Raw genomic sequence first — 143,495 nt, forward strand, 5'->3', positions numbered from 1 at the left:
TGAAAAACGGCGTAAACCCTCCGCCACCCTCCTCCAATCCCCCAAAAACAACAACAAAACAAACAAACAAGATTGAGAATGCTATTACTTATGTCCAAGAATAGAACAGACTTTGAAACTCGCCTTTATCAAAACTGAGAATGCCAATACTGGCAGCGTTTAGATTCTGTTGAAGTAGTGGAGCCGTAATGACAATACTGGCAGTTTTTAGATTCTGTTAAAGTAGTGGAGCCGTTATGCCAATACTGGCTGTCTTATGCTAATAGTGGCTGTCTTTAGATTCTGTAGAAGTAGTGTAGCCGTAATGCCAATACTGGCTGTCTTTAGATTCTGCTGAAGTAGTGGAGCCGTAATGCCAATACTAGCTGTCTTTAGATTCTGTTGAAGTAGTGGAGCCGTAATGCCAATACTGGCTGTCTTTAGATTCTGTTGAAGTAGTGGAGCCGTAATGCCAATACTAGCTGTCTTTAGATTCTGTTGAAGTAGTGGAGCCGTAATGCCAATACTAGCTGTCTTTAGATTCTGTTGAAGTAGTGGAGCCGTAATGCCAATACTAGCTGTCTTTAGACCCGTAATGCCAATACTTGCTGTCTTTAGATTCTGTTGAAGTAGTGGAGCCGTAATGCCAATACTAGCTGTCTTTAGATTCTGTTGAAGTAGTGGAGCCGTAATGCCAATACTTGCTGTCTTTAGATTCTGTTGAAGTAGTGGAGCCGTAATGCCAATACTAGCTGTCTTTAGATTCTGTTGAAGTAGTGAAGCCGTAATGCCAATACTGGCTGTTTTTAGATTCTGTTAAAGTAGTAGAGCCGTAATGCCAATACTAGCTGTCTTTAGATTCTGTTGAAGTAGTGAAGCCGTAATGCCAATACTGGCTGTCTTTAGATTCTGTTGAAGTAGTGAGCCGTAATGCCAATACTGGCTGTCTTTAGATTCTGTTGAAGTAGTGGAGCCGTAATGCCAATACTAGCTGTCTTTAGATTCTGTTGAAGTAGTGGAGCCGTAATGCCAATACTAGCTGTCTTTAGATTCTGTTGAAGTAGTGAAGCCGTAATGCCAATACTGGCTGTTTTTAGATTCTGTTGAAGTAGTGGAGCCGTAATGCCAATACTAGCTGTCTTTAGATTCTGTTGAAGTAGTGGAGCCGTAATGCCAATACTGGCTGTTTTTAGATTCTGTTGAAGTAGTGGAGCCGTAATGCCAATACTAGCTGTCTTTAGATTCTGTTGAAGTAGTGAAGCCGTAATGCCAATACTGGCTGTTTTTAGATTCTGTTAAAGTAGTAGAGCCGTAATGCCAATACTGGCAGTTTTTAGATTCTGTTGAAGTTGTGGAGCCGTAATGACAGTCGGCGAATTCCGTATTCTCCGTACGCTATTTCGGCATTTTCCGATTTTACTGAAAGTCATGCGCGCGTTGAGCTACATTTGTAAAAAGAAAAACGTCCGAAGAATGCCGATCAGCCTAATCACACGGAAATTGCCGAGTGTCATAACGACTCTATTACCTTAAAGACACATGTGAAAGTTTGTACTGGCCTGATATCTTGTCATATAATAGTGTAAACAGTATGTATAAGGATATATGTCATTTAATGTGTTATATCCGTATATTTGTTTGTCTTGTTTTGTCTGATATTATAATTATTTTGTACTATTATTACTTTAGTGTTACTTTGTTGTTGTTACTTTATTGTTACTCTGTGCCTATGTTAGTAATCAATGATAAAAGGACAATGAAATGCTAAATAAACCATGGAGTGTTGTTGCAGTCTATTTTGTTGCCATTGTTGTTTTCTCAAATAGTTAGTGTGAAGTGACGTAGTGCGTTACGTCATGTCATATACAAGTGTGAACAGTATGGATTAGTATATAAGTCTTTTAATGTGTTTTATCAGTATATCCATTTGTCTTGTTTGGTGTAGTGTATGTTTGTACTCATGTTTAGTTAACATATACTGTATAGTAGTTTTCGACTGGTAATCGTTGTTATATAAGGTAGTTTTGAATGTGCATATATACATAAAAAGGTCTTATATAAATGGTGTTACTGTTAGTGTATAAAATTATAGTTTATGACATAATTTTGATTTTATGCGGATGTATAGTTGTCAAAAATACAATATTACCATATTCAACTTTTCTGTAAAGATTTTGCAAAGCAAAGTAATATTTTTAGGCTTTTCTTCTACTTTTGTTGTATTTTTTATGTTTTTATGACGTCAGGTTTTCAGCGCCGGTGAAAACACTGGAACTCCTGTCCGGTATGGAAGAAAATATTGTTGTTTATATTTCAAATACTGTCTCTATTTCTATAAGTATGATGTTAGTAAAAAAGCTGTCAATGCATTGTTAGTTTTGATCGTGCTATTCAACGAATTGCATGCTTTTTTAATGCAAAGCGGCCAAGTATCTAATTAAAAGAGTGAAATTGGTTGACTTTTTGTCTGAAACAGTTTATCAATTTATTTGTAAATCAAACGCTTTAAGAATGATTTCTGTTTTTTTTATAATAAAAAAATAATCAAAATTATTTTCGTGGCGCCACCTCGATTGACAGTATTCGTCTCGTGTCCCCATCAACTAATCTGATATTAGTATGTTGTACTATTATTACTTCAGTGTTACTTTGTTGTTGTTACTTTATTGTTACTGTGTGCCTATGTTTGTAATCAATGATAAGAAAGGACAATAAAATGCTAAATATTGTGTCCATGGAATGTTGTTGCAGTCTATTTTGTTGCATTTGTTGTTTTTCAAATAGTTAGTGTGAAGTGACGTTATGCGTTACGTCAGAGTATACATAAAAGCTCTACCGTATTATAAAATGACACGAATGTTTATAAAGTAAACTGTTTTAAACCAAATACTTCATTCTGAAGAAAGCTGACGATAAAAAATGAAAAAGCATGTATTAGTACTAACATACATATACATACAAATAAGAGCTCTCTCTCTGTTACGGGGCTTTCTCTCGCTCTGTCCCTCTGGTCAGATCGCTCTGCGTTCGTACTAGCAGAGGATGAATTGCCGCCCTGAGCGGCTGCCTTTGCATATAAAGTACCTTTGAACGTGTTTGTCATATAAAAGGTCTGGTATACTATATATACAAACCTTAATCTAACAACAGACAATCATATACCAGCTAAAAAAAAACAATAGAATATATTTTAACAGGTAGGCAAATAGTTCAAGGTTTTATTTTTTCCGAAGATTGCCGAATTGCCTAACGAGAATATACGTAATCTCACGGAAATTACCGAGTGTCACGACGGCTCTACTGCCTTTAAGATCCATATAAATCTTTGTTTTCAACGTAATGAGAGATTATATATTATTTCATATATATACTAGAAAAAAATAGTAAAATGTATCAAGTAAGGATAAATTAATTTTTCATAGAGAATATTTTATCAATATTTTCTTTTGTTATTTGTTACAATTGTTTGTCAGTACTGAAACTGAAACTGATTAATTTAATTAAACGACTATTCCTATTCGATGACATATTCAATGGCATTGTACATTTAATTTAGCAAACCTTTGTCAGGATTCGAGTTACATGACTACACCTTTAGTATCTTGAACAATGAAATGGATCCAATCGCTAAGGTCTTAGAGTAGCTGACAATTGATGTAGAATGTCTTTTGTTATAACGTATAGCTGGTGAGACCATATATCTCATATATAATTTTTTCTCTGGCTACCTTACCTAAATAATTCGTGTTCCAATGATTCGTAAATGGTTTCAATTATGAGCTAGAAAATTTCAGGGATCAGGCAAAATCACACAATGTCTTCAACTAATGATTATCAATTCAAACTCCTATAGGCTGGAGATACTAAACTTGACTGGTCCTTTGTTGAAGTTTCCGTCAAAAATGTCTTTGAATCAACAACATACGATTCCTATCGCATATATTTTCAGCCTATTTCCTCCTAATTGAAGCTGCAACTCAATATGTTTGCCCTGACTCCTAAATGCTCAGCGTCTATATGCTATCATATATAGCCATCAACTATCATAAAGGTATAACTCCGATGTCTTGCCTGTACTTCGCCTATATAACGCTGAACCTCGTCTATATATAAGCTGGAACTCTCCTAATGTCTCAGTAGATTACCGAACAATGTGTCTCTGCCTCAGCTTTTCGATGCTCAGCCTATATTTGCTATCCTCTATAGCATTCAACTACCGTTAAGGTAAAACTCCTATGCGCTGGCCTTAGCTCAAAACCTAGTTCTGCAACTCTTCTTTAGTCATCTTCTTTCAAATGATTTATTCTTCTTGACAGCGTAGTTGCAATAACTTTCTCATCATGGTACTGGGGTTAAATTATTAGTTGAATCCTCGATGTGTTTACATCACTCGCTGGATACAGAATGAATTCTCTGTCATCCATCTACCTATTTACTCCTTAGCAGAAGTGAGCTTTGATTGGTGCTATTTATAGAACTTGTTTCTGATTGGTCCAAATTAGTACATAGTATTTTACAACGGGTATTTGCTTTAACAAAGATTTGGTTCCCTTTAACTATGTAAATAACTGCAGTTTATAACAAAACCGTGTTTTAACACTATTTACTCCGGCTGTTATACGTCCTACGAAATAATAAAATAATTGCACTCGGGCTTCACCGTCGTAAAATTATTACGCCCGACCTATAAACTTATTTCTTAAATAAAAGCGTTGTACATATCATTACTTTTTCCCGTACTTCCTATCATTTTATCAGTCCGAGAAAACTGTACTTCCTATCATTTTCTTTTATCGCCTTTTTACTTGCTCTTTCTTTACAATGAGAAAATACTATTCTAGTAGATAAATTAGCTGATTATCGAGACAAAGACTGAAAATAAAATTTCCCTTAACTCCTCTCCACCCTTTGGAAAAATATTTTGGTCATTTGTTCGCGTATCATTAACAAACGAAGGCGTTGATAATATACATATGTACATGCATGAAAAGAGCAAGTCGGACTGCCTTTGGTGGAACATTTACATCTGATACAAAGGGAAGACAAAATCGATGTACCTTACGAACAAATCCTCCGAAACGGTTCGAATCGAGGAAATCGACGCCATGTTTTCCCGTACTTTTGATAACACGAATAGCTTCGCCACAGAGATTTTCGTCGTTGCGAAAAAAGAAGAAGATAAAGTAGCAAACATAGTTACTTCTTGTCTTACTTCTGAACGATTAAAATATATTTTATGCAAGAAGCCAATTTATTGATGGACAAGAATAAAAAGGCATTGCTGAAGTCGCTAATGAAACACTATACTTGTTTACTAATTTTGTAAGCGGCGACATTCAAGATATAAAAGGAAAGTATTTTAACTTTGTAATATACCAGTGGTAAAAGTACCCATAATACTGGATAATAACAAAATCACAGACATCGGAAGTCACCCACATTCAAAATACACACACGCAAATAATAATGATAAATTTAACAAGTATAACACATTTTGCTTAACGAATATTCCTTTGAATACAATAAATTTGAGTGACTTTTGATACGTAATATAGACGGTAAAATGAAAGAAACGAATCAAAATAACGTTGTTGTGAACGAACTAATCTTGAGTAGCATGAAGTTATCGTTTAGATAGTAAATGTATCAAGTTCTATAAGAAGAACTTAATAGCTGGACAATATCAGAAGCTAAAGGATGTGAAAGTGGGTAAAAAAAAGTTATTTGTAATCCGCGCACCAAAACTCGAGAAAAGCGTTGGATTACTTAAAAAAATTAAATTATTATAATGTACACTTAAATGCTTGTATTAACAGACATAGATTAAAGAAAACTGAACAACAAATTTGCATGAGGACATTACAATGACAGTATCACTTGGTGATAAGACACAAATAAATTACTGTATTAATATAGTGGAGAAAACTGAAATGCACAAATTGATAAACATGAAAACGAATGTTAAATTGACAATCGTTTTCAATGTTATTTATATGGAATTGAATGACACGGCATTTCTGTCCAGCAGGTCTAAACATCCAAGTGAAAACAGAAAATAACCTGACCAGAAGGACTGATCATCCAACAAGCTTTCCTATTGTGGTATGGACCAGGATACTAAGTAAAAAAAGATAACAAGTCTTATTCAAATTAGGTTTGCTTAAAGCGACTAACCCATACATTGTGATTTGTGATTTTTAAAATAATTTATCACCGAAAGGCAAAATGCCGCCACTGTTTTATATATTTATATGAAACATAATGGTTGACCAGTTTATAGTTTCCAGAATTACGGAAACATTCGAGTTGTTGCAGTTTTTCTCATGAACTTTTATAAACCGTTGCAACGCTTTATTTTTATAAACATTGATAATTATAGAACGAGACGCGACAGTATTTTTAGACGATATCATCACGTAGGCAGCAAACCAAACTGCGCATGCAGTTTGAGGGGTTCAATTTATAGACTCGTCTACCGATTAGGGAAATCAGCATGATTTACTTCGCCTTATTTAGGTAAGAACCACTATCGTACTGAATAGCATTGCCTAAACAACGGACCGTTCCATTATTAAAAGTACAAAAACATCGCTGACCTCAAAACCGGTATAGGTAGCGCACAGTATTCTGGCGTTTAGAATTGAAAACAAAGCATTCTAGAATAAAAACTGATGTTCTTGTCACTTTTCGGGGGCGTTTTAACAGGAGAGAAAAACGTGTTAACAGAGAGATTCTCGCGCTCACGTGCTGTTTAAACACTTTTATACACGCGCGTTCCGTGGCAAAGCGTAAACGCATTACGGTCCCACAACGGATAATTCAAAAGGAAATGACGTCAACGTGAAAAAAAAACGCTGACATTCCCGCGCGTTTCATGAAAATTTAATGACGTTGAGGGATAATTTATTCGTTTATCAGTTTTTTACGCGCTTTATGCTAGAATAGCGTTAGCGCATGTTCATTTTGTATTAAAACATCTTCAGAACCCCTCGGGAAACGTAGGAACCCTCGCCCTATCGGGCTCGAGCACCAACCAATCCCTCAGGATTCTGCAGATGTTATAACACGAAAAAACATGCGTTATCCCTACATTCTAACATGACTCGATTTGATTTCCAGTTAAACAAAGAAGGAAATCAAGCTCTGTATATTCTGCGATAAACAACGGTTGATGCGCGGACCGGTAAGAGAGCATTATGACGTCAATTATGACGTCAAATTTTCGCATGACGTCCGAAACATTACTCCTCGGGTAAATGAAGTCCAGCATAATATCTATTATAATATGTCAATGAGCATGTCAGAATGAAAACAATCAAGCCCTTTTTGTGATTTATCGTCTAATTTACCACGGTTCGTCGTTTAGATGCTTCAGTATTTAACCACTCGGGCTAACGCCCTCGTGGTTCAATTCCTACGCATCTGAACTCCGAACCATGATAAATTAGACGATAAACCACTCGAAGGCCTTGATTATTTGTTAATTCTAACATGACTCGGTTTGATTTCCAGTTAAACAAAGAAGGAAATCAAGCTCTGTATATTCTGCGATAAACAACGGTTGACGCGCGGACCGGTAAGAGAGCATTATGACGTCAATTATGACGTCAAATTGCCGCATGACGTCCGATACATTACTCCTCGGTAAATGAAATCCAGCATAATATTTATTAAAATAGAAGATACATGTCAATGAGCATGTCAGAATGAAAACAATCAAGGCCTTCTTGTGATTTATCGTCTAATTTACCACGGTTCATCGTTCAGATGCTTCAGTATTTAACCACTCGGGCTAACGCCCTCGTGGTTCAATTCCTACGCATCTGAACTCTGAACCGTCGTAAATCAGACGATAAACCACTCGAAGGCCTTGATTATTTGTTAAATAACATAAAATTAAGTCAATGCACTAAGTTTACGATTTAGTGAAGTGATTCTTCGTTGGCTGAGCGGTTACGGTATTCGTATTATACCTTTTCGTCGGGAATTCAGTCCCCACAAATGTACACAAAAGTATGTAATGCAAACTGAAAAAAAAATGATTCAAATCATTTAAACATAATTACGTGTCGAATGTGAAATATATAATTTTAGTGAACATATTAGAACGAGATTTACTAACTCGTTTTGTCTTCATTTTTTTGTTTTTCTCCGGTTTCTAATTTATTTTGTTTCATATTTTCGTATAAAATTGGTAGTATCTTTAAATCAATCGATCCTGAAATTATGGCCGAGCAATGCTTTTGTTAAAGTGAAGTGTAAGATTGTTATAAAACTAACCCGTACAGCTTTAAAAATATCACAAGAAAGCTTAAAAATCAAAGGCCTGAAGGGCCTGAGAGTCGGCTAATGATTGATGTACTGGTAGTATAGTCTACCAGTTTCAGTTTGGTTTTAGTATTTTTCCCCAACTGAACAGAGATTTTGTTACAATAGATGAAATGGGCATTCAATCGATGCCTAGTAAAACTTTGATTGACATTGTACAAGTATTTAAACCCAATATATTTCTCTAAAATTGAAGAGTGGTTCGCAAAAATAAAAATGTTGAAAGTACAAACTACAATTTCACAGGTGACACTAAGATACTGCCCATGACTATAAATATTTTTCCAGTAAACATTTGCCTCCGGCATTACCAAAACAGGCAATTATCGGCTGGTATATATTCGCACATGATAAAATTTGAATATGAAAATTTATATATTGAAATTTTATAGCGCGGATTGCCACATACAATTTGTAACGGATGGACGAAAGAACTGTTCAGATATTTTACAGATAAGGGGCCTGGCAATAACCGTGTCACACGCTAGGTATTGTTCAATCATATTATAAGGGATGTGAATTTAAAGTATACTTACTTTTGCGTTTAAAGATATGTAAATGTTGCTGAGTGTCAATATATAGTGTCATGAATGTTTACACTGACAGGAAAATTGCGCATTCGAAACTAAGAGAAGTTACTCGGACTAGCTACCAATTTCGGAAAAGATAACCAATATTAATAAATGCAGTTCTTTTTTAGTTAAAACCATCATTTATTCTATTTCAGACCTGTTAACCCCTTCAAAACCATTTCAATTATCCGTTTTGATTCATGTAGACAGACAGGCCCATACTGGGCTGAAAAAAATGTTTGAGCCATTTTTACGTGGTCGGTAGCAGGGTGGGTTTGGGGAGGGGTGTTCCTTCCCGCTTTGAACTGCAGTCAGATTTTGAAATGGGCATTTGTGGCAGGTGGTAAAAGGGCAAATGTATCAAACTGTAATGTGGCAATATGGGGGGGGGGGGGGGAGGATACCCCCTCCTGCAATTAGGGTTTGGGGTATCACCACAAGGACATTTTGAAAATGTAGACCCTTGATACAGCCTTTGGTGCGATTTCTAACTGAAAATTTTATGTTTCAATTTCTAAATATTACCTCTAGATTCCTTTTAGTATTACAATATTCAAAGTATGAATGACTGTCACTTCATATTTTTACTTTCAGGTCATGCCTCAGCACTAGAATATAAGTCTGATATTGATTCTATGTATGTATTATAAAAATAAATTCTAGAATCATTTCTGTTACAATAATATCTATCATGTCTGTTACTTTAATGTTTAAATTTCATAACACAGCTCGATATTTACCCAAAATATTATATCCGGATATGATTACACTTTCTTTTATACCGCCAAAATCTCCAGTTTCAACAATATTTTTTACAAATTGTGATGATATGAAGACAGTTTAGCAGCAACTGGCAGTATCTGACATTGAAGTTTACGGTGAAATTATTTAAATCATTTCATAAAAAAATTGTTTCGTTTCGTCAAAGCACTCTCACATAGACGATCTACTTTTGATTTCAAAAACTACAAGAAAATACAATTTAATGTTTCGCCGATTTGTTTATTTCTCGAAAAATAAGAATTAAAATCATTTTTAATATCTGTAGTAACTAAACAAACCAGTAAGAGCTTCTTCTTCCGATAATTTATCCGTTTACTGACTGCAAAATTCATGTGTGTGTGTAGAAACCCACGAAAAGTTTATAGAAATCATACGATGCGTGTATACGTTCAATGTGGGAGAATTAAGGCTGATCGGGATCGGCTATGTTACCTAACGCATCCAGACGATTCAGATTTTGTTTTTAAGAAAGCATTGTGTGCATTTCTGTAATTTTATATACGTTTTTATACGCTTAGAAATTATTAGACATGCGTATTTGCATTATTTCTATACGTAATTTACGCTAATACGCATCTTATCTGGAGCCCTGTGGATCTATTTTTTGTCTTTCGCTGGATGTTACGCAAGCTTTGTAAGCCTGCGCAATTCATAAAATGCACATTTATGCTTAATGAGTTACATTCGAGTATTGCACAATTACAAGTCATAAATATGACAGATTACATCGTATATTGGTCATAGCAAAGGGAATTCACACAACTTAACTTCATTCATGCAGTGAACTGTTTGAAGTTTGAGAAATCTAATGGAACTACATCCCTTCACTGTGTTATTTGGTCCATTTAGACTTAGAGAATCGCTGGATAGCAAGGACTCGTCAAAACGATTTCATCGTTTAGCCGACTCAAAAACAGTTGATCATTTTAAAGGTGATCATGATCATAAAGGTGATTTGATCATTTAAACATAATTACGTGTCGAATGTGACATATATAATTTTAGTGAACATGTTAGAACAAGATTTACTAACTGGTTTAGTCTTCATTGAAGAAAAAGAAATTAAATACAGTTTTAAAGACAAACTTTAACGGGTCTGGGAATCGAACTCACGACGAAAAAGTATAATACGAGTACCGTAACCGCTCTATTGACTGCATCGTAAACGTACTAAGTGTACTGACTTCATTTAATGTTATTGTTTTGTTTGTTTATATTTCAAAACGTCATAATACTGTGCGATACCTATACGTGTGCGCTCTAATGATAGTAATGCTTGGTGTTATTTTCTCTCACTGTCACGTGATGTTTGCAAGGTGTTCGCTGACGGGAATTCCGTTTCTTTTATAAACCGGGAAACCCCCATCGGAAATTGTAGACGAATGTTTTTTTTTCTTCAATTTATTAGGAAAACAACGATTTTCAAAAGAATTTGATGAAAAATACATTGTTAGAACATTAAATATGCTGCATATAGGTGAATATAGCAAAAGTTTTATTGTAGGGATAACGCATGTCTTTTCGTGTTATAACATCTGCAGAATCCCGAGGGATTGGTTGGTACCCGAGCCCGGTAGGGCGAAGGTACCAACGATTCCCGAAGGATTCTGAAGATTTTATAACACGAAAAGAACATGCGCTAACGCTATTCTAGCATAAATCGCGTAAAAAACCAAGTAAATCAATGCATTGTCCTTCAACGTCATTAAATTCCATGAAATGCGCAGTAATGTCTACGTTGTTTTTTTTTTTCACGTTGACGTCATTTCCTTTTGAATTATCCGTTTCGGGGCCGTAATACGTTTACGCTTTGCCATGGAACGGGCATATATAAAAAGACGTTATAACAGCACGTGAGCACGTTTTCCCTCCTGTTAAAACACCTCCGAAAAGTGACAATAACAGCAGTTTTATGCTAGAATATTTTTTAAAATCTGACACCACGATGTTGGGTTAGTCGCTTTAACAAACTAGAGTGGATAAATTTCGAGAAATTGACTATGATAATGGTATCACTTAAATTAGAAATTTGACAATTTTTGGTTGAATTTTTTTGTTTATGTCCACTATTCTTTGCAAGTATAAGACCTTTAGCTTTGCAACTTCATACATTTGTTTACAGTAGGTAAGAAAGCCAGTTACCATAACACTTGTCTTGCATGCTGCCTGATGTCAGGCTTTTATCTGACGATCATTCACCGTAAATTTAGATAATTGGATTAAATGAATACTTTCGCAGCCGTTCCCGAATTATGATTTATAAATAAATGTCGCTTTGTTTCCACATTCATGACATTGAATGGATGCGATACAAAAAACATTTCAAACGCCGACATCTTTCGGTCAATTAAAGTATGAAATTTTGGGTATAATATTATTCAAATCACAAAGTTAAATTTGGACATTCTAATGTGATTATGTCGCAGTTAGCATCAGAAAAACTCGCGTGTTGAATCTAAACTGAAAGTAGCTCTGGAAATGCTTACACGCCGGTTTAAATAAGCAATTGGTATGATATAAAGATGTATAAAATTATACATTTGTTTATTTGTAGCTGATTGGTATGACGTTTTAGAAGTATGTTGCAAACATGCAGACGTAGCCTAGTTGATTTCATTGATGAATATGATAATGAGTGGTTTTTTTTTTTTTATTTCACTTGAATAAATTAGACTTTGTTTTGAAATGTTATTCCTTCATCTTTTTACATGAATGGAATTTTATACGGTAACAGTTGTTAATTAGTTGTTTCTTGGGAGCAATAAACAAGATAAACTGAAATTAAAAAGTGAAAATAAAAGTAGGCCTGTTATGACATTTAGATTTACAGCAGTCTGAAAAAAATCTCTGTAAAGAAGTTTAAAATGAGTATCCACCCAAGGTCTCTTCCTCTCAATATCTTTAAATTAAACAACTTTTCTGAGACCAGTCTGAAAGGTGCAGCTACTGATTCATCACTTTGTAATCTGGCTTTAATATAACATCTATGCATCACATCGAAGACCATACTCTGAAGTAGGCGCTCTATGTTAAGGTTTGATTATGCGTCAGGAAATCTGGATTTAATTTGAGGTTTTTTTTTTGTTTACAACACACAAAAACGATTCAAGGGATAACAATGCTATCTGATTTAGATATCAAAACGTTCGTTAGTAATCAAAAACTTAAAATTACAGTAAAAAGGATCATCAGATGTTGGAATATTTGAATCTCGCTAAAAGAAGCCGTTCCGGACGAAACCTAGAAATTGGTATCAGCCCTGACTGTCTGAATAGCTACCTCAGCAGGTTTTATTTAACGGTTAAGAAACGAAATGGAGAAGATTATGAATGGCAGTGAACGGGCGGTCAGCATCCAAAACATGTCTGCTCTATAATTCAGTTTTCGTCGGCTCTTCACCAAACTTGCTGACAATGTTTGTGGGCATTACATCTCGGCCAGTTTCGATAACCAGTCAAATTGTACCAGGCATTCTTCGATTATAGTCCTTGAATTACTCGAAAAAAAAACGGGGAATTTAGCCTTGTCCGCTCTTTTAAGTCGAACAGTTTTCATCCGATCTTCATCAAACTTGCTGACAATGTTTGTGGGCATAATATCTCAGCCAAGTATTTTTACCACCCAAATCGCCAAATGGCTGTTGTAGGGGGGCTGCACCATATACTTTTTTTTAATGATGATACGCAGAAAAAACAACATTCAATGAATTACATATATTACGTATGAAGTGAAATAAATATAGAATAAAAAGGTTATTTAAGGTCTAGCATTGTTCTGTATAATATATATTTGCACTCATACCAAGCTGGGAAAAACTAGAAAAGGCAGGAATACAATATTCAGTGAAACATTTTTAATTTAAACTATTATTATAGTAAGACGAAATAGATATAGAATAAAAAGGTTATTCAACACTGTACTGTACAATACGAGATATATTTGGACTGGTAAGTCTTTACCTGTGTCTACGTCACGCTGCGTGTATTTAGAATATATTCGTACTACTGCAGACGAAAAAAGATCTACATGAGCGCATGTACGACAATGCAAGTAACACAGTTTTAGGACAAATTTTGTGACTGTCTCTTATCTGTAAGACAGTTTATAAATGAATGTCATTAAATTTCATTATTTTTTACTTTATTGTCAAACTATGGGCCTTTCAAAATTAGAGGAGATATAATATAATTTGTCGGAATGTTTTGGTTACGAGAAATCTTTTGCATTTATTGTTTGAAAATGTGAAAAATATATGCCGTCGTAGATTTTCTTTCTTATTCATGAGGATGCTGGTGCGTAGGTTTCAGAACGAGGCATAGCTTGTGTTTTGTAAACAAAGGAAAAAGATTAATTTTGTGTAACTTTCATAAAGGATGCGACAATTTTCAGTCCTTCGACGGCATGCAATGCACCGCAATAGCAGTTTATTGGCCTTTTTTTCAATCCAATCTTCAAAATATTAGCCGACAGTTTTCCGGCGATTTTACTTGTTGTATATAAATTTGTGATGTTTATTCCAACGATATTAGGGCTTTTATTTTTTTCTTATTATTGTTGTAAATGTTTGCAATGTCGTGTGTATCAATTATGTATAATCACGAACTTAAGAGGAAATTCAAGAAATTCTTGCAAAGTTGTAAAGGACTCTGTTGACTAAATTCTTCTTAAAATAGGTTAAAAATTGATCACAAGACATACGAGAACCCGTTTAATTACGTATTTGTATCTGGGGTTGGGGTAGAGTAATATAATTCAGCGTAATAATTTCGCCCACGGTAACCGAGTTTTAAAGGCTATTTTGATCTAAAAGTAGAGTTTATCTTAAAATGAAGATTTACAGAAACAAATACTCATTGCAATTAAATAAAGTTTTCATCATCACATTACTTTTTAGTCAAATTATATTGTTTGGGTTTTATATTAGACAAGATTAAAGCATATTTTTTATTCAAAACTCAACGTCATATTTGTCGCTCTGACGTAACTTTAACGTAAATATCGGGTCTAAGGTTAAGTGATCACCACAAATTATATACCATTTTAAATGCAGATATTTGTTGACTGAACAGAACGATTTACGAAAACAGTCCGATCGACGAGAAATCACGGTTCATCAAAAATGGACGTCTAAGGTTTGCGGAGAAAAAAGTTACAGAAATATCAAAAATGTAAAATACGCATTATATGAGGAATATGCTGGATTTTAAATTAAACAAAATGTCGAAACGGAAACCAGTAACTTCTGAATTTATAGTGAAACATTTTTATAGTTATAAACTTTACGTCACATTTGATATGATGACTGTATATACTGTTAACTTTCGTTTGCTGTCACCATATACTTATAAATGCTGTATTTTGCCACATGGGTCTATGACCTTCTGGTTTGTATGAAATAAAATCTTGAAATCTTGAAAATCTTGAATTTAGACGCATTCCTCCTTACTTATAGCAAATTGTGTCCACTTGACGCATTTAAAGATACCAAACGCTTCGGATTTTTTTTTTTTTTTTGCACCAGTGGCACGTTATATAACATATTGAAATGTACTAAGATTTCACTTTTTAATACGTTTTCATCATTGTTAATATATAAACGTCTTGCCGTGGAACAAAATGTTTGTTTTTGTTTTATATAAAGTTCTTTAAGAACCAGTAAAACACTAAATGGTGCAGCTGATAAGCTAAACACAATGGCCAAATCATGATGTCTCAAACGTATCTGCAGACGTCGAATTATGGTACAAAATTTACGCATGGGGGTGGGGGAAATAAAATCACATGTACCGAAAAAACTAAGTCGGTGACCCCCAAGTTTTATATGTCATTTGGATTCGGTATACATTTTAAACACCGTTAATTGAAAAAAAATCAAAAATTTAATTCAGGGATTTTGTTATATGCTGCTTTGAAGCCGAAAAATGCTACGAAACTGTACGTCAATTTTTAGTCAAAAACGGCGATTTTCTTTCCATTTTTCAAATATTTGTCGGTGTAAAACAATGATTTTTACATCAGCATAAAGAAAATGCTAATTCCCGTCGAATAATGTATAGTTTAAGAAAATTTGTTTGCTGGTGTCGTCACAGTACCCGTAACAGTGTTGACAAGGATATGCGGCGACGTCATTTTACGCATGGGGGTGGGGGAAATAAAATCACATGTACCAAAAAAACTAAGTCGGTGACCCCCCAGTTTTATATGGCTGTTGGATTCGGTATACATTTTAAACACCGTTTATTGAAAAAAAAAAATTAATTCAGGGATTTTGTAATATGCTGATTTAAAGCCGAAAAATGCTGCGAAACTGAACGTCAATTTTTAGTCAAAAACGGCGATTTTCTTTCCATTTTTCAAATATTTGTCGGTGTAAAACAATGATTTTTACATCACCATAAAGGAAAAACCAATTTCCGTCGAATAATGTATAATTTAAGAAAATTTGTTGGCTGGTGGCGTTGCAGTACCCGTAACAGTTGCCAAGGATACGCGACAACGTCAGTTTCAGAAACGGACTTTGGTGGTCAACTTTGACGTCTCGTGTACAAAAACTGGTCGGCTCTATTGGTATAAAATAAACTGCATCTTGTTTGAAATATGGTCAATTTTACACATGCAAAATTTCAAGACGCTACTCGAAAGTTCTCAAAGTGTCGCGTTCTACCAAAGTGGGCATACAAATACAGTATTATTATGTACAACGGGACGGAAAAAAGTATGAACAACGCCATGAAGTATTCGTAATTCAGGAACACAGGTGGTATATTCTATCGGGTATCCACTATTCCTGTCACTGGAAAATATGCATTTTTGAAACAATAATGTTAACTGTTAATCGGCTGAGTATTGTGAACATGTATATGTCACCCCCTACGTCCATTGCACTATTTTATTTTTTTCGCCAAATTATGACCCGTGTTTTTTCAGATGACTGTGACAACTGCTATACGAAAGCAAACATTACTCCTGAGGCTGCCAGATATATCCACCATGCACTTGCTCCTCCACTACCGGAACTGAAAATATCAATTATTTTAATTTACGGATCTAAAGAAGAACCAATGAGGCTCTTTAAAACCTATAAAGAAATATTTGTCGTTAAGTTAATGTCATATCAGTTATTTCGAAGTATGCTTTCGAAGCAAAGTTTAAAGCTCAATGTTTAAAAGATGATAAATCCATATATATATTTAAAGGTATACTATACTTAAAGGGCTTGGTTCACTTATAGGTTAAAATGGCACACCATCAAATGTTGTTGAAATATTATTATAATGAATGATCAACAACTCAGAATGCAAAATCTCATATTTTAATTCATTTGAAATTGTGCTGTTGCCATGGCAACCGATTGATTTTCACATTCCATAGCTAAAATAACAGGTATATTTAAACAATGAATTCTTAAACAAAAACTTCTAAGTAGCAATAGTGAGTCCTTAGAATATAACATAGCATCACTTTATTAAAACAAATAAATGCCAGCTACACAGTTTATTTTCTTACATACACACCTAAGTCTTAAGGTTTCGATGGAGGCCTTGGGAAACAAAAATCAAACAACACCAAATCATAGAAAGAAAGAGTTGTTTGACATGAAAATTGAACAGCATGTAAAACATATATATTACTTTACGAAACAAGTGTCAGTATACTGATATAAACATTGAATTCCGGAAAAGGGCTGCCTAAAGGGGCTCCACTTCCGGACAGTTAAACGCCTTTAAAAACTCACCATTTTCAAAGAACAGTTACACATGTTCGTTTTGATGCATTTGCAATAGCGTGCGAGTGATGAAATTTCGCATAACAAGGTGGAACACAGTTTTCAGCAATTGTTTATCATTATTTCTTTACATATGGCATTTATTTTCAAAGGGAGACAACTGTTCCCGATTATTTTATGTACAAATGGCATTCATTTTCAAAGGGAAACAACTTTTTCCGATTATTTTAAGTAATATTTGAGAAAAAGTTGTCTCCCTTTGAAAATGAATGCCATTTGTAAAGAAAAAAGATAAACAATTGCTGAAAACTATGTTCCACATTGTTACGTGAAATTTCACCACTCGCACGCTATTGCAAATGCATCAAAACAAACATGTGTAACAGTTCTTTGAAAATGGTGAGTTTTTAAAGGCGTTTAACTGTCCGGAAGTGGAGCCCCTTTAGGCAGCCCTTTTCCGGAATTCAATGTTTATATCAGTATACTGACACTTGTTTCGTAAAGTAATATACATGTTTTACATGCTGTTCAATTTTCATGTCAAATAACTCTTTCTTTCTATGATTTGGTGTTGTTTGATTTTTGTTTCTCAAGGCCTCCATCGAAACCTTAATACTGTATGTTGTGTAAGTATGCAATATTCAAATTGTAATTCAATGTTTATCGGTGGAGATATTATTTTTCATTTAGATAAAATTATGCACATTATACATGTATATATAAACTGGAAACTAGTGACTTTGCAAACTGAAGTGTATGAACACACTGTAAAATTAAATATTTCAACATCAAATTCTGTGTGCTTAATAAATATTTCTTTATTTATTGGGAATTCTTACCTTATTACATTGTACAACACTTTTCTTATTTTGTCCACTATAATTGTCCATATGTAATGAAACATTCTTTTCTCCATAGCCATGATGCTTGAAGTGATGGTAGACCATAGATACCACACTGTTTGCTCCTCTTCCAACAGCAGTACTGTACTTTTCATACAAAAACAAGAACAGTTTATAAGAAATGTATTAAATTCTCATCAAAAATGGAGTGAATCAACACTGACCAAACAGTTCATCCTTTCTTATAGATATTGCTTAACATTAACTTGTATTTATCAAAATTTAATTGAATTCCAGTTCACAGTGCTTATGATATAGCATCTTTATTATAAAGCAATACAGTATTTTCAACCCAATTTCAGGGATTTACAGAAAGTTCAGTGAAAAAAACCCATAGAAATTAGTAATATCAAGTCTTAACAAAACATAACTTCCTTTAGATAAGTTTACTTGATAAAATTTCTGCAAAGGCGTCACTATAATTCCAATGTAAAATGTGCACTGCAGGCCTGAAGCTTTTTTTCATAGAGTCATGATTTGTTTGAAGACTATGGAATTTAATTTAGTGATATATGGAATTTCATAGTTAAATTGATATTGAAAAAGTGCATTTGAGGATACTGACACTGATATGAATGTAAACACTAACTTCAAAATCTTATACCTGCATGAGGATTCACAGAAATACAAGGGCCCTACTTGCTGAGCATAGTATGGGGTCAATACTTGTTGAGAACTCAAAACTGCAGTGAGCTTTTATATTTCTTACTGCTGGAGGTTATCCTGAAAAATATAAAAAAAGAATTTCTCATTTATTTAGTAGCCTACCAGCATGCTGTCTACCAGTAATGGCAGTAGTGTGAATGAAAAAAGTAGTTTTTATTGTAATTTGCATGTAGATTTTTTTAAGAAATTTTCAGGAGGTCTATTTTAGTTGCTATAATTACAACAAAAAGTACGTGACAATTTAAAACACCACTTTTCCTGTGTTATTGTACTATAATTTTCAATTTTCATAGATTCCACTGTGCATAATGACTATGTAATTATTAAATTGTTCACATCTGTGACAGTTTAAACAATGTACAATATCTTGTAATATTGAGCTATTCCAGAAAATATCCACCCCCTCACTGTGGAAGCAGTTTTTTTGGTACAACCTGAGAGGAGAGGAGGGGAGGGGGTATTTGGAGGGATCCTATTGGGAGGAAGGGGAGGAGGGTATTTGAGGTAACCGGAGTGTGGAAGGGGGAGGGGGGTATTTTCTGAAATAACCAGAGAGGAGGGGAGGGGAGGAGGGGGGGGGGGGTATTGGGAGGAAGGGGAGGGTTTTTTCTCAGGTAACCGGGGGGTGGAAGTGGGAGAGGGGGGTAAAATGTCTCCAGGAGGGGGGGGGGGTAATTTTCTCCGAAAAACTGCTTCTACAGTGGAGGGGTGGATATTTTCTGGAATAGCCCATTCCTGTTCATCAGTTCATTTTCCTCTTTACAAATTCTAGATAGAAAGTTTCATACAGAATGTAGGCCTACTTAACTTAGTAGACGCCCGACTGTCTTGGCTACACTTATATTCTGCCATCATGAAAACTTACAAAAACACAGGAAAGATATTAAAAGTATTTGACAGCAGACAGTCGAATCGAAATGTCAACACTGCTATTTTTTGCTGCAAAGTTGTATCTTCGATAAGTCAACAAACGAAGCGGTCTGTCCATTTTGTTTTGCCTCTATTGTAACTGTGGGAAACTTACCAGGTGGAATCAGTCTGTACTTTATGCTGTTTGGGACAATAGCCAAATAATATTGACTAGCAACACCAGCAACGTCTTTTCGTGCTGCCCGCGCCAAGGGAAATCACTCTTGCTGTGTTCCGGGTTCAGGCTATCGCCCCGTAGGCCGTACCAGACCGTACGCGAGCACAACACTCCTCCCCGTCCTATTGAAAGGAGGTAGTCCCTACACCATGGAAGGAGACCATGGTGTCTTAGACCATGGAGGTATACCATGGTCCCTTAGACCATGGAAGTAGACCATGGACTCTTGCTCATAAATATGAGATGTTCCTGGGTTTAACCAGTACTAGTATTGTGCCACTTTAGCCACAATATCACCGCTACCGGCGACCATGGATCTCCGCATCCATAGTGCACCGGGATCAGCCCCTATGGCTTAAACAGACTCAGTTCTTCTATAGATAGTCAATGCTATCATAAGAACTGTTCCTACTCCAAGAATGGTCAGCAGCCGAACACTTACCATAAAACAACCTTTAGTCAAACAGGCGGCTGACTCTTACCTCACACAGTTGCCTCTACCTGAGCTTTGCCTAACAGAGGGGGGTGGGGGGGGGGGCTAGGTAACCTTACTGCTAGTCCAAGCAGAGCTCAAGTCTCCTCTGTGACAGGGCCTTGCGGTGCCTGCCCTATCCTAGTAAAACTGTGTGAGACCACACTTTCCTCGTCTGGGGTCTCTTGGACGAGGCTTCATCGGACTAATCTGTTTCAGAGTCCGATGTCTCAAAGAGGGAAGGCTAAGGCTGGACGGAGTTCAATAGCTTCCTCCTTCAGACTTTTCAGCATACCAAGATGTATGCCATCTTGACCTTAGTCACACTAACATAAAACACAATCTAACAGAAGAAATTGTTCCTTGTTTCACCGATTTGACTCAGCCGCTTGACTGGCACGAAACAGATCGGACCATGCCTGATCTGTCCTACCTCGTTACCAATCCAAAACAAACAGCAATCTCTAATCCTGTTTCAACACTTTACTCAGCTCCACTGAGAACCACCAACTATACAGTCCAGTTTTATCCTTCAGAGCTCCTAGATCCGGTACCGAGATGGAATTCTGAAGGCTAGACCCCAGACCCTTTGTAGAGTCAGAGGTACCTGTCGCATCCTTAAGCACGGCAAGTCTTTAGTTTGTCCTTTCCGGAGGAAAGGACCTTAGACTGTGAACTTGGTCGTCCTACAGTAGGCACTGAACCTGACTGTCCAGACGTGACTGTATTACCGAGGCTCTAAACAGCCTAGGTCTCAACCTTCCTTGTGGTCCATGTTCATGCTTACAACAGCATCCTTAAACATATCTACCACAAAGGAGCTTACTAACTCCCTCGGAGTAGTCTAAATCTATACCAGCACCAAAAAATTACTTCATCTGGTAGGCTACTTTTCCCAGAAGGGTCATCCCGCATCTGACACTACTATTGCAAGGACTGGCTTGCCACTCTTACCCTCGGTGTCATCTGTGGTTCCATCCTGATACCCGTAGACAGTCGTACCCATGCCAATGTTGGTCTCAGGTTCCCCGGATGCTCTGTGATGTAAACTCCAGGTAACCCCTTTACCAACGGCACTGCGTCGTCTACATCAAGAAACCCGTAGACAGTCGTACCCATGCCCTTGTTGGTCCTAGGTCCCTAAAACGCTCTATGATGGAAGCTTCGGTGTCCCCTATGACCAACGGCACTGCGTCGTCTACAAGGTTAAAGGACCCCAACTTTCGTTGTCTTCTTAACAGTAATTACACCTGCCACAAGGTAACTGCTCCAGTCGTGTCCCAGCATGATATTCATTGGAATGCTTCCAACCGGCATTCAAGACATTGCCTTAGCTTTATCATGCTCACGACCTACCCCGTGCTGCAGCACAATATTCAACCGAGACAGCTCCTCCGGCCACCGTCTCACCAGTTAACCTTGAGGCTCTTGGAACCCCACGAATCACCTTAAACTTGAGTGGTCATTCCGTACAATAAAGTCTACCAAATAAGAACATAACTACCATAATTACCATATGCAATGACCTTCTCCTTGCCGCCATGGACCTATGGTACCCATGCACTTATCTATTTATTCAATGCATTGGTGTAAAGCATACACTCGTCCATCCCCTTCAGCAAGGCTAACCCAGGCGGTTGCATCAGAGCCCCTTATCAAAACTTCAAAAGCTATGACCCACTCTCCCCGCCACACAAACCGAAGTTTGCCTGTCAAAGCATAAAACAGATTTTGCTTTTATAAAGCCTCTATGGTAGTTCACCAGATTCACCTCTACTGGATCTGACTGTCATGACTTCTTGAAATTTAAGCTCTAATTGCTTAAGTGCCTCCACGACAGTCCTATTATCTGGTGCCCCTTGTGTGCTACCAGCCATTTCTCGCACTGCAAAAATACGTTCCTCCTCTTTGCACCATTCCTCCTCTTCGAACGGCTTTGGTTGGTGCTTTGACATACCAAATATAGCCATGTGTGCCTGTTGGTATTTACGGACTACCTGCTTGGCCTGTTGGATACTCGTAGGATCAAGCATAAACACATGATTGCCTGCATCCTTATCTAACAGGCCCTGACAGAAACGACTTATGACTTGATTAGTCACAAATGAATCTGGCAGGCCTCTGAACGCTCTTGCTGCAAGTGTCAAAAGCCGGTCTGCAAAATCATCTAACGACTCGCCCTCTTCCTGGCAAGCCTGTTGAAATTGCAATTGAGCCGCAGCTGGCAACTCGTGCTCACCAAACCGCGTCTCAAGCTTACTATGTAAACCCTGGTAAGAGTTCACCTCACCACTATCATGTATCAGTACATAATAGTCCATAGCTTTGCCAGTAAGACACCAGCACAAGCCCTCAAATTTCTCAGCATCTGACCATCCGCATGCATCAGCATATCTGGTAAACTTTAAATCAAAAGCTTCCCAGCTGTCCTTACCGTCAAATGCTTTTGCAAAGAACTTAATTTCTTTACCAGCTGACTATAGTTGGCTCCCACTCCCCCATCTGATGATGGTCTACTTGCATTGGCATTACCATCATCACCAAAAGGAGTGCTACCTTCACCAAGGTTGAAATTCAGTTTCGTTTCTGGTAACGATACCTTATTCCTGCCCAATGCTGGTGTCCCAAGGAATTCAGCTGGAGTTTTCAACAATGGCCTGTGCATACCAGAAGATACAGCATGCATTCTGGGTCTAGGAGTGATCAAGTCCCCAGGCCTAGCTAGAGTATTTCCGGTCTTAACATGTGACCAAGCACAGGGCTCTTTTCTAGCCTCAGGCTCCTTATCACTGTCCTGAAGTGGCCATAGTTTATTCTGGGTAAAATCAATTCGACCCAGCTCAGACTCTGTAAATTTCTTACGACACAACACGGACAAGACTTCCGGGGTTATGTTCCCCGTCGCCTCACGCACCGACAAAATTGCACTGGCAATTTTTGTATTAATTCCAGGTATCATTCTCAATTGCTCAAGGGTAGCAAAATTAATTGAAACCACTTGTGCACTAATACCAGATGTAACTGACTTACCTTCTGGACTCTTTTGTTGTGACATCTTTGATAAAAATAAAAATAACAACAAAATCAGAAATAAATTTAATTATTTCAATTCCAGATTGACCCAAAAATTTCTTTTAAGGATCCTTAAACTTCAACCTTGGTATACTACAATGCCAACTATAGGGATTTCCGATGGTATAAGTCCCAACAAACTGTCTGGAAATGTCGAATAATTTTTCAATTATTCAACCTATTACACTTAAATAAGTGTTGTCGACCTAGAACGTAATCGACTAAATTCAATTACGCCTCACCCGGTCCCTTTTCCAACACAAGTCACAGCCGTTTTTAGACTGGCAAGTTGGCCAAGCCTAAAAATAGAAGTTCGGGTAGCGATTTATTGTTCGGCGAAATATGGGCTCTAAATGAACTGCTGCCACCAATATTGTAACTGTGGGAAACTTACCAGGTGGAATCAGTCTGTACTTTATGCTGTTTGGGACAATAGCCAAATAATATTGACTAGCAACACCAGCAACGTCTTTTCGTGCTGCCCGCGCCAAGGGAAATCACTCTTGCTGTGTTCCGGGTTCAGGCTATCGCCCCGTAGGCCGTACCAGACCGTACGCGAGCACTACACCTCCAATTACGAATAATTTATAATGAGAATTAACACTTACCATAACAATTATTAAATCCGCCATGCACTTTAAATATCCGCGTATATTCAGAGCAATAACTGCATGTATTCTCTGACCCAGTTTCAGACATGTATCCACCGATAATGGCGTGTTGATTTCAAAGGGAAACAATTCGCTAATTCACTCATTACGTTTGTGATATTTCACTAAATTTTCTAACGTTTAAATTTAAAAATCTTCATCCGATATTATTGATTTTAACACTAGCTCTAATGGCTGTTGCTTGAAAAACAAATTAATGAAAACAAATATCTAATTAAGTGACGTCAGCTTCAACGTCATTTTACCGAAATCGAGGCTTGTGTAATTTCGGATAAAAATGTGTCTCTGAGACGGACGTTTTTTTCGTTTTTGAATATGGCGGCATTGCTCACCAACGATGATTTTTGCACTTTTTGTTGGTTTTTCATGTACGAAGTAGTGGTTAAAATATTAAGACTGGTAAAGGATGCCGCCAAGGCGAAAATCATAAATAAAGTCTCAAATTTCATGGAAAATTCACATTTTTTTGGAAAGTGGGGCATGTTTGGAGTAATATATAAACACAACAACACATTATTTTTCAAAGTGTATTACTTATATATGAAGCATTGTGTTTACTTGTTACGAACAGCATATGTATCAATGTAGAATAAGTAATGTATAGTATGGCTAAATTCGGTGCCATTTACGTACATTAGTGAACCAAGCTAATAATATATATGATGAGGATTTTCTACATTTGAACCTAATATCTAAAGATGAAATACTTTAATGAAATTACTTTTATCTAGGTCATATTTACATTTCATATTTATCATCACCACAGTTGTTGTGTATGTAAATGATGTATCATTTATCCAGAGTGAAATGTAATTTCATATTGAAAAATGCACCTCGTTAAATCAAATGGAACGCAGCGGTTTGTAGTAAATTGAATAATGTATGATGCAACAAGTAAAACACATACCCATTAGATTCACCTCCTCCCCCACCACATGTGTGTCTGTAGGATCCTCGACTACGCCCGCGTCCACCACGCCCACCGCCGCGACATTCTACTTCACAACGTAAAAAAGAAAGAAATCTTTAAAATTTATATATTGGTCGCCATAAATGCACAAGTTAATTTAAAAGCTTAATAGTTTAGTTATGAATTTAGAGTATTTATGGGCCAGTTATTAAGGTTGTTGGCTTCAGATTGCTGGTCCCTCACCACTGTGGGGTTCGAACTTTCATGTCACGAAGCAACAGTGCAGACTTGCGGAAAGTGGGAACATTACAAGTTAGCAAGGTAACCATGATAGTCTCTCTCTCATGGTCGGACAAACTCTTTAATAAATAAAATGAAATGGTAAATAAACTAAATATTAATCACAGTGGCTACCATTACCAAAGTCCTGTAAATCAGAACAGGTACAAAGAGAAAAACAACAACAAATACATGCAATGTATATTTTGTTACGAAAATATATTTCTATCTTCTAGCCTGCCCTGCAGATACAACAACAGTAGCAAGGAGTGATAACTGACGTTAATAAATCACCTATTATGTTAGTCTTCTTTATTTTTCTTAAACGTCATTAATATTTTTCATGCCTTATTATTGTTGTGTTTTTTCAGGGGAGATGAGTTCATTTATTATTTGAAAAAAACATATTTTTTGCCGCTAAAACCGATTATATTTCAAAATGAGTACAAATGGCAAAATCAAAATATTTAACACAAAGGTTGTTTTTTTTTATTTATTAATTAAACTCGGCGTAGTGTTTAAATTTTACGTACCTTGAAGTAATAGAGCGAATATTGTAATAAAAACTAACAAGTTCATTAAGCCAAATCGTAATCCCATTTCTACCAACCAATTTTAAGTTGTTTACTATGTTTCACTTTTTGATAAATGTTTATCCTGCGTTTCATTTTTATATGAATTTTTACTATTTAGAAATACCATTTACATATTAGTAAATGCTCTGATAACTGCGGGAGTGACGTACGTTTGAAATAGTGCCGTTTACATACATCCTTGACCCGGACGATGTGTATACGTATACAAATATATAAACAGATGATATATGGTCTAATTTCTCCTTTAGTATATGTTTTATCAACTTAACGTAGTGAATTATATAAATACCGATGTGACACCTCTGGAATGACTTGGAAAGATGATAATGAGGCAATAAATCACATTTGCTCACAATTTACAATAATATTTGTATAAAATTGAAACATATTTTTAGGAGGCGCATTATACCTGACTAATACTTGAAATGAGTGATCAATAAAAAAAGGTGTTTTTTTCTCAATCATAAGCGATATACTTTTTAAATATTACGTGCGTACGCGTATGTAGTATAAATAAACAATTTTTCACAAACTTGTAGTAAATTATTTGTAAATGTAAAACTGCGTGATCGACATTAATTGTAGAGTGACATTCAATGTTCAAAAGTGTCCAGGTCATAGAGCCATATTAATTAAGGAAGATTCAGGTCTCTTGCAGATTTGCAACCCACCCGTAGAAGTGTACAGTTCGCAGGATCGTAGAGCAAAACTCAGAAAACGTCAAATCAATTGAATACATTCAATACGTTCAGATTGTAGATTCCAATGAAGACTAAGTTTTGTAATCGTAGATCAGTTTTCCAGAGTGTCCAGGTTGTTCGAAACTTTAACTGTCAGTTAAACTAACTGTAGGTCATATTTTAATTCAAAATACTTTTGAAACTCGATATCCCGCCCTCGTTTGTCTCAGATTTCCTGTCCAAAAATACGTACATAAAATGAGCCGTGCAATGAGAAAACCAACATAGTGCATTTGCGCCCAGCATGGATCCAGACCAGACTGCGCGGATGTCAGGATCCATGCTGTTCGCTAACTGTCTCTCTAATTGCAATAGGCTTCGAAAGTAAACAGCATGGATTCTAACTAGACTGCGCGGATGCGCAGGCTGGTCTGGATCCATGCTGGTCGCAAATGTACTATGTTGGTTTTCTCATGGCACTGCCCTAATATCATTTAAAGTTAAATTTCGGTTACCTTGGAATAAAACGATCGATCCTTTGGAGTTCGAAATATCTAGATTCAACTGTGTTAGTATTTTTTTTAGCTATAAATACTTTATAGTGTTTAAAATCCTTAACTCATACATTTGTTTTACTAAGGCTTCTAAAATATCGAAATTAAATTCTGCATAAGGATATTTATCTGCCAAATGTTTTATAGCAGAGAATGCTCTAGATAGCTTTTATGATCTGCTTTTATGCTAAACAATATTTTCTAAAAAAAGAAATTTAGAAAAAAGCCTGCTACGGATTATTTTATCATAACATTTGATAGTTGGTAAATAGATCTACATTGACAGAACCGTACTCTCATGTAAACTCAATTATATATCGTTTGTCAATTCGCGTAAAATATAAACATGTATCTTAATAAATCGATTTTACATGTGCATGTTAAACGGTGTATTGTCTATTTTTGTCCTTCACTGTATTTTTTGTATTGAATTTTAAGAATTGCTAAATAAACAAAGTACTTTTTGTTTGATAGGACACCTTTCATGTTAAAGCGATATGGTACCTTGAAAAGGAAGTAAATATGGAATGAGACACGGTTTAAAGACAATAATCATGGCATCGGGTGGACAGTCGCTTGAGCTTGGATCTGACGCGGTCTTCCAATTCTGCTGCAGCCGATGTGTTAAAGAAGGAAGGAATTCAGAAGCAGTCAAGTTTTGCGAGGATTGTTTTGATTACATTTGTCAGGCATGTCTAAACATGCATAAAAGTTGGGTCGCAATGAGGAGTCATAAGTTGTTAACAATGGACGTGATTCGTGAAAAAAGTGACATACCACCGACATTTGTAAGGAAATTCTGTAACGTTCACAGTGATTCGTTAGTAGAAATGTTTTGCACTGAACATGACGCTGTCCTGTGTGGGGAATGCTGTGAAACTTCAGACCATAGGTAACCTTCATTTAGTTGTATGGTAGCTGATTTTTGTGATTTTTGTGACCACCATCCCAACTAAGTTTGAGGGTCCTAGTCATAAGTATTGCAGAGTTATAAGCTTTTTAGTACTAAAGGTTACAGTTACTTTGACCTTTGTCTTCAAGGTCATCTACTCTTCAGGCCCAACCTCCCTATTAGTTGGAGAGTCATAGGCCCAAGCATTGACGAGTTATAAGGGCTTTTTGCTCTATGTAAAACAAGTGACCCCCGGGCAGGGCTTCTTTTCACCCAAAGGGCATAATTTGAACAATCTCGTTAGACAACTACTAGGCAATGCTACAAACCAAATTCCAAAGGCCTCGGCCTTGCGGTTTAGTAAAGAAGATTTTTCAAGTTTGTTTCCTATATAAGTCTATGTAAAACTTGTGACCCCCGGGCGGAGCCACTTTTCACCCCAGAAGCATAAATTGAACAATCTTGGTAGAGGACATCTAGGCAATGCTACAAACCAAATATCAAAGGCCTATGCCTTGTGGTTTCAGACAAAAGATTTTTAATGTTTTCAGTTAAAAATCTATTTTTAGCTCCTGTGACCTAGTTGTGCAATGGACAGGCACTTAAAGTTAAAATTTCTCACTCAAAACGGATACTTTACCACTGAGTTATTTAGGCGGTTATCTAGATATCCGGTTACAAGAACCCTTGCCACTACCTTATGCGCTTTATTTTTTCTGTTTAACATCCTAATGTAGTGATTTGATGTGCTAACAGTCTACTTCCCCGCATACAACAAAGTTAGTGGTCATATATCAAGTTATTTATGGCTGTAATTTAGTAGTATCTGTCCTAAATCTCGTAAGTGTGACATTCGGGCATCCGAAGTGTGGATTTGTTGCGCACAGTGAGAGGGTCGCAATGGGGTTTGTGTTCACATATTGACCATGCATTCGAAGGTAACGACGTATGTTAACCTTTGTGACAAATAAGATGTTTGGCATGTTTCAACAACGCAACTTTTCCATCATCGGGTTTAGTAATATGTATGTATTCTGCAGAACACGTTCAGCCAGAGAGTCGCCTCAATTAGGAAAAAAATATTTTTAACGTCAGAGGTTATTTCTAAGGTCACGGAGATTGATTGGCCAGTTTGTAATGACAACAGTTTTCACGATCAGTTGCTCAATCAAGTGTGACTTACCAATTCTAAGTGTTCCTTCTCTGGAGATACCCTCATCGATGTGGGTTCGAACCTCACTCGGGGCGTTGAATTCTCTATGTGAGGAAGCCATTCAGCTGGCTTACGGAAGGTCGGTGGTTCTACCCAGGTGTCCGCTCGTGATGAAATAATGCACGGAGGGGCATCTGGGATCTTCCTCCACTATTAAAGCTGGAAAGTCGCCATATGACATAATTGTGCCGGTGCGACGTTAATCCAACGAAATAAAATAAATTCTTTTGAGATAACTCAGTATAGCCTCCTTACACTTACCCTTGAGCAAGATTATATGCCGAGTTACCGCTAAACAGTTAAACGAGAACCAGATATTTCCATCCGCACATTCATCTAGTGATAGATTCATTTTCTTGCATGCCGTATTCTTCAGTTATTACAAGAAATAAATTAAAACGAATGTTTTTCTTTCAGACCCTATTTTATTATAGTAGCATATGAATTTACGCATTCATTCATAAATTACACACGCGAGACATCTTGCACTCCGGGGTGTAAGACGAGTTTTTCTAGCACCGGCAAAAACACGGGAAAATCCTGTCCGGTATGCAAGAAATTTATGTCCGCACCTTCAACCACAGATAGTTGCCTAAGTCTATAGCGACAATTACGCCATTTGTATTTGTATATCTCCGGGAAGGTGCGAGTCGCATCATGTAACGCCGTTTTCCAACAGTAGTTTAGTTATGTAACGGCGGGCAGTTGACCTAACCAACCAGTGTTTCTGCATTCTGTACCAGTACAAACCTGTTCTCCGCAAGGAAAATTTTAAACTAGAGACTGTCTTTTATCTTTTATCATGAACTTTATGCTTTATGTAAAACATTATTACCTCCGTCATTTGATTTAGATCTTGCTCTCTTGAGTATCTACCAAAGGCAGCGGGAAGAATAAAACAGAATGAAGAGCTTAGACAAGTAAAGAGAAAAACCGCAACCCTTAAAGAATCTTGTGCAAAGGTAGAGTATGAAAGACAAAAAGATGCAACTCGAGTAATTGAACAAAACCGAAAAGCTCAGGAAAAGCTTGATGCTGTCAAAAATGATTTACTAAACTCTCTCAACAGATCAGTAGACGCCATACAGAAAAAGATTGACAAAACGACTGCGAGTCATACAGACAGTATTAACAAAGACGTAAAGAAAACGCAGGTACTTAACGGTATACTGACACAACATAGTACACTTCTTAATCCTGACGGTCAGAATAAAATGCAGCTATTCCTACAGCTACAGCAGACGAAATGCGTTATTAAGGAACACGACGCTGTTATTAAACATATACAGCAGAACATTGGTAAGGAGACACTGGCCGTCCGTTTTGACACTCCGATAAAAACATTTCTTGAACAAGAGGACTGTATTGGTACACTTGTAGATGAACAACATCCGCTTTATTCGGATGGTGACATGTATTCAATCGATATTCGTGGTTTTTGCCAGTTGAGGGATGGCAGGATTTTTGCTGCTGACCATCAAAACGACAAGGTGAAAGTTTTGGACTGTCACAATGCGTATACAGTTTGTGATTTTATAACGGTACCACCCTCTCCTTGGGATGTTTGCCAATTCGAAGATGATCTTATTGCTGTAGCATGTGGAAGTAGGATCCAATTCGTGAATGTTTGCAACAAACTGAGTCTTAAACATAAATTCTATGTAAAAGACAGATGTCGCGGAATAACATCCTGCGGAGGAAAATTGTTTGTTTGTTGCGGAGGTATTGATTTAGGAGAGGGACCATCCCGTATTCTAGTCTTTGATAAAAAGGGGACAGAACTTCAAGACGTCAAAGACAAAGATTTTGTCGGAAGACCACTTTCTCTTGCAAAAAGCGAAGACGAGAAGATGGTGTTTGTGGCCGACAATCATAAAGGAGTTGTCATTCTGGATGAAAAAGCTCAGCTTGTTGAAATCATAACACACCCTGATTTGAAAAGTCCAACAGGTATTTGCGTAGGTAAAGGGGGTATAGTGTATATTTGCGGCAAAGACACGGAAGGTATATTGGAGCTTAAACCAAAAACGAAACACGTGGCAATAGTAAAAATGAAAATGGAGTTAGCATGTGAAAAGGCTTTACTCTACGATAGAACATACGACAGACTGGTATTTCAAACAGGTTTCAGAACTAAGATAGAATATGTTTCTGTGTACTAGAAGTCACACAATTCATATTAACTAGTAGTCACACATTTCATACTTACTAGCAATTGCACATCTCATGTTGACTAGTAATCACACATTTCATATCTACTAGTAGTCAAACATTTCATATTTATTAGTAATCAGTCATTTCATATATACTAGTAGTCACAAATTACATACTTACTGCAGTAATCGCACATTCCATATTGACTGATAATCATACATTTTACATTGATTACTTTTTAACATTTCATGTTTACTAGTAGTCACACATTACATACTTACTAGTAATCGCGTATTTCACATTGATTAGTAGTCACACATTTCATATTTATTAGTAAACACACATTTCATAATGACTACTAATTACATATTTCATATTGACTAGTAATCACACATTTTATAATAACTAGAAATCACATATTTCATATTTACTAGTAATCACATATTCCATATCATTCTAGTGGCTACACATTTTCTATTTACTATATTCACACATTTCATATTTACAAGTCGACACATTTTCCATATTAACTAGTAGTCACACAATTTGCATTTACTAGTACTCACACATTTCATATTAACTAGTTGTCATACTAGTAATCACACACTTTATACTTGTACAGTTACGCATACGTACATAGTATTTATTTAGGCGTGCGTTTGTGGTCTAAACTTTAGAATGTTGTCATTTTAAAGGAATACTATGCGTATTTTTCACTAAAATATTATATTATTAGATATAAACTCTAAATGTAGAAAATTCTCATCAGGCCCGTATCTAGAAATATTCAGTGGGGGGGGGGGGGGGGGGGAGGTACATAGCGCCGAGATTGGGTAATTGGGTAGGTATGGGAGTGGAGCCTCTGCTAGGGGAGGGTGAGTTGGTGGGGATCTCCCCAAAGGGAATTTTTGAAATACAGTTATGAAATGATGGCCTCTGGTGCATTAATTTTGGTCTAAGTTTTGAGGTACTGTAGGGGATAATTTCCCATCACTTTAGGGGGTTCAGGGAGCTCTCCTTGAAATATAGGTATGAAATGGTGGCCCCTTGTGCGTATTTTTCTGGTCTAATTTATGAGATACGTTGTATTAGAGGGGTAACTTTCGCATTTTAGAGGGGTCAGGGGGCTCGCTTCCCTGGAAATTGAAATGCAGGGATGAAATGGTGGCCTCTGGTGCATTTTTTTGTCTAAATTTTGAGATAAGGGAGGGGGATACAATCCTCATATTTGAGAGGCGGGGTGGGGGTGGCGGGGGGGGGATACGGGGGGTGGGGGCAGTGGGCTTTCCCCTGGACAATTTTGAAATACTGTAGTTATGAAATGGTGGCCTCTCATTGCGTCTGAATTTTGAGAAAATATTCTTTCTTTGCCAAAATAGTTGGATGCACTTATAACTGATCCAACATCAACTTTGATGGGTATAAGTAACTTCTCGGCCAAGTGGAAAGGGGAGGGGGTGCAGCATGGGCCCCCTTGATCGGGCTTTGGTCCGGCCCTGTCAAATGCATTTAACTTGGCTAAATATGAAAGATGTATGTGGAGCTGCTTCACATTTAAATGCCGTGTAATAACATTTGTTAAAAAGATTGCCAGTTATAAGTGCTTGTTTAGACATTGCAGACTTACGCACCTTTGGACTTATTTGCAAACTTTTTTTGTTTGAAATATAAAGTGTTATTGTGTGTAGGTGGGAGGCGGTATACATTACATTTAGAGATAACTAGGTTAGAAGAGGGTGGGGGAGGGGGGGGGGGGCGGAGGTGTTCATCACATTCAGTGATATATCTAGTGCTTTTTTCTTAAAACAGCAGTCATTATAAACCTAAATTGCTCAACTGACCGTGACATTGATGACTGCTGGGTAAAATGTTTTGCATTATAGGGAATCTATATTTTGTTGATATTGTATATTACTTTTCATGGAAATAAAGAAGTAACAGTATATGTTTTTTATCTTTACATTATTTTCAATATCAAACATAAGCAAAGATGTTTTACTAACAAAAGTCGCTGTCCAAACAAACCGCGGAGCCGATGTTAGGGAGAGTGAGGACTGTTGCACTTTTCAATACCTCTCATGACCAGACTTGGTCAAGCTGAGTTTGCTATTATTTTGCCTGGTTGTTTTGTTTTTTTTCTTCTTTTTTTTCCCCTGCCAAATAGTCTTCCTATAGATTTTATATTACAACAAGAGTAATAAATCCGTAATAAATCGCCCCTTAATTGTACTCGGTGTTTTCTAGTCCTTTGAGATTATCGGGTCTATTCAATCATTATGTTTGATTTTAAGTTCCACTTAAGCCAGTGCTATGGGGCACATGGGGTGTTGCAAATTTCATTATCTCTCACGAACAGACTCAAGTCAATCGGAGTTTGCTGTTTATTTTTATTTTTGTTTGCTTGGTTGCATTCTATGCTAGAAAGGGTAGCATTATAGATTTAATTTTATCCAAAGTACAGTTATGATGATGATAATGATGTTGCTGAAGATGATGTCGTGATAGTGATAATGATCGAAGAATGCTCCACGATGGTGCTTTGTCAAGTGATCATATACATAGTGTATTGTAACTTCTTTGAAGAAAGTACAAGTTTGTCATTAACTCTACAAGAATTACCAGAGACAAAGATATAGTCATTGTGCACAGCACTGTTTATACTGACTGCAAGTTGCAATGCAATGCTGTAGTACACTCGAATATTTACCATGGACAAGCCTAAATCATGCTTATTAAGGTAGAAAGAAACAAAGGTAAAATAATTCTGCAATAGTTTGAGTAGAGGTTATGTTTCTTGCATGTACTATGTATTTTCCCTGTTTCCATCTTTCATTATCTAAAATATCTAAAATTTATTTGAATTCATTCCAACTAACTTTTCGAACGATGGTTTCTGAGAAATAGATGGAACAAGAAAATATATAAGAGAAATATTGTGGACATATCTTGTTCAAAATTTTAACATTTGAAGGTGCATAACTCGGCTAAACAAATCCGAGCAGGATCTAAATGAGATGCAAAACTACGCTAAATTCAGTCCTGTGAAGTTTCATTGCATCCTGCTGCCAGTTGTAGAGATTAAGTCCAGACAATAATCTCTATACAGACTTTATGCTTAAATGCATAGGAACATACCACATTGAAACAATATTCTAACGTGAAACCCTTAAAATGTGCGTAGCAATGTTCCTAAACGATGTGTCATTCAAATAACATTAAAGGTATAGGAGTAGTACTGACAAATCTTATTCAAAAATTACATATTTAACGGTTATAAATCCGCATTTACAAAATCTGCTTCTTTTAAAGCATAACTGAATTTCTAGCCAAAGGTTGATGAGAAATGACGTTAACTAGATTCGAATTTCACAGAAAGTAAAAGAGAAATATTGTGAGAATATGCGTTTAAGGAGTTGAATCTCCGAAGCAGGATGTGATAATGTTATATGCACAACTACGTTTCATTGAAGTTGTGGAGATGAAGTCCAGAGACTTTATGTCTAAAAATGAAAGGACTATAGCTTAGTAAAAAATAGTTAAAATATGCGCAACAAAGCTATACATCGATCATTTATATGATGTTTTTATTCAAATTCCAACAATAGCTTAAGAGAGGTAAATGGTGGGTTCCAAAGTTCTGACCTTATGAATTATAATCTACCTCCAGTTATATTGCCAGCAACGAAGTCAAAGGACATAGCCCATGCTGACATATCTGTGCATGGTATGATGTTTCTGCTCTAACCCAACGAATAAACAGTATTCATTTTTCTTTTAAGACTAATGATCTATCTTCCCACTTAGTACTTTTTCTCAGCTTTGTCTAACACTTGTTGTAAAGGAAAGAAACTTCCCTTATTCTTATTTAAACACACCCGTATGTCCAGTAAGACATATCTACACCGCTTTCGATTTTGGCATCCGCACACTTTAACAGCTAGTGTATTTTACATCTAGGTGGTAAATACAAAACCACAAATTTGTTCCTAAATTATTTTCAATAATTAGAAATACAAAAACTGGGTCAGTATAGACATGCACATAGAAATCAATCAACACGACAGACTTTACGTTTAAAGATAATCGTTAAGTTCCTATTGTTTCACATCTTTCCTTTTCTTTTCCTGTATCTGCATTCATTGGTCGTCCTGACTCCGGCTACATTAGTGTTACTAATTTCGGATTAGTGACATTTATTCCACGTGTTCATGTTATTATTTACATCGTTACTAATGGATATCTAAATATAGACGACAAAAATCCGAGTTTATTTTTACTAGCCAATCAAAAGGCTCGGATCAATATATTACACTATTTTGTCCACGCTGGAAGTACATACGCGTTAAAATTACAGCAGGTGAAAATGACTGTATCCTATCTAAAACTGATATATAAGCAATCCCGTATCGGTGAATATCCAAAACTGAAATCATATGATAACTTTGATAACACAGACACACGTTTTATAGACATTGTAAAGCTATCACCATGGGATTGTTTATATCGCGACTGATGAATCTATTTGAGGACTGGAGTACCTGCCCGGCCAGGATTGTGATGCTGGGTCTTGATGCCGCAGGTATATTTTATTTTGTTTATACAATTAAGAAATGTTTTATTTAAATATTCATTTTCAAGTCCTTAAATGAACTATGCGAAACAGTAAATTAGTCTTCAAACTAATATTAGATACTAATATCATTGTAATTTTAAACGTTATAGGTACAAATGACTTACTAATTAGGACATATAGTAAAATAAAATTTGTACATTGTATGATTTTGGTTCTAGTATTTTGCTGTGGACTTAGAATATGCATTAATGAACATTACTTTTATAATTTATTGCACTTTATTTACAATGTTTTACATTATATTGACATTTCTCATACCTAAATTCTTCTTAAATACCACGGTCATTCGTTTCACAAAGGATCTAACTTCAAATATAATTACAGGTGATTCAGTTATTTAGCACTGATACTTAATGTTGACTTGATAAATTTCTTTTATTTTTTACAGGAAAGACAACTGTGTTGTACAAAATTAAGTTGAACGAAACAGTGACGACTATTCCTACCATTGGGTTCAACGTAGAAACTGTAACCCCTGTGAAGGGTCTTCAGTTCACTGTATGGGATATAGGGGGCCAAACTAAAATCCGGCCCCTGTGGAAACGGTACACCGAAAATTGTGAAGGTAGGTCAAACATTTGACAATTAGATTTAAATTGTATTAGCTCTTTGGTACACTAAATATGTTGTTTCAGTATAAAAATAATATTTTTTGTTCATTCAACTAATCATCTCTAATGATAGTACACGTAACTATTTTATTGTCTTTTTAGGTTTGATTTACGTCGTAGATAGCGCGGACAGAGAAAGAATGTCAGAGGCCCGGGAGGAGTTGTTCAGTATTGCAGAAAGTGAGGAGATGAGAGGGGTGCCAGTATGTGTTCTGGCAAACAAACAAGATCTGCCAAGTAAGTTAAGTCGACTGTACTCTGAGCTAAAAATCCTGCATCAAGGTTAAGTTCTGTGCTATGTCAAGTGACAAAAATATTCAGTGAATAAATTATTTTCCCATATACTTTTTTCTTACTTCAAAGCTATTATTTTTTAGCCGATTTTTTATTATAAATAAGTTGACTTTCTACAAGGTGAATGATGCTGAAAAAAATGCGATTTTATATTTAAATCTTAAAGATTTAAAAACATTATTTATTTACAGATGCACTGAACTCTTCCAAAGTTATTGAGGAGCTACACTTGCAGAAGCTTACAGGCCGGAAATGGTATATTCAGGCTGCGTGCGCAACTTCTGGAGAAGGCATATTCGAAGGCATGGAACATCTTGCTACCATGGTTAAAGAATTTAAGCATAATAACAAGCATTACTAATAAGAATTGTAATCATATCAGACTGGATATAACACAAACACAGACAATCGGTCCGGCGTGAAAAACATGTAAATGAGATCACTAAATGAGTTGTTGGCCAGTAAGGCTTGTGGCGGCCGTGCATGATTCTCGTTCATTTGAACAGGCATTCATCCAGATGACTTCACGCATTTAGACAGACAAGTCTTTGTAACATATGTGCAACTAATGATGTTGCGCTATGTGAACTACTTGGATCGGTGAAACTGTTTGGGATTGTACCATGTGTTTTTAGCATGGGAAATAACTCCTTAGGCTATTCAGCCATTAAAAAAAACAGGTTTCTTCCCTTCAAACAACCATAGAGCGAACGCAGCGGTCCAGTGACTACGAAACCAGGGGCCGTAAGTTTGTGCCCTATGGGTTACCGGTGGCGACTATAAATAAACTTGTATACATACATACATACATACATACATACATTCAAACAACCAGCGTCTAAACGGAAATCATGAGTGGCAAAATCTTAAAATGAAAACAAATTATCCAGTACCTAGCCAGATTTTATATAGATTGTTCTACATTTTCACTTTGCAGAAACTTTATGTTCTTATTTAAAGTGTGATGAACTTGATTGCGTTGTTAGAAGTCACGGTAATTAGCACTAATAACGACGCATTTTCTTGTTCATTAAGTAGAAAAACAGTGTTCTGTCAGTTACACTCATGAATATCAGATGAGATGTTGAGATATTCTGTCCTACTACGTGCGATTTCAGTTTAAATATTTTGTAAATATTATTTCTATACGTGTACATTGTATTATATACATATGATTTATCATTGTTCTTAAAGGTTGTTATCTCTTTTTTTGAAAAATGTTGTAAATATATATTTTATACATTTGGAATATGGGCTTTGTTATTTCCTTTACTTTGAGTATGCGGATCGACGTTGCGCATTTATCTTTGCACATAATATTTGTATGGTGCACTTTCCAGACCATACAGGTTACTAGTACATGTATTTTAAGTTTCGGCAATTTGTTGCTATGCTTGCATGTCATGAATTTTGTAGTACACTGTCCGTATTATAAAAAGAACTGACATCTAACTTCCTGAAGAGAAAGGGCTGTAACTGCGGTAAAGAATCTCTTTGAATGTGGTGTACAAACTTGTTTCATACCATACTTAACAACTTCCGACAGAATCACATGTCACAGGGGAAGATAAGCTAAAACGCTCTACAGTGCACAAGCATCGGAAGCGAAAACATAAACAATTGAGGAAAGAATTCAAATAACATTTCAACTCGGCTTAATTTACATGTATTTTCATACTAGGAAAATGTACATCATAAAACTGAGACAGAGACTTTATTTGATCACAGGCAAAATAATCCACGATTGACACTCCTTGCATAATATGCTTCAAGACAGCTCGCCGTGTATTTGCAATTGAAAACATGGAACACCCATGCTTCAAAAACTATGTTTACGTATATCTATATATATTTTACAATTATTCGGTACATTTAATGTTTTTAGTTTGATGTTTCATGACCAACACTGTCACTGAGTTAAAGCGTAAATCTCTGACAGTTACACCAAGAAAATAGTTCTTTTTAAGATGCATTTGAAGAAGTGTCAACCGTGGAGATAAAACACCGGTACGGAGACATTAGTAACATTATATGTACAGCTTTGTGATATCGAAAATACTGAGACTCAGCAATATATTATGAAGGGAAAAATATGACAATATGCCATTCCTTGTTAATTAAAGAGTTAATAAATGTTAGAGACAAGTTTGAACTTTGCTTATGATGAAGCAACATAATATGCACGTATAGAAAGCGACGCTGCTTCTCAATATCACAGGGTATACTTGTTGCAATGTAGAATCCGTCGCAGAGACAGGCGATACCATTGTATCTTATGCACGAGCCAATATGGTTATTCTAACGACGTTCAAGTGAAAGAAGCTTAATCCCTCCTCTACCGAAATCAATCCAGTAAATGTGTAATTTTTAAACAAAGTCACAGATTTGATCAGATAGACAGTGTCTCTATATAATAGTAACATTTCACCACGAAACTGCCTTAGTTGTTGTGAGAAAGGAACGATAACTTCATGTCAAATATTTTGATCACAGAAGAGTACAATGTTCGTGTTTGCATTTGTCACAAGATCCGACACATATATGTTGTTTTTCTTCTTTTCGGTCTTGATACTGGCTGTGGACTTATAACCGCTAGTATCGCATTGTCGAATACGGCTTTAAGTCCTTTCTGCGTCAAAGCCGAACATTCAACGTAACAGTTTGCACCTATCCGATTGGCCATCCGCAATCCCATCTCGTAGGTCACTGGTTTCTGTCGATTTTTCTGCAGTCTCTGAATTTCATAAAAATTGTCTCTTAGGTCAACTTGCATGCCAACAAGTATGAATGGAGTTGTCTCCCTGTAATGGCGGATTTCTGGTGCCCATTTTTCTTCGACGTTTTCGAAAGATGTTGGACCCATAACCGAGTAACAGACAACAAATACGTCAGTATCCGGGTATGCAAGAACTCTTAGACGATCATAATCTTCCTGAAATGTAAATATGAATAATTACGTGATGCATTTGTCAAATACAAACAGAAAACATGACCTCAGTAGTTCAAGGAACTAAGGAAGCTTAAATGGTATTAAACATCTAAATTTTCCGCTTCTAGAGCAAAATGACCTCAGATACGGCGCTTCTACAGCAAAATGACCTCAGATACGGCGCTTCTAGAGCAAAAATGACCTCAGATACGGCGCTTCTAGAGAAAAAATGACCTCAGATACGGCGCTTCTAAAGCAAAAATGACCTTAGATACGGTGCATCTGGAGCAAACGGCGCTTCTAGAGCAAAAATGACCTCAGATACGGTATTTCATGAAATAACACTACCTCCTTCCTTTTGGAATAAATGACTGACTCGCTTTGGTTTTGCTTGTTCCAGATATGACGACTTCCCAGCAGGTCAGTGGATCTCTCTTTTTCATAAAGGTTCATTTTTGTACTTTAAAATTCTTGTTCAGGCAACAATCATCAAATTATATTCAAAATGGAGCATTTGACAATATGCAGTTATTGAATAACTTGCAGATCATGCAATAGTCAAAACTCTTACCAGACCTCGGGCCAACAGTTTTAATTATTGACCGACAAGTCATTAAAATAATGTTTTATTACATGGCAGCCCAGCAATATTGTTAAAGAATAGACCAGTCAATAATACGAACTATGGACCGATGATTTATATAAGGAATCCTGAATAAAACTGAATACAGCCTTCCGTGGTGAGATACATACCTGACCTGCAGTATCAAACAACCCCAGGATCATTGGCTTGTTGCATACTGATAGGCTTACTGAAATAATACAGGACAGGTATTATGACATGGCATAACATAACAAAACCACTCACAAGGACTGGTTTTTCAAGTTGAATAAACGTCGTGTTTTCAGCTGTATTTCAGTTTTGTAACGTCGGAAAATTACCTAATCAGTGTTCTTAGATGGTGCCAGTGCTGATTGTTTTTCTCCGCACGTAACTGTCAACTTTCTCAAATGAATCAGTGGTTCAGGACGACTTACATCAGATACATTATCTTTTGTCAACTCGTCACAGGAAACATTCGCACTCGCTTAGACTTTTATCAGTTTCAAATCCGTTACTTTCAAGCCTTTATTTCCAGTCGAAGACGCCCATCCTAAAAGTAACTAATTTTATGTAATAAGTTGCCCATCATAGGACATGCTGAACATAGGGGTTTTTTTTATATAACACTGGTTTGATGAACCGTCAGACGATTTAAAAGAGCAGTAACGAGAAAACACGATGCAAAGAGAGGTCATGATAACACAATGCTATATAACATGCGAGATAACATCGTACTTTCGCATCGTGTTATCGCCTCCTAGCGAGAGGTAGACGACAAGAAAACACGATGCAAGACGAAAGATCATCGCGCTTAAGTGCGATATTAATACCCGCGCCTTTGCATCGTGTTTTCGTGTCATCGCATCTTCTTAATAATCGAATACAACAGAACAATTTTAGGGACAAAATAGCCTGGCTCCCTGGCTGCATGGTTATTTTTTATATAAATACAGGAAACATTCTATTAGAAATTTTTAAGCCTCTAAAATAGCACAATTTTATCTGATGGCTGAACCAGCCAGGGGCAATAAAAATGTCAATGTAGAAACAACCCTCTGGAGTTACTTCCCTCTTAATGAAGAAAACTGATATATGTAAATAAGAACAAACATAGGGACGGGAGCCAGTCTAGGGACAAAATTGCACGAAACATATTGAGTATTGACATAATATTATATTCCATATACATTGACAAACGATTCGATATTTTTCAGAAAATGATTTTAGGAAACAGAACATGATCAAACGTAATTTCGTGTAAGTACGGGAAAACCTTTGATAAATCTTATTTATCTTATTTTCAGTGCATTTGTTTTTAAAAAGAGGAAGTCATAAAATTGTTGCGGTTGTCTTAAACAACAGTTACTGTCGTTGAGTTTGTTTTTTGTGTGCGTGTTTTTTTGTTGTTGTTTTTTCCTCCCATTTTCTTTTGCTGGATAAACTGCCACAAAGTAGGGACTCTTTGTGGGTTAATACAACAAGAATGGGTGAAGCAAAAAGAAGAAGTTAGCGAAACTCATTTATATAAAGTAAACGGACTTTGTATGCAAAATATAAATGTTAATATATTGGTTATTGTATGAGCTGTTAACATATCATGCATAAGTGATACTGGCTGTTACTTTGTCGCAGTATTGCTTTAATTAGCTTACTTTCTTGTACATTCCATTTGATATGCCGTGTCTAAACATTTATTACCCGCATTACGCACATACGTAGAGTAGACATGTACCATTTCCAAAAACTGTACTTTTGATGCACTTTTTATCGGGACTCGATAATCGTGTTGTTGTACTTGTTGTTGCTGATGATGATGATGGTGTTGTTGTTTTTTATGGAGGTGGTCGTGCAAAAGTACATTGAGTACACATTAAGAAAGCAGTTTTTAAAATATTGCAGCGTTTTTGTTACCTTTTGAATAAGGATATGAATTTAATTTTAATAGAGATATTAAAATACACAATATGTATCAATAGATGATAGAACAATCAAGTTTATTAAAGATCCTTCAAGCAGGTCATAAGAAAAAGTCATTTAAAGTCGTTTCTATTATAGTTTTAACAGGGGCTATACCCCAATTTGAACAAACTTGGTATACGACCTTAAAATGATGCTACAAAACAAGTTTGATGAATGTCTTACACGCCGTTCGTCAGGAGAAGTCGTTTAAAGGTATTAACAATTTAACAAAACGCATTGCTGTGACATTATCTTTATTTATATTTTGGGAGGAAATGTTTGACAGAACAGGGAATGTATTACTTAATTTAAAAAGTTCATACATTATTTGTTTGTGTCATTGTAGTCCAACACGAGGCGTTTTTATCACTTTCATTTCATTTCAGTCTGGCGGACGGGCCGTCAAGGGAGGTAACAAGAGTCACAGATTAGGACTCGTCTGATGGAAACAGTTGAATGTCCAGACACTTTACTTCTCAAATTTTCAAGGTTGTTTCCGTTTAAAAAAATGACCGGTATTACGAATTGATATCCTACCTAAAAATTTGGATTAAATTTTCGAAGACTGTCTTTAACCCTTAGCCTGCTGCAGGCGAATTTAACAGCCTTTGCAAACAGCTTGGAACTAGATCAGACGCCGATTAAATCGGCGTCTGATCAGGTTCCAAGCTGTTTGCTACCCTGACAATATTTCTTCCAATTTTGGAGCAAACTGAATGAACTTTACAATTTTAGCAGACGACATTTCCAGCAGACGACAATTTATCTAGCATGCTAAAGGTTAATCTGTAAAATACGCGTATTCTAATGCAAATAATAAACTATAAGCATCTGTGGCCACTATTTTATGTATTTCAGATTTCCAGAATATACAAGGATTATCATTTTGCCGTCTACCTAATGGACAAGTTAATATAATTAGATTCACAAATGTGCCTCTTCATAAATGTATAAACAGTTTATTTTTTCAATCTGATATTAAAGACCGGAAGTAAATAAATAGTTCCACACATGCATCCAATCTTATGCCTCTTGTAACCTGAGTTTTCAGATTTGATAAGTCAGGTACAAAGAGCGTAGATAAAATATACCACATGTATTTCACTTTTTTTTTATCTGAAATTATACACAGATAAATAAACATACATTGCAGTGAGTTCTCTATTACTCATAGACTTTCCGGCTTACATCTTATCTTCGCACTGAATTACTAGTGAACCTTCAGTTTACCTGAGTAAACCACGAGAAGGGGAAAAACGAAAATTGACAGTTTGTTTTGAAACCGACTCGAAATATCCCAGAAATTCTGCAAGATTTAGATAAATCAGCATCTCAAAGTATAAAAAAAAATCACGATAGAGAAATGCGCATTTTAGAGATCTGTTATCACGCACCATTTCATTTGCAAATGCAAATGCATGTGTAATAAAGTGACGCAGGAAAATGCAATGTTTTCTTTTGCCTCTAATTGCACGTCTGTGTATTTTATCAAATCAGCTTGCTCATAGAAACTACTTTTTTCAGTTCTTAAAATACATTTTTCAAATTCACAATAGAAAAAAGAAAAAAAAGAAGAAAAAAAAAAAAGAATTAAAAAAACACACACACACACACACACACACACAGCATAGAAAGGTAGATTTTCAAAAAATCTTATACGGCGAACGAATTCCTAAAGCAATGTCGAGTTTCTTCTTTTAAAACTGTTCAAAATCAGCTGAATGAACTATCATTTCCGGGTACACTGTAAAACACAGCTATGTCTTGAAATGGAATCTTAGAACAGGGGCATAGAGTAACATTTCTAAGTGAAATATACACGTACTCCATTTTCTTATATGTAAGCGTGCAGTTTCAATCACTGAACATAATTTTCCTAACGTCATTATCATGTAATAACAAAAACAGATAAAATCTGGAAACCCGGAAGTTAAGTCTTAAAGTCACCATCGGGTTCATGAGTGGCAACGAAATTTTATTTGCCTCGCGTTATTAAAACTATCATTTCTTTGTTGAATAACTTCATAGCATTAAGATCTTGCAATGTAATAGATAGTCTGGAAATGCAGGCACATTAATAGAAAAGCGTTTACTTATGTTCTTTGTATGAACGTCTTAATTAGCGCACATTAACCTGCACATAGTATTCGAATATATTTATGGAAATGCCAGACGAAATGCATCAACCAGGAAAAAGCATGGATAATGTACAAACTATACACGCGCTACAAGTTAAACTAAAATATTTTCTATTCATCTGACGACACGACGAAGAAATGTTTAGTTAATTACTTCATTTCAAAAGATTCTTCTAGGAAATTAAATTCTTACTTTTCCATATATTTTCAATTTCTGTTTTGATATCTTATTTACAAAAGTCGCTGTTGAAACGGAGAAACGACTTTTTGATATGTCAAGCAAAATACGCAGTTTCGTGTTACTCAGGTTTGTCCTTAGTTTGAATCCTATGTAGGATTTTGTTGGTGGCCCTGTAGTGTTGTTAAATACAATGTCAATCAAGTGATAGCAGCTCCTCCCACTAGCTCCCTAGCAGAAGGATGTCTCTCTGATACCATTATATGTTAGTTGAATACATGCATGCAATATGACCACTTGTAGTGCCTTAGTAAATAAACTTGTAGAATAGTTTTATTGAGTTACTCATTTCTCAATACAGTACAATGGCGACGAGGATAAAAAAGTTGACTTACAATAAATTGCAATAAAATGTGTACTTTCAAAAAAAAACGCTGGAATTTATGTTTACACATATAAGCAGGAACTTAAAAGTTTAGAACACTTTTTTGGACATCTTTGTAACAATAACTGTCATTTATCAATAAAACTGATATTTAGACAATAAATATGGCACAAGGATTACCAGTTTTTCCCGCATTTAGTGTAAACGAGCCTGGCATAGACACAAGGTGGAAAAAATGGACAAACCGTTTTGAAAATCTTATGATTGGAATGAATATCAAAGACAAAACGCGACAACGTGCATTATTTCTTCACTATGCAGGGGAAGACGTCAACGACATATTTGATACATTGCAAGACACCGGGGACGATTATGAAACCGCAAAAACAAAACTGACTGAATATTTCGCACCAAAAAAGTGCACGGAGTATGAAATCTTCAAATTTCGACAGGCAAAGCAGGACTCGAGCGAAAACATAGACAGTTTTCACACGCGATTGAGGGCATTAAGCAGAAATTGCGAATTTCCTAACACGGACAAAGAAATCAAATCACAAATCATTCAAGGTTGTACCTCCACACGGTTACGTAGAAAGGCTTTACGAGATGATCTGACGTTGGACAATTTGATAAAGGAAGCACGTGCCCTGGAACTATCGGATCTACAAGCGTCCGAAATTGAGAACAATTCAAAGAAAGATGCAGTGAATGTCATGAAATCGAAACACAAGTCAGCATCAACAAAACACAACTCTTATCCGACCAGAAAGAAGGCAACATGCAAATATTGTGGATACGAATACCCACATCAATCAGGAAAATGTCCGGCGGACGGAAAGACGTGCACATACTGCAAAAAGAAAGGTCATTTTGAAAAAGTGTGCAGGTCCAAGCAGAGAAATCGTAGGAAAAATGTAAACAGAATGGATGATGAAAGCTCTCAAAGCGAAACTGAAAGTGAAACTAGAAGCGAAAGTGAAAATGAAAATAGCATATTTGGATTATCAGTGAATTCGTTGCAGTCATCAAGACCTAATTTGACCATCCAAATAAACGGTCAGTCTGTCAAGGCATTGATAGACACAGGGTCGTCTATAAATGTAATTGATGAAAGGACATACAGCAAGCTAAAAAACAAAGTGACTCTCAGTAAGGTAGACACGAAAGTATATGCTTATGGTGCTAATAAAGTGGACTTATTAGGAAAGTTCCAGGCGACAATTGAAACCATACACAAGGTCACAACAGCTCCAGTATATGTGGCAAAAGGTAAAAGTGGCAACTTGTTATCTTATTTGACATCTGTTGATCTCCAGGTTATTCCTGAAATAAGTGTCATAACACAGAATAAGGTCGATGAACTTTGCGATAAATATGGATCTGTCTTCAAGGGTATTGGAAAAATGAAAGACACTGAAGTAAAGTTGTATGTTGACAAAAATGTGCAACCTGTCACCCAGCCGCACAGACGCATACCTTTTCACCTGAGAAAACAAGTTGAAGATGAGCTCCAAAGGCTTGAAAAGTTAGACATCATTGAGAAAGTAGATGGTCCGACAGATTGGGTATCACCGATAGTGGTGGCTCCGAAGCCCAAAAGCACAACAAACCAAATAAGGATTTGTGTTGACATGAGATTGCCTAATCAAGCAATAAAACGCACAAGACATATAATTCCTACTATTGATGATATGATCGTGGACTTAAGCGGTGCTAAAGTGTTCTCTAAATTAGACTTGAATCAGGGATATCACCAGCTGGAACTATCAGAACAATCACGAAACATTACGACATTCACCACACATATTGGACTGAGAAGATACAAACGCCTAAGCTTTGGAATAAATAGCGCAGCGGAAATTTTTCAAAACGCTTTAAGTACGATTCTAGAGGGATTAGATGGTGTGAAAAATATTTCGGATGACATAATCGTATATGCTAGAAACCAAACAGAGCATGACAGAAGGCTTGAAGCAGTCTTAAAGCGACTACAACAAATGAACATTACGCTAAATAAAAAGAAATGTGAATTCAACCAGAACAAATTAGAGTTCTTTGGATATGTATTTGGTGAAGACGGCATGTCGGCAGACCCAAAGAAGGTCGAAACCATCAAGAACACACCACCACCCAAGAATGTGCCAGAGGTGAGAAGCTTTTTAGCTATGACAAATTATGTGTCGCGCTTCATTCAAAATTACAGCACAATTGCAGAGCCTCTAAGACGCCTGATAAAGAAAAACGCAAAATGGACATGGCAAAATGAACAAGAAGAAGCATTCCTTAAGCTGAAATCGATTCTAAGCAGTGATACTGTCATGACCTACTTTGATCCTAATAAGGAAACACAGATCATCACAGATGCAAGTCCCGTTGGAGTAGCCGCAATAATGCTACAAGAAGGAAAAGTTGTGTGCTATGCAAGCAGGTCATTGACAGACGTTGAAAGAAATTCATATTCTCAGCAAGAAAGAGAGAATTTGGCACTAGTTTGGAGTGTAGAACATTGGCATATATACTTATATGGACATAAGTTCACTGTGATCACTGATGCGAAATTCATTGAAAATATCTACAGTAATCCAAAGTCAAAAATTGGATCAGCAAGACTTGAACGCTGGAGAATGCGACTATTATCATACGACTTTAACGTCATACATAAAAGTGGAGATTCAAACATGTCGGATTTCTTGAGCAGACACCCAGACACAGGAAAACACAAACAAACAAGTGTGGCAGAGGAATATGTTAATTTCCTGGCATATCATGATGTCCCTGTAGCCATGAACATGAATGAAATAATTCAAGCAACATCCCAGGCCGTTGACCTCCAAATGGCCATTAAATATGTCAAATCTGGAAACTGGAATAACCCAAGCAAAAACAAAATCATTGATACCCTGTCACGCTGCAAAAACGAGCTGTCGGTAGTAAATCTTCAAAATGGTGAAATTCTGCTGCATGAGTCCAGGATTGTTATCCCTAGGCAATTACAAGATAAAGTGATATCATTAGCTCATGAGGGTCATCAGGGAATTGTTAAAACCAAACAATTATTAAGAGAGAAAGTGTATTTCCCAGGCATGGATCAATTAGTAGAAGCAAAATGCAAAAGTTGCATTCCGTGTCTAGCAGCAACAAATAAAAAGACTCAAGAACCGCTGCAAATGAGTGAAATGCCAAAATATGCGTTTCAGGTAGTTAGCTTGGACTTTTGTGGACCATTTCCAGATGGGAAGTATTTACTCGTGCTAATGGATGAATACTCACGTTTCCCGTTCGTTGAAGTACTTAATTCAATCACAGGCAACACAGTGATTCCTGTGCTAGACAAAATTTTCTCAGAAGCAGGGATTCCAGAAGTGTTAAAGTCAGACAACGGAAGTCCCATGAATTCACACCAGTTCAAAGATTTTGCTAAGCATATGGGTTTCAAACACAAGAAAATAACTCCGCTGTGGCCGCAGGCAAATGCTGAATGTGAACGCTTCATGAAAACAATAGGCAAAACAATCAGAGCTTCCCATGTCCATCATTCTGATTGGAAAAAAGACATGTATGCTTTTCTGAGAAATTACAGATCGACACCGCACGGAACGACATCCGAAACACCCTCTGACCTATTTTATGGAAGACCCATAAACATTAAAATTCCATTCTTACAAAGGCAAAAGAAATCGAAAAAACACAAAAACGCAAGAGAAAATGACAGAAAATCAAAGCAGAAAATGAAAGACTATGCTGATACACGGAGAAACACGAGAAAAACTGAAATTAAAATTGGTGACAGTGTGTTGGTAAAACAAGACAAACACAACAAATTTTCGACCCCATACGATCCAATACCCTATGAGGTAATCAAGACAAAAGGGTCAATGGTAACCGCCGAACGCGAGGACAAACAAATAACTCGAAACTCTTCTTTCTTTAAACGTGTCGGAACGTCAAAAAATGAGCCAAACAACGAGAAAACCAACGCCAACCATGATACGACCGTATCATCCCAATTCGAGAAGAAAACCAGGCACGAAACCCCATCACACCAAGGCAACGACTCTGGCGATGCCGTACTACCACGAACACAAAGACAGAAAAAACCACCGGATTACTTAAAAGATTATGTGTGTCAGAGTACTAAATAGCGGCATAATAATCCGCTATAATTCAAAGCAGAGCTGTATTCGAAATTGGAATTTAAAAGTGTTAATCAATAATCTATCATTTAAAAGCTGCATTCAAAATTGGAATTTAAAAGTGCTAATCAATAATCTACCATTTAAATATGTAACGTTGTGAAAAAAAAATCCAAAGAGATGTAAAAGGATTTAACAATAAAATATAATTCACTATGAATTATACATGCAACAGGTGCATTGAAATAATACATGCCATTCATATGCTTACACTGTTTTGTTACTGGATTTACATTATTGTTTTAGAATAATATATCTGACCTTCATTGCAAATTCATTTTGTATCATCGGGCATATAATTTATTTAATTGAATGAAATGCCAGTCTCATTCACAATCTTAGAAACAATAAAGTAATTTATGAACACGTGTAGACAGTACTTGCTATCGGAACCAATCTTTAAATCAGCCATTGAACATTAACGTTGAGATAAGACGATAAAGCAATTAGGGGCATATCATTGCTACAAATAAAACTCTCGTTATCTGGACAGACACTCGTGAAGACAAACACTTGTAATCTCGGTTAATGTTTGGAAACAATGACACTGCTGTTAGAGAATTTGATTAGTATAAACATTCTTTTATTCTGGCTAATTTCAAATCTTGGCCGGGAGGAATTGTAGTGTTGTTAAATACAATGTCAATCAAGTGATAGCAGCTCCTCCCACTAGCTCCCTAGCAGAAGGATGTCTCTCTGATACCATTATATGTTAGTTGAATACATGCATGCAATATGACCACTTGTAGTGCCTTAGTAAATAAACTTGTAGAATAGTTTTATTGAGTTACTCATTTCTCAATACAGTACAGGCCCAAAGTCTTAACTTCCGGGTTTCCATTTTTTCTTTCCAAAAATGGTGAGCTTCATTCAATTTATTCATATTTCTGACCATGGCAAAAGAAATCTATTAACCCTGAAAGACTAGTATTTTCAAAATTCAAAGTACACCATGTTTGTATGGTTGGGACAAAGTACGATTTTTTTTAGCCCTATACTGCAACATACTTAAACAAGTCAATAGAGTTCAATTACTTAATTACAAATACGTGGTAGCCGCTTCCATGTGAACACTTAAAACTATTTAACTGAAGTACTTGGCAAAAACTTCCGACTCTTGAAAAGCAAGTTTTTGTAAAAGTCTTCCTTAATTGTAGATGGTTAGTAAACTCGTTGTATTATTTTTTTCTTAGAAAGGTTAGAACTATATAGTTTCAATTTGTTTTCCCGAAAGAGTATAGGATGCATTGTTATATATACATGCATGTACATGTAGTTTCTATTTGCAAGAGTGAAAACGCCCCCAAAGACCTATACACTGGACCCCTACAGTAGACAGCAAGTACAAATATGCTCGGTCGACTTCATTTCAAACTATAAAAGTCAACAGCTACAACAATAACAATACTAATACCAATAATGATGATGATGATGATGATGATGATGATAATGTTAATAATAATGATAATAAATAATGATGCTTATAATGATGATGATGATATAACCAAAACTTGTGTACAAGTACCTGCGTAATTATCAAACACCGTCGGGACATATTCTGACGGGAACTTGTTAGTTGCGTAACTGACGAGCATGCATGTTTTCCCGACGGCTCCATCTCCAACGACAACACATTTTATATAATCAGTCTTCGGTGGATTGATTCTATGGCAACCATTCATCCTGAAAAAAAATGAAAACGCGAAGTTTTTCAAATGTGAAAATTTACATTAAAGTGTCCGTCGGCTTGAAGTTTTTCATGAAATTACATTTAAAATAGAACATTTTCTTAAATAAAATTATAATAGCCTTGCTAGTAGCCTACGTTTAAAATAATATCTCTGATACATATTCATAGTTTTAGGTCTTAAGTAGATGGCGGTCCTTTTGATGTGTTGAACTTACATAATCAATGTATAATCATTTAACTGATGCAACCATGTATCAATAAAAAACATGCAAGTATTTGGTATAAAAAGTACAGTGGAAACTTTCAATCAGAGGGGAACTTTTGGGAGATTCCAGTGCAGATGGTAGTTTTAGTGAGATTTTTTTGTTGTTTTCAAACTTTGGTAGCATATCAAACAGCACTTCGTCTGCTGATTATGTTGGCGATAAGATAATGCTAAAACAGACATTGAAAACTAAACTGCGTTTTAAATTTGCAGATTCAACTTTTAGATCTGGATATGTAAAAGTAAACCGATGTTTATTATCCATCAATAGCTGATGCTTGACGTTTAAGTGTTAAACAGTAAACCATTCTGTTGTTTGGTGGCTTTGGTAAGAATTTAGGTAGTAAACCATGTAGTCTTTCCATCTGGTCATATTTAAGGTAGTAAGCCATGTAGTCTTTATATTTGTTTGATCGCATTTTAGGTAGTAAGCCATGTAGTTTTTCCATTTGTTTGATCGCATGTTAGGTAGTAAGCCGCCATGTAGTCTTTCCATCTGTTTAATCATATTTTAGGTAGTAAGCCATGTAGTCTTTCCATTTGTTTGATCGCATTTTAGGTAGTAAGCCATGTAGTCTTTATATTTGTTTGATCACATTTTAGGTAGTAAGCCACCATGTAGTCTTTCCATCTGTTTGATCACATTTTAGGTAGTAAGCCATGTAGTCTTTCCATTTGTTTGATCGCATTTTAGGTAGTAAGCCATGTAGTCTTTCAATCTATGTGATCACATTTTAGGTAGTACGCTATGTAGTCTTTTCATCTGGTCACATTTTAGGTAGTAAGCCATGTAGTCTTTTCATCTGGTCACATTTTAGGTAGTAAGCCATGTAGTCTTTCCATCTGTTTGGTCACATTTTAGGTAGCAAGCCATGTAGTCTATTCATATGTTTAGTCACATCTTAGGTAGTAAGCCATGTAGTCCTACTATTATACTTATTTCATGTCTTTTTGTTAGATTTTAGATAGTTAACCAAGCTAACCTGCCATTTCTTTGTATATTTGATTATAATAAGCCAATGAGTCATGTTCGCATGTAGCATACGTATTTGGATGGTACGGACTGTTCATGGGATACCATACCATCTCAATACAGTTTCACAGACAGATAATTTCAAGTTGTCCACGGGTTTCAAGTCTTGGTGCTATGTTGTATGTTTGTTTCACGGAACTTTTTATTACATGGAATTATCGTAAACCCCAGATATTTATTCCCACCACCAGTTATGTTCAGTAATCAGATTATATGAGAAATTGAATTAGATAGCATCCGTCGAAATAAATTGGAACGAAAGTTAAAATGGAGATTTTTATCTTCTGTTAGATGTGTAAATATCTGCCATTTAATCAATTTATCCGAACAACAACCACAATAAAATCAGAGCTATTTCAGGACTATCAGATTTAACGTCTATTTTGTTGTTGTTTTTGTTGATTTCTTTGTTGGGTTTTAAGCTTGTTCCAGCAGTGAACCTTTTTGCCCGTCAAGGCATAATTTTAGGCATGGGTCGAACCATCGACATTCCAAGAGGCCGCTGGATGACTTCCCCACATGAAGAATTCTAGACACCAAGCGTGGTTTCGAACCTACATAGGTGAAGGACAAGTGATTTGAAGTCAATGACCTTAACCACTACGCCACGGACTCTCCCTTGCTTTGAATTTAAAAAGGAATGCCATTCCGTTAGCATTGGGAACGTCAAACGTGTTGTACTGTAAGTTTTTCACTGGGAGCGTCATACGTGTAGAAACGCATTATTGTAATTAGGATCGTTTTACGAGTAGTAATACATGACTGTAATTGGGAACGTTATACGAGTAGTAATGCATATGACTATATTGGGAACGTTATGTAAGTAGTAATGCATGACTGTAATTGGTAACGTTATATATACGAGTAGTAATATTTAGGTATTACTGCATTGGGAACGCTATGCAAGTAGTAATGCATGAATATAACTGGGAACGTTATACGAGTAATAATACATAACTGTAATTGGGAATGTTTTACGAGTAGTAATGCACGTAACCAGGAACGTCAAAGGTTTAGTAACGATTGATTATTGTAATTGGGAACGTTATACGAGTAGTAATGGTTGATTGTAACTGGGAATGGTTTACGAGTAGTAATGCATGAATGCGACCAGGAACGCGACAAGTTTAGTAACGATTGATTACTATAATCTGGAACGTCATACAAGTATTAATTGATGTCTCTTATTGGGAACGTTGCAGAGTAATAATGCGTGAATGTAACCAGGAAAGTCACACGTTTAGTAACGACAGATTATTGTAATTGCGAACGTTATACGAGTAGTAATACATAGCTGGAATTGGGAACGTTATACAATAGTAACTCATGGTTGTAACTGAAAACGCTATACGAGTAGTAACAGGAAAGTCACATGTTTAGTAACGATTGATTATTGTAATTGGGAACGTTATACCAATAGTAATGCCTAATTATAATTGGGAACGTTATATGTTTGGTAAAGCACGGCTGTATTTGAGAACGTCATACGCGTTATACGTGTAGTAACAGATGACTCTAAATGGGAACTTTATACATGTATTAATGCATGACTGTAATTGGGAACGTTTAACGTGTAGTAATGCATGCTTGTAACTGGGGACGCTATACGTGTAGTAATGCATGACTGCATTTGGAAAACTATACTTGTAGCAATTCATGATAGTAATCGGAAGCGTTATACGTGTAGTACAGCATGATGTTAACTGGGAACGTTTTACGAGTAGTAATGCATGAATGTAATTGGGAACGTAATTCATGTACATAGAGGATATTACATGAGTGTCTTTTCATATTTAATTTATTAAACGAGTTGAATAAAATAATAAAATGCGAGGCTCTGTCGAGCATTTAATCAATTTTATTCAACTCGTTTAATAAATTCAATGTAGAAAGTCACAAATGTAAAATTCTTTTTATCGCATGTTAGCTTTTCCTGTCGAAAACTCATACATTCTACTTTCTTTTACTATATAAACAAGTCAATTTGACCAACGTCTCCAACGCTATAAATGACGTCGACGTCAAAGCTTTATTACACTAGTGTATTATCATTTTTATTTAATGCCTTTATTACACTCCCGCGACGTCAAACATGTGATAAAATGAAGTATTGCATAATTGCTACCAGGAACGTTATACGAGTAGTAATGCATGGATGCAACTGGGAACGTAATACGTGCAGTAATGCATGATTGTTACTGGGAACGCAATACATGTAGTAATGCAGAAATATAACTGGGAACCTTATACCTTTAGCAACGCATTAGGGTAATTGTTGACATTATACTTCTAGGAATGCATGAATGCATCATGGGACGTCATACAAATCCCCCACCTAGAAGATTATGCTACTGTCGTGACACTTAGAAATATCTAAATGATGCATAGTTTGTAAAAAAAAGTAGTCATAAAAAAGGAAAAGGAAAGTTGAAAAGTGCTTATTGTTGATTTGATCCATGTATATAGAACATACAGTAATTTAAGTATATTACACCGCCCGGATTTCAGTAAACTCATACATGTAGCCAAATGACCTCTTAACATTGCATGTACAGTGTGATTTGTCAACATGAAAAAATAAGAAAAAATAGCAACCCTATTAACGCAATTTATGTCTTGTTTATGTGCCACAAACATAATTATCTCGTTTATGCTAAGTAAATACTCTAGAGAAAATTACCTGATTTACTTGGAATGTCGATCGCCCGATAGTGTCTTTGTTTCCATTCCGGCCACTTTAGATACACTTTAGATACATCCAATGAAACAATAAGCCAAAGACACAACACTAACAAAGCCCTCGGAAACAGACCTTGCTATGACAATATGCGAGAAGAGATAATACGAAATGTGTTTCCGGTATGGCGTATGTCAACGTAAGATGTGGCCCTCGAAAAATCCTTCAAACATCTTTACTTACGAATCTTTACGTTATATGAGAGAAGAATCCGTGTTGAAAACCTTACACTGTAAACACAGCTGCACAATGTCGGAAAGTTTCGTTTTAATAATAATACAGGGTGTCTCAAAACTTTTCGTTTACTTTTTGATCTTTTTTTTATTTACATCCGCGTAAAGATAACTCACATGCACGTTTAAACTCCGCTGATTGTGTAAAAAAGTTTTAGAATATCCAATGAAATAATTGTGTCTGCGAACAGTTTCCTTCTGATAAGAAATATTTTCTCAAGAAATACATGAAGTTAATGGAACAGTAAATTAAATGCATGGAATTACATTTGCAGCTTACTTTGATATATCCTATATTTAGCTTTCCTTCTAGATCTAGTTAATGGACAAGCGAATTAAATAGTTTCTACTTGTAGACAGTTTCTGTCAAAATATTCCAATTTTAGGAGGCTTATTCGCAGTTGCACTGATTACATCAAAATATTTGTTAATGGTAGAACTTTTTTCTCGCAGACTGTATTAATTTTATGAGAGCATGTTTGACTTATCATTACTTAAGATCGCGTATCTCCTCTGACTTGCGAGATTCCTCGAGAAAAGAAAAAACCCAGTATCTCCAGGATCATCTGATTATAACACCTACATCCTCACATAGATCTGTCTTCCCCCACTTTCTATGATAATTGTGAGAACGGCATTTTAAAATAATTTACAAGTATTCTTTACGTTTTGTGCCAGTATGGCCCTCTGTTCAACATCATCATCATCGTCGTTGTCGTCGTCATCATTTTATTATTATTATTATCATTATTATTTGTCGTATTCATTTTATTTCCGTCATCATCGTCGTCGCCGTTGTTGTCCCAGTATCCTTCGTTTTTCTGTTCTTCATTTTAATATTATTATCTTTTTTGTTCTTTTTTTCGTGGACCTAATTATTATAATAATCATTATTATTATTGTTGCTGTGTTTGCTGTTGTTGTCCGATGAAAAAAGTACACGTAATTATAGGCGTGTGCCTAATCTTATTTCGTTAAAATATAAAGTTCAGTGGCTGTAAGCAAATTAAAATTGATGCGTTTGATGATTGTAGAGAATGGCGGTATCTTACAATGCGGACCTTTGAAATTATGCTTAGTATTATTTCTAGTCTTATTCCGTGTTTGTATACCTCTGCCCTAGATCAAAAATGTCAAAGCGGAGGGTCGTTGGTTCAAACCCCATTGAGAACAGGATCAGGGCTCCGTTCCTAATCCTATGACACCAGTCATGTTTCACGGTACATGACTAGAGAGTGATTAAAAAATCTTAAAGCCAACATGAAAATGTTTTAGTAATAATTACGACAGGTTTTTGGTCGATATCTTTTTCATACCAACAATATCAAGTTAGATGCCGACTGCGACAATGGATCGATGTTCGCAGCAAACTTAAAATTCTTCCTGACTTGCATGAGAAAATAATTCATGCTTTGAATGATAAACGCACGTTATTGCGTGCTCTATTTACATTTTAATTCCACCTGTGGCTCTGCAACAACTCATGCAGAGCCAAATATTTCCATTAGTTTGCCGTCAAAAACTCTAAACACACATTGACCTTTCCGCCTTTATACAGATGCAGGCAGAAGTTTTTTCCTCTCTGTGCATGGATTGTACGTTTGCCAGATGTGTTTCTTTAGAACTCGTCAAGACAAAAAAAAAAACGGAACCAGTCTAAATATAAAATTCTCTCTGTAAGGTATGGTTAAGGTTTTTAAAGAAACAAATATCCAAATGAAATTATCATTCTCATAATCATTTTTTCACGATTACATATTAATATTGTTTATCTTATCAACAGCATTTTGCAAATACTGAGAACTTAAAAAGGAAGAAACGTTTTAAATAACAATTCTTATTCACTGTTCCGTCTTTGAGAATAAAAAGAAGTCACGTGTTTATATTGCAAAGGTCGGGACGGTGTTTGCCTTGATATACAGTATAGGCACAGTCAGCAGATGTGGCTTTCAAAGAGACGTTACCAAATAGCAAGATGCTTGTAAAGTCTGAGATTGACAGGAACGATTGTATGTGAAAAAATATATGTTCTCTTATCAAACATAATCAATGTTAGACTGATTTACAGCAACATAGCTTTCTGTTTCAAACTATCAAAGTTCATTTGTAATTTTCAATATGTTTATAGATTTTGATGGAGCCATGATAGTAGCGTAACTGTAGTCTAATGTTGATATGGAATAGATTTTTTTTTTCTTATTTTATTTTATCGCTTTTTATCATTTCATGATCGGTCTCAATGCTACCTGGCTGTGATGCAAAAAAGGGAAATAATTTCATAAAATTTCAAACCTCAACTGCAATTTTTTTTCTATTTGTTTGTTGTTGTTGTTTATATTTTGTTTTCATGATTCAGAAATGTTGGGATGACGCACTGTCTGTAACATCATCCCCCTCCCCTTGTACTCTGTTAAAAATCACTAATAGAGCCGCACCATGAGAAAACCAACATAGTGGCCTTGCGACCAGCATGGATCCAGACCAGCGCAGTCTGGTCAGGATTCATGCTGTTCGCTTTCAAAACCTATTGCAATTAGAGAAACCATTAGCGAACAGCATGGATCCAGACCAGACTGCGCGGATGCGCAGGCTGGTCTGGATCCATGCTGGTCGCAAACCCACTGTTGGTTTTCTCATGGCGCGGCTGATTATATGAATCCTTTTATTAATTGCCGGTCCATAGTTTGTGCTATTTGCACAAAGGTTTTTGATAAGATAGATGAATTCGCTCGAACATTTTTGATGTTTGAAAGCTTATATAGTCGCCATTTGGTGGATAGTACAAGATATCCAATTAAGAGCCTCTCTGCTTTATACACGGGACTCCTCTCAATGGTAAATTTTAGTTGGAGAAGCGGGGAATAACTTACCCGATATAAATTACGAATGGATCATGCAATGGCCGAAATTTTGGCGCATAAGGCTTCATTGAATTGGCGGGATTTTTTTACTTGTATTTGGCATTCTAACTATATTAAATGATTGCTTATTACGAGTACTTAAGTACCTCATTACGAAATAAGGAGAAAAAAAAACGTCCATTTTTAGAAGCCGGTGCGTGTTTTAACACAAGACAATACCTATCTATAACAAACGTTTTTGTTTGATGGACATTTTTTTCAGACTTACAAATCATCTATTGTTTAAGATGTCTGTTACAGAAACAAACTAATCCTTTTGATGTCGCTACTTCATTGCGTGCCGCGTGCGTGAAATAGGAAAATAAAACTCTGAAACTAAACCTCCTGTGAATAAACGACTCACCTTTCTCTCAGTTTTACAATAGTGTCTCTATTTTAAATATTTAATAAAGACAATACTATTACGGGACAAATTCTTTCACACGAAATCATTAGTCAAAAGAAATTTAAGACGAAAGGCATTTTAGAATAAATATAGTTTACGGAAGTTAACAAAGCGCCGGTTTTCAACAGGATTTCGTTGAAATTTTATCGTGTCATCAAGTCTCGCGAATCAAATTTCTTGACGATAATAAAGCATAATTTTATTCCATTTAATTATATTCTGTTATCAAGATATAACATTATGTCCAGGCTCCTCGAGTGCTTAGTTACTGACAGTATGCCGTGGATTTAGAAAACATATCTGCTCCTGACCAAGTCGTTTTCCTGAGCTTACCGGGCGAGCTAAAGCAGGAAAAAAACTACTATTTACATTTTAGTAAATATGCCATATTCAAATTATCTATTTCTTTGATATTGCAATTTTTATAATTATTATAATTATTATTATTATCGTTGTAATAGTTGGTACAATCATCACCACACCACCACCATCATCATCATCATCATCAGTAGCAGCAGCAACAACAAAAACAGCAGAAGAAACATCATCATAATCATCATCAAAAACAGCAACATCATCATCTTCTGTTTCACTACCACCAGCAGAATCATCACACTGATGATTATCATCATCGTCGTCGTAATCATTATCATCACCATCACCATCATTATGGTCGTCATCATCTTCATCGTCACCTTCATCATCAACATCGTCTCTATTATCATTATCATTGTTGTCGCTACTGTCATCATCATCATCATCATCACCGTCGTCGTCGTTCGTCATCATCATCATCATCATTTTCATCATCACCACCATCACAACCATCACCACTACCTACCTCCTCCTCCTCAACATCATCATCATCGTCGTCATCATCATTACCAGCTTCATCACCATCATCATTATCGTCATAAGCTTTATCGTCATCATCATCATTACCACCACCGTCATTGTTATCATTAATAACAACAGTATCGTCATTATCAATATTATAATCATTATTGCACAAAAAACAAAAACATGTTTATTATGAATATAGTAGCATTTAAGCACTTAAGTGTAACACTTCTATTTTATTTGACGATAACTTAACAAAATTGTCAGTCTGGCCTGTCAGGAGTGTTAGGTTAACAAACAAAGAGGCTGCACGACAAACGAGATTGTGTGATTACTTGATCAACGTACTTGCAACTTCCGAATTGAAACAATTCTTCCTGAATCATCGATATGTTAACATCAACAGATACATAAAACCTCAGTTTGTTGTGAACCGAGCGTGACTTATAGTTAATATTTCAAAAGGAGGAAAGTGCGCTTTATGCATAAATATTTGTCACAATTATATTGGAATTGATTTTTAAAGATATTGTTTTAAAGTAACGGATTTTGAGGATAAAGATTGAATACTCAAAGGATGAGATATAAGTCTAATCTTTGAACATATGTGATGGCAATTCTGTGAGAAAAGCCTTATATATTTTTTTCGGATTTAATATCTTTTAATTTCTGTAACTATTTTGGTATACCAGTATGTCTAGCTGTGAAATTGGCGACATTGAAAGAAGAGTATAGCACAGGGAAACTGTGAGGGAAAAAAAAAATACTGAGACTTATGTCTAGCAAAATTTACGACTTATGTCTAGCAATAAGAAGTACGAGAAAATGAAGAAGAAATATTCGTTCAGAGACAAGAGAAGTTCGTGCATAAAGTGTGTTCTCGTCGGGGATGAAGGCGTCGGCAAGTCTAATTTAGCCGCTCGTCTTTCATCCAGAAAGTTCAAAGATGAATATATTCCAACTATATTTGACAACTATGCAGGTATATATTGTAGGAAATCATTTTGATTAAAAATATGAGACATGTATTAAAATGAGGGAGATTATTCTTTAAGAAATTAAAGATGCGAGAAAAATAAAAAAAAGTACATACATGTAATTATTATTTCAGTTATGTATTACAACTATGCAGGCATTTATATCATAGTAAGAGTATATCTTTTTTATGAACTATACTGTGAAAACATTGATATTTGCGGTGAACTTTTTGTTGGTCTGAGTGGTTGAGTCCGTCAACGAAATGAAAGCCCATCGGACACGCAAAATTGTCATTTTATGTTCAAAGGTTGACATTCACGAATACCACCAGTCGATTTGGACAAACTATGAAACTTTATGCCCATGAAATTTATATGATATAACAATATATAAGCTTCAACTTATACATGTATTTAAATTCGGTAAAAGTTTAAGAAAGTGCAGGCGCATAAAGTTTTAGGGCCGTAATCTTGACAAGTTGCGTGAAAATCCGTAGGGATGTACAGCAATTAAGATACCAGACTTACTTTTAATGTGAATGTCAGTTAATAAATGCCAAACATCTGCTGTGAAAATTAATTCTTTTCTCTATAAATTTTTATCTATTTTTTTTTATCTATTTTGGTTAAGTTTAGTTAAATCTGGTAAACTGTTAAAAATAATTTGATTTTGCATTATCTAGACTATTACATAAGACCTGTACTGTAACGTATTGTACTAACCGACTTACTTCGAAAAAGAGGAAAAATTGTATTAAGTGATTAATATAATCGTACACCTTTACGACCTATACCGCAATAAAACATGGTTACACACAAAAAGAATAAATAAAAGTCTAAAGTAAGCAATATTCATTGACTGTAACAGATGTATTTTATATGAGTCAGTCAGACATAACCCGCGGTTCACATAGAAACAGAATCAATGAAAGCTAGGTGCAGCAGTCTCGTGCGAATAATGGCAAAATCAGTGGCGGAGACGCCATATCGAAAGTGTCCTCATCCGTCTACCGCCCCCTGGGGTTTGGGGGTAGGACGACATAAGGCTATGGTCGCCATAGAAACAGAGTCATTGTAATCTAGGTGTGGTGTTCTCGTGCGAATATTGGTGCAGTCAGTGGTGGAAATCTTTTATTAAATGCGTCAGGTAACCCCTACCTCCTTGTGGGGTTTGGGATGAGGAAATCCATACATAAACGTTTTCAAAACTGTATATATACAGAGATGTATAGCGGTCTCTTGCGAATATTTTACAAACCTCATATCCAGCAAATCACCACCTCGAGGGATTTGGCTTAGGAATTCCAAGACATTCGCATGGGATCGTCGATTGACTTATATTAAATTTTAACTGATTTTCTTAGTGCAAACGTTTGACTGGTAAATGCTTTCTTAATGTATCACAATAGATTTTGAATGATCTTTTGTAAATTATGGAAACGTGTCAGTCATTGACGATTTCTATTTTGTCAGTTACTATTTACGGAAAGAAACTTTTTCGAAACTCTAATGATTAACTTGGACAGTATCTAAAATTTGACTCAAATTGATAAAAACAAACATTTAAAACAGACAGTAACTGTTCTTAAAACTGATTAATGACATATACCAGATGAGGATGCGCGTCGCGTTCGCTTAAAACACCTGTCCACACATGAAAGTACATTTTGTATATCTAATCAATGAACTTAGGTGCAGTAATTTGCACAAAAACGCTAGTGGTTTCTCCCGCATTGTTAATCATTGTAAATAGTTTATATCTCCACTGAAAATAATAAACAGCTACTTAGCAACTCATTAACTGCTATAAAATCATCCACTGTTGAATACATAGAATTTTAACCTCGGAAAATGGGTTAGGTTATATTGTCATCAAAGTAGGATTGCACTTTTATAATTATGACAAACTTATTTCATATGAGTGTTGTGTATTGTTTGTTATTTCAAGGAAAGAAAGGATTTCGGTGCGTTTTTCACTCATACACATTTGATCATATCTATATAGACGGCTTTTTGAATGTTTAGCTCATCAATGTGCATATTTAAAGAGCATCGCGATTTCGATAAGATAATAAATTTATCTATTATAAATTGTCTACTAAATCGTGCTGGAAGCTTATATTTAAAAGTGAATTTTCAAAAAGATACTGTTAGACCTGTAGTAAGTGGCCAGCCAAGAAATGACACAATGGCGGGCTGCTGAAGGCAGGTGGTCACCTGTATCAAGCAGCTTATTCCCTTATGCAGCCAATCTGCTAATATCCCAATGGACTTTTGTTCAGACTTGAACTTGTCTTAAACGGCCGCCAGACTGCAGCTAAAGACAGACTTGACTGCAGTCTTAAAAGATTATTCGTGACAGATGGAAATATGACCACACAAAAAGCCCAAAGATTATATAATTGTATACGGTGTGCCGTCACCCACAACACATTTCAATACTTTTATAGTGATGTTACAGAAATGCAGGGTATTGATTCAAGTTTCCTGTAAAATTATGACTTTGTTTCAGTGCATGAATTATTAATATTTTACATTCACTAAAGTGACAAATATAAGTAGGAAAAGTTGAAACTGTGCTTGAATTCGGAAGGGAAGATATATCCTGTTTTGAAAATCATCAGGAAGCGTAAGAGTTTGAACCACTTGACAGAATACGAATTGACTGAAGTTCAATGAATTGATTTACGCTTTGGTCAGAAAAATAAATTACTCATAAAATCAGTATTACTAAAAATACTCCTTAAAGCCGCATAGTACTATGTTAAAAGGAACATTATTTCCCAAATGGGGATGTATTGAAAGTGAGTTTTATGCCAAAGAAAAAAGCTTTAAAAGTTTCAGGTGGAGAGACATACAAAGACTAGACAATTGATAAAAAAAATGCTAAATACGTCCTAGTAAAATATAAGTCTGATTGATTTAAGCAGTGATTTGCAAGAAAAAATGAACTGGAAAATAGCATAGTCAGATATTAGAGAAGCTTCTTAATAATAACAGCCCTATGTTTGTATATTACAAATCTATGCAGCATGTTTAAACAAAGACAGCGTGCGCCTTTAAGAACTTATTTGTTTTTCATTTCAGCTACTGTGATGCTTGACCAAAAACCATTCCACTTCAGTCTGTTTGATACGGCAGGCAAGGTAATGACGAACAATTAGTTGATGTATTAATTAAATATTTATTTTCTACCAGAATTAATAATAGATTGTCCGGGTTGTTTTTTCAACGTCTGCCTATATTTTGTCTATCAAGTAGCAATTTATACCAACACTTTTCTGTTTAAACGTGAATATGTTAACAAATGTTAGAAAGTAATTAAGTCGATTTTGTCCGCTTTGAAAAATTGTATATCAAGATCATGGCTGCACAGTGAAGAAGACTCCTAGTTCCTAATTTAAGGTCCCGTATAGACACACGTTTGCCAATGTTCAATCACTGGGAAGACTTTCTTTTTTACTCCACCTTAGGATTCTCGAAATTAAAAATTGATCCGCTGGTGCATTTAAGATAAACTGTTATGAATAATTTTAAGAATGCAAAGTATTACTGCATAGTCGTGTATTTAAAAGAAATTCTTCTAGAAATACTCTTAAACGTAGGTCGTGATGCGCTGTTGGCAGGGGTAGGTGTTTTTCATGTTTTTTAGGGGCGGGGTAGGAGAGATTTAAGCGACGGCACCAGAAATCCAAGAGAGAAACCCACATTTGCAAAATACTCGGTATCAGTCTATGTTTACCCCTTTTTATGCTCAGCCATTAAAAATGGGGATGGGGCATTATTGTGCTCCCATTGTCCGTGTGCACGTTTGTATGTATGCATAAAATCTCGTCTAGCCGATAATTTTCACACGGGTGAAATAATAAATGAGCCGTGCCATGAGAAAACCAACATAGTGGGTTTGCGACCAGCATGGACCCAGACCAGCCTGCGCATCCGCGCAGTCTGGTCAGGATCCATGCTGTTCGCTTTCAGAGCCTATAGCAATTAGAGAAACTGTTAGCGAACAGCATGGATCCTGACCAGACTGCGCTATGTTGGTTTTCTCATGGCACGGCTCAAATCTCGTATATATTACAGGAGGACTATGACAGACTGCGTGTGATATCCTATATGAACTGTGATGTATTTCTAATATGCTACTCTGTGATAAGTCGGGAATCCCTGGGAAGTGTGGAATCACACTGGGTACCCGAGATCAAACATTACCTTCCTAAAACACCATATATCCTGGTAGGGACGCAGACAGACACAAGAAGCATGCAGTCACTCAACGGGGTAAGTCAAATATCTTCTTTCTGTGCTTCGTCGGAATTTTTTTTTATTTAGGCCTACTTTTTTTTAAAAATAGATTTAACTCGGTGTTGAAAAGCACGTAATATGCCGTTTCAACATGAAAACCTGCTGCAAACCAGCAGATATGCTACAGGAAAAGCATAGGAGGGTTACTCAGAGGCTCGAACCCGCGACCTCCGGGTTTACCGACTGACATCTTATATTCCGCCTTATACCTGTACTCCATTTATTTTGAAAGACTGGTTTTGTCAACAACACTTTCCAGTTGTAAAGTTAAATAACGACAAATGATTCATGTAACCACTGATATCAGATCAATGCAGTTTTAACCCGGTAATATGCACGGGGAGCATGTTGCGCAAATACAATTCTTGTTACATCGCCCCAGAGAACAAAACAAACAGCACTATGAAGCAGTTGATATATAAAACCTTTTAAAAATACTGCCATTGGAAAATATCTTATTTAACGGTTCCTTTTCCTGGAATTCTCTAACCTGGCCACGTGTTCACAAAACATTTTCATTCTCAGTCGAGTTTGATAATGAAACTTTATTTATCGTTTATATCTAAATTGCATGTTTAAAACTAAATTTTAATTTAATAATTATTTTCAAGTGGCTATTCAGTATTGATGGTCAGAATTTAACCTTTAAGTTTTAGTAAAATTGATATCAAAATTTCAAACTCAAACTCAGCCGAGACAGAAAAATGTTTTGTGAACACGGGGCCAGGTGAGAATAATGGTTAGGCCTATACATTCCGGAAGGAGTAACTAAGCTGGAAGTTCTAAGCTTAAGCCTAGAGCTTATATTAGAAGCCTATTGATTTTGTAATAGACCTCTACATAGTGTTTCGGTGTTTTCTTCTTCAGGTAAATTCAACACCAGAAGTGTCTTTCAAAGAAGCAGCAGAAGTTGCCAACCGATGTGGGGCATCTTCATGCGTGGAATGCTCATCTCTGACGTCAGATGGCATTAGTGACGTCATCAGGGAAACCATAGAAACAGTGCAAAAAGCAGTGGACTGTAGGTCAAGCTCGGGACGCTGCTGTCATTGTACGTTGATTTGAACAGTTTTGTCGACAAGTGTTACTGACATGCATATCTAATACAACAATATCTGTGCTTTCCAACATGCGCACGTGCGACCTAAATTGTACATTGATCACTAAAGGATCACGGAAGTATGGTATCAGCAGAGTTGCAAAATATTAGGAAGTTAATATGTCCAGGTCGCCGGTATATAAGCAGGACTTGAAATCGGATGCTAAGGACCATTTTGTCAATGGTTATCCAGTAAACCACATTTTCTTGACGTTTCAGTGGAATGTTGTGTTTTGACCTGATGGTGTGATACTAGTCATACTTTATTTTCCAATTAGACATCTTATTTAAAATATATGGTTATCTATAGAACAGAATCGATGTATTCCTGTTCATTATACCATGATAAGCTGATACAGAGCTGACGTTATCTGATTCATGGAGGTGTATCTTCAGGATTTCAGTTTCACTCTGTGATCCGTTAAAATAGTGATGATCATACTAAACATTATTTTTACCAAACGCATTATTTTCGTCGGTGTGAGTGTCTGTGTGATTCACGGCCGGTAGTTCTGTCTTAATGTGCCAATTCAAGTCTGAAATGACAGCAGACTTTAAAATATAACGTTACTTTACTACGAAACCAGGGGACGGAGTTCGAGTCCCTGCTCCCCTAACATCGGAATAAAATTCCCGTGTGTATGTGTGCTTTACGCGCCTGGCAGTGCTGGCACGCTAAAGAATCAGGGAAAGTTCTGGAATTGGAGTGTCTTGTATCTTGCACTGCCCTCTAACTAAAATTAGGAGTCGCCCATATGGGGTCCGGTGGCAAATAAACAATCTGTCTAACAGACAAACATATATAGTTGGTAGATGCCCTGGTTCATACTACTGGTATGGCACACATTTATCAGATCCTGGTAAACATTTATGTTTTGAACAATGCAGTTGTTAAGTTCATCTTATTGATGGAATACAAATATTTTTGTATAAATAAATTTATAAAACAAAATGATTTTTGTTGCTGTTTATTAGCAAATGGACCTTTCTTCCGGAACAGGGTGGGTTCGAGCCCGAGGCTTTAATCCTTCACGTGAGGAAGCCATCCAATAGGGCTATGACGGACCTATATCACTAAATTGAATTTCACAGCTCAAAATAGGCATAATAACTGTTTTTAAACAAATCAAGTTCAGAGATGTTTAAGGAAAGTTGGGGAGTAAAGTCCTAGTTCAGGGGAGCTAAAGAATACCACATACAATGGCAGCCATGTTTTTGAAAAAAATCCTGGTATTAAAGGAATATTTGTGTGAAATTATTTCAAAATCGGGACAAGAAAATTTTTGCAAGCTTCCATTACTTACAGCACATATAGGGAAAAATATACAATGCCCCATTGTGGTAATATTTTTTTGACAAAACAGAATAATCTGAAGGTTTTTGAAGCTGGTCAACAAACATTTTGGTAGAACATCATTGAAAATATAGATCTTTCTACCTCGGCAAAATTACTTTGTAATACAGCAAATAATTTCTGATGAGAAAACCTTCAAACATTTTCCTTGTAGTTGCTACTGCAAATGTAGCTCTGCATGGAATGTAATTCTTTAACCAATTTTGGAGTGGGGCACTTACGGACATTCCATACCAAGTTTGATTGAAATTGGCCAAGAGGATTTTGCGTGTGGCTAGAAGCAAACGTTGCTGCCAACTACACAAGGACACTCCAAATACTTCTGAGCTAACAATGAAGTGCCAGCATATTTCCAGACCTGTTTCTCACAAAATGTCGTCCAGTTAAGATAGATGTTTTAAAAGTTTTTTTGTTAGCCAATTAGTTATAAAGATTTGTGAGCTTTGTACCAAAAAAGTGCTACAAACGTTTAACATGCACAACTTGAGCTATTATCAAATGTGATCAATACCCCAGTTACAGGGAAGGTAAAACATTGTGATCACAGCCTGTAAGTGTCACCATGACCTTTGACCTAGTAACCTGGACTGTGCACAACTGATGATTGTGTTATGAAAAGTATTAAGATACAGAGCAGCACAAATTCAAACTGTTTTATCTTTGACATCTGTGACCTTGACCTTGGACCTAGTGACCTTGGTTGTGCTCTGCATGTCATCCCAAAACCTGATGATGATCTTATGAAAATCTTCAAGAGGTTTCGAAGATATGGGGCGACCTATGTCATGTGCTCTGCATATCGTTTTGATGAAGAAAACAACTGCTAGTTTTATGAAGAAGTAAAGAAACGGAGCAAACCGAATGATATACAAAGGGAGAGAACTGTAGAATCAACACTATTTTATGACAGGAAGCGTTATTGACATACTATTCAAGTTTTATTTGAAAATACACATAAATCATTCATCACAAATTGATATGAGTCAGGTTTGAAATGTTAAGTGAATGACTAACTATGAAATGTGAATGGTTATCAAACATTTTCACAACAGTAGTGAACATTTTTACATATTCCTGACATGACCATGCTAAATGAAATAGTAAAACACACATCTTATGACTTTATCAACGTATCTGTCGATGCAGAACCTCATTTACTTCAATGAAATAATAAAATAAAATTGTATTTTTCAAATTATTTTACATGATTAGTCCAACGTTAAAGGGGCCTCCAGTAATCACACCAATTTTTTTCAAAATTTTAAGTTAGCAAAGAACTTTGCATATTTGGTAAAATTATTTTACATGATTAGTCCAACGTTAAAGGGGCCTCCAGTAATCACACCAATTTTTTCAAAATTTTAAGTTAGCAAAGAACTTTGCATATTTGGTAAAATTATTTTACATGATTAGTCCAACGTTAAAGGGGCCTCCAGTAATCACACCAATTTTTTCAAAATTTCAAGTAAGCTGCTATAGATAATAAAAGTACCAAATCTCAATTCAGCGAGCTCCTCACAATATTTGTTTACAAAGAACTTTGCATATTTTGTAAAATTTAAGAAGACTTTTTTTTTAGTCTTGCTTTGGAAATTTAATGATAAACAAGAATCAAGTTGTAACTTAAATCAGGCTGCTAAAGTATGAAGAACATAGATTCTTATAATAAGTATTACTCCAGAAACTTGTCTATATGTTTTGAGAAATACAACAGTCTGATGTTAACCTGCAGGCCAGCCCCTTTAACCTTTAGCCTGCTTGCGACAAGTGATTCTACCTTTGCAAACAGTGAAGACCAAGATCAGATCTGCACTGGTCACAAAGGTAGAATCAATCGTGTCCAGCATGGTAAGGGTTAAAACAGAGGCTAAGAAGTCACAAATAATTGAGCCGTGCCATGAGAAAACCAACATAGTGGGTTTGCGACCAGCATGGATCCAGACCAGCCTGCGCATCCGCGCAGTCCGGTCAAATTCCATGCTGTTCGCTTTCATTGCCTATTGCAATTAGAGAACCTGTTAGCGAACAGCATGGATCCTGACCAGACTGCGCGGACGCGCAGGCTGGTCTGGATCCATGCTGGTCGCAAACCCACTATGTTGGTTTTCTCATGGCGCGCCTCAATTGTTGAATTTTAGAAGGCACACATAACCATATGTTGTTTTTTTATCAGCACTAATTAAAATATTTACACTGATATATTGTAATATAATACCGTTTTCATATCATACTTTTAAATTCACCTACAAAAGACAAGATAGAATATGTACCATTCAAATATAGCCTTGACCTGGAGCTTTCTTGTTTTATGGACGGCAAATAAAAGAAATTCAAATTAAGGTTGGATACCTGTACAAATGAAATAAATTCCAAAAATTTAGGACACAAATTTAAAAGTCACTCCAGACAGATATGAAGTACAGATTATATAAGATGACTGAATGTTTTATGTATAACGGAATATGTCCATTTTTCCAAAACAGGCATACAGTCACAAAGAATTTTTTAATGTTTTTAAGAAGCAAGAATAGAATGAGGGACTTTAGTGAGTTTCAAACTGTCTCCCTTACTGGATTACGTCCAAGATAATAAGACTGTAAGTTGGTCCCATCATTTGGAATCCTCTGACTTTATCGCTGTTTTGTCTGTGAGATATCTCAATTCTAAGGTGTGAGATATCTTGCATATTTGTTAAATTAAATGTCTGGAATGTCAAATTAAGACACTTGTGTGTTTATAGAATATGTAGCTGAAGGCGTTATTAAATTACTAGTCATGATGCTCGATATCTTAGCTTCATTTACATCATATTGTTACAAATAACATAGCGATATTAACAGAGTAACCCAAATAAAAGGACCTAGTTACTTTTAATATGAGAGTATGAAAGGAAGATAACTGACAAATGTCTCCCATTTTACACAAAATAGAGGGGAAATATATATACTTTTTTCTACAGAATGCTTCATTAAGCTTTTACAATGGTGAATAAAACAATCATTTATTCAAGGAAACAAAAATGAAACTAGCAAATTGTAAATAATGAAACAGAACACTTAAGTCTAAGAGAACAAAACTAACTGATACAATAATCAATTCACATTGACTGTACCAGTACTTTCTCCGCTACAATACAAACCAAGTTTCCTTTCTTTATGAGACATATTTAAAGCTACTTATGAAGCAAGATACCAAGTTATATAATTAAATTTTTTCCATCAAAATTGAAATTTACTTTAAATATACTCCTACATGACAAAAAGAATAAGCTCAATATTTACAAAATCAATTTGACCAAAAAAAAATCTTCTTTCTATATCCCACACCAACAAAAATGGAAGTTATATCTTTTTTTATAACTGTTTAACCCAACCATTTAAAAAACAAAATTCTATACACTATCTCCTGAGTTGACACTACCTTAAGTTTTTTTTTAGTATGAAAGTTAAATGATACTGTCTCTAAGGGCATTAAAGCTTAATGAATAGACATTATTTTGTAGAAAATATTTGTTTTGCTGTATGTGTGTGGCCATTCTCAATTAATACTTTATTCATCTCATTCTGTGACTATACTGTAACAGTTTTTTCCATTGACTATGGCTTCCCTGCTCCAGCAAACTTCAAAATGTTTGAAATTGAGTCATGTTCACAAAGTTCTATCTCTATCTATCCACTGATAACTACTCTTTATCGTCCAGCCTGTTTACGCAGCATTATGTAGATCTTCTCTTTTAACCAGTCTTTGTTGTGTGGGACATATGTGCCTAGATTCTTTTGGAACCTGAAATTATATACCAAAACTAAATATTTCTGTGTAAAATGTTGAAGAAGGTTCTGTGGTTTATGTAATTTTTGCATCACTTTTTGTTCACAATTCAATAGACAACAGCAATATTCCCCCTGTTTACTAGTTTTTGTTCACAATTTAATATTCAACAGCAATATTCCCCCTGCTGAGGTTCTGTGCTTCAGCACTGATTATTCTACGGCAAAAATAAAACAATTCCGAACATTACCCCATCTACAATAGAAGCTAACACATTGACAGAATTAAGGTCATATGGTGACTTTCCAAGAAGATGCAATGTTATCCAATGGATTGTTTGACATATTTTCTGGCATTTGCAGGAACCTTGCCATAGCAAATAAATAAATCAATATTCTCCATAATGCCATCTACAAATGTATCAAGTTTCATGAAAACATATCTTGTACTTTAAAGTTAATGCAGGATCCCATTTTGACTGACTGTAAGGGGGGAGGGGGGCAAACTGTAAGTCTGCTCCAATGAAACCCCAGTAAGGGCTTAATGTGCTTATGAATTAGATTGGTAATTTTTTATGATTTTCAAAGTTTAGGCTATCCTTGAGATTTTCCCTGATTTTTTAAATTCCATGACTTCTCCAGAAAAAGATAGTTTTCCAGGACTTTTTTCAGAACATTGCAAAACCTGTGCATGCCATGTGGGGTTTCAAACCATGGTGATGGCAAGTGATTAGATGCTCAGCAGTTTCAAACATTCAGCCACTAATGCACCTTATTCTACACTTAAAAAGACAGACATTTAGTTATCATTTTTATGTTATACATTAAGCAGACGCAATGATCCAGTGGCAAGATGCTAGACTAAGAAACTATTGGTCAGGAGTTCGATCCCAGGCTCAACTAATCTAAAGCTACACAGATTTTTCTGGATTAGATTTTTACAATGTATGGGTGCTTTATATCTAGGACACAATAGAACAAGAGAAATTCAAGTATCTTCTGGTATCTTAAAGCATCCACCATCCAAATCCACTAAAAATCTTCTTGAGGAGTCACGCATACGTGCAACCACTGGGGACTATTAAAGAACTGAGATACACACACCTATACACATATCTACTTAATAAACTTACACAAGACAGCTGAGGTCATTTAACTGATCAATGAAGTCAAACAGTTGACTGATGTCGTAGGTAATACTGGGGCAGTCCGGATTCTGTCTTTTCAAGTGCTCTTCATATATCTTACAGATTCCTGCAATATACAGAATACAGGTAACTCGAGCTATCACAAAATGTGATCAATACCACCAAAATACTGCTTTGTCAATGGCAATAAGGTTATTTGAATCAGACCATGTGTAAATTTGTGTATGAAGTACCGCTGAAATCACTTAAAAAGTATCAAAGTAATTTGAGCAGAACTGAACTACAAATTTTTTTGCAACACAACCAACCACATAATCTGATTATAAGATTTTTTCCTTCTTTATTCAGACAACACAAGAAACAAATATATTCAGTTTCTCCATAGATCTGTCAATATGACATATGGATCCCACAGCCAGAAACAATGCAGTTTTGACCAGACCATGAGCAGTGACCAAGACTATACTGTCCTTTCCATTACACACTACAAGGCCTCTATATATTACACCCAAACATGTCTACATTTGTACCTTACAAACATCAAAATATCAGCATGCAGTGAATTCTTTCCTCTAATTGAATATGGTTCTTGACCTCCATTGGAAAGTTTTTCTGCTCAAGGGCAACCTAAGAAACAGTTTGATAATGAGCGTTTTTGGTTTGTTTTTACTAGAAATAAACTTTTTCGTGCATTATTTTCCCTAGCTATTCTGCAAAACTTTAGGCCTTACCTTCAAGACATTCATTTAGGGACTCATAGTCACTGTATGTCCTTGTGTCTGGTCTGGTGTTAGGCTGGACTAGAAGAATTGTATGACTCTGAAATAAAAAAAAAAAAGACTGAATGTAAAACCAAGATTGTTTTGTTTTTTTTAGGTTAAAAGCTACTTTACGAACAAGGTTATCCCTTCGCCATTGTGGAATGCTTAAATCCCTCTGGTTGCATAGGGGGAGGGGTTGGGTGCAGTTTTCCTGCATTTTCAAGGAAAATGGCTATTGTTTCTTTTATGGTAAAATTATTACACAAATCCTGGCAACTGATTTCATTATCTTCTTCAAGTATAGCAATTTGTAAATATAAAGCCTATGGACACAGATGCTGTGCCTATAGAATCCAGTACAAGTATTATATCCAGTTTGGTGGAGGACCTTCAAAAATATGTCTGAAACTTCCAACTGTGACGGGGCTTTTGCCTTTTTACCTCAAGACTGTCAATCTTGTGTGTACAACTGTTATCTTTTCATCCAATATCTTTCCTTCATGTATAATACAGATTCAAGACATAGATAATTTGCCGAGTATTTCATCTTTTGCTCTCTCTCTCTTTCGTGGAACTTTACCTTAAATCATCTAACAGTCTTTCATTTCTGTTGGTGTGGGGATATAGACATTGATGATGATAAAATCTCTGCAGACTTTTATCAAATAGTAAACAATAGCTTCATGAAGGCTTAGATTCTATATCTCACCCGAGTAATCTCGACTACTTGAAGTTTGTTTGGTTTAATGTGATACTGAAACAATTTTGGGTCATAAGGCACCTTTTCATTTTGAAAGAGGACCATAGGGGCATTATTTCAAGCAAGCACATATGTAATACAATCTCCCTTTCCTTAGGCAGAAGTTTTGTTGTTGTTTTTTTTCACAGGAAAAAATTCTAAACCCCAGGTGAAGTCATAAATCCATAGCAACAACAGGCATGTGATTCAAAGTCAGCTGCCTTAGTGACCTGGGTGGAGTGGCTTTTTGATGACAATGTGTCACACAGATACAGACTGGTATCTACACATAAAGGGAGTGTACTCTGGCATCAATAATATTTAACAACATAAAAGAGTCATAGATGTAATATATACACAATTTATTTGAAAGTCATTCAATACACATTTATGTCATTCAGATTTGAAATGTAAGGAATGATGAATTATGAAATGTGAATAGCACAACAGCAACTACCAGTAACTTTTATACATTTCCATTATCGGATCACATGGAATGAACTACTGTACAAGTGGTTAATTTTTTTGCTATGGAAATGTTTGCGATTAATGATAGAATTAATTACCTGAAGAAAATGCTCAAATTCAAAACCTTTATTTATTTTTATTAGAATTACCTTAGATTTAACATTTTATCTACCATATTCAATAAAGGACTAAATGCTATTTTTTAAGACTTTATATGGGTATAAAACACATCGGGAATTCTGGCAAATCCATGAACCATGCTGGCGATTTATGAATAATTTGTCAGAATACTCGATGAGGTTTACTTCATAAAACACACAAAAATAGCATTCAATCCATAATTATAATTTATTTACATTTCTACAGTATCTTATTACGAAAGTCTGTTGGTTTTTTTTTTGCAAGTATATAAGAAAATTATAATAAATCAATTTTTCAATCTTTGCAATAAATAGATAGAACAGCCCACACTGAATTGTAATTAGCCTTCCGATAAAATTACAATTCCTAACTATAATCAATAATATCTTTAAATCTAATTAAATAATGAACAGTCCTGATCATTCAATTTTTGTGTTTACCATAACATATGACAAGGACAATGAGTTTTAGCTATGACTGAAAATTCTTTTAGGAATTTTGATTTCAGATTTAACAACTTTTTTCTGAACAATGCCATTTTATGATATTTTGTTTGTGAAATTCTGTGTGAAGGGTGGCTTTTACAGTATTGTGCCAATGTTGTTTAATATATAAAAATAAATGCTATTTTCTCTCTTTACAAAATAAACATTGAAACTAAATATTAAGCTATTCACAAACATTTCCATATGCGAAACATCTTCATTTGATACAGTTTTTGAGATGCAAAAAGATCAACACTCATACACTGATACAACTCCCACCTTTTCAATTTAATTGGTGTATCCAACATCATAAAATCTCATTTAGTCCAATCAATATAATCCACAAAACAAATCTGACAGGTACAATTATGAAATTATTTAGAGAGGCCGAGATGTCACTTATTTTCAACAATACAGATAGTTTTAAAGGCACAAGTAACACAACATTTTCTGCATCTGTACATACTATATCAACACTAGTTTTGCTACAATATGAATACTGATAAACTATTTTTTGATTCTAAAATCCATTTTTTTACATTAAGGTAGTGGACCTGTAATCGTTTACATTATTCTCTGCATGTGATTCGATATTCTTTCCTACCTGGCAGGGAAGGTATGTATTTGCCAAATCCTAAGACAGATATTCCCCCTTTTCCCCTAGTATAAACTCTTGTCTCAGATAGTGTACACTAAAGTGATGTCACATAGTACCTACACTATATACATGTCTGGAGACACCCAAATATATTTTTCATCGCGATCTATTCTGAATGCAATAAGCAGGAAAAATGATCTTACATGTGTGCCTGTGAATGACAGCTGTTTTCCCTGACTCTCAGGACAGCACAGACAAAAAATCTTGCTACTACCCAGTTTTTCATTCCACACTGTCCCTCAGAAGAGAAAACCCTGTCCTACACTGACAGGCATGTAAGATCTTTCTATTATCCAGTTCTTATGAAAATACAATTTTCTGCTATGGCCGCAGGATGATAAAATATACCAAAGGAGAATATGTAATCACATGGACATTGCTGACTATCATTATGAGTCCACTACCTCAATCCATACAAATAAATGATCATTTATACATGATGGCAAAATATTCATTATCATTTCAGTTAACAATGTGAAAAAAATCAGTTTCTAGTCTTCTACCTACTTCAATGATATGTCAACACTATGGACAAAAAAAGACAATCTTTTGAAGTGTGTGAAGATTCTTAATTAATTCATTTCTAATCTGTCTAACTGTCTGTCAAGAAAGGCAAAGGGAGGTAATAATTATATTTTTTTCAAACATGCATTTCTAATAAATTTCAGATAGATATAAAATTATTAATGCAAATCTGTAATAAATATGAAGTAACTAGTCTTAAATCTGTACGATAAAACTCTATTGAAAATTTCTACTGTAATTATGCTAATTTACTTCATTTCATTAAACACTAAAAATGAGATTATAAAACTGAACAGAAAATTCTACTATGAAAAAAAGTTAAACAATTTGTACATAACATTAAAAATCAATACTAGTGATGGAAATGAAAACATGAAACAAGAGGATCATTGACCCTAAAGCGCTCACCTGTGTACAAGGCTTCAAGTGTGTTTAGTACACAGTTAGGTTTCTTCTATGTTAGCCTATATTATAAACATGTCACACACATTTTTCAACCTGGAGCAGTAATTTGAACAAGTTGACAGACATTACAAATCTGATACCACATGCCAAATATCAAGGCTACATATTGCTATTATTGATTCAGAGAAGATTTTCAAAGTTTCTTATATAAAAGCCTACAGTAAGTACATGTCAGAAACGGGTGTGGCTATTTTATTTATCTTCGGGCAATAATTTGGACAAGTATAATATAAAATAATACCATTCATATTTAAATCATTCTAACACAAATGGTTCTAAAGGAACTTTGTATATTTTTCAAAATAACTGTTTTAGTTTTGTATCCACTACAAAAAACAAGAGCACCACCTACGGGTGCCATCGTTTGTCTGCATGTGTTGGACAGTATGTAAGAAGAGTTATAGCTCAGAATATCTAATTACAAAATGGACCATAATTCTAGCAAAATGCATATCAGAGTTATGGTTCTTGGCCTACATAGTCATCTAATGATGATAAACAAGAGTGCAAAGTTTCAAACCTGTAGCTTTTATAGTTTCTGAGGAAAGCTGGACCTAAACAAAAATTTTAACCAAACACTCAAATTTTCTAAGTACAAAATGGGCCATAATTCTGCTAAATTGCCTACATAGTCATCTAATGATGATAAACAAGTGAACAAAGTTTCAAAGCTGTAGCTCTTATAAATTTTGAGAAAAGGTGGACCTAAACAAAAAATTTAATCAACGCCGATGATGACAATCAAGTAAAGACAATATGTTGTTGATTTTTTTCAAAATTCAGACGAGCTAGAAAATTTGATCTTGTAATATGAAAATAATACTGGAAATTATCTTGTGCAACATGGCAATATTGTGATCATGTTGACGTATCTACTGAAATTATGTTGACGTACCATTTGGCACCATATTGGTGCCTAGAAAAGTTGTTACAAGGTTTTAAATTCTACTTCATATAAAAGATATTTCATAATTAAAATCACATATTATCAAACATGTAGTCACGCTTTATGTAACACAAAAAATCACCACCTTTATATCATTATTTAATGGTTTTTTTTAAAATACACATCTGGAAAATATATTCCGGAAACAAATTCATTTAAATTTATAGATGCTGCATTTCATAGTCACTTCAGTGTATACATGTATGCATGTGTGCCTATTCTCAACTTTCTGACAAATGAAAAGCCACAGTGCTGTTGCTGTTTTTACAAATTGACTAAAGGATATTTCCTCCTGCAAACTTAAAAATGTACGAAATCAAGTCATGTTCACAAAGTTCTATCACTGTCCACTGATAACTGCTCTTTATCGTCCAGCCTGTTTACGCAGCATTATGTAGATCTTCTCTTTCAACCAGTCTTTGTTGTGTGGGACATATGAGTTGATATTCTTCTGATACCTGAATTGTTAAGATACGAAAATTACAATTTTTTGTAAAATACTGACAAATGTTCCGTAGTCAAGGTAATTTTTGCATCACTTTTCCAAATACTTATTAGACTAGCCTAATGTTGAAGAAGGTACAGGATAACAAATCAAACTGGATTTATTGCATAACAAATGCTAAATGTAGAATGAAGACCTGACAAACCACTTTAAGACAGTAAGCCAAACACAAGGACGCCTTGTAATAATTACAAACCTTCAACAGTATCCACTTTTATAAAACTGAGATTTGATACCAGTGTCAAATCTCCAGCATGTGGTTGGTTATTACAATATCAGAAAAGGACAAGATTTGATCAATGACATGCAACTTAATTAGCCTCTGTTAAATTAGCATACTGTTAAGGTTTTCAAGTTCATTCAGCTGACTTCAAGACAATACTCAAAAGTCAAAATGCATCCTTGCCAGTATTCAATCAAGCTCAGAATCAAACAATCAAATGCCACAGTCCTAAGACTTTTCTATAAACTTATCAAATTGATTAATACAACTAGAGACACAAGTGGGCAGGAGGCAATAACAAGATCGCAGCTGGGTTCAAACCGCCAACCTCAAGCTTTAAAAGCTAGAATATAATTAACATTATCACAAAGTGTCCTTGCATCATCTTTACCTATGATTTCGAAAGCATTCTGAATCACTAATAATTATTTGTTCTAAAAAAAAAAGAATGTACTTTTTAACACCTCAAATGAGACATTCATAAAATCGTTTATTTCTATAATTAACTTACACAAGACAGCTGAGGTCGTTCAGCTGATCAACAAAGTCAAACAGTTGGCTGATGTCGTAGGTGATACTGGGACAGTCCGAATTCTGTCTTTTCAAGTGTTCTTCGTATATCTTACATATACCTACAGCATATAAAATAAAGGTTATAATAAAACCATCTCAAGGAACTGCATTTGATTTGTTCGTAAGGACTTCCAATACAGTGCTGAAATTCCCTTTTTGACTTAAAAGTAAAATACCCCATTCTGAGGGTATGGGTATCAGTCCTACTTATGCCATCTTGTTGCTTCTCCAGAGCAATCACCAGTACATGTACAGTATGAAGACTTAAGCACCATTACAAGACTAAAATATATTTGCTGCCCAGAGATTAATTTACACAGAAAACTTACAAACGGTAGAGAGAATATATTCTGTAATGATAAAGCCGTTAGGTGCTAGCTATATTTGTAGGTATCTTTAACAGAGGTTCTACTATAAAACCACATTAATAATTAACATGTGCATGTAGTGGAGTATTACAAATACATGTTTATAATAAATAATATTGATATGTTTTCTTTTTGAAGAAAGTACAAGAAATTTTTTAGAATTCGTCATGATTTCTCAACAGAATTATTCAATTATCAATTATTTACCTATTGTATAAATGGTATTAAAGAAATACGTGGAAAAATAAAAGCACAGTATGCAGTTGACCGACAGTGACTGTACACTGTAAAGGCTACAACATACTGACAAGACGACTGCCTACTTTCTCACATTTACTATTCTCTAACAGACTCTATGCAGTTAATTCCTGCCTGCTTTAATACGATTAAAAGCTTCTTTTGCTAACAGGTCTGGCTCATCCACATTTTTTTTGTTTTGTTGGGTGTCAAAGACACAATATTTATAGGTTTTATGGCAACTTTCCAGTTTTTGATGCCTCTGAGTTGCCCCTTTTAGCATTTATTCAAGCACGAGTGGGCACCTGGGTAGAACAATCGATCTGTCTAATGCCATCTTGATAGTTATTTTACACCCTAAGTCCCTAACAGAGGTTTTAAACCCACATGGTTGGTCCATTTTAGAAATTTAGCAGGGTAAAGGTTAAAATCAAGCAATTTTCTCAAGATATTTTGCCTTACCTTCAAGACACTCATTGAGAGACTCATAGTCACTGTATGTCCGTGTGTCTGGTTTGGTGTTGGGCTGCACAAGAAGAATTGTGTGACTCTGCAATATATTTAATCAATATCAAGTTAATAATAATTTTTTAAACTTAAGATTTTCTGATAACATTTCAGACCATCACTTATTACATCCATTTTCATAAATACAGCCAAACTAAATGGTCATGACTATCAGACTTACTTTACAAGATTTTATGTACATCCCAAAAAGTAAACAAGATGAGGTCCTTATAGAAGCTGCAAATTTCTGACGAAGTCCCACTCTGCACTTCAAGAAAACAGTGATGTTTAAGGGTGTCAATCTGGTGGACGTCTTAGTAGAAAATACCTGGTTCTTTATCCTAGCCACTACCATAGGGTGACTCCTCATTAAGCTTAACTTGTCCAATGCAAATTTTCACAATCATGTGTTGATGTAAGCAACACAAAATTTTTAGGAAAATAAACATCCCAGACTAATGTTATGTACTTTTTTAAAACTTTCTCCAGAACTAAAAATGGCAGTTTCAGACAAGTCTGATAAGAAAATCAAAATGGAGAAAAAACACAAAATATTTCTAATGATAACACATGAATCAGGGTTTCCTCTGGGTCAATTTCACTTTATGTCAACAACTTCGCCAATCAGAAAAAGTTTGCACCAGAGGCTCCAAAGTTGGAGCCATTAGTCTGTGAGAGGCGACATACCACTTGTGTTAGGTATAATAATAGTTACAGGTCTTCAGTTACAAACATGTATATAGTTGTTATTTATTTATTTATTTATGTTATTTATTTCAGTCTTTAACTCTTATAGATACCAGTTAACTGGTCGGCGACATCACGAGCGACATTTCTTTTTCACTGTTTTAAATTTGCTACAAACAACAACAACCAATGTGTGCATAATTATCTAGCCAGCTGGATAATTAAACTCATCAGTTAATCCAATTATACAAGTAGAGCTGCTTTTGAGAAAAGCACAGGTCTCCCACAACTGCCTAATCATATAAATAGCAAGTCAGTCTTTACTGTTTACTCACTACAAATATACCTTTGAAGAGTAAAAAGGTTGATTTGGGGTAATTCAAGGGCCATAATTCTGATGTGCCTCGGGCGATTTGGTAAGTTATCGAACTTTGCCTAGGACTTATGGTCAAACATATTTTGTTCAAGTCTGGTGAAGATCGAATGAAAAATATCTGACTTAGAGCGTGGACAAGAGTAAAAAGGCCGACTTTCAGTAATTCAATGGCAATAATTCTGAAGTGCCTGGGCTGATTTGGCTAGTTATCAAATCTGGCTGAGGACTTATGGTCAAACACATTTTGTTCAAGTTTGGTGAAGATTAAATGAGAAATGTTTGACTTAGAGTGTGGACAAGAGTAAAAAGGCCAATTTTCTCTAATTCAAGGGCCATAATTCCGAAGTGCCTGGGCTGATTTGCCTAGTTATTAAACATGGCCGAGGACTTATGGTCAAACACATTCTGTTGAAGTTTGGCGAAGATTGTATGAGAAATCTTCAACTTACATGTAGGGTGCAAACAAGAGTAAAGAGGCTGATTTTCTTTAATTCAAGGACCATAATTCTGAAGTGCCTGCGCCGATCTGGCTAGTTATCAAACTTGGGCGAGGACTTGTGGTCAAACAAATTTTGTTCAAGTTTAGTGAAGATCGGATAAGAAATGTTCGACTTAGAGTGCAGACAGGATTTGTGACAGACACACAGACAGGAGTAAATCAATATATATCCCACACCACACAGCGGTGTGAGACATAATTAATTTGACCCCCAAATGTCACTAGCTACTCAAAACACTCATCTCGAGTGTCATACAGGTGGAACTGCAAGAACACTGAATGCTACACTGTATACTATTAACAGATTTCAGTTTTTTTTATAAATATAACCAGTCATTAACTTTCTTTTTCAATTGTAACATTTTGGTTTGTTGTTTCTTTTTAAAAATTGAATCACATCAAGGATTGTTATTAACTTTACATTTACAAGTGACACTTTCAATATTAACAAGAACACTGCAATGCAGAGCAATATACGCACTAAAGTATGACCTTTGACCCCTAAGTGTGACTTTGACCTTAAAGTGAGCCATCCGAGACATGCACTCTGCACATTGTCTCGATGTGGTGAAAATTTGAGTCCTTCAAGGGGTTCAAAAGTAACAGCGGACATGAATATGCTAATGGACGGACACCAGCTTCATAACATAATGCGTCCCTTTGAGCGTATAAAAATAACAAACGATGGTCTGGTAAAGTTGAGTACATTTTGTACATGCAGATGAATATTAAAATTGTTGCACTGAAGATGGGTTTCTAATTTTACTACAAAGAAAACATTATGAATCTTGGTTTGATACCTACCTATATATTTATATGTACCGCATCATCCTCTTTTAAAGTGTTTTGTGCTAGTGCGCGACTGTGCGCGGAAGTTTAAAAGATGAAATGTACAACAGGGCAAAACAATATCAAATTGATTGCAAGGATGTGGAAATAAAAAATATCAAAGCTCATAGTGTTAGTTAAAAATTAGCTAAAATAAAGCTCAGAGATATTTGTATACATTTAGTTACTGTTATGCAATCTTTGCGCTGAAATATATGGAAACCTAACCAGAATTTGTGCCACAAACCTTCAATGCCATTAACTTCATCAATTCAAATACTATGAACATATACGATTTTAATTTATTTTGCTTTTAACTTCCATGCATGCACATTGTCTTTCAAACAAGACCTATGCAGAAACTTCAAATGTATATATTATAATAAATGTCTTACGCATATTGGCGTGTAGACATGGTAAACATTAATCATGCACAGTAAATACAGGATCTGAATCCCATTTCGATACAATCATGTAAATATTATTTGAATTTATGGCCAATACGTGACATAATTGGCATTCAAACCAGTAGCTGACATTCAATTTTGTATATCATGCATAAAAGTGCCGACATTCAAATTTGTATATCATGCATAAAAGTCAGCAGCGTAATATAAATAAAATATGTTGTTTTAATAGCGAGCTTGAGAACTGAGCTTTACGGTAACTCAAGTATACTTTCACACTTGGTGATGGATTTTAAAAGTTTCCTTGGAAGTTGTTAAAAAGCGCACTCTAGCGGACAGGTAATACTTCTCTCCGCAGACAATACAGAACTTCATTCGATTGCTGAAAATTATTCATCACTCAAAAATAATGAAAGAAAAATTTCATATTCATAATTTTAACATGTCCAAAACATTGTGGAATGATACTTATTTCACTTGGGTATTGATTACATTTTACTCGGACTTTATCATAGACTCCCTGTGTAAAATCTCGAACTTTTAACTAAAATAAAGGTATTAAATCAATATAATATTTCATTGAAACTTCAAAGTTTTGTTGTTTGTAGCATCATCTGGGGCATGTGCAGTGAAAAATCTTGATTTGATTTCTAAAATAGTGTGATATTTATTTATAAAGTCACTATATGTTCATTGGAAATATACTTTGTTATACCCAAGTGGAAACTGGCAGGTACTCTAAAATGCAGCTCTCTGATTGGTCAGTTAGAACCCCTAATATACTGTGATGTCATGATAAAGTTATGATATTGATTTATTTTTATATGTTTTAGCCAAAGAAGTATAAAATACACAGAATGGCAACTGGCTGTAATCTCGCGTGAGCTCGTGTCAGAGCGTGATTCGGCGTTATCTTACTAAAAACAAACATCGGCGAGCATGGAGTTACAATTTGTACCTTTAAAACTACATTTAAAATACATGTCAGCTTCTAAAACAAAATTAGTTTAATGAGAAATGGTCTTAAGACACGAAGTACAGGGGTTTTTTTGCCATCGAAAGAAGCGTGGTCATACGGTGATAATTATTTTACCGATGAATAATTGCTTTCGCATACAAAATGGCGCGTGGAGAAAGCGCCACTTCCGGTAACGAGATCTCGTTTTTTTGTCACGGGAGGTTGGCGAGATTTGCTCTATATGCCTTTCAAGTTGCCAATCTATTTATTTTTATAGCTCTTTGTTTTAGCTAAACTCAATTTCTTTGAGCTTGCTTTGAGTCTTTGCCTTATTTCATATTATATGCTTTGGTGAATTTAATTTTCATAATATTTTTATATGAAAACTGTAGAAGATCCTTCTCGAAAAAGATTTGGAAGTTTGTGTATTTGACAACATCAGTATTTCAATCTCACATTTTTTGTCAACAGCCATTAACAACTTGAAAATGCAGACTAAACAAACATTTTATAGAAAATCTTTAAACAAGGGACATATAAAAAGAATAAGGCCAACATTATCCGATAATTCCATTGTAATATATACAAAAAACTGTTTGAAATATAAAATTATAAAATATGCACCCCACCCACTAAATTTACACCAACAGCAAATGCTGGACTTGCAATTTTCAAGGCCTGTATCTGGATTTAATGAATTGAGCTATATAAAATGATAGAAAGTACATGCATCTGTAAGATGTTTGATGAATTTAACTATTATATAGAGAACTTATTACCATTCTGACCACTTTCTCTTCGGAAATTTTGCACAACAGGAAGATGGCGACGCGGGGCTTTGTGAAGTCAGTTACGAATAAAGAGTTCTCCATCCATCTATCCATCAATCCATCAAATCAAATGGATTCACCATGGTGGTCTTTATTACATAAGATTATATAATAGGTAATGACATTAACGCATAATTGAAGCTAGAATCGAGTAGAAATTTGGAAAATGCAAGAATTCTAATGAGATAAGATTGATTCGATGATAACAACAACAGAAAAACTCAATTCGTTTAAAATCAATCAAGAAAATTGAGACAGTGATAGAAAAAGATTGTTCCAAATTATTGTTGTTTTCTTGACTAACAGTAATGAACAACAGGCAAGATATATGGTAAAATATATAAAGAAATTATTCACGTGACATTATGAATTGTTTCTTGTTTTGATTTATCAGTTGCACCACGGTACTGTCGAAGTGTATAGGTTTTCGGATGTGACATCCAAGGTAAATTGCAAGACAGCAGTGATACTGAAGGGCACATTGTAGCGTTTATCTATGTGTTATTTATATCCAGACCCTTGATATTAAGGGATAAGTATTCAGACCGAAGACTGGGATGGTTTTATACACTTTACTGTCAAACAGGCACATACACTCTCACTGACCATATTACAGAATATATATATAGCTAGTATAATAATATATAGAGGCAATGCAACAAGAGATGCTGTTCTCTGATTCGCTGAGAGGCGGAGCTTAACATGAATAGATTAAATACTACATCCCTGCCTTCTTTTAGATTTGTCCTTGCGATAAATGTCTGAAATTGTATATAACATGTAAACATAAACTGATTAAGTAAATTTATTGAAACAAAGACACTATAGTATATTTAACACATTAAACACGTGTTTTAGTTTGGAATTAGATGACTGCATTAATTAGATTCCTATTTACGAACATTGTTTGTTATGTCGGCAGAAATATCTGTCATGGTTCTGATGGTGTAGAATTTAGTGCCAAGAAAGAGATAGGTCACTGGTTCAAGGAAGGTGAACTCATGTCCTGGACACCATGCGAGTTCAACTGGGTTTACAAATAATGTCAAATCTCACTTAGGACTTTCTAGTAATATTTATGTTCATGACTTATTGATAATCAAATCTTACATAATATTATATACGCAAATATGTTTGAAAGGAATTAAGATTAAGAATCATGGACAATTGATGAAATTCTGTTACAATCATATTTCTACCTGGCATCAGAAAAGTGCTATTTTGTAATGAAATTTATGTGTTATATAATTGTCCTTCAGTACTTGAAGATCCCATCCTCGTCGCCATTATGTAGTGTTTCTCTATGTGTTATTTATATCCAGACCCTTGATATTAAGGGATAAGTATTCAGACCCAAGACTGGGATGGTTTTATACACTTTACTGTCAAACAGGCACATACACTCTCACTGACCATATTACAGAATATATATATAGCTAGTATAATAATATATAGAGGCAATGCAACAAGAGATGCTGTTCTCTGATTCGCTGAGAGGCGGAGCTTAACATGAATAGATTAAATACTACATCCCTGCCTTCTTTTAGATTTGTCCTTGCGATAAATGTCTGAAATTGTATATAACATGTAAACATAAACTGATTAAGTAAATTTATTGAAACAAAGACACTATAGTATATTTAACACATTAAACACGTGTTTTAGTTTGGAATTAGATGACTGCATTAATTAGATTCCTATTTACGAACATTGTTTGTTATGTCGGCAGAAATATCTGTCATGGTTCTGATGGTGTAGAATTTAGTGCCAAGAAAGAGATAGGTCACTGGTTCAAGGAAGGTGAACTCATGTCCTGGACACCATGCGAGTTCAACTGGGTTTACAAATAATGTCAAATCTCACTTAGGACTTTCTAGTAATATTTATGTTCATGACTTATTGATAATCACATCTTACATAATATTATATACGCAAATATGTTTGAAAGGAATTAAGATTAAGAATCATGGACAATTGATGAAATTCTGTTACAATCATATTTCTACCTGGCATCAGAAAAGTGCTATTTTGTAATGAAATTTATGTGTTATATAATTGTCCTTCAGTACTTGAAGATCCCATCCTCGTCGCCATTATGTAGTGTTTCTCTATGTGTTATTTATATCCAGACCCTTGATATTAAGGGATAAGTATTCAGACCCAAGACTGGGATGGTTTTATACACTTTACTATCAAACAGGCACATACACACTCACTGACCATATTACAGCATAGCATAATAATATATAGAGGCAATGCAACAAGAGATGCTGTTCTTTGATTCGCTGAAAGGCGGAGCTTAACATGAATAGATTAAATACTACACACATTACCGTTAAAAATCTATACAAGTGCATTACAGTGAAAACTGTCATATATACTCCATTAGGCATTAAGATTTAATAAACTAGGTGATGAACAGACTTATCTTGCAAAAGTGAGTATTAAGAATTTTCAGGGTGTCCCAAAATGACAGTACTATGGAATTTCCAATAATGAAAGGACATAAACTGTTTCTTTGTATATATAAATGAATATATCTAATAATCTGCAACTATTTGCATGTGGCACTTCAATTGGAACTGTGTTATTACGTTATCCGTCTGTAACATTTCATATATCTGCTGTGTATCTCCTAAACTCCTTGAAGGATTTTTATGAAAGTTTGCTCAAATGATCACCTCATAAAGACAATATGCAGAACCCATGAGTCAGCCATTTTGGCTCACGGTCAAGATCACAACTCAAGGTCAAAGGTTTGAGCTTCAATTTCGTTTCCACTGATAATCTCCAAACTCCCTTTTAAAAAAGATAATCATGAAACTTGGGTTAAATGATTACCTCATCAAGACGATGTGCAGAACTTACGAGTCAGTCATGTTGACTCAAGGTCAAGGTCACATGTCAAGGTCAGTGGTTTGAGCCTTCCATTTTGTGTCCGATGTATGTCCTAATTTAACCCTATCTCCTAACCCCTTGTAGGATTTTCATGATTCTTGGGCCAAATGATCACCTCATCGAAACAATGTGCAGAACTCATGAGTCAGCCATGTCGGCTTACTGCCAAGGCCACAACTCAGGGTCAAATGTGTGAGCCTTCCATTTTGTGTCCATTCTGTATCTCCTAAACCCCATGAAATGATTTTCATGAAACTAATGGGTCATTATATCACCTCATCACAACCGATGTCCAGAACTCATGAGTCAGCACTGTTGGCTCAAGGTCAAGGTCACAACGTAAGATCAACGGTTTGAGCCTTCCATCTTGTATCTGCTCTGTATCTTTTAAACTCCTTGAAGGATTTTGACATGACTTGACTGTAATATTCCCCTTATCAAGACAATCGGCAGGATAAAAAATTCACCCCTGCCAGCTTAAGGTCAAGGTCACAACTCGAATGTTTAATGGTTCCACCAAATACCATCAACCCTTTCACTGTCCGTAACAGTGGCAGAGGATATAACTCACAGTCTTTCAGCTTTTGGTTTGTGTGCCATTTAAACAAAGATTTCGTTTTGGCCTGTTGAGGTGTGCGCTAAGATGAAATGAAAAGGTTTTTTTGTCTTGGATTGGTATGCGTGACAGGACAACACTTTGGATTGTGGTATATAGCTGCATGCATGCCAACTCAACAGTAAAACATTTAATTTCGTTTTGGCACTTGTTCCTGGGCATGGCAAAATAAAGTCTTTGATAATGGTGCGCACACCAGTGTGAAATAAAATGTTTTATTCTGTAGCATTGATAGTTATGTCTTGTCGCACTGGCGCACAACACAACACACAGAACTTCCAAAATTTTATTATGATGTGATGGGATGCACTAGCTAGGAAAACGCAACAAAATGTGCTACAAAAGACTCAAATGCACCTTGTGACATATATCGAAATTTTCTTAATCAGTCACCATAATTATATGTAATGCATAAAGATCAAAGAACTTTGTTAGTTAGCCGTTGAAAGCATGTTGAAATGGATAAAAACATAACTAAACAGTGCAAAGATCTTGGTTTCCAGAGTATTCTTTTCATTGTAGGTCTTTCTCAGAGTTTTGAATCTGACTCAGCCAGGTATACTATGCAACACCTTGTAAACAAAAAACTTAGAACTGATGCAGCTGATCAGCAGATATGTCCACACATAGAACCAGTGTTAGCAGATAAATATCTTGCTGCTATAGAACTAGGTAAGTATGTCCACCTTTAGGTCCAGTGCTAGCAGATAAATATCTTGGTGCTATAGAACTAGGTAAGTATGTCCACCTTTAGGTCCAGTGTTAGCAGATAAATATCTTACTGCAATAGAACTAGGTAAATATGGCCACATATAGAACCAGTTAGCAGATAAATATCTTGCTGCTATAGAACTAGGTAAATATGTCCACATATAGAACCAGTGTTAGCTGATAAATATATTGCTGCGATAGAACTAGGTAAATATGTCCACATATAGAACCAGTGTTAGCTGATAAATATATTGCTGCTATAGAACTAGGTAAATATGTCCACATATAGAACCAGTGTTAGCAGATAAATATCTCGCTGCTATAGAACTAGGTAAATATGTCCACATATAGAACCAGTGTTAGCTGATAAATATATTGCTGCTATAGAACTAGGTAAATATGTCCACATATAGAACCAGTGTTAGTGGAATTAATAGAACTAAGTAAATATGTCCACTGCAGCATCTGATTGGCTGCTTTCAGAGCACATTTTGGAAATTAACCAATGACAAAGCAGCATTCTGAGTTTCAAGTTTTAAGTTTTTTAAGCCGAGATCTAGCACTAAACAACTGCAACTCCATGAGATGCAGTTTTAACAAAAAAAGAATTATCACTGTAATTTTCGTGATTGTTTTTAAAGATTGTATATTTATAAGTTCAAACTACATACAAAATCTTAACTTTCAGATGACGTGTATGTATGTCAGGTTACAGAGAAGAAGAAAACATCTGAAATCCTGAGGTAGCTTAAAAGAATTAATAGTAGATTGAAGGATGAAGTTTTATTAGTTCACCTGAGCCAAAGGCTCATGGTGAGCTTTTGTGACCACTCAATGTCCGTCGTCTGTTGTGCGGCGTTTGTCGTGCGTCCGTAAACAAATTCTAAAAAAATCTTCTTCTTGAAAACCACTGGGCAGAATTAAACCAAACTTCACAGAAATGATCCTTGGGTGGACCCCTTTCAAAATTATTCAAAGAATTGAATTCCATGCAGAACTCTGGTTGCCATGGCAACCGAAAGGAAAAACTTAAAAAATCTTCTTGTCCAAAACCGCAAGGCTTAGAGCCTTGGTATTTGGCATGTGACATCATCTAATGGTCCTCTATGAAGATTGTTCAAATTGTGCCCCTGCGGTGAAAAGAAGTCCTGCCCTAGGGGTCACAAGTTTTACATAGACATATCATGTATATAGGAAAAAACTTTAAAAATCTTCTTGTCTAAAACCACAAGACCTAGGCCTTTGATATTCGGTATGTAGCATTGCCTTGTGGTCCTTTACCAAAATTGTTCAAATTATAACTCTGGGGTGAAAAGAGGCCCTGCCCTGGGGGATCTTGAGTTTTATATAGACATATAGGAAAAAACTTTAAAAAATCTTCTCGCCTGAAACTGGAAGGCCTAGGCTTTTGATATTTGGTTTGTTGCATTGCCTTATGTCCTCAAAATTGTTCAATTATGCCCCTGGGATAAATAGAGGCCCTGCCCTGGGGGTCCCAAATTTAACATAGAATTACATATTAAGAAAAAATACAACTCTTCTTGTCTTTAAGTTCAAGGCCTAGACCTTAGATTTTTGGTATGTAACATTGCCTAGTGGATCTCTAACAAGATTGTTCAAATTATGCCCCTTAGGTGGAAAGAAGTTCTGTCCCAGGGGTCACTTGTTATATGAGTTATATAGGAATATATACTTAAAAAATTATCAGATCATATTTCCTAGACTGTTTAATTATAATTACCTGATGACCCCAATTGATTAGGGGTCACTTGACTGTGACCTACTGACCTACTTTCTTGTTTTTTTAAGATACAGCCTTGAAATTTGGATGACATGTACAGTTTTGCAAACTGATCTTAAAATTGACTTTCAGTGACTATGAATGTGACCTACTGACCTACTTTCTAATATTTCAGCATGAGTGTGCCATTTTAAACATATGGCTTGTATTACTCATGTGAGCGATTCAGGGTCATCATGACCCTCTTGTTGTAAATAAAACATACCTTTTGTTTATAAGAACATGACAGTGTGTGTAATTGGGCATGACATAAAAGAATTTCTAGTATTCGATGTTGTTAAAATTCCTTTATATAGTCTAAATTGGAGACTGTCCCTCATGTAATAACATCAAGATGCCAGGCTTTATTTCAGCAGAAATTGGCACTTGGGGAGAACTACCCACCAACCGTGAGCCAGCTTGTTCTCCCATGAAAGCTCAAAATAATAATCAGTTGCTTAAGTGATGCAATAATAGTGAATGACCATAAACCTCATATTTATGGAGTACCTGGTCTCTGGTGTAGTTTGAACCTATGACTGCCTGCCTAAGGCCCCGATGAACTAACCACTAAGGGCTCGCTATATAATATCTTATATCTTCCAGGCATTTAACAGTCAAATACCCGCTGGATCAGTATCCACATATAAAGAGAGTAAAGTCTAGTCAAGCTAATGGTAATATCTTTTCGTTGTATTATATTTTCAGAATTGCACATCTTGAAATGCTGTAGAAATATTTGATAGTCATACATACCGGTATACAGTAAACTCCACTTGTAACAATATTGCTTGTACAGATATACGGCTTGTAACAATGATGTGGTTGCAGTCCTGACTTTTAAATTTCCTTTACTTTGACTCCAGATGTACCGATATCGCATGTAACAATATTTCGGATGTAACGATGCACTTTTCAGATTCACAATGCTTTGTTTTCCTGTTTAATGAGATAATTATGGTTTGCAAGATGGTGTGAACTCATGACAATGACCTGGCACTCAGACGTTTACGGGTAGTCAAACAAATTATCGCTCTAACAATTCAATGAATTGAAAGACTTAGTTTATTTTCACACATTTACAGCTAAATGCTTTTTGCTGAGCGAAAAAATATTTGAGTAAATATTTATATTGAAATTAAAAGTTACTAAGATTGTACATGTAGTTTCGTGCAATACATGAAAAATAATGAATTCTCCTAGTCGACAGAGAAAACTTTTAGATATAGAATCTGAGTGCAAAATAATCTGTGAAGTTAATAAGGTACTTAAAAAAAAGCAAGATATTGCGGCTGATTTTGGAATTAAGCAAAACACACTTAGCACGATATTAAAAAAATGGGATGCTGTCGTAAAAGCATATGAAACTTTGGCATTCAGTCCGACTAAAAAACGAGTGAGACATACAAGTAACAGTTATGTTGAAGAGGCTTTGTTTGAGTGGTTTAAAGATGTGAGATCATAGAACACTCCGATATAAAATACAAAATGTCACAAACATCAGGCTCTACTAACACTGACAAAATTGACAGTGGTTGTGACTCTGAAACGGAACAGTCCGACCCACCCTCGTTATCAGAATTGCAACCAACCTACTTTTGGTTTCAGTCGATGCCGAACTCAACTTTTGGTGTAACAATATCAGGATGTAGTGATATGAATTCTACGGTCCCCTGAATACGTTACAAGCAGAGTTTACTGTACTGCCTTTCTCTTACATTGTATGTTAATCCTTAGCCTGCTGGCGGCAAGTGATTCTGCCTTTCCTATCAGTGCAGACCAAGATCAGCCTGCACATCTGTGCAGGCTAATCTTGGTCTGCACTGTTCGCTATTCAGTCAGTAAATTTTCAGTGAACACCTTTTGAATAATAAATGGTATTGACTAAATTTAATGATGGACCAGTTCATTGTAGAAATTTAGCAGGGTAAGGGTTAAGGATAGTCTGATAATTTATGCAAGGTGTGCTGTATCTGACAGACAGAGGATCTGTTACTGGGTCTTTGTCTTTGTGTATTGGCAGTTTATTGCGGACTTCCATCCTCATCAGTTGTTTTGCCTGATTTTTGTTAAACATATTAAAAAATGTTTTTTTCTATAAAATGTCGGGCCAGTCATTTTGTGCAAGAAACGAGGGCAATAGGTGAAATAATAGTAAAACCATATTAACACTCCACATCTTAAACCTAACCTTTATGAAACTTTGTCAGAACAGTCTGCAAGAAGTCTAGGTTAATGTTTGAAACTGGGTCATTAGTGGTCTAAAAAACTAATCCATTTGGTAAAATCATAGAAAATCCTTGTTATAACACTATCGGCTGCATTTTTTTTACCTGGTCATCATTGTCAAAATGTTTGTGCTAAAAATATGTCACTTGATAAAAACATCGAAAAAAGAAGGTTCACTTTAAGTTTATAGTCCACTTTTTCCACCTGATTGACTTAAAACAGTAGAATGTTTGTCGGTTAAATCAGATACTGGGTAATGTGGAGGAAAAATTAGGCCAGAGGAGGTGAGTGATACAGTGTCTTCACTACCCTCTTATCACAAAATCATAAATATTTTTTTATTTTAAATGTCGTAAATTGACTATATACTGTAAAATCATTTAATTTCATGGGCACAAAATTTCATGGTTTTGATCAAAACGGCAATTTCATGGGGATCCACTTTTAAACATAAAGGAATGTGAATTTTACTTTTTTGTTGGGATTAAATTTCATGGATTGGCTCAACTATGAAATCCACGAAAATTAGTCCTCCACGAATATAAATGATTTCACAGTTTACAACAGTAAAATAATCTTGCTTGCCTGGAATACCTCCCATTTCCCAGGAAGTGTGAGAAGTGCAAGGTTTTTGAGGATAAAATTGACGTAATAACATATGATTTCTTTTTACAGGAACAGCAAATCTACAGATCGTTATCTGTAAGAAATCATGTCAGTCGGAAGAAGAGATCAGATCTTTACTGGAACCGTTTAATGATAGTATTGGAGCTGTTGGTGTGGTCAAGATTCCAGCAAGCCCGCCACTCACACGGAACCAATATAACAACTGTATACAATACTGGCCTGTCAACTTCCATGAAAATAAAGTGTAAGTTGTACTGAAAACACATTTTTTTTTAAATTTGGTGATACAGTGTTCTGCAGAGCAACAACATTGGAAAGACAACATTTTTTTAAAGGTTGATCACTATCAAATCAAATGTAAGCCTACACAGGTCTCGTCACAAGAACTCCGAATATAAAGAGTTATAATGTTTCTTCCTTTCCTTGTGCCTGTCTCAATAACATCGTGCTTTCTTTTTACCTTTACTGATTTTTGATATGTACTTTGAGCATTCGTTTGAAATCTGCATGCTCCGATCACATGTTAGATAAAGATAGAGGGGTAAGTAATTTAAGTCCTGAAAAGTGATGCTCAAAGAAAGAAAAAAGGTTAAATTTAGGTGGTCGTAGATAATGAAGCGTAACTTGCTTTCATAACAGCTACTTGTAACACCCCTTTTTCTTTTACTTTTTCTGGTGGAGATATAGTTCTTTATGAGAATATAAGTCTCCGCAAATTTGATATTCTAGAAAATATCTAAAAACTTTTTCAAGTAAGTGATTTTTAGCTTGACTATTCGTAGGATATGGAGAGCTATACTACTCACCATGTCATCGGCATCAGCGTCGGTGTTGGGTTTTTATGAAATTGTAATATCTTATATACCATCAAAGATATTTACTTCAAACTTGGAACACTTATTTATTATAACAGTTTCTACCTGTATGCATGTCAAGTATTTTGGCTGAATTATGGCCCTTTTTGAACTTGGAAATTGGTTCAGATTTCATACAAGTCAATGTTTTGTAAAAACACTTTGAACACTTGCTTATGAATATCATCACAATTTCCATCTGTAGGCAAGAGTACATAACTCTGTCAACTATTTTGGCTGAATAATGGCCCTTTTTGGACTTGGAAATTGGTTCGGTTTTTGTACAAGTCAACGTTCTGTCAAAGCTATTTGACATGTGACTTTGAAACTTTGAACACTTGTTTATCATCATGATCTCCATCTGTATGCAAAAGTACATAACTCTGCCAACTATTTTGGCTGAATTAAGGCCAGTTTTGGAAATCAGTTAAAGTTTTCATACCAGTCCATATTTTGCCTATGTATACCATCATAGTCTACATAATTATGTTGGCAAGACTGCATAACTAGGACAAGGACTTTAGCTCAGTATGGCCCTTTTTTGACCTAGAAATTAGTTAAGTTTCACATACCATTCCATAATATGTCTAAGCTGTTTGATATATGGCTTTGAAACTTTGAACACTTGCTTACCATCATGGTCACACATTGCCATATAGTGCAAGACTTATCTAAATGCACAAAAACAGGTGCATTTTTATCTTATCTATTCTTCTTCTTTTGTCTGAAAATCTCTGGTAATATTTTGACCCCATACTTCCATCAGTCCTTCGAATAGTCGAGTGCGCTGTCAACAGACAGCTCTTATTATATGATATAAAGAGTAGCCTAATTTACTGGTATTTCCTAAGAAATTGATCTAATTGGAATTGTTTTGTAGGGAGGCATTAATTCTCTGTAGGTTTTGTTAACTGACTATACTCTGATTTAAAATCTATCTTTAAATGTTGACTGGACTAAATTATTATATACTATAGATTGAGGAATTTTGGTTTAGGCTTTACTTAACAATTTCCTGGTTAGCAGCCAAATTTGTGGTTAAGACTTCTCGCAACTTGAGTTTTTGTATTTTAGGACATGATTCAGATTAATATATACAAACATTTTGAATTCACAAGCGACAGTGTTTGAGAATATTTCTGAAAATAAAACTCTCACAAATGTTTCTCAACTTACAGTAAGGCATCAAGATAAAACTTGTAAATTATGACTGCATGTCACTATGCTTTCTCATAAATTTTGTCATTGCAGAAAACAAGACTCTGTGTATCATGTGTGTGTGTTTTCTGTCTAGTTTAGTTCTGTGTAGGTAGAAGTTCAGTTGACCAGTTAAGGAGTTGTGTGAATTAATGCAAATAATTAATTAAAGTGACAAGTCATTGTGTTAGTAGACTTTTGTCCTCGACCTGTTGGGTACTTATAACAAACAGACATAATTGCAGTTTATAAAACCAGGAATATTGCTGCAGTTACCAACAACTGTTATTACATGACTCCTTATATATACTGCCATTCTATAGTTTGTGCTGTTTTCTGGTTTATAGTTCAACCCTAAATTGTGCTGTGCTCAAGTCAAAATATGAGGAAAAATAAATAAGAAAATTTATTTCTGATGTCATGCAATGAAACACTTATGAATGGCTTGCCAGTCAATAGTCAAAACTATTGGTCCTCTGTCCCTTGGACCTTCTTAACCAAAACTATAACTGGAATACAAAACATGTATCATAAAAAGCCGTTAAACTGAACTGTAAGAAGCTTGATGTTTTGTTTCAGAATCAGTCGTCTGCTATCTGGCACATTCTTTACAGACAAAGAGTTGAGAGTAATCAGCAATCATATGGTAGAGGCAATCAAAATGGCACAACTAGCTAAATGCAGTAAACGGGTATTTTATTTATTGTCAAGCCTGCACTGAGTGTGCTCTACATACAGGGTTGCCACCTGTCTTGAAAAGTCAGGGATAGATGATTTTTTCAAGGTCAGTGAATAGTCAGGGAAATCTTGATAATGGTCAGTGAAAAATGAAATTTTAGAAAAGTCAGGGAAAAAATGAAATTCTGCGTCAATTTTAAAAATATTCAGTGGCTATGGCAGTCTTCAAGCAGTATTTATATGTATTTCCAAACACATTTTGATGTAATTGTGTGTGAACATAATGTGTTTTTTTTGTTTAATCAATTTTGGTATAAAGTTAACTTTGAAATTTTTGTCTTCGTTAATGAAAAGTTTGTTATATCTGAAGCAAAATAAATATAAAAGCATGTGTTTGATGGCTGTAGGGGAGGAAGAGACTGAAAAAATATTGTGGTATTGGTCAGTGAAAAGTACGGTTTAGTCAGGGAAAAGTCTGTGAAAAGTCAGGGAATTTCATTTTCTCAACTAGGTGGCAACCCTGACATAGCACTTAAAATAACTGTCTAGTGTATATACACAAGTGTCTGCACACTCTTGATATAATTCCTTTGTATCTGAACTTTAAACCATGATTTTATTCAATGACAAATCACTAAATGAGATATGTCATTTCTTAAACAAATATAAAATTTAGCTTTAAAAATTTAACAAATACATGTATTTATAATGACTACACAGACATGCATCTGTAAATAATACTTGACAGTGTTGGTTTCAGAAACCTATAGGAGCTGTAATAGTGGATCCATTAACAGACACGGTGATAGCAAAGGCTTATGACATGCGAGAAGTTTCTCATCCTCTTCATCATGCCACAATGGTGTGTATAGACCTGGTAGCTAAATCTCAGGGTGGAGGAATGTGGAAATATCCACAAGGTAAGCTTATATCACAGGTTGGAGGAATGTGGAAATATCCACAAGGTAAGCTTATATCACAGGGTGGAGGAATATGGAAATATCCACAAGGTAAGCTTATATCACCATGTGGAGGAATGTGGAAATATCCACAAGGTAAGCTAAAATCACAAGGTGGAGGAATGTGCAAATATCCACAAGGTAAGTTTATATCACAAGGTGGAGGAATGTGCAAATATCCAGAAGGTAAACTTATATCACAGGGAGGATGTATGTTAAAATATCCAAAAAGAAAGCTTATATCACAGGGTGTAGAAATGTGGACCTTTCCAAAAGGTATGTATAAGTCATAGGGTAGGGTCTTGTAATGCTATACAGCCAAATATCACTCACTTCAGCATTGATTCCTCAAACACATTGGCTCACTTAAGCAATTCATGTTTTCTCTTGGCTGCTTTCCTTAGATATTCTATGTTTGTATTACTTGAAAACCTGATCTTTTCGCTCATTCCCTTGCAACCTTTTAGTAATCGTTGCTTGTTACTCTCTTTGCAGAGGCTGACTTCTATTCTGCTGAGTCTGATGTGAAAGAAAGGAGATCAGAAGAGCCAGAAAGTAAAAGAGGACCATATTTATGTACAGGATACCATATGTATGTAACACAGGAGCCTTGTGTCATGTGAGTAAAAATTCCTTCCAATTTTCATTTTTATGTCAAATTTTGAAAAGACAAAAGGCCCAAATGGGCCTAAGCTGCTCACATGAGGAGGACCTTAAATGCCAGAGCAAAGGGTAGATAAAGCGTTAAACAATTTCTTGGGAAGCATTTGATGGATCTTCAACAAATTTGTTCAGTAGCATCATTGTATTGTCCTCCCTCCAATTTGTTCAAATAAGTCCGCTTGACCCCTTTAAGGGATCACCAGAGCTAAAAATTGAAAAAAAAAAGAAGCTTTAAACCATTTCTTCTCATAAAGCATTTGCTGGATGTTGACCAAACTTGGTATGTATGATCCTTGTATGGCCCTCTTTCAGATTTGTTCAAATGGTTCCTTATCATATGTAAGGGCCACAAGAGATGATAATAGAAATTTAGTGACATGAGCCACTTTATGGATTTTCACCAAATTTTATCTGTAACATCCTCTACGTATTGTCTTTTCTAAATGTTATCCAAATGGTTCAGGAACAGGATAAAGCCTGGATTCGGGATACAGAAACAAAAATCCTTTTATGAATAAATGGCAACTTTGAATAAATCAAAATTACCGGTAAAATGACAATGATAAAAATGACTCAAATGTTTACATGTTGAATGTCTTACAATCAGCTTGGAATGTGCAGTTCTCTGTAATCATGGGCAAATATTTAAAAAATAAGCACACGGGCCTATGCATTTTATTAGATCATCTGAGCATGGCCAGCAGATGACCCCAATTGATTTTGAGGTCAGTAGGTCAAAGGTCAAGGTCACAATGACCTGGAACAGTTGAACAGTTTCCGCTCGATAACTCAAGAACACTTGGGCCTAGGATAATGAAAGTTGACCGGGAAGTTGTTCATGACCAGCAGATGTACCCTGTAGATTTTGAGGTCAAGGTCAGGGTCACATTGACCTGGAACAGTTTAACGGATTCTGGACGAAAACTCAAGAAAGCTTTGGCTTAGGATCATGAAAGTTGACAGGGATTTTTTTTATGACCAGCATATGACCCTATTGATTTTGAGTTCAGTTGGTCAAAAGTAACATTGACCCAGAACAGTTAAACAGTTTCTGGACGATAACTTGAGAACTCTTGGCATATGATCACAAAGCTAAATAGGGAGATTGGTCATGACCAGCAGATGATCCCTATTGATTTTGAGGTCAGTAGGTCAAAGGTAAAAGTCACAGTGACCCAGAACAGTTAAAACCATTTCCCGACGATAACATGAGAACGCTTGGGCCTATGATCACTCACGAAATTTAATAGGGAGATTGATTATGACCAGCAGATGCCCCTTATTGATTTTGATGTCAGTAGGTCAAAGGTCAAGGTCACAGTGACCCAGAACAGTTAAACAGTTTCCGGAGGATAACTCAAGAGTGCTTGGGCCTAGGATCATGAAAGTTGACACAGAGGTTGTTGATGTCCAGCAGATGATTTCTATTCATTTTGAGGTCAGTAGGTCAAAGCTCAGTATCACAGTGACCTTGAACACTTAAACTGTTTCTGGACAGTTACTCGAGAACATTTGAGCCTAGGATCATGAAAGTTGACAGGGAGGTTGTTAATGACTAGCAGATGCTCCCTATTGATTTTAAGGTCAGTAGGTCAAAGGTCAAGGTCACATTGATGCAGAAAAGTAAAACGGTTTCCAGACGATAACTTGAGAACGCTTGGGTCTAGGATCACAAAACTTAATAGGGAGGTTGATCATGACCAGCAGATGACAAACATTGATTTTGAGGCCAGTATGTCAAAGGACAAGTCACAGTGACCCGGAACTGTTAAACCGTTTCCAAATGATAACTCGAGAACACTTAAGCATCATGAATCTTAATAGGAAGGTTGGTCATGACCAACAGATGACCCCTGTTGATTTTGAGGACAAAAGTCAAGGAAACAGTGACTCGGCCTAAGGCCTATGATCATGAAACTTAAGAGGGATTTTGATAATGACCAGCAGATGACCCTTGTTGATTTTGAAGTCAGTAGGTCAAAGGTCAAGGTCACAGTGACACAGAACATTTAAAATGTTCCCAGACGATAACTTGAGAACCCTTGGATCACGAAACTTAATAGGGAGGTTGATCATGACCAGCAGATTTCGATGTCAGTTGATCAAAGGTCAAGGTCACATTAACCAGAACAGAAGAAATATTTTTTGTCAAATAAGTAGAAAATGCTTTGGTCTAAACTGCAGTTGATATGGAGGTCATTTATGAGTTGTGAATGACAAATTATTGAATTGATGTCAGTACGTCAAAACATCCAAATAATTTCCATTCCATGTGCAGTTACTGGATGCATCAAGAGGGGTATTCTGTGTTCTACAAGCTCTTGTTTAAACCTAACTCTGGTACCAGTACGTTATACAAACACACTTGAAGACTTTTGAGGGTCAATGACTCTTGTTATCTCCCCCGCCCCAACACACGCACGCACGCACGCACACACACACACACTTTGGAGAAATATTGTTTTTGCCCGGTCCGTCCGTCCTTCACGCTTAATTTCCAATCAATAACTGGAGAACCATTTGACCTAGAACCTTAAAACTTCATAGGATGGTAGGGCTTATGGAGTAGACAACCCTTATTGGGTTTTTTTTGAGTCACTCCATCAAAGAACATGGAAAACTATTTCCGATCAATAACTTGAGAACCACTTGACCCAGAATGTTGAAACTTCATAGGATGATTGGTCATGCAGAGTAGATGGCCCCTATTGCTTTTGTGTTCACTTTGTTAAAGGTCAAGGCCACAGGGGCTTGAACATAGAAAACCATTTCTAGTCAGTAACTTGGGAACCACTTGACCCGGAATGTTGAAATTTTTATTGGATGATTGGTTATGCAGAGTAGATGACTCCTATCAATTTTGGGATCACTCTGTTAAAGGTCAAGGTCACAGGGGCCTGAACATGGAAAACCATTTCCAGTCAATAACTTGAGAACCACTTGACCCAGAGTGTTGAAAACTTCATAGGATGATTGGTCATGCAGCTTAGATGACCCCTGTCGATTTTGGGGTCACTCTGTTAAAGATCAAGGACACAGGGGCCAGAACATGGAAACTCATTTCCAATCAGTAACTTGAGAACAACTTGACCCAGAATGTTGATTTTTGGGGTCACTCTGTTAAAGGTCAAGGTCACAGGGGCCTGAACATGGAAAACCATTTCCAGTCACTAACTTGGGAACCATTTGACCCACAATGTTGAAACTTCATAGGATGATTGGACATACAAAAACAGCGGACAGAAAATGGAAATCAATTTCCGGTCGATTACTTAAGAACCATTTAACCTAGAACCTTCAAACTTCATAAGGTGATACGACTTACAGAGTAGATGACCACTATTGTTTTTAGGGTCACTCCATCAAAAGTCAAAGTCACAGGGTCCTGAACATGGAGAATCATTTCCCATCAATAACTTGAGAAAAAATTGACCTAGAATGTTGAAACTTAATAGGATGATTGGACATGCAGAGTAGATGACCCCTGGGGCCTGAACATGGAAAACCATTTCCAGTTCATAACTTGAGAACCACTAGGCCCAGAATGTTGAAACTTAGTTGGATGATTTGACATTCCAAGTAGATAATCCATATTGCAGCTTACCATCAGTGTCTCTTTGACTTTTGCTCCAGTCCCCTATTGACGTTTTGCCTATACGTATGCATTGGGGAGACATGCCCTTTTCTACAAAAGCATCTTCTATTTATTTATAACTATGGGAAGTTTCAGTAAAATCTACATCTTAGAATATAATATATTTGCAGAAATGTCATCAAAATTTCAATTTTCCCATAGACTTTTATTATGAAAACATGCTTGAGGTCCACTCTTTTCAAGTCAGTGTAGCTAGAATTCATGTGTTTTATATGCCCTGAAGAGATATATTATGTTATACCCCTGGTGTTCGTCTATGTGCCTTCTGTCCATCTGTAAGCAAATACTTGTCCACTCTGTAACTCTTGAACCCCTTGAAGGGTTTCAAAGAAACTTGACACAAATGTTCACCACATCAAGATGACATGTGTGTTTCTTGTCCGCTCTGTAACTCTTGAACTGCTTGAATGATTTTAAAGAAACTTGGCACAAATGTTCACCAAATCAAGACGATGTGCAGAGCTCATGATCTGGATGTCTCGCTTTAAGGTCAAGGTCACACTAAGGGGTCAAAGGTCATTGCTCTGTAACTCTTGAACCCTTTAAAGGATTCCGAAGAAACTTGACACAAATGTTCACCACATTGAGAAAATGTGCAGAGTGCATCTTCTGGATGGTTAGCTGCAAGGTCAAGGTCACACTGTGGGGTCAACGGTCATACCTTCGGGTGTATGTTGCTCCACATTGGGGTGCTCTTATTAGATTCTACATTGTAGAAATAAATGAGCTGAACGTGTAGAGCTACCTTAAACATGGCTGATTTTGGATATTTCTTGAATGCCTTAAAAGCATGATGGATTAAGCAAAAAATGATTAAAGCAATAAAGGAGCATGGAAATTAATTTATGAAATGGTTGAAATGGCAGGATCTTTTATTATTTGAAAAATGAAAAAGATCTGAACATAAACAACATTGAAATGATAAACAAAGGTAATGTTTTCTGATTAGATATTTTATTAGCACAGGCAATCATAAAAGATATTAAAAAGGAAACAGAAGTTAGTCATTAAATCATTTGGAACAACTCTGAAATAAAACACAAACCATAAATATTTTTATGCCCCCACTTTTGGGTGGTGGGGGGTGGGGGGGGGCATATAGATTTGCTCTTGTCCGTCTGTCCGTCCATCCTTTCATCCGTCCTTCCTAAAATGTTGTGTCAAGCCTAGCTCCAAAAGTATTTGACGTAGAGTCACAAAACTTTACAGGAATGTTAGTCAGCATGTGTAGTTGTGCACCTGGGGTTTCGCGTCCGGATTCATTCAGTCATGTAGGAGTTATGGCCCCTGACTTTGTAAAAATTGGTCATTTTAGTGTTGTGTCGCACGTAGCTCCAAAAGTATTTGATAGAGAGTCACAAAACTTTACAGGAATGTTGATCAGCATGTGTAGTTGTGCACCTGGGGTTTCGTGTCTGGATTTATTAAGTCTTGTAGGAGTTATGGCTCCTGACTTAGTAAAAAATTGGTCATTTTAATGTTGTCGCGCCTAGCTCCAAAAGTATTTGACGTAGAGTCACCAAAGTTTACAGGAATGTTGGTCAGCATGACATTGTGCAGTTGTGCACCTGGGGTTTCACGTCCCGATTCATTCAGTCTTGTAGGAGTTATGGCCCCTGACTTATTTAAAAAATTGGTCATTTTAATGTTGTGTCGCGCGTAGCTCCAAAAGTATTTGACCTAGAGTCACCAAAATTTACAGGAACGTTGGTCAGCATGTGCAGTTGTGTACCTTGGGTTTTGCGTCCAGATTCATTCAGTCTTGTAGGAGTTATGGCCCCAGACTTAGTTAAAAATTGGTCATTTGAATGTTGTGTCACGCGTAGCTCCAAAAGTATTTGTCCTAGAGTCACCAAAGTTTAAAGGAATGTTGGTCAGCATGTGCAGTTGTGCACCTGGGGTTTTGCGTCCGGATTCATTCAGTATTGTAGGAGTTATGTTCCCTGACCTAGGAAAAAATTTGTGTCCTTTGTCATGTAGTGGGGGCATCTGTGTCCCATGGACACATTTCTAGTTCTATAAAGAATGGTATGAAACATTCATTGAAATATATACAGAACTTTGTATACTATATATATATAAAAACTTCAAGAATATGATTTGGAACCTACAGATTATTTTGAGATATTATCTGCTAGTTAAATGTTTTCTTCATAATATATAGGTGGGAGACAGAAGGATAATATATGGTAGAAATGATTCACTATTTGAGCCGCACCATGAGAAAACCAACATAGTTTTACGGCCAGCATGGATCCAGACGAGCCTGTGCATCCACGCAGTCTGGTCAGGATCCATGCTGTTTGCTAACAGTTTCTGTAATTGCAATATACTTTGAAAGCGAACAGCATGGATCCTGACGAGACTGCGCAGATGCACAGGCTGGTCTAGATCCACGCTGGTCACAAATGCACTATGTTGGTTTTCTCATGGCGTGGCTCAAATCACTTAACAAGTACTTTTAAGATACACAAATGGAGAAAAAATATACAAAAATAATGAAATTGAGGCCAAATTGGATAATATATTTGATGAAAAGTATATACAAGGGAAAAAATCTTAAATACTGTCAAGTGTTTAAAATCGACTCAATAGTCTCAAAACTGAGAAGCTTTCAATAAAAAAAACAACATTCTTTACATTATTTCAAGTTATAAATATTTACTATATTTACTATGGATGTTTTACATAATTATACGGAATACTTAAACTGAGATTTTAAGAGCTTTAAGTTTCTCATTAAACTTGAGTTTAAAAGTAGTCAGCTTTGTCTTTTTTTTAGCAAACAGGCCAAATAGTATTAAACTGTTTAATTATTTTAATGATATTGTATCTTTTTTTAGTGAAATACAGAAAATTTGTGCTTGTCTTTGACAGTTTTATTGTCGAACTCACTCGTTCTTCTGCATGGTGGGATTTTGATGTAACCTGGCATGAATGTTCACCATTATGAGACGGAGTGTCATGCGCAAGAACCAGGTCCCTAGGTCTAAGGTCAAGGTCACTTTTAGAGGTCAAAGATCAAATTAAGTTTGTACAGAACATTTCTTCATGCATGATGGGATTTAGATGTAACTTGGCATGAATGTTCACCATTATGAGACGGAGTGTCATGCGCAAGAACCAGGTTGCTAGGTCTTAGGTCAAGGTCAGACTTAGAGGCCAAAGGTGCTGGCGGGCTTGACATACTGCCCGCGGTCATGCAAAATGTATTTCTAGTATTATATATCATATCAGAAACTATGAATTAAAATGGAAAAAGAAATATTTACAAAGAACTACAAAATAAGAATTACATAATCTTCACTAAAAGTTAACTGGTCCATTTTAACAATATCATAGAAATAATATGAACTGTCAGAATACAAGTTAAGTGAATATACCTTCTATTGAGAATGATCATATTCTTTTTTCACTCGTTCCACTCTTTCTCTCTGCTTCTACTCTCCTATTTTATTTTCTTTCTTTTTTCAGATTTTCCAGGGAATTGGTCATTTATTGTGAATGTAAAAAATGAATCAATAATATATTATCAAATATTATTAAAAATATTTATATATACTTATATGCATTAATTGTAATTTACTTTGCCTGCTGGGAAGTACAAATATATTACAAAGAAGATAGCTTAAAATTGAAAACTTACCACTTGAAAATCACTGTGTTCAACTTGTTTTTCTACATCATACTTGCATGGACCACTCTATCTTATTCCAGTGCTTCCACTTTACCACTTTTAAGAGCTCTCAGAGATAAAAATAGGAAAACTTTAAACAACTTCTTCTCATGCACTTTGAAAGATCTTCAATTAACTTGATCTGTAGCATATGTACAGTACAAATGAAGATATGCAACAAATGCTAACAAAACACACAAAGTCTACAGGGAATAAGATTAAACAATTCATTGAAAAAAATCCATTGGAACCCAAAATAGCATTTTGTGATGAAGAAGAATCTTACAGCTAATTTGAAACCTAACTATTTAACATACCGTTAACTGGTGTAAAGTCTTAAATCTGTGTAGTAAAATACTTTTTATAGAATTCTATTTCATTTGTTAAACCTATTTTATAATGTTTTACTATAAATGATATATTATAATTATAAAATTAATAATGACTTGAATTGTGTTGTAATTTTTTAAAAGAAATGTGACATTAAAGTCCAACAAAAGTAAGTAAGTGATAATTCAGTGTTTTTAGTTGTGATGTCAGCAGCAGTAAATGTATCTTACTCCAGCTCACAGAATTTTACTGTACTGCTTCTATAATGAGTTACAACTAGTTTGTTCTGGTGAGGATCAAAGCAGACTGATAATGGATGTTGTTCTGTTTTGATGATGCTTAACTTTGTTTTTGAATCCTCACTTATCTGGACAATATTTGATGGTCTGTAACAAGTGACCAGTATGTTTCCTCTCTTATCTGTACATACTCCCTGAGGCTTAACTAGATCAGGATCAGTAAATGTTGATAGATAATTTCCCTGTATGTCTAGAGTTATCACACCTGTCTCAATATCAGCCACATACACACGGTCTCTGTTTGTACTCACACTTATATGTCTAGTGGAACTGAAAATAGGGTTGCCTGATTTGTCAGTTGTAATTTTATGTAACATGGTGCCACTTATATCATGAATATAAACTGTTTTGCTATTATCAGATATGAAAAATTTCCCATCATTGAAGGCCAAACCATAACATTGATGGTCCATCTTCAGCTTCCTTGTTGTTGCCATCTTGTCTCCTAGTGATACAAACTGTATGGTGTTGTTGGCCAGACTTGCTGCAGCTTTTTGTTTACTGGTTAGACATACAGCAATAGGTCCTGACTCCAGATCTAGATGGTGTGTGATGGTATCTGTAGAAACATCCAGACGTTTCAACTTGTTATTATAAAGATCAGCAAGCAGCAAGGAGCCATCCTCAGTAAAACAGGACCCCCATATACTACATGTATTTTTGTCTTCTTTAATCTTAATATCAATATCCCTCTTCTGTTTCACTTTGTATGCTGTGGTTCTTGGCTTGTAAGTTGTTTCTGCTGCAGACACCTGTTCTAATGTTTTTAACTGTTTTAGGTAGTTTTTTATTTTCATATCAGCAGAAAAAAATATTTTCACTTCTGATTGTTGTTTACTTGTGGAACTTTTGGCTGTAAGAAAATTTCTCTGAGCTGTTTTGAAACATACAAATTCTTGGGCTTTATTTCCATGACACATTTGTAGCTTGGCAGCAGATTGTTCTAAGACATCAATATGTTGCTCTGCTTCCTTGATCTCAATTTGTAGATCCCTTTCTATACTACTATACTGTGCATCAACTTCCTTGAGTGATTCAGTTTCAAGTCTCTTGAGCTCAGCCTCCAGTTCTTTTCTGTAGTTTATAATAGAATCAGTTGCTCTCTGCTTTTTTTTCTTTAGCTCACTGAGGATTTGCTCTTTGACTTTCTTTATATTCTCTACATCCTTCATTGCTGCAAGGAGTTGTTTCTTGGTTTGATCGGAAGCTGATTGCTTGTATAGATTATCAACTTCGTCCGGAATAGAGTGTATATCCGGGCATGTTCTGAAAAAAAAAAGAATCAGTGTAATATGATAACATAAACAGCCTGTCGTTCAATTCTTGTGTTTTATTTATGTTTGAGAACACTCTATACTTCCCTTTGTTTTGAATTATTTTCATGTTATATTTTGTATGTAAATGTTGACACCTGATTGGAGTGCAAATACTGTAGTCGCATATATATTTGTGAAGTTAAAATTTGGTGAATCAAATTTATCATCATGTTCAACCAGGTTACATTGTCCAACACAAGATGAGTCTCACATATACATGTACTTAGTTACTGTGAACTTAAAAATATTGGTTAGGAACTAATTTTGATGGCTTTTAAGGGTGTCAGTCAATACACAGAATTAAATCTCAATGAATCAGTATAATTCCCTTTCACTTAATGTTAAAAGATCAAAATCCGCGTACTTATATCCCCCACTGTAATTTAATTACGACTTGGAAATACAAGTAATCACTGGAATCAAGATGCCTTACAATTTAACAGTATGAATACTATCCTATCGTCTGCTTACCTTTTCTAAAACAAGATATTTGAGCTGTGTCATGAGAAAACCAACATAGTGGCTTTGCGACCAGCATGGATCCAGACCAGCCTGCACATCTGCGCAGTCTGGTCAGGATCCATGCTGTTTGCTTTCAAAGCCTATTGCAGTTAGAGAAACAGTTAGCGAACAGCATGGATCCTGACCAGACTGCGCGGATGCGCAGGCTGGTCTTGATCCATGCTGGTCGCAAAGCCACTATGTTGGTTTTCTCATGGCACGGCTCATTTCTGTTTAACTTTTCCTCGGTGATATCTGATCACTCTGTAAAGTTAAAGAATATTCTTCTGAATAAAAATCTGATTTTACAATATGTGACCTTTAAAGACTGCTAAATCTCCAAGTATTTACCTGTGATTTATAGCAACACAAGTGGCACACACAGCCTCATCATGGTTCTTACAGAACATGTCCAAAAGTTTCGCTTTATGGATCCGGCATCTCTCTGTTGGAAAAGACGGTAAAGATGACTGTAGACCACGTGAACTGAAATCAGCTTTATCCAGCAATTTGTGTGCTCTCAATGCCGGAAATGTTTTGTGCGTGTCTGTGCATGGTATACAGTAATAGTCCTGACATTCTACACAGTATTTTTCAGCTTCTCGCGTTATATTTTTTCCAGCACACACAGAGCATTTGGTGTCTATAATTTCATCCGATGCATTGTTGCCACCCTTAGCCGCCATTTGTATCCTATTATCAGTTTTATTTCTTTCTTATGACAAGATTTAAGATTTATATCCACTCAAATATTGCATTTTTCAATTTACTTCCTTTTCTGTGAAAACATTAATTTTTTTTATAAAGAAAATTCAATTTAGCCCCAGCAGTGTCTGTGTTTAAGTTGTACAGGTTTATCTTTGTTGAATCTAAATGTTTCGGTCGATATGTAATACAATATCATTGGCAGGTATTAAGTTTAAAAACATGTACCATGCTATATCAAAGTCTAGAGTGGTAACAGTGACTGGAGTATTTACATTATCAGATAACAATTGATACTGAATATGGAAAATTGTAACAAAAGACACATAGATATTTAATCTCTTATATTTCATATCAAATTTAAACAAAGTGACTAAATTAAATGCTTTTGAGTGTTCCCAAGATATGAGTGTTACTGTAGATAGAATTATCTAAAACACACAAAATCAATTCAGTTATTTCTTTCTATAGCAAAACGTTTTCTAAATTTTAAAGAATTGATATAAGAGTATTGTCCATTTGACAATTCTTTGCTTAAAAGAAATATTAAGGTTTAGCAGTTTATCTTAAAACAACGGAAGTTTTTAGTAAACAAACAACATCTTGACAATCAACTTGTCTGTCCAATACAGGTTTTACTGTTCTATCCCATAGAATTGTATGCTTAAAATATTCTAAAGGAGTTGTCCCCCTTTAAAAATGCCATTTGTAAAGAAATATGTGTAAACAATTGTCAAAAACGATGTCTTACATAGTTATGTCAAGTTTAAACACTGGTACATTGTTGCAAATGCATCAAAATGAAGAAATGTAACAGTGTTTTTAAAAATTGTGAGTTTTAAAAGGCGCTGAACTGTCCAGAAGTGTGGCCCATTCATGCAGTCCCTTTCATAGACGCATGGTTAGAGGTTATTTAAACCTCTGAATGGTCATAGTTATGATGAAAATGTTTGACTAAGGATGCATATAGACCGAAAATGCCCAGAAAGTAACAAAATCTTGGGTTTGACAGACAGGCTAGTCTGATCCGCCGGCTGTCTGTAAAACCCATGATGTGTAATAAGTGTAATCAAGTTCAAATAGTCAGGGTCAGGGGAGCGACTTACGGCCACCATGGCTGTCTTGTATTGAATGAATAATATACACTGCAGCTGCCTGCCCATTATGAAAATAATGTTTAGAGGGGTACTTGACAATGTGGTCTTCCATCATTATCAAAAGCTGGAACATGCATATGTCCTATAGTTGGGTGGGTGTGATGTTAAACCCAACAATAACAACAACAAAGTTTCCTACATGACCTATGCTTGTATGTCAAAGGTCAAGGTCTTTATTAACGGTCAAGTAAAAAAAAATTCTGCTCCATAACTTTTAAATGGATTATCTATGTGGTATACATGTACACAAACATTCCCCATGATGAAACAATGTGTCAACACATGAACTATGCTTGTCCGTTAAAAGTCAAGGTCACTGTTTAAGGTCAAATGCAAATTTGTTACTGACCCGTTAATTATTATTTCATTGAAGGATTTTTATTACTACACTGAAATATTAAATTTTCCCATGAATAGACTATTTGTAGCATATATGACTCATGGTTATTGGTCAGAAGTCAAGGTCACTATTGAAGGTCAAGTGAAACTTGTTTTCACTCCAATTGACTTTTATGTGCATTGATGGATTTTTCTCCAAAATGTAATGCATTGACAGATTCCATTTTTTAAAAAGCTGCAGACAGGCCCTTGTGGATACATGATGTTGCTGCTTTAAGCTAAAGTAAAAAGCCCCCTAAAAAATAGCTGGAAAGTTTCCAATAACTATTAATTGTGCAGGTGTACTAATAAACTTTGATAATGTGGCAGTTGCCCTCAATACAATCAACACTGTTTACTTTCCAATACAGGTAAATCCAATATTTGCTTTACAATAGATCTATGACGGATTATCTTTGAACACCCCTGGACTTATTGGACTCAACTGCCACATTATCAAAGTTTATTAGTAACATTAAACCTAAACCCAACAAAAACAAATTGCATGTGTAATTGTATTAATAGTTACTGAAAATAGAAAAAATCAACTCAGTAACTCTAATTATGAATAAAATATTTGCGAAGGAAGTATGTAGCTGAAGAAAGGTTGTGGATTTTGTCACTAGTTAATACTATTTCGTAACTTGCAGAATTTTTAGGAGGATATTTGCTTAAAGAGTTGTTTGAGATTTACTTTATCAAATGAAAAATGCAAACGTTTTATTTACCAGATTGGCATCACAATGTTAAGAACCAAGTCATATCTCATCTGATGTTGTTCTTTGTGTTATTTGATAAACTATACTCCTGATAATCATTATTTTCAGGTGTGCCATGGCTCTTGTTCACTCCAGGATACAGCGTGTATATTATGGTAGTTGCCAACAGGAAGGGGCTCTGGGATCTGTGTACAAAGTTCACGCACAGGAAGGGTTGAATCATCGCTATGAAGTATTTAAAGGTGTGATGAAAACGGATTGTGATGATTTATATAACAATATAACAGACAGATGATATAATTATATTACACAATGGCTAGTACCAAGTAATGCTTGGTTATTATTAGCTGCACGTTCTATGAAATTGTGAGTATGAGAAAATGCTTGAAATTGACGTTGAAGGAATAGATACTGTTGGGAGAATAGTATTGAGATAACTCAAGAATTGTCAAGATTATTGGGTCTTGTTGATACAGGTTATGATGGGATACGGGTATCATGTGAAGATTAAGCTATAAGGTAGAAGTTATGGACAATGGAAGTCCTGGGTATAAGGTTCGAGGATTACCATACCATAAATACGCATGTCCATCCTTCCATTGGTCCGTCCGTCTGTAATCCATGCCCACTTTATATATTCTTAACTGTTTGGATGATTCTTTTAACAAAACTAGGATCAGTTGTAAACGTCACCTGAGCAAGCTCAACTTGCACCTTAAGATACACCAGGGGTATAGTGAAGAATGCATGTGAATAAAGTATATTTGTATTTAGAGCCTGTGGCCGAGTGTAACTTAACTGCTTGGATGATTCTTTTAACAAAACTAGGATCAGTTGTAAACGTCACCTGAGCAAGCTCAACTTGCACCTATAAGATATACCAGGGGTATAGTGAAGAATGCATGTGAACAAAGTATATTTGTATTTAGAGCTTGTGGCCGAGCGTAACTTGAATGATTTTGCCAAGTGTTGAGATTAGAGGTGAATTGTAATTATTGGTTGGTTTAGAAAGTGTTCATTGTTTGAAAAAATACATACATTTTAAGATTAATAAAATGAAACTTCACAGCATATTGTTCTTTTTGGGTACCCAATCCCAAGGTAGCTGTCTCATGAAAACTGATGGTAATGGACAATCATTAAGTTATAACGTTATTTGCGGTTAATAAAAGTTTCCCTCGATGAACCTATATATATAATTGACAAGATTGATTGAAATTTACATAAAATGTTTATTTATGGTTTAAAACAGCATAGAAAATTGTTGACATTTTATCTCAAAAGCCACATTACTTGATGTTTCCCACAGCTTATTGTTGCTTTATATTATATTGAACTGTTAGACAGACGATAGGTATAGCTTAAACATGGAAAGTACTACCCATTAAAATCACAAAACAATGGAGTTGGTAATGTTGTTATTAAAGGTGAGCCTTTGTGATCACCCTGTGTCCGTCGTCGTCCGTCCGTCGTCGGCGTCGTCAACAATTTGACTGTTAACACTCTAGAGGTCACAGTTTTGGCCCAGTCTTAATGAAACTTGGTCAGAATGTTGCTCTCAGTAAAATCTTGGATAAGTTTGATATTGGTTCATCTGGGGTCAAAAACTAGGTCACCAGGTCAAATCAAAGGAAAAGCTTGTTAACACTCTAGAGGTCGCAATTTTGGCCCAATTTTAATGAAACTTGGTCAGAATGTTACCCTCAATAAAATTTTGGAAGAATTCGAAATTGGGTCATCTGGGATCAAAAACTAGGTCACCAGGTCAATTCAAAGGAAAAGCTTGTTAACACTCTAGAGGTCACAATTTTAGCCCAATCTTCATGAAACTTGGTCAGAATGTTACCTTCAATAAAATCTTGGACGAGTTTGCTATTGGGTCATCTGGGATCAAAAACTAGGTCACCAGGTCAAATCAAAGGAAAAGCTTTTTAACACTGAAGAGGCCACATTTATGATGTATCCTCATGAAACTTCGTCAGAATGTTAATCTTGATGGTCTTTAGGTCTAGTTTGAATCTGGGTTATGTAGGGTCAAAAACTAGGTCACCTGGTCAAATCAAAGGAAAAGCTAGTTAACACTCCAGAGGCCACATTTATGACCGTATCTTAATGAAACTTGGTCAGAATGTTAATCTTGATGATCTATAGGTCAGTTTCAAATCTGGGTCAGGTGGGTTGAAAAACTAGGTCACAAAGTGAAATCAAAGGAAAAGCTTGTTAACACTCTAGAGGCTACATTTATGACTGTATCTTTATGAAACTTAGCCAGATTGTTAATCTTGATGATCTTTAGATCAAGTTTAAGTCTGGGTCATGTAGAATCACAAACTAGGTCACCGGGTCAAATCAAAGGAAAAGCTAGTTAACGCTCTAGAGGCCATATTTATGACCATATCTTAAAGAAACTTGGTCAAAATGTTAATCTTGATGATTTTTAGGTCAAATTCAAATCTGGGTCAGGTGGGTTGAAAAACTAGGTCACTACGTCAAATCAAAGGAAAAAGCTTGTCAACACTCTAGATGCCACATTTAAGACTGTATCTTCATGAAACTTAGTCAGAATGTTAATCTTGATGATCTTTAGGTCAGGTTCGAATCTGGGTCATGTGGGGTCAAAAACTAGGCCACCGGGTCAGATCAAAGGAAAAGCTAGTTAACACTTTTGAGGCCATCTTTATGACCGTACCTTAATGAAACTTGGTCAGAATGTTAATCTTTATGATCTTTGGGTCAATAGGTCAGGTGAGCGATACAGGGCCTTCATGGCCCTCTTGTTCGTTTTTTAAGATAGAGCCTTGAAATTTGGATGACAAATAGTTTTGCACATCGATCTTAACAGCACAGAAATTTGGACCAAGTCAATAACTTTCGATAAAGATTTCAATATTCATCTTTAATGATCTTAGCTCCGTACTGAAAGGAAAAAATTTAAAAATCTTCTTGTCCAAAACTACAGGTCCTAGGACTTTAATATTTAGCGTGTAGCATCATCTAATGGTCCTCTACTAAGATTGTTATTATCCTCCTAGGGTCAAATATGGCCCGCCCTGGGGGTCACATGGTTAACATAGACTTATATAGGGAAACACCTTGAAAATCTTTTTGTCAAAATCATAGGGGCTTGGGCTTTGGTATTTGTGTGTGACATTATCTAGTGGTCCCCTACCAAGATTGTTCAAATTATGCTCCGGTGGGGGGTAGGGGTGGGGGGAAAGAGGCCCCGCCCGAGGGGTTCACAGTTTTACGTTGACTTTTACTGGAAAAAATTATAACAATCTTCTTGTCTTAAACCACAAGACCTAGGCTTTTGATATTTGGTATGTAGTATTGCCTGGTGGCTCTACAAAGAGTGTTCAAATTATTACCCTTGGGTAAAAAGAGGCCCTGCCCCGGGGATCCCAATTTTACATATATAGGAAAATAAAATTTAAAAATCTTTTCGTCTGAAACCACAAGACCTTGGCCTTTGATACTTGGTATGTAGCATTGCCTCATGGCCCTGTACCTGTATCAAATTATAACCCTGGGTTTTATCCCAAGTTTAAGACCTATATAGGATTTTTTTTTTTAAATCTTCTTTTCTGAAGGTCATGGCCTAGGTCTTTGATAATTGGTATGTAACATTGCCTAGTGGTTCTCTAACAAGAGTGTTCAAATTATGCCCCTGGGGAAATAAGAAGCCCTGTTCCAGGGGTCACCTGTTATATGAGTTATGTAGGAAAAATACTTGGACAATTTTTCTGATCATATTTCTTTGACTGTTTCATTATAATCATTACTTGGGGTCATCACTTGACTTTGACCTTGACCTACTGACCTACTTTTTAGTTCACCTGAGCACAAAGTGCTCAAGGTGAGATTTTGTGATCGCCCTGAGTCCGTCCGTCATCCATCAATCATCAACAATTTGACTTTTAACATGCTAGAGGTCACAGTTTTGGTCCAGTCTTAATGGAACTTGACCAGAATGTTACCCTCAATAAAGTCTTGCACAAGTGCGATATTGGGTAATCTGGGGTCAAAAACTAGGTCACCAGGTCAGATTAAAGGAAAAGCTTGTTAACACTCTAGAGGCCACATTTATGACTGTATTTTAATGAAACTTGGTCAGAATGTTTACCTTGATATTCTTTAGGTCAAGTTTAAATCTGGGTCAGTCGGGGTCAAAAGCTAGGTCACCAGGTAAAATCAAAGGAAAAGCTAGTGAACACTCTAAAAGCCACATTTATGACCTTATCTTAATGAAACTTGGTCAGAATGTTAATCTTAAGGTGAATTTTAAATCTGGATCATGTGGGGTCAAATCAAAGGAAAAGCTTGTTAACACTCTAGAGGCCACTTTTTGACTTTATCTTTATTAAACTTGGTCAGAATTTTACCCTTGATGATCTATAGGTCAAGTTCGAATCTAGGTCAGGTGGGGTCAAAAACTAGTCACCAGGTCAAATCATAGGAAAAGCTAGTTAACACAAGAGGCTGCATTTATGACGATATCTTAATTAAACTTGGTCAGAATGTTAATTTGAGGATCTTTAGGTCAAGTTTCAATCTGGTCAGGTGCTGTCAAAAACTAGGTCACCAGGTCAAATCAAAGGAAAAGCTTGTTAACATGTTAATCTTGATGAACTTTAGGTCAGAAGGTCAGGTGAGCGATACAGGACCTTCATGGCCCTCTTGTTCGTTTTTTAAGATAGAGCCTTGAAATTTGGATGACAAATAGTTTTGCACATCGATCTTAACAGCACAGAAATTTGGACCAAGTCAATAACTTTCGATAAAGATTTCAATATTCATCTTTAATGATCTTAGCCCTGACCTACTGACCTTTTTTTTTAGCTCACCTGAGCACGAAGTGCTCAAGCTGATCTTTTGTGATCACCCTGTGTCCGTCGTCTGTCGTCGTCCATTGTCCGTCCGTCGTCAACAATTTGACTGTTAATTATCTAGAGGTCACAATTTTGGCCCAATCTTAATGAAACTTAGAATGTTACCTCAATAAAATCATGGACGAGTTCGATATTGGGTCATCTGGGGTCAAAAACTAGGTCACCAGGTCAAATCAAAGGAACAGCTTGTTAACAATCCAGAGGTCACATTTTTGGCCTAATCTTAATGAAACTTGGTCAGAATGTTACTCTCAATAAAATCTTAGATGAGTTCGATATTGGATCATCTGAGATCAAAAACTAGGTCACCAGGTAAAATCAAAGAAAATCTTGTTAAGACTCTAGAGGTCACAATTTTTGGTCACCAGATCAAATCAAAGGAAAAGCTTCTTAACACTGTAGAGGCCACATTTATGAATGTATCTTCATGAAACTTAGTCAGAATGTAACCTTGGTGATCTCAAGGTCCAGTTTGAATCTGGGTCATGTAGGATCAAAAACTAGGTCACCAGGTCAAATCAAAGGAAAAGCTTGTTAACACTGTAGAGGCCACATTTATGACCATATTAACGAAACTTGGTCAGAACGTTAATCGTGATGATCTATAGGTCACGTTTAAATTTGGGTCAGGTGGGGTCAAAAACTAGGTCACTAGGTTTAATCAAAGGAAAATCTTATTAACACTCTACAGGCCACATTTATATATCTTAATGAAACTTGGTCAGAACTTTAATCTTGATGATCTTTAGGTCAATAGGTCAGGTGAGTGATACAGGGCTTCATGGCCCTCTTGTCTTGTTTTTGAAGCTACAGCAAAAAGATTTGGACCACGTGTATAATGTTTGATACAAAGTTCAATACTCATCTTGAATAGTCATGACCTACTGACCTACTTTTTCGTTTTTGAAAATACAGTATAGAAATTTTGACCAACTGTATAATTTTTTATACCGATTTCAATACTCATTTTAAAAGCCTTAATTGTGACCTTTTGACCTACTTCTTTGTTTATGAAGATACAGTATGGAATTTTGGACCACATGTGAAACTTTTGATACAGATTTCAATACTCGTCTTCAGTATTATTTACCCTGACTTTCTGACTTCTTGTTTTTAGTTTAAACTGTATTTAATTCCACAAATTGTATATACAAACATGAGTACTATATTCAAATTAACCAAGTTTGATAAAAAGACATACATCAATCAAAATAGTACAAACAAACAAAGAAATTTTTAATCGAATGGATTGGAAAACAAGCTACTTAAAACTTATATGAATTCCGCCCCATTTCTTGTTTTTGAAGCTACAGTAAAGAGATTGGGACCACCTGCATAATTTTTCAACAGATTTCAGTACTTATCTTGAAGAATCTTTACCATGACCTTCTCACCTAGTTTTTTTTTGTTTTTGAAGCATTAGCAAAGAAATTTGTTCAAATTAAACTGAGGTGAGTGATATAGGGCCATCATTGCCCTGTTGTTTTTAAATAAATAACATTTAGTATGTATGATAAAGAAAAACTTACCACATTTGTGCAACATGACTCTTGGTTACCGTAGCAGATTGCTACACTGTGTTTGATGGCATTTTCTGGTTGTCCATCATAAACACTAACAAAACACATTTTTACATAAGTTTTATTTAACGAAATTCAATATGTTCCGAGTTACTGTACATAAGGTAATATTTGCAGTGATATACCGGTATTTTGCTTACGTTTGCAAACGGAGCTGTATGCAAATTTAAATCACTTGTAAAATATAAAATCTGTGGATGCATTACCAACTACGAAGGGGAAATTCTTAACATCTTACATCAATATCAATACCAGAATTGAATTATATAGTGTCCTTTTCATGACAAACATCTTCAAAGGTGCTTTATGTACAATGGCAGCCGCTCTTGGCACCAAAATTCATTCTCTACCAGATCATACACAGGGTGATCTGACTAGAGGAATAGAGCGCTGGAAAACACACAGAACAGGAGACAGAAAGGCATATCCTTCTAACTTGGCCTAGCTCTGTGAATATATAGTCAAGTTCTTCAGAGTGCCTGGTGTCTCTTAGTTACGTAGGATATACCCAAGAATATCATGATTTGAATCCCGGACCTCTTGACTGAAGTGTAATACCATTACACTAGGTCTGTTGCCTATCAGATCATGAAGTGATGCAAATATTACCCAATATACAGTACTCAACGGTGATTCTCACTATGTTACATAAGGATACTTTATCGTAAGAGGTACTTTATCCTAAATGAGTTTAGGGGGGATTCCACTGATGAAAATTAAATGAAATGTGAATGAATAGAAATGCTTGCTGTTCATAACAGTATAAATCTACGAAGCAAAAAGTAAGGCTATGAAAAAAACATCTTTAGCAGATAATTTTTTGTTTTACTGGCAGAAACATAAATGACGTTATCTACAAACATTTACATTTGAACTAAAATCTAAATTCAGTTTTCAGCATTTCTCTTTCCTTATACTTTTACAACATCAAATCACTGACCTAGCCTCTACTAGAAAAAACCTAGACTAAGCAGATTGTATATTATACATAACATCAACTTTCTTTAAATTCAATAAATTTTAACTTGACATAATTATATTTACATTTTTTGTAGCATATTTTTAATCCCCCCACCCCACAAGTGGTGGGGGTTATAGTAATGGTCTCAGTCCGTCCTTCCGTCTGTAACACTTTCGTGTCCGCTCCATATCTCCTAAACCCCTTGAAGGATTTTAACGAAATTTGGGTCAAATGGTCACCTCATCAAGACATTGTACAGAACCCATGAGTCAAGGTCAAGGTCACATCTCAAGGTCAAAGGTTTAAACCTTCTATTTTGTGTCCGCTCTATATCTCCTAAACCCCTTGAAGGAATTTTATAACACTCGGGTCAAATGATCACCTCATCAAGATGATGTGCAGAACCCATGAGTCAGCCATGCCGGCTCAAGGTCAAGGTCACAACTTAGGGTTAAAGGTTTGAGCCTTCCATTTTGTGTCCGCTCTATATATCTCCTAAACCCCTTGAAGGATTTTCATCAAACTTGGGTCAAACGATCACCTCATCAAGGCAATGTGCAGAACTTATGAGTCAGCCATGCCGGCTGAAGGTCAAGGTCCCAACTGAAGGTAAAAGGTTTGAGCCTTCCATTTCGTGTCCGCTATATATCTCCTAAACCCATTGAAGGAATTTTATAAAACTAAGGTCAAATGATCACCTCATCAAAACGATTTGCAGAACTTATGAGTCAGCCATGCCAGCTCAAGGTCAAGGTCACAACTTAGGGTCAAAGGTTTGAGCCTTCCATTTTGTGTCCACTCCGTATCTCCTAAACCCCTTGAAGGATTTTCATCAAACTTGGGTCAAATGATCACCTCATCAAGAACTCATGAGTCAGCCATGTCAACTCAAGGTCAAGATCACAACTGAAGGTCAAAGGCATTAGCTCTGTATCTCCTTAACCCCTTGAAGGATTTTCATGAAACTTGGGCTAAATGATCACCTCATCAAGATGTTGTGCAGATTTCATGAGTCAGCCATGTCAGTTCAAGGTCAAGGTCACAGCTAAATGTCAAATATTTACCCTTTTACTATCCATAGCAGTGGCGGGGGATTTAGCTGTCTTTGTCCGTCGTACGTCCTCTCTCAACGTCCGGCGTCCGTCCACAATTTCTTGTGAACACGATAGAGAACACATTTTGTAATTGATTTTAATTAAACTTGCAACAGGTATTGGTATGATATCTCAGTTCCTTTCGAAAACTGGCCAGATCCCATCATGGGTTCCAGAGTTTGCTATATTTTGCCTTTCGCAGCCATATAGAGACTTCATTTATGGTTTGATTTCATACAGACTTGCAAAATGCCTTTAACAACAATAGAACCATGATGAATCTGGCAGATCCAATAATAGATTCTGGAGTTAGAGCCCCTGATTGACCTTTATAAGAGCCGAACTTTGTTAATTTTTATCATGTGAACACGATGGAAGTGACATTTTAAATTCGACTTTATAAAATTAACCACACTTACACACAACTAAAGTCAAAATAAGATGTCGGTTCCTTTCGTAAACCGACTTGATCCCATCATGGGTTTTAGAGTTACTGCCTCTGAAAGGGGCAAATTTTTCTATTTTGACCGTTTCAGTCATATAGAGGTTTCATCTATACAAAGTTGCACAGAACGTTTGTCTCGGTGATCTCTAGGTCAAGTTCGAAACTAGGTCATGTGGGGTCAAAAAAGGTCACCAGGCCAAATCAAAGGAAAAGCTTGATAACACTCTTGAGGCCTGGTGACATTTATGAACTTATCTGCATGAAACTTGGTCAGAATGTTTATCTTGATAATTCCAAGACCAAGTTCAAAACTGGGTCATATGAGGTAAAAAACTAGGTCACCCAGTCAAATGAAAGGAAAAACTTGTTAACGCTGCAGAGGCCACATCTATAACCTTATCTTCTTGAAACTTGATCATAATGTTTATCTTTATGATTGAAAGGCCAAGTTTAACAGGTGAGCAATATAGGGACATCATGACCCTCTTGTTAGTTTTAGAAAGTAAAAAAGTAAACCTATGCATATTTAGAAAGGTGTTTTGAATAGTGAATTTATCAGTGCCCAATATCAAAACTATATTGGTTTCTAAAGGTAACATTATGTCTTACAACTTTAATGCATTTTGTACACTATTCCTCATCTGAGAGAGTCGTCTACCAGATTTAAAGAAAAATTATCTGCTTACATTGTATGACCTTTTTATGCTCCCCGAAGGACAAGCATATAGTTGCCGCTTTGTCCGTCCGTCAGTCTTTGTGTCCGTCCGTTACACTTTTGTCTGGAGTATAAATTAGAAAGTATTAATGGCATTCGATTGAAACTTCATGTAATCATAGAGGCCATTGAGACACATTCAGTGTCAAAGAATCATAACTCTACCTTACCTTACAAAATGATAGACGCCAATGACGGAAAGTGCAGTTTCAAAGAACTATAACTCTACTTTACCTAGTTTTTTTTTTAATTATTTCTCTTTACTATACAAAATAAGGTTTGTCTCGAGCATTACTTGAAAAGTATTAATGGCATTTCATTGAAACTTCACAAAATGATAAAGGCTATGAGTGCATTGTCAAAAACTCTATTTTACCTAGTTTTTTAATTATCTCCTTTTCTTATACAAAATAAGGCTTGTCCGGAGCATAACTTGAAAATATTAATGGCATTTCATTGAAACTTCACAAAATGATACAGGACAAAACTTACACTTAATGATATGTCCTTTACTCTAATTATCTCCTTTTATTCAATTTTCTTCTTGTCATTATCTATATTTCTTTGGTTTCTAATATGTTATTCCCCATATTGGGACAAGCACTTGAATCCGGGGCATAATTCGGTTTTACCGAGTCCTTGTTTAAATATAATTAGGGGGTATATCCCTCTGTCACTACACATATAATGATAAAATCTTTTTGAAAACAGATACAAAAATTATGTGACATTGTTTCCTAAAGCAGTGAGCAGGTATTAAAATGCAGTAAAGCTTTTGGGTATAGAGGGTTACCCAAAGTTATAAACCTTATTCAAAAATTATAATGGCCAAAAAATTTTATTACCTTTTGTGACCATTATCTTTCTCCGCTTCAAATAAGATTTATTTAAACGTCTGTTACTACCTTAAAGGGGATTAAATACCTAAGCATAATTTGCATTTTTGTCAGGCCCGCTTGTGCAAGCGAAGACATAGTCGTCCAGATGGCTGTTTAGTGTATGTGCGTGCGTCTTTCCGTAAGGATTCATTTGTCTGGACCATTTTGACATGCATGGAGCAATCCTGTTCATATTTGGCATTAGTGCTAACTTTAATAAGACATAGTGTCATGCGCAAACCTAGATTCCTATCTCAAAGGTCAAGGTCACAGCTGGAGGTCAAATGTCATGTCAGATCGTGTCCGGCCCACAGCTTTGACATGCATTGAGGAATCCTGTTTATATTTGGCATGCATCTTTAACTTAATGAGTGTAGACCCCAGGTTACTATCTCAAAGGTCATGGTCACAGGTAGGGGTAAAAGGTCACATTAGAGCTTGTCCAGGCCATAACTTTGATAAGTATTGAGCAGTCTTTTTTTTTCTTTGACATAAATGTTCACGTCTGAGACTGAGTGTCGAGGGGCAACCTCGAGCGAGTCCCTATCTCAAAGGAAAATGTCACACTTAGGGGTCGAAGGCCATTTAAGAGCTTGTCCAACTGTAACTTTGCCATATATAAAGCAGTCTTTTTTATTAGGCATAAATGTTTGCCTCACTGAGACATGTGTTACGTGCAACTCCTAGACCCCGGCTGCCTCGACATGTTGCCGGTGGGCATTTAGTATATGAAAGCCATCGTTCAGTCATTCATAAAACTGAACTAATTTTCAATATCTGACCACTATTTGAAAAGGCACAGCAGTTTGAAATTTAAGAAAATGGCTAACCGTGAAGAAAACAGTTCAAGCAACAAGTTTAGAATGAATTAAATCTGCCATTTTGTTTTATTGTATAAAATAGGGCTAATATTTTTTTATCACATATTAAAATGTTAAAACTTTCTCCTTTCTAGTAATTTGGAAAATTCATAGCCTTTGATGATTGAAGAAGACCCAGCAGTTATAGTAGACGTAACAACAGGGTTGCCATTCTTTTTACAAACGTTTCAAGACTAAAGCATAGCTGTACAGTTTCAACAAACTTTGTGCAAAAAGTAAAACTTTAGACAGGAGATTATATGTCCATTCCTTCAATTTAGTACCCATGTGAATATTGTTCTGTTATTGCCTACTGCCACATATAAACATAGGTATCACTATACCTTGATGATGAAATATGACATGCACACTTTCAGTCCTGTCCCTGTTCCATATCCATACGTATCTGCCATCGTAAATCTTGACGCTTCTTGTCAGACGGTATCTATTAATTAAAATTTATCCAGTGTTTAAATGAATTATATCATACTTCTCTACATATTTTAATTCTAATATGTCTTATGTACGCAGTATTATAGCACTAAGTTTGGCATTATGTCAAATATATTATTAAGAAGGCCATGATAGCACTATATCACTCACTTGAATCATATTGGTACACACTTCCTGTGAAGAGGACCTCTACAGAAGCAGCGTGAGACCAGTTTTGACCCCTTGGGCATGACTTGATCACATTTGGTAGAGAACCTCTATAAATGCTCCATGACAAATATCTAAGCTTAGGGCATTACAGTTTAGAATAAAAGGGTTTTCGAGTTTTATGTAAAACAAGTGAACCCAAGGGTGAGGCCAATTTTGTCCCAAGGGATTTGACAAAATTAAGCAGAGGACTACAACACAATGCTGCGTGATAAATAGCTATGGGTTTTAGGAAGAAGACTTTAAAAATATTTCCCTTTGGTGGTTGCCATGACAGAATTCTGCATGGAATATAATTCGATGAACAGCTGTGGTAGAAGACTATCCAAGGAACATCCAGGACCAGTTTCATCAACTTCCATCAATCAGTTTCAGAGATGTCATTTTAAGAAGAGTGTGGAGGAATGGTCAAATAACGTACGACAGATATGATATGACTGATTAAAATAGATGGCCCCAAGCACTTTGTGCTCCGGTGAGCTTATAAACACGATTTGTAACAATTAACAATTTAATAGAAAGCTATGAAAAAGGTAAATAATTATCTCGGAAACATTGTTTTCCTTTCCTTTACATAAACTATATCTTGATCCAGCATTTGTTCTTTAACATTCTGGCGTAAGTTTTTATGATTTTCCTTTCCCGGACTCTCGCAATTGTTGATTCCTCGCCACAGGATCAGATTTCTTTATATTCCTCTTGTGAGGATGCTCTGGTCGTCTTAGTATACTACAACACAAATGTTCAGTTTACGTATGATAGTGAATGTACAAAATATGTAACAAAGTGAAAGAAAGCTATATATTTGGGATTAAACATAATTATGGTTTTTATTCGTTTGCGAACTTTTCTATAGATTGGGTATATAGTTGTTTTACAGCTCAAGCCTTAATTATTTAACTATTATAAAAAACGTCAACAAAAACTGTTCATAGAATACAGCATTTTCTTAGAGAAAAACACCTTTTCTTTTATAGAAATAAACTGTACAGTAGTTTAAAGAATTGTTGGACTTGTACCATTAGTAAAAGTATGTAATAGAGAAGGGTTTTACCTGATGCAGGTCGCGGATCGTCTGGAGTTAATCTGTAGGGAGACCGAAAAGATCCCAACCTCTTAATAAGTGCAGAAATCCAACATCACATGACGTCAGTGTTAGTAACAACAAATCAAACCACTTTCTAGCTTGCTCTCGCTAGAACTAGAATGCAGAAATGTCGCTTAAAATTGTTGATAATATCAGTCTGTGAATACGCTTTACAAACTTCAAGGAATAGTGGTTTTCATGATTATATGAATTACTCCCGCCTGTAATGTAATTGACCAATCACAGTCTTGAATCCGACAATAAGTAAAACTATATTTGTATAAACACGCCGATAAATTTTACATGCTACTATTGTGTCATGATAGTTTAAACAAATATACGCCCAGGCAACCAACAGAGTAAGTTTGCATCAAAATCCGCCCTTTGTATACGGATATTCTTGATTTTTCATGGCGATTTCAAGTTCCGTATCTGCAAAAGTACCAGGGGCCCCTCCGAGAGGACGTTGTAGAGGGTTGACGCCTACCACACCCAGGTGGTGGCTATCCTTGAAAAACTTTGTTTCTGAGCAAGGATGTCCTGGTGTGCTTCAAAAACGCTTTATTGCCTCTAGCAGTAGAATGCTTGGGGCGTAACCATACAAGAACCCAGGGTCCCGCCAGGTAACCGTAATAGATTGGGTCCTAATATACCGACTTTGCATACCGACCACTCCGGGAAAACTTGTTTTCTTGTGAGCGCAAATCAAAATTGGCCCTGAAAGGATATTTTTCTTGGAGATGTCTTATCCCGTAACTGTAGAAGAACCTGGGTTCCCACCGGACTGGCGTTGTAGAGAGGGTGGATTCCCACTACGCCCAGATGGTGGCCATGCTGGGAAAAAACATTTTTCCGAGCAAGGGTCGGTTGGCTTTTTCGTTTGTCCAGGAACACTTCAAAACGCTTTTATTGCCTCCAGCAGAAGATTGCGTGGGCGTAACCATAGAAAAGCCCGAGGTCACACAGAAGCCGTTGTAGATAGGGTCCGTACATGCTGACCCGCCATACCGGCTATTCTGGGAAATCCTGTTTTCTCGTGGGTTGGCATTAAAATCGACCCTGAACGGGTATTCTTTATTTCACTTGGCGATGTCTAGTCCCGTATCTGCAGAAGAACCTGATGTCACACGGACTGGCGTTGTGGAGAGGGTGTTTGCCCACAACGACCAGGTAGTGGCCATCCTGGGATAACTCTTTTTTCAGAGTAAGGTTGGGTTGTTATGTTTGGCCATATCGCCTCAAAACACTTCTTTGCTTGTAGCAGTAGATCATTTGGCCGAACAGTAAGACGTTTACACTTAGCAGTTGCTGTAACTTCTTGCAATTAACTGCTGTTGCTGCTGCATCTGATAGCTGTCAACTTCCTACTGTTATTATATACAGTAAACTTATAACGTACGACACTGTATACATTTGCAAATTAAAGCCTTGAATTGTAATTGCAATCTACCTTGAGGTGCAATTCAATAAACAAAATTCCTCAGAGTTCGAAAGGTCGTTAATATGAATATGATAATTAATTACTGTGAAGTTAAGTTTAATTTCAAATATGTGGTATCAGTTATGTCTTAACTGAGATAATTTAATTTAATCAGTAGAAACCAAATTTTCATTTGGTACACCGTGATTCATGTCTGTTGGAAAGGTCTTTCATTCAAATTGTACAGATTTTTCTTAAAGTTCACATCACATCAGGTTTTACCCTTCACTATTTAAAGCATAAACTAAAAAGAGCTGATTTAAAGGAGATTTAGCTGTAAACAAGGGAAATAATGCAAATTATCTTAATTAGTCTAGTAAGTTGTGTTTACCTCCCTTCTGTTGATATTATTGTGGTTAAAGCCAATTTTCTCACCAATAATGGATTTTATACTCGTTATCATTTTAATATGCACCTATCTTAAGATCAAGTAGTACTAAGAGATAATCTTTTTTAAGAAAATATCCTTTTATTATGGGTTAACCAAGCATTGTAGAAATTTAATTTGAAGTGAGACTTTTTGAAATATAGGACTATATAAATATGATTGTATTTGGGAGAAATTTTCTATTCAATATTGGTAATATATCGTCAATTTTACAATGTAGCTGGGTTGAGATTAGGGGTGACTATTGAAATTATTTGTAGTTTTAGAAAGTCTGTTTCATTGTTTGAAAAACACTTACATTTTGACAGCATGTTTTCTTTTCATTTGAAAATACTTTTGTACCCAATTCCAAGGTAGCTGTTAGATCTACTTGTCACATGATAACAAAACGTTGACGTTTAATTACAAAACAAAACGGCGTTATGTGGCGTTTATCACAATTTGTTATTGCATTACATATATTCATATATTAAATAGTAATATAGTAAATATTTTATATTTGAACTGTTGAACTGAGGTGTACTCAATGAAAGCGGTACCAAAGAATAGAGTTGTAACGTTATTGTTTCCTTAAGTCAGACTTTAATATATAATTGACAACACAATGCACTTTTATTTTAATCCAGAACAAGACAAATTTCATATAAAATATATTTCACAATATAAATGTAATAGTCTTTTTACTGTAAGTTTTTAAAGAAAATGATATTCCGTATGTATAATAAATGAATTTATCACATTTGCGCCAGATGACTCATGGTTACTGTATCAGGTCACAACATTGTGTTTGATGACATTTCCTGGTTATCCGTCATAAATACTGGCAAAACAAATTTTCACAAAAATTACTGTAAAGGTAATACTTGCAATGCTAAATTTTCACTTAGGTTTGCAAACGAAGCTACATGTAAATTCAAAGCACATTTGAATATTAGATTCTTAAGATATTGCATAAATATATTACCGGATTTATATACAGTACCTGCTATTAATATACAATAGCAGCATCTCTGGATGCCGATCTCATCCTCTACCAGTACAGACACACAGTGTTCTGACCAGAAAGATGGAGCAAAAGAAAGCCCCTAGAACAGGCGACAGAAATCTTCAAGATACTGTCATGTCCGCCAAACTTGACCTAGTTCTTTGTGAATAGACAGTCTGGTTCTTTAGAGTGCCCAATGTGTAAGACCGATCACATGAACCCGTCTTCCCTTGGAAGAACCAATACTGATCTCTTAGTTAGTTGAAACCCACGCAAGAATATCACAGAAATGTTGAATGTTCGTACAGTGATCTGAATCCCATACCTCTTGACTGAAGTGTATTACAACAGATTACTACACAAGGTCTGTTGCCTATCAAATCATGAAGTAAAGTGATACAAATATTACCCAATCTACATTTACAACCGAGATTCTCACTGTGTTACATTGAGATACTGTATTTATCCTAAATAATTTTAATGCCAACAATATACCACTGAAGAAAACTTAATGAAATTTGAATGAATAGAAATGGATGTTCTTCATGACAATACAAATATATGGAGCAGACAGTAAGGCTAAGTAAAAACTTCTTTGACAGAGAAAAACATCTTTTGCAGTACATACAAAAAGCATAAATAACCTTATCTACAAATAAATATATTTGAACAAAAAACTATATTTAGCTTTCAGCATTTTTCTTGCCTTATATTTTACATCATGAAATCTCTGCACTAGCCTCAACTTGAAAACATCTAGACTAAGCAGATTCTATATTGTTCATCATCTACTTTCTTTATCCATAATCTTTTAACAATTTTGTGACAATTTTTCTAACATTCGTTGGAGCAACGACGAAAATGGTCGTTATCAGTACTGGTACTGATGATAAACTCGAACAGAAAATGAGGTTTTTTACCTGTAACTTTTTTATTTCTGCAAATTGAAATCAATGGTCGGTATCAAAATAAAGCTTAACCTTTGCTGAAAACTTTACATAATTCAAACTTATATTTAGTAAGCAAACTCACACGAAGTGAGGGCCTGAAAGGGGTATGTAAAGAGGGGACTTTATGAACGTTGACTGATGATAAATTCGAACCCTTTGTCATTTACAAAATTTTATTTGTATTATTATATTGAAACTTTCCCCAAAAAGCTGCAACAGTCATTCCTGATCAAGTAATGAAAATTTAACAAATGTCAGGCCTTCATGTTTCGGCAGTGAGCATGCACAAAAAACACCCTCTTCCCCAGTAATTTTGGATAAATATTTTTATACAAATTTATGTAAGTTATTTATTTATACAGAATATTTACCAATTTTGTTTTTGTTTACACCAGTTGGTTTTGTAAGTGGAAACTATTACATGGTGTGTTCAATTTTATAAATAACCGATTGCAATCGAATATTTCCAAGGTGTTCGACTTTATCATCTGTCCGGGTTTATCATCAGTACCAGTAAAGGTAGTTCTGCATGTTCGGATCGAAATATTTTCTATAATGTAGAATTTTTCTTATTATTATCATAAGTGGAATTATGCGCATTTTTCAAGTAAAAATCCAGCTGAAATAGATGTGTGTGTAAAAGGTATTGCTTTGGACCCAATATACCAAACTCTTCCTGTTACCAGTACGAAATAATAAGTTTCCAAATATGACTTTTCTTATTTTGACTGGGGCAGTCTTTTTAAGAAAAGTCAAACTGCACTCAGGAGTTGCTTCCCTTCGACTTCAGAAAGCAGATCCCTGCGTAGAAGATTGAAGAAAATACTGTAACTTTATTAATCCGATTTCTTTCTTTCTAAAGCATTAACTTCAAATACTTATGCGGCATTATCGCTTATTAAACACATTTAAACGCACAGCAACCGAAAATTGCTTTTATAAAACATTCACACACCATGTGCACTAAGATGCGCATAATACCACTTTAAACTCTGACTTTTAAAAATTAAAAATGTATTTAGAAAATTCAGCAAATAAAAAGATAGGATCGAGTGCTTGATTTTTTTGCTAGACTCATTTGAAATATTTTGACATCATAGAATTTTTCATAATGGGAGTCTAGAGGAAAATCATAACTCTCTAACATTTAGGCAAATAGAAATTTTTCTACAATGTAGATTTTAATGCAACTTTTCATAAGTGTAAATAAACATATGGCCTTTAATGTGTTGAAATAAAATGGAAAGGTCCATGTGCTTACTTTTGAGATATTTGACCATGATTAAAGTGAACCGCACATTTTACGCTAATTTTGAGATATAATTTTGAATTATTTAACGCGCCAAATGTTTGAATATCATATTTTAATCTTAGAAAGATTGTTACATTGTCAAATTCACTCACAGGTTGCCATTAATTCATAAAATGAAATTTCCGTACGTCGAATTCAGGCTTTATTCTACGTTCTCCGGATAAATTACGTTACGCCATCACTTCCGGTTTATCAAACGTGCAGAAGTTTGTATCTGTTTATTCAGTAGAAAAAAACCTGTACCTAAACGTATTTTGAAAGGTCTTTTGAATCACAGTGCACAACTTCAAAATACATGATATAGGTCTCCAAAGGTAGTAAAATGTCTTATCTGTTTATAAAATATTTGTACACAACTTAACTGTATAGATTTACATACTTCCTAAAACTAAAACAAAGAAGACTTTACCAACTTCAGATTTTAGCAAGTAAGATTCGATCAAATGTCTGGCGTTATACTTGAGGGGAAAGAATACCTAAGCATAATCTGATTTTATATGAAAGCTATCTTTCGTCTCATTCATTAAGCTGGAATAATTTGTTAAAGCGGACCACTTCAAAAAAGACAGTTCAAATAAATAGTTTAAAATAAATTTATCTCCCAATTTGTTTTAATTTACCAAAAAAAAATGACTGCCAATTATTCTCGTATTCTCGTTTTTCAGCCAAAATTGAAAATTCTTTCAGTGCCTGTAATGACTGAAGAAGACCTAGTATATTTACACTAGTAAATTAAAACAACCATTCCTTTCTTTTTAAAGACGTTTCAACACTTTCAAGCATAGCTACACATTATGTGCATAAAAAAGCACAAAACTAGATGGGGTTCTCTGCTTCGATTTACTATCCATGCAAGTATTGTTTGTAGACTATCACAGTTCTGTTAGTGTATGTTGTCTCATATAAACATAGATCACTATAACGTGATAATGGAATGTGATGTGTACGGTTTCAGTATTCTTCATAGAAGCCGTGACGAGGTAACTGCCCCTTAGCCTGCCTTCGTCAATCTTGACTCTTCTTGGCTGTCGAGATATTGTATTTGTTTGGTACAAATACACTTCTGGTACTCTGAAAAATAGAAATGATGTTTTTTATCAATTGTGTTTGTTTTGTTGTGTTTAACATCGCACCAACACAATTTAAGGTCTTATGGCGACTTTCCATCTTTAATGGCAGAGGAAGATCACAGGTGCCCCACAGTGCATTATTTCATCATGATCGGGTACCTGGGTGGAACCACTGACCTTCCGTAAGCCGGCCGGACGGCTTCATCACATGAAGAATTCAACGCCACAAGAGAGGCTTATATCCACATAATTGAGGGACAAGTAATTTCAAGTCAGAGACCTTAACCATTCGGCCACGGATGCCCCCTTATCAATTTTGAGTAGACATTGGTACAACAATTCATGAAAAGTATTCTACATTTTGTACTTGCATACAAAACTTGGATTTTAATTGCACACTCAGTTAATAACTAGGGATTGTTTATCACGAAAACCGCATGGCTTCCAACACCTGCTACGCAGAAATTACAGACTGCCACAAATTAAGGGCCATAACTCCTGGGAAAATCACTTAACAAAATACAAAATTAGGCTTGGCAATGAGCCTCTGTGATGTTTGGTTGAATATGGGAGAAGTAACACATACCAAACAATTTGACAAATCAAGGGCCATGCCTCCGCTGAAAGTCATTCGATTAGACTATGTTGATAATATGCACAACTACGCTCCACATTAATATTTTGTGAGGTTTTGTAAATATCAGCCTTATTGTATTCTGCATAAAGTGTAAACACTATAAATTATGTCAAATCAAGGGTCATAACTCTGCTGAAAATCAAGAAACCCAAACATGCTGATGACATGTATAACTAAGCTTGGCACTGATAACTACTGTAAGGATTTGTGGAAATCCATCTAATAATAAAAGAGAACAGGCCAAAACATCATAAAATTTGATAAATCAAGGGCCATATCTCCAAACGTGTGACATACAAACGGACGGTCTGACCGACAGTACTTTATCAATGTGTCTCCCCTACTACTGTATAGATAACAATCCTGTAAGGTTTGATACACTTTGAGATATGCATTCTCAACAAATCCGGACAGAGAGACGGACAAGAGCCGCTCTAAATGCTCACGACCCCCCACCCACCCCCACCCCCAAGTGATGCTTAACTCTGAAAATGTTTAATAACATCTCTGAAGGCCTAACTATAGTAAAGGAACCACCGTTGGAGCCATCTGATCTAGTCGCGTAATGGCGTACAGGTTTTTGAACACTAATTTTTCACTTGGCATGGCAACAGAGGTCTAAATTAAAGCCAGTTTCTGTTTAAATATCATTGTGGATGCTTTGGTAGGAAAAATGGGAGAGGAGGTTGTATTTGGTGAAGTGAAACTCGATTTTAGTATGAGTAGTACTTCCAGGTCTCAGCAATGTGATATTTGATGTGATTTTACTGTATGCAAATGTGACAAGAGAAATCTCTTTTAGAAGATACATGACCCCTACTGTTCTCTTCATTTTATATCCTTTTTTATAATAATTTAACTCTTTAAAATGAGGTAAGGATTTGTTGTCTGAAATGTGTCTAGCTATGTTTGTTAGCTCTTTAAAAAATGTCAGTTTTATATGGAATATATAGGGAAAGCTATTTACAGTATTGTTACCTGAAACAGTGTCTTTAACCTTTTTATAAACTACATCTTGAGCCAGCTTTTGTTCTTGAACATTCCAGCTGAAGTTTTTATTATTTTTTTCTCGTGGAACTCTCTGAACCTGTCGGAACTGCTGATATCTCGCCACAGCGTCAAATTTCTTTATATTCCTCGAGTCAGGATGCTCTGGTCTTCTTAGTATAGATACAACACAAAAGCTATGTTTGCATATCATACAGAATGTACTGAAAATTTACTAAGGATGAGGAAGGCTTTGTTGTATTAAACATAATTATGGAAATATTTTTTTTTGATTTGTAAACCTTTTCATTAATCGGGTATATAGATGACTCTATACCTTATAGCAATTAACTGTAATAAATAACGTCCAAACATTTTTATAATAGATTTTGTTTCTAAAATACAGAATTTCATACTAAAAACACTCTTTCTTCAAGATAATGTTTGTTTTAGAAAAGAACTTTATATGAGTATTCTGAAATAATCTACTTAATAAAGCAGTGTAGGTCAGTAGTAAAAATATACTGTTATAGAAGATGCTTTTACCTGATGCAGGTCGTGTAAAATATGGAGTTAGTCTGTACTGAGGCTGGAAAGAACAAAAATGTAATCTTAAATCCTTTTAGCCTTTAGCCTGCTTGTGGCAAGTGATTCTACATTTGCGAACAGTGCGGACTAATATCATCCTACATGTCTGTGCTGTTCGGTCCTGATCTACACTGTTCGTAAGTCAGTCAGTAAATTTTCAGTGAACACTCCTTCGAATGTTTAACAGGTTAAAGGCTAACAAGTGCCTGAATCCAACTTGCAGATACATGTAGCACGACACACATGACAGTGCAAGAAACAACAAATCAAACCACTTCTAACTTGCTGTCACCAGAATTTAAGGCAGAAGAATGCTGACTAGCTCAGTGATATGAATGCTGTTATTCCCACCTATAGAATAACTGACCAATTACAGGCTTGCTTAACTGCTTGTGACCTACATGTTCTTCACAACCATATAAGCCAGGAACCAGTCAGCCTTACCTCAAAGAGTTAGCAGAATTTGCTCTTCTATCAAAAAAGGTAGAATTGTTGTTAATAGAGTTATTCAATTCTGTGATCTGCACTCGCACATTACTGGTTATCATATAACAAAGTCAGGAAATTATAATGAAAATTTTTGATATCAATGAAAATCATTTTATGAATTAATAGCAACCAGTAACATAAATTTATTACAATGGCACCGTTACTGTCTTTCTAAAGTTAAAATATGATATTAAAACATCTGACAAGTTGAAAATTCAAAAATATGTCTTAAAATTAGCGTGAAAAGTGCGTTCCCTTAAATCATGGTCAAATATCTCAGAATTAAGCACACGGACCTTTACATTTTATTTCACCACATTATGGGCCATATTTACAACTGTGGGAAGTTTCATTGAATTCTACATTGTAGAAAAATTTCTATTCGCTAAAATGTTATGAAAGTTATGATTTTCCCATAGACTTCTATTATGAAAAATTAGGTAAGATCCATTTTTTTCAAATCAGTCTAGCAAAAAATCAAGCACACGACCCTATCTTTTTCATTTTGATAAATTTTCTAGATATATTCTGAAGTTTTGAAAATCAGAGTTTAATCAAATTCTACATTGTAGAAAACTTTTCGATCCAAACGTGCAGAACTACCTAAAACATGATCATTTGTTAAACAAACATAACATGGGTCATGACTCCTCGGTACATGTACCAGTCTTATAAATAAATTCGTAAAATGTTTTATTATTCCTCAAATTTTAAAATCTGAAGTATGTTAGGATTTTAACACTGTTAACTTCCCATACCTGTGTCTTTGCAGACTGTGGACGTTTTCTATCAAACACTTCAACTCGGTCATCTATGCCAAACTCTCGTAAACGTTCATTTATATCCATTAGACCACCTGCAATTATCAAATATATCTAGTTATTTGATCTTGCCTTGTTCATAGGTAACATTCGCTGATTATTATTATTTTTTTTTTTATTTTTTTTTTTTGCGATGCGATTCAGGAATGATTCTGCCTGCGAAATGATAGAAATTCGCATTCACAAACATTTTGACCAAAAAGCATTCTACTTATACAGTAATATTCAGTACCATGCGTATGATCAAAGTTACAACATGTAAACCCAATGTAACTGCTATGTTAAACAAGAAATAAGGAAATCGGCTGGGGACCACAAAAAACGGCTTGAGAGCATTGCTCGAGGCATTAGTGCTCAAGCAAGTGGTTTTTCAATGAATTAGATTAAAATTTATGAACTTTTCACAAATATCAAACTGCTCTAAGAAAAAAGTTGATCACTTACTTGATGCAATTAAATTACAGGCGTATATGGCGCACTGAGTAATGCCTTTGTATGTAAAGCACAGTTGAACATGTTTTTTTTTTTTTTTAAAGAATTCTATATAAATCTGGCATAATATAACATATACTTGACTGACTTACTGAAATCACGTTCTGACATTGATTCATCTTTTCTTTTTGAGCCATCTTTTTCTCTCCTAAAATAAAAATAATATATATGCAGAGACATAGATGGGACTAGACCAGGAAAGACGCTGTGTTCATATCATTAATGTGATCTAAAAAATTGAAATAAAGGTCTTGATGATCTATGATGGCATCTGTAGAAACATTTAGACATTTCAAGTTGGAGTTACAAAGGCCAGAAAGTAGCAGGGAACCATCCTCAGAAAAACAGGATTCATTTATAGAACATTTGTCCTCTTGATGTTTAATGTCAATAACACTTTCCTTTTTCACTTTGTCTGCTGTGCTTCCTGGTTTGTAAATCACTTCTCCAGTTACCTGTCCTAATGCCCTCGATTGTTTTAGATAGTTTTTGATTTCCATGCTAGCAGAAAAATCTATTTTCACTTGCGTTTGTATTCTACGTATGACACTTTTAGCTGTAACAATATTTTTCTGAGCAGTTTTGACACATACGAATTCTTGGGCTTTATTTCCATTTGACTTTTGCAGCTTGGCAGCAGATTGTTCTAGATCATCAATATGTTTCTCTGCTTCCTTGATCTCGCTCTGTAGATCGCTTTCCATAATATTATATTGTGCATCAACTTCTTTCAGTGATTCCATTTGAAGTCTTCTGAGTTCAGCCTCTAGTTCTTTTCTGAAGATTGTTAAAGAATCAGTTGCTCTCTGCTTTTGTTTCTTGAACTCACTGAGGATTTGTTGTTTGGCTTCCTTTGTATCCTCTACATCCTTCTTTGCTGCAAGCAGTTGTTTCTTGGTTTGATCAGAAGCTGATTGTTTGTATAGGTTGTCAGCTTCATCCGGAACTGAGTGTATATGCTGACATGTTCTGAAAGAAAGAAAGACAAAACATTTTATTATGACACCGTACACAGCCTGCCAATTGATTTTTGTTTTTTATATGATAAATATATCTTTAATGGATTCAATTTATTTTCCTATATTTTTAAATGTTATTAAAATGGTTGAGTAGAATAAAAGCGCCTGACGGGACTGAAATAAATCCAAAATTTACCGATTGTAGTCTATTATTTTGTTCAGTTGATATAAATATAGCACAATTTGGGAATTGCACAAAAATTACTGTAACATCATACATATTTGTGAGGAGTTATTTTCATGGATTTCGTCAATCAATGAAAATCAAATCCAATTGAACCAATAAAACCCCATTCATTTTATGTTAAAGATCCGCAAATTTATTTTAAAAGAAATTTTACAGCTGCAAAAGACCTGTATTTATGTTCAAAATTACAGTCATGATTTTTTTCAAATTTATACCTGTAGATTTTGTATAACAACCTTGATTTTATAGCTGTAGATTTCAATTTACAGATCTAAAACAGGTCGAATTATGCAAATGAGGTACAGCTGTAGAAATGAAAAGTTATAGCTTTAAATATGCCTAAAAGTTACAGCTGTAGAAATATTACAGGTGTTGAAAAAGAGGGCATTATGTTAAGGGCCGAAAGTTTCTGGATGAATTGATATTCCCTAGAAATGGTAGCAATTACCACAGGTGGCATTAAAGTCTTTGAGCCATCTACACTTAAATATATTACAATTATAATTTTTTCTTAGAAAAAATGCCAAAAAGTCATTTTGATTTTTTTTACCCCTGTGACAAGCCATTAGAAATGTACCTACTTGGCTAGGTGAAAATGTACCCCAAAAAGTCAAAATGTACCCACTTACTTTGGCAATTAATATTAAAATATCAAATATACGCATACGTTCAGCTAGGCATTACATGTAATATTTTAGATATATGTAAGGTTTTGATCGAATGTGATAGAAGTAAAAAAAAACTAGATATAACACAAACATTGATTAGTTTTCACACCTTCGGTAAAAAATTAGAGTACTTTCACACCTGTTTTAATTTTTAATCCTTTCTTTAGTTAAACTCTTAATGGAGTGACACCTAATTTAATTATCAAAATGACTTTAACTTTGTAAAATGCTCTACTTTGTTTACTGTATGTAATTGTTTTGTACCACAATTTTATTTGTTGTTAAAAAATCAATAACACAAAAAAAAACAAAGAAAAATATCAAACAGGGAATGCCGCGCACCAAAAACGTAGCCTCCTCAAAACGAAACCCCCAGCACGCAGACGCGTGCACCACACACACACACACACACACACACACAAAGCCAACACATAAGGACAAAACGAAGTCTAGCTGTTTTAAATACTTTATTTTCCCCCTAATTTTGTTGATGCAGCTATCTTATCAGAATCATGATAAAATGACATTTTTTTGTATCGTAAAAGTGAATTTCCCATCCGACACACACAAAAACCTTTAAGCCTTATACAGCGTCATTTTGACTATGCTTCATCTGTTTGGTTCAACAGTTTAACTCAGAGTTTAAAAACATAAGTTACAGGTCACTTAAAATAAGCTCATCAGATTTGTATTTAGTTTACATCCTAGGTCTCATATAGGTAAAGAGGATTTTTCAAATATTAACTGGTTACCTATAGCAGATGTGTTGTCATGATTTCAAAATTAATTCAAACCTTGCTCTATCATATTGAGTGATAACTTTACCCCTGTTAGTGTTGTCCATAATTACTCTTCTAGGTTTATGGTAAATGGTGGATCCAACTCTTGACAGTCCATGTGAAACAGTATCAGATAGCAAGAGATATGCTATTCCTATTGTCAAAGGCTTTGGCTAAAAAAGCTTTTGCCTATGGGGTGCACACTGTGGAACATTTTGCCACAATATTGTCCTAGGTACGTAACTGCCACCTGTGGCAATTACTACAAAAAATGGCAAAATAAAATAATGATCTAATAAGTAAAGAACGATATGAACGATAAAGTAACTTATCAGCTTCTAATATAGTGTAAATAATTAATTTATGTACTTAAACATAACCTTTTCAAACAATATTAGATAATTAATTATTTGCACTTACTCAAAATAAACGGTTAAAATTTCAATATTTTAGATGATGTGGTGTCTCTGTGAATTTCAGTTATATCCCGCCAAAATGCATTAAAGATGGCTGATAATACTCATGTTGCCATCCAAAAAAAGTTATAGCTGTAATTTTGAGACATGATCATTTTAGCAACAACTATTATTTTTGAGACCGGTGTAATGAAGTATTTCGATCCCCATAGAATAACGACCCCCCCCCCCCCACGGTCATTATTCTATAGAAAATGTGACTCCTTTCCTGTAAAATATTGACTCCCCTTATAAAAAACTGACTCCCTTTGAAAACTCTATAGAATAACGACCCCCCGGTCATTATTCTATAGAAAAACTGACCCCTCCAAGTAAAATACTGACTCCCTAAAGATGACTCCCTTCGAATCTCATAGAATAACGACCCCGGTTATTATTCTATAGAAAAAGTGACTCCTTCCATGTAAAATACTCACTGCCGAAATTACTACATTCGAACTCTCATACAATATCGATTCCCGGACATTATTCTATTTAAAAAAGTTACTCTTTCCGTATAAAACACCGGCTCCTAAAAAGACTTCCGACGATAATATCTATTAAAAAGTGATCCCCACCAAACCTAACGGACAATTTTACTAGATCTACAACTCTAATACCCTCCATTGCCAATAGTTAAAATTTTGATTGTACTACTACTACTGGTGCCGCTACTTCTATTGCTATTACTACATGTACTTCTTCTTCTACTACTACTACTACTACTACTACTACTACTACTTCTACTACTACTATACAACTGCTACTACTGATACTACTATACCTGATTCCACTAATACGTCTTGTACATCTACCTCTTCTTCTCCTGCTGCTGTTGTTGCTGTCACTTATTCCTCTGCTGCTGCTGCTGCTACTGCAACTGCCACTACCACTGCCACTACCACCACTACTACTACTACTACTACTACTACTACTTTCTATTGTTGCCGCTACCGTACTTTTACTGCCACTGCTAAGTATTGCAACCTCTATTAATACTAAGTTCTATGCTAGCAGTTTCTTGTGCAGTTTTCTTCTGAAGAATTACTTCATACCGAAGTTTGCAGGGATTATTGACACTGGTGTGTTTTGTGAACGTATTGTGAATTGTTATTTTCCTGAAAAAAATGTATACACCAAGATACAGCGTCTAGAAATAGAATCCCTTTTCCCGTTGCGGAATGCTCTGATTACTGCGTCAAGTGATGGTATCTGGGGCTAATGGTCAAACGGAAGGACGGACGGACGGACGGACGGACAAGGGCAAATCTATATGCCCCCCTCCCCCGAGTGGGAGCATAAAATGCAGCAATTAGGCCTTAGATACATGAGTTATCACTAAATTTGACCAAATGACCGGGGGTCGTTTTTTTATGGGAGTCAATATTCTTCGTGAGGTTCTGTTTACTTCACGTGGGGGAGTCATAGTAATATGATCTGGAGGTCATAATACTATGACCGGGGGTCACTTTTTCTATAGAATTATGACCGGGGGAGTCATTATTCTATGGGGGTCGAAATACTTCATTACACCTGCATGTTTTACACATGTTGATTTCAGCTGTATTTCTGGTCTCATTTTCCACTTACGGGTCTTTTATAGCTGTAACTTAAAAAAAACAGGTCTTTTACAGACGTTTTACAGCTGTAAAACTAGGTCATAATTTTATACAGGAATTATCCTCACGAAATAGACGTTTGGCCAAAACCACGGAATTTCGTCCCTGTAACATGGTTGAGAATAACTCATTATTTTAAGAGTTTAAAATTTCGTTTCATGATAATTTTTATAATGGATCTGTAGCTAGAATAAGTTAGCCGGACAAGTCTGTATCTAAAAAGGATTTCTCTCTATCTGTTCTGGGGGCTTTATGTTACTCTGTCCCTGTGGTCAAATCGCTCTAAGTCTGTACTGGTTGAGGATGCGAGCTCCTTTGTACGTGTTTATCATAAAATTGGCGCTATATAAACTGGTATACTACTACTATTACTACTACTACTACTACTACAAATAATAATAATAATAATAATAATAATATAAATAATAATAATAGTAGTATTTGGATATTTTGTCATATAATTTAGCAAAAACTCTTTGCAACTTTAGAACTACGAACCATTCTTTACCTACATTATAACAATAACATCGAACGATGTGAAAGAAAATTTCACTTTGTGACAAAACTGAAATATAAGGGATGAAATTCACTATCTATTTGAATGTGGCCAACATTTTTAGTGTCAGTAGAAAATAGCTCATTCCAAAATATTATTTTAACCATCCTAGTTCATTCAAACTAGTGCAAAATTAAGGCAAAACTTATTTAAACTAGCATTATTTTGTAAGATCATTTTGTCTCAGATTAAATAATTTCATTCATTTCATAAAATACACTGATCTCATAGTTGGATGCTCATGTGTCACTTCTAGAAACAGTAACATCTAATGATATGTAGTTCTATTTTTAGATATACAGTATGCTGCATTGTTGTTTTGTACACTTAGCATTGTCTTTATACTGGTTCAAAATGTATATCAGTGTTTTCATCACATGCACATTATATGCCCTGATGTGGAAAAATAAACTTGAAATATACACGCTTGCAAAAAATATTAGTTTTGATCCTTCTTACAGAATTTTCTTTCGTAATATATGCCACTCTTATAGTCTCCATAATTTAAAACATTTCGAAAAAAATACGATTTTGAAATATACGTGATCATTTGAATCAGTATGCTTCACAGTTTAACTGTATAAATTCGATTAAATACAATTACAATTAATTTTCTCGTTCCGCCTGCTTAGCTCAGTAGGTAGAGAGTTGGTCACCGATCGCCGGGTCGGGAGTTCGATCCTCGGGCTATGTTCTCCGTGACTATATTTGATAAACGACAGTGTGTCTGAAATCATTAGTCCTCCACCTCTTATTCACGTAGGAAGTTGGCAGTTTGTTGCAGAGAACAGGTTTGTACTGGTACAGAATCCAGGAAAACTTGATGGTTTGTTACAACTCGTTTTGTAATAAAGTTGCAAATTGTTATAATTATAACAAAACGGATTGGGGTGCTTATTACAATTTGAAATGGACATCACAACCCGTTTTGTAATAAAATTGCAAAATGTAATAAAATTCTCAGAGTGTGTGTAAACGTATTTGTGCCATAGTTCTAGGGTTCACTATGTGAATAAATTTGAATGAGGTGAGGATGTCAGGTGGCGTACTCTTAGCATGTAATTTTACTCATTCATTGTAACTAAGAAGGTTATTGGTGAGCATAACATCAAGGAAGTTTCTACAAAGTGGTTAAGAGTACTAATTACAAAGTGAAAAAAACAAAGCATCCCGTTTTCTAATAAAGTTGCAAAATGTTATAAATTTCTTAGTAGAAATTTTAAGAAAATCATTTTTGTCATAATTCTAAGGTTTACTTCGTAAATAAAAGCGAAAGATACGAAGATGGAATGTGTCATACTTATGACAATTTGACATTAACTACTTACATAAAAGTAGAAAAAACAAGTACTTACAACATTAATGTGGATACATAAAGTGTAAGTGTTAAGAGTGCTTATTACAAAGTGAAAGTAAACAAAGCATCCCGTTTTCTAATAAAGTTGCAAAATGTAATAAATTTCTGAGATAGTTGAAAAGCATTTGAATGTGTCATAGTTCTAAGATTCACTATGTGAATAAAAGTGAAGGATGTGAAGATGTAATGTGTTATATTTATGACAATTTGGCATTAACTATTTCCATAAAGGTAAAAAAACAAGTACTTACAAATCAAAGCGGATACTCAAAATGTCATAATTATTACAAAACGGGTTAGAAAGCTTATTACAATGTGAAATGGACATCGCAACCCGTTTTGTAATAAAGTTGCTAAATGTAATAAATTTCTGAGTTACCTGAAACGCATAACTGTTATAGTTCTAAGGTTCACTATGTGAATAAAAGTGAAGGCTTTAAAAATGTAATGTGTCATACTTCAGGCAATTTGGCATTAACTATTTACATAAAAGAAAAAAAAGGAAAAAGTACTTACAAAATCAATCTGGATACTCAAATTGTAATAATTATTACAAAACGGGTTAGAAAGCTTATATGTGAAATGGACATTGCAACCCGTTTTGTAATATAAGGTGCAAAATGTAATACATTTTTGACTTGCTTGAAACGCATTTGTGTCATAGTTCTAAAGTTCAATATGTGAATAAAAAGTGAAGGATATGAAGATGTAATGTGTAATACTTATGACAATTTGGCATTACCTATTTACATAAAAGTAGAAAAAACAGGTATTTACAACATTATTGTGGATACTAAAATTGTAATAATTATTACAAAACGGGATAGAAAGCTTATTAAGATGTAAAATGGACATCGCAACCCGTTTTGTAATAAAGTTGCAAAATGTAATAAAGTTTTAAGATAGCTGTAACGCATATATGTCATAGTTTAGACTAGCTACTAGTCTGATAATAAGTTTTTTTATATACTAATGTATTTCCTTGTCAGATATCTTTCATTTATAGATAGCTCCCTGTTTATAGACTGCTCCCTTTTGAATATCTGGCTTACATTCGGCAGCAAGAAAAGGTAACCATGTTATAACTATGAAGGGAAGTAATTTAACATAAAATATGAGAAGAGACTATGACTGGCAAATGTAAGGACTGAGACCAGTCTAGTCATAGTTCTAAGGTTCACTATGTGTATAAAAGTGACGGATGTGAAGATGTAATGTGTCAAACTTACGACAATTTGGCATAAAGTATTTACATAAAAGTGAAAAAAAACAAGTACTTACAAAATCAATGAGGATACTCAGATTGTAATAATTATTACAGAACGTGTTAGAAAGCTTATTACAATATGAAATGGACATCGCAGCCCGTTTTGTAATAAAGTTGCAAAATGTAATAAATTTCTCAGTTAGATGAAACGCATTTGTATCAGAGTTCTAAGGTTGCCTGTGTAAATAAAACTGAAGGATTTGAAGATGTAATGTGTTATACTTATGACAATTTGGCATTAACCTTTTACAAAAAAAGAGAAAAAAAGCAAGTACTTACAAAATCAATGAGGATACTCAAATTGTAATAATTATTACAAAACGGGTTAGAAAGCTGATTACAATGTGAAATGGACATCGCAACCCGTTTTCTAATAAAGTTGCAAAATGTAATAAGTTTTTGAGTTAGTTGAAACGCATTTATGTCACAGTCCTTAAGTTCACTGTGTGAATAAAAGTGAAGGATGTGAAGATGTAATATGTCTTATATACGACAATTTGGCATCAACTATTTACATAAAAGTAGAAAAAAGCAAGTATTTACAAAATCAGAGATGATACTTAAATTGTAATAATTATTACAAAACGGGTTAGAAAGTTTATTACAATATGCAATGGACATCGCAACCCGTTTTGTAATAAAGTTGCAAAATGGAATAAATTTCCTTGTTAATTGAAACGCATTGGTTTCATAGTTCTAAAGTTCACTATGTAAATAAAAGTGAAGGATGTGAAAATGTAATATGCTCTGAGGTTCACTATGTGAGTAAAAGTGAAGGGTGTGAAAATGTAATGTGTTATACTTACGAGAGTTTTGGCAATAAGTATTTACATAAAAGTACAAAGACAAGCACTTGCAAAATCAATGAGGATACTTAAATTGTAATAATTATTACAAAACGTGTTAGAAAGCTTATTACAATGTGAATTTGACATCACATCTCGTTTTATAATAAAGTTGCAAAATGTAATAAATTTCTGAGTTAGTTGAAACGCATTTGTATCATAGTTCTAAGGTTCACTATGTGAATAAAACAACTTTATTATAAAACGGGTTGCGATGTCCATTTCACAATGTAATAAGCTTTCTAACCCGTTTTGTAATAATTATTACAATTTGAGAATCCAAAATGATATTGTAAGTACTTGTATTTTTTTACTTTTATCATGCTTATGTAAAAAGTTAATGCCAAATTCTCATAAGTATAACACATTACATCTTCAAATCCTTCACTTTTATTTACATAGTGAACTTTAGAACTATGATACAAATGCGTTTCAACTAACTCAGAAATTTATTACATTTTCCAACTTTATTACAAAACGGGTTGCGATGTCCATTTCACATTGTAATAAGCTTTCTAACCCGTTTGGTAATAATTTTTGCAATTTGAGTATCCGCATTAATATTGTAAGTACTTGACGTTTTAACTTTTATGTAAATAGTAATTGCCAAATTCTCGTAAGTATGACACATTACATCTTCACATCCTTCACTTATATTCACATAGTGAACTTTAGAACTATGACATAAATGCGTTACACTTATTTCAGGAATTTATTAATTTACATTTTGCAACTTTATTACAAAACGGGTTGCCTTGTCAATTTCACATAGCAATAAGTTTTCTAACCCGTTTTGTAATAACCATTACACTTTATGTATCCACATTAATGTTGTAAGTACTTGTTTTTTCTACTTTTATGTAAGTAGTTAATGCCAAATTGTCATAAGTATGGCACATTCCATCTTCGTATCTTTCGCTTTTATTTACGAAGTAAACCTTAGAATTATGACACAAATGATTTTCTTAAAATTTCTACTAAGAAATTTATAACATTTTGAACTTTATTAGAAAACGGGATGCTTTGT

The 143,495-nt window shown here is 35.4% G+C and overlaps 10 protein-coding genes across 12 annotated transcripts in view; 5 read left to right on the forward strand and 5 right to left on the reverse strand.

Annotated features, from left to right (window-relative positions):
• Window positions 1-234: 234 nt before the first annotated feature.
• LOC128557173 (uncharacterized) lies at window positions 235-4,403 on the reverse strand. Its single transcript, XM_053544111.1, has 3 exons — window positions 4,365-4,403; window positions 920-1,271; window positions 235-779 (listed from the first exon to the last, which is right to left on the reverse strand). Exons 1-3 carry the CDS (start codon window positions 4,401-4,403, stop codon window positions 235-237), a joined length of 936 nt encoding a protein of 311 aa, XP_053400086.1.
• A 23,289-nt stretch (window positions 4,404-27,692) lies between these two features.
• Window positions 27,693-34,249, forward strand: LOC123540196 (uncharacterized). The gene is made up of 2 exons (XM_045325017.2): window positions 27,693-28,169; window positions 30,236-34,249. The coding sequence occupies exons 1-2, from the start codon at window positions 27,805-27,807 to the stop codon at window positions 31,542-31,544; spliced, it is 1,674 nt and encodes a 557-aa protein (XP_045180952.2). The 5' UTR covers window positions 27,693-27,804; the 3' UTR covers window positions 31,545-34,249.
• Window positions 34,250-35,975: 1,726 nt separating this feature from the next.
• On the forward strand, window positions 35,976-38,323 carry LOC123540208 (uncharacterized). Its single transcript, XM_045325043.2, has 4 exons — window positions 35,976-36,115; window positions 36,558-36,734; window positions 36,883-37,017; window positions 37,266-38,323. The coding sequence occupies exons 1-4, from the start codon at window positions 36,025-36,027 to the stop codon at window positions 37,433-37,435; spliced, it is 573 nt and encodes a 190-aa protein (XP_045180978.2). The 5' UTR covers window positions 35,976-36,024; the 3' UTR covers window positions 37,436-38,323.
• A 1,272-nt stretch (window positions 38,324-39,595) lies between these two features.
• LOC123540202 (cdc42 homolog) lies at window positions 39,596-42,342 on the reverse strand. The gene is made up of 3 exons (XM_053544173.1): window positions 42,306-42,342; window positions 40,757-40,815; window positions 39,596-40,006 (listed from the first exon to the last, which is right to left on the reverse strand). Exons 1-3 carry the CDS (start codon window positions 42,340-42,342, stop codon window positions 39,596-39,598), a joined length of 507 nt encoding a protein of 168 aa, XP_053400148.1.
• Window positions 42,343-45,063: 2,721 nt separating this feature from the next.
• On the forward strand, window positions 45,064-49,409 carry LOC123530518 (uncharacterized protein K02A2.6-like). Its single transcript, XM_045311293.2, has one exon. It carries the CDS (start codon window positions 45,432-45,434, stop codon window positions 49,407-49,409), a length of 3,978 nt encoding a protein of 1,325 aa, XP_045167228.2. The 5' UTR covers window positions 45,064-45,431.
• Window positions 49,410-59,874: 10,465 nt separating this feature from the next.
• On the forward strand, window positions 59,875-66,900 carry LOC123540185 (cdc42 homolog). The gene is made up of 4 exons (XM_045324997.2): window positions 59,875-60,546; window positions 63,629-63,687; window positions 64,625-64,822; window positions 65,714-66,900. The coding sequence occupies exons 1-4, from the start codon at window positions 60,363-60,365 to the stop codon at window positions 65,909-65,911; spliced, it is 639 nt and encodes a 212-aa protein (XP_045180932.2). The 5' UTR covers window positions 59,875-60,362; the 3' UTR covers window positions 65,912-66,900.
• A 1,315-nt stretch (window positions 66,901-68,215) lies between these two features.
• LOC128557827 (enhancer of rudimentary homolog) lies at window positions 68,216-84,498 on the reverse strand. Of its 2 annotated transcripts, none has more exons than XM_053546269.1 (4): window positions 84,350-84,498; window positions 72,946-73,033; window positions 72,200-72,320; window positions 68,216-71,082 (listed from the first exon to the last, which is right to left on the reverse strand). In XM_053546269.1, the coding sequence occupies exons 1-4, from the start codon at window positions 84,452-84,454 to the stop codon at window positions 70,989-70,991; spliced, it is 408 nt and encodes a 135-aa protein (XP_053402244.1). In that variant the 5' UTR covers window positions 84,455-84,498; the 3' UTR covers window positions 68,216-70,988. The 2 variants fall into 2 exon arrangements, with proteins under 2 accessions (XP_053402244.1, XP_053402240.1); XM_053546265.1 differs by lacking the exons at window positions 68,216-71,082; window positions 72,200-72,320; window positions 72,946-73,033 and adding exons at window positions 74,060-77,860; window positions 78,642-78,762; window positions 79,771-79,858 and having other exon boundaries at window positions 84,350-84,486.
• Window positions 84,499-84,613: 115 nt separating this feature from the next.
• Window positions 84,614-111,749, forward strand: LOC123523012 (probable inactive tRNA-specific adenosine deaminase-like protein 3). 2 transcript variants are annotated; one of them, XM_053546257.1, is made up of 9 exons: window positions 84,614-84,731; window positions 88,437-88,586; window positions 89,314-89,368; window positions 91,012-91,082; window positions 93,310-93,505; window positions 95,892-96,003; window positions 96,751-96,910; window positions 97,445-97,568; window positions 110,457-111,749. In XM_053546257.1, the coding sequence occupies exons 2-9, from the start codon at window positions 88,478-88,480 to the stop codon at window positions 110,641-110,643; spliced, it is 1,014 nt and encodes a 337-aa protein (XP_053402232.1). In that variant the 5' UTR covers window positions 84,614-84,731; window positions 88,437-88,477; the 3' UTR covers window positions 110,644-111,749. The 2 variants fall into 2 exon arrangements, with proteins under 2 accessions (XP_053402232.1, XP_053402228.1); XM_053546253.1 differs by having other exon boundaries at window positions 84,627-84,845.
• Window positions 102,200-108,303, reverse strand: LOC123540155 (uncharacterized). The gene is made up of 2 exons (XM_053546242.1): window positions 107,741-108,303; window positions 102,200-106,838 (listed from the first exon to the last, which is right to left on the reverse strand). Exons 1-2 carry the CDS (start codon window positions 108,073-108,075, stop codon window positions 105,500-105,502), a joined length of 1,674 nt encoding a protein of 557 aa, XP_053402217.1. The 5' UTR covers window positions 108,076-108,303; the 3' UTR covers window positions 102,200-105,499.
• A 21,551-nt stretch (window positions 111,750-133,300) lies between the features above and the next one.
• LOC123523003 (tripartite motif-containing protein 66-like) overlaps window positions 133,301-143,495 on the reverse strand; it is an 11,076-nt gene continuing 881 nt past the window's right edge. The window contains exon 2 of the mRNA XM_053544328.1: window positions 133,301-134,685. Within this exon, the coding sequence (XP_053400303.1) occupies window positions 133,905-134,685 (781 nt within the window). The 3' untranslated portion in view covers window positions 133,301-133,904. The remainder of the gene's footprint in view (window positions 134,686-143,495) is intronic.

Source organism: Mercenaria mercenaria, chromosome 1 (genome assembly GCF_021730395.1).
Source record: "Mercenaria mercenaria strain notata chromosome 1, MADL_Memer_1, whole genome shotgun sequence".
Lineage (NCBI taxonomy): Eukaryota > Metazoa > Mollusca > Bivalvia > Venerida > Veneridae > Mercenaria > Mercenaria mercenaria.

Bases quoted from the DNA above. Each gene is read 5' to 3' on its own strand.
- LOC128557173 (XM_053544111.1), bottom strand. From the start codon at position 4,403: ATGGATGACAGAGAATTCATTCTGTATCCAGCGAGTGAT. The intron at 1,272-4,364 runs GTAAACACATCG...CTACTTTAACAG, and splicing joins TTCTGTATCCAGCGAGTGAT to AATCTAAAAACAGCCAGTAT. The intron at 780-919 runs GTATTGGCATTA...ATCTAAAAACAG, and splicing joins ACAGAATCTAAAGACAGCCA to CCAGTATTGGCATTACGGCT.
- LOC123540196 (XM_045325017.2), top strand. From the start codon at position 27,805: ATGAGACACGGTTTAAAGACAATAATCATGGCATCGGGTGGACAGTCG. The intron at 28,170-30,235 runs GTAACCTTCATT...CATTTGATTTAG, and splicing joins TGTGAAACTTCAGACCATAG to ATCTTGCTCTCTTGAGTATC.
- LOC123540208 (XM_045325043.2), top strand. From the start codon at position 36,025: ATGGGATTGTTTATATCGCGACTGATGAATCTATTTGAGGACTGGAGT. The intron at 36,735-36,882 runs GTAGGTCAAACA...TTGTCTTTTTAG, and splicing joins GTACACCGAAAATTGTGAAG to GTTTGATTTACGTCGTAGAT. The intron at 37,018-37,265 runs GTAAGTTAAGTC...ATTTATTTACAG, and splicing joins AAACAAACAAGATCTGCCAA to ATGCACTGAACTCTTCCAAA.
- LOC123540202 (XM_053544173.1), bottom strand. From the start codon at position 42,342: ATGGTACATGTCTACTCTACGTATGTGCGTAATGCGG. The intron at 40,816-42,305 runs GTAATAAATGTT...GTATTATTTCAG, and splicing joins TACGTATGTGCGTAATGCGG to TAAGCCTATCAGTATGCAAC. The intron at 40,007-40,756 runs GTATGTATCTCA...TTTACATTTCAG, and splicing joins TGTTTGATACTGCAGGTCAG to GAAGATTATGATCGTCTAAG.
- LOC123530518 (XM_045311293.2), top strand. From the start codon at position 45,432: ATGGCACAAGGATTACCAGTTTTTCCCGCATTTAGTGTAAACGAGCCT.
- LOC123540185 (XM_045324997.2), top strand. From the start codon at position 60,363: ATGTCTAGCAATAAGAAGTACGAGAAAATGAAGAAGAAATATTCGTTC. The intron at 60,547-63,628 runs GTATATATTGTA...TTTTCATTTCAG, and splicing joins TATATTTGACAACTATGCAG to CTACTGTGATGCTTGACCAA. The intron at 63,688-64,624 runs GTAATGACGAAC...TATATATTACAG, and splicing joins TGTTTGATACGGCAGGCAAG to GAGGACTATGACAGACTGCG.
- LOC128557827 (XM_053546269.1), bottom strand. From the start codon at position 84,454: ATGGATAGATGGATGGAGAACTCTTTATTCGTAACTGACTTCACAAAG. The intron at 73,034-84,349 runs GTAATAAGTTCT...TTTTTATTTCAG, and splicing joins AAGAGAAAGTGGTCAGAATG to AGTCATACAATTCTTCTAGT. The intron at 71,083-72,199 runs GTAAGTTTATTA...ATATAATTTCAG, and splicing joins AATGACCTCAGCTGTCTTGT to GTTCCAAAAGAATCTAGGCA.
- LOC123523012 (XM_053546257.1), top strand. From the start codon at position 88,478: ATGCAACACCTTGTAAACAAAAAACTTAGAACTGATGCAGCTGATCAG. The intron at 88,587-89,313 runs GTAAGTATGTCC...CTTAACTTTCAG, and splicing joins TCTTGCTGCTATAGAACTAG to ATGACGTGTATGTATGTCAG. The intron at 96,911-97,444 runs GTAAGCTTATAT...CTCTCTTTGCAG, and splicing joins AATGTGGAAATATCCACAAG to AGGCTGACTTCTATTCTGCT.
- LOC123540155 (XM_053546242.1), bottom strand. From the start codon at position 108,075: ATGGCGGCTAAGGGTGGCAACAATGCATCGGATGAAATTATAGACACC. The intron at 106,839-107,740 runs GTAAATACTTGG...TTTTTTTTTCAG, and splicing joins TGTGTTGCTATAAATCACAG to AACATGCCCGGATATACACT.